This window comes from Amphiura filiformis, chromosome 3 (genome assembly GCF_039555335.1).
Source record: "Amphiura filiformis chromosome 3, Afil_fr2py, whole genome shotgun sequence".
Taxonomy (NCBI): Eukaryota; Metazoa; Echinodermata; class Ophiuroidea; order Amphilepidida; family Amphiuridae; genus Amphiura; species Amphiura filiformis.
Genome location: NC_092630.1, coordinates 64,025,400 through 64,140,557, shown reverse-complemented (window position 1 = coordinate 64,140,557; position 115,158 = coordinate 64,025,400). Strand labels below are relative to the sequence as shown.

General features: G+C 36.6%; 7 protein-coding genes across 7 annotated transcripts; all 7 read left to right on the top strand.

Moving 5' to 3' along the window:
* Positions 1 to 2,617: 2,617 nt before the first annotated feature.
* On the top strand, positions 2,618 to 11,440 carry LOC140148946 (beta-lactamase domain-containing protein 2-like). The gene is made up of 8 exons (XM_072171059.1): positions 2,618 to 2,771; positions 6,771 to 6,925; positions 7,609 to 7,775; positions 7,926 to 8,062; positions 8,470 to 8,695; positions 9,510 to 9,718; positions 10,305 to 10,553; positions 11,153 to 11,440. The coding sequence occupies exons 1-8, from the start codon at positions 2,700 to 2,702 to the stop codon at positions 11,330 to 11,332; spliced, it is 1,395 nt and encodes a 464-aa protein (XP_072027160.1). The 5' UTR covers positions 2,618 to 2,699; the 3' UTR covers positions 11,333 to 11,440.
* A 4,423-nt stretch (positions 11,441 to 15,863) lies between these two features.
* LOC140148945 (beta-lactamase domain-containing protein 2-like) lies at positions 15,864 to 22,642 on the top strand. The gene is made up of 6 exons (XM_072171057.1): positions 15,864 to 16,017; positions 17,639 to 17,775; positions 18,497 to 18,722; positions 19,037 to 19,236; positions 21,216 to 21,464; positions 22,093 to 22,642. The coding sequence occupies exons 1-6, from the start codon at positions 15,990 to 15,992 to the stop codon at positions 22,270 to 22,272; spliced, it is 1,020 nt and encodes a 339-aa protein (XP_072027158.1). The 5' UTR covers positions 15,864 to 15,989; the 3' UTR covers positions 22,273 to 22,642.
* Positions 22,643 to 24,673: 2,031 nt separating this feature from the next.
* On the top strand, positions 24,674 to 38,105 carry LOC140147425 (beta-lactamase domain-containing protein 2-like). Its single transcript, XM_072169202.1, has 8 exons — positions 24,674 to 24,836; positions 27,462 to 27,614; positions 30,549 to 30,715; positions 31,111 to 31,247; positions 32,492 to 32,717; positions 32,922 to 33,121; positions 34,786 to 35,033; positions 37,916 to 38,105. Exons 2-8 carry the CDS (start codon positions 27,469 to 27,471, stop codon positions 38,103 to 38,105), a joined length of 1,314 nt encoding a protein of 437 aa, XP_072025303.1. The 5' UTR covers positions 24,674 to 24,836; positions 27,462 to 27,468.
* Positions 38,106 to 47,854: 9,749 nt separating this feature from the next.
* Positions 47,855 to 58,367, top strand: LOC140147424 (beta-lactamase domain-containing protein 2-like). The gene is made up of 7 exons (XM_072169201.1): positions 47,855 to 48,134; positions 49,147 to 49,313; positions 50,769 to 50,905; positions 53,492 to 53,717; positions 53,972 to 54,171; positions 54,955 to 55,203; positions 58,293 to 58,367. The coding sequence occupies exons 1-7, from the start codon at positions 47,989 to 47,991 to the stop codon at positions 58,365 to 58,367; spliced, it is 1,200 nt and encodes a 399-aa protein (XP_072025302.1). The 5' UTR covers positions 47,855 to 47,988.
* Positions 58,368 to 66,317: 7,950 nt separating this feature from the next.
* Positions 66,318 to 74,840, top strand: LOC140148944 (beta-lactamase domain-containing protein 2-like). The gene is made up of 7 exons (XM_072171056.1): positions 66,318 to 66,483; positions 68,680 to 68,846; positions 69,589 to 69,725; positions 70,507 to 70,732; positions 70,861 to 71,060; positions 71,818 to 72,066; positions 72,586 to 74,840. The coding sequence occupies exons 1-7, from the start codon at positions 66,338 to 66,340 to the stop codon at positions 72,763 to 72,765; spliced, it is 1,305 nt and encodes a 434-aa protein (XP_072027157.1). The 5' UTR covers positions 66,318 to 66,337; the 3' UTR covers positions 72,766 to 74,840.
* A 432-nt stretch (positions 74,841 to 75,272) lies between these two features.
* LOC140148943 (beta-lactamase domain-containing protein 2-like) lies at positions 75,273 to 86,349 on the top strand. Its single transcript, XM_072171055.1, has 7 exons — positions 75,273 to 76,386; positions 77,843 to 78,009; positions 80,581 to 80,717; positions 81,026 to 81,251; positions 82,132 to 82,334; positions 82,782 to 83,030; positions 84,635 to 86,349. The coding sequence occupies exons 1-7, from the start codon at positions 76,241 to 76,243 to the stop codon at positions 84,812 to 84,814; spliced, it is 1,308 nt and encodes a 435-aa protein (XP_072027156.1). The 5' UTR covers positions 75,273 to 76,240; the 3' UTR covers positions 84,815 to 86,349.
* An 11,203-nt stretch (positions 86,350 to 97,552) lies between these two features.
* Positions 97,553 to 106,461, top strand: LOC140147748 (uncharacterized). Its single transcript, XM_072169507.1, has 2 exons — positions 97,553 to 97,815; positions 104,181 to 106,461. Exon 2 carries the CDS (start codon positions 104,349 to 104,351, stop codon positions 106,188 to 106,190), a length of 1,842 nt encoding a protein of 613 aa, XP_072025608.1. The 5' UTR covers positions 97,553 to 97,815; positions 104,181 to 104,348; the 3' UTR covers positions 106,191 to 106,461.
* Positions 106,462 to 115,158: the final 8,697 nt, after the last annotated feature.

Genomic DNA, 115,158 nt, shown 5'->3' with positions numbered 1-115,158 from the left:
CTTGACTTATTCGCACAAAATTGTTCCCATTTTGCACCATATGTCACCATTTTAGCTTCAATTGGGCCAAAAAAATGTGCGCTTCGCGCGCATTTGTAGTTATAAACATAGTCAACGGCCAAAATGTGCTGGATTCACTATACCAAGTTCAAGAAATATTTTCTTTTCCTACCCCATCCCCCCAAATGTCAAAAAAAGAAATCTACGCCACTGCCACATGCTACACACACCTCTCACTCCTCACCACATGACCACCCCACCTCCACTGAAGCACACACCTATAAATTTTCTCATCAAAAGTAGGCTATAATGGGCATAGGGGTAGATCCTGGGGATGGGTGGGGTTAAATTCCCCTATTTTGCCAGGGGGTGGTCCATACAATCACATGTAGGCCTATGTGGGTTTCTGACCAAATTAACCTTATATTTGGCAATTTTAGTCACAAAATTGCAAATTTTTGTGCGCTTCGCGCGAATTTATTCCACTTTTGCATCATATTTCATCAATTCAGCTTCAAAATGGCAAAAATTTCCTCGCGCTGCGCGCACATTTGTACAAAACCTACACTCATTTTGTTGCCAAAAAGAGCTGGATTCCCTATGACTTCAAGAAATTGTTTCCCACCCCATCACCCCCAATGTCAAAATCCCAATCTCTGTGACTGAATTAATTAATGTTTAAGTTTGCTTGAAGGGGGGGGGGGGTTATGTGATTTTGTTTGATTCAATAGGGGGTTACGTGAAATTGATTCATCGCAATAGGGGGGTTAGGTATTTTTCACCCATAAAGCTCAACATTCCTCCGGCCCCCCCTCCCGCATTAATAATGAGCGGTCCCTAAGTGCAGAGAAATGAAAAGAAAGTAATGAATAAAGAAAATAATAATAATTATTCTTATAGCAACTAATTACTGACAGCACTAGGCAGCCATTCAATACATGATACCATTGCCAAAACCTTTATGTGTTACGTAATTAAAACACCCAGATGTATTTCACACTCTGCCTATCACCCATTTGCCAAAACTGTACGTTGAATGTACACTCTCATGAATATTGATTGGCAACAGTTTTCCAATGTGAGCGCTCATGAATAGATGCTGATACCACTGCCAAGGAAGGGGGGTAGATGCTGATACCACTGCCACTGGAAGGGGGGTCATACCTTGTGATGATTTCGAAATCGATATACACCCGAAATAGGAACATTGATCCGAGTCTTATGAGGCTCTTATGAGGAGTGTCATCCCGGCGGTGCACGGGGAAATAATTTTTTATTACATTCTTTGCTTTTTTTCTCTTTCAGTTGACACCAAACGGGGGTTCATACCGTCTTGGCATTTCAAGATATGAAAAGGACCTACAATATCTATGTCTTATGAGGAGAGTCACTCCCTGTGGGGAATTAAAAAAAAAAATTATTATAGGTATTCTTACTTTTTTCTCTTTCATTTGACACCGCTCGAGAGGTCATAGCTTTTTTTTTTTTTTTATATGAAAAGAACCCGGGAAAAGGATCCAAAATAGGAATTGACCCGGGTCTTATAAGAGTCTTATAAGGAGTGTCGCTCTTTGCTTCTTTCTCTTTCATTCGACGCCATTCGGTAATTAAATAAGTTAGAAGGCCTAAGTAAGTGAGCACTAAAAGCTACTAAAGTAAGTAACATCTAGGCTACACTATAGGCCGATCCATTTCATTTTCATGGTTCAGCAAAAATATTCAACATTGAAATGAAGCATAAACGCCCGGGGGTCACTCCCATTGTGGCCTGTACACCATCCGCGATAATGAAAACGCGTAAAAGGGTCGTTTTTCGTGGGTAGACACGATACGCGCGTATCGCGTTTAGGGTGTCAAAAACATGAAAAATTGGAAAAAAGGGTAGCAAAATTGCAATTTCTAAATACGCGGAAATGAAATTTAGGGTATGAAATTTGATGTTAGGAATGAAATCCCTGTTTAGGGTGTCATTTTAGCCAAGGGTTAAATCCTTGTTTAGGGTGCTTTTCAAAAGTTGATTATCGCGGATGGTGTACAGGCCACAATGGGAGTGACCCCCCGGGCATAAACGAAACCTTTTAAAATTCGTATACTAAATCAAAACTTTAAATAGGCCTAATTCTATTGTAAACAAAACCTTTATAAATTTCTGCAACACCGGAATCAGTCCATTTCCATCAGATGATGGTGGATGCGATATCGCGATTTTTGACGTCGCCATTGGATTAACACATAATCATGAAATCTTCACAAACAATTCTAAATTTGTTATGTCAATGGTGTCAAAGCAAAATTATCTTACTCTAAAACCGTTGGGGTTCTGCAAAGTACCCCACTGCAAGTATGTTAATTGTCCATTTATAATCGCTAACCGTGTATTGTGAATGGGGCTGTCAGCCCTGTATCTTCGCCAGCCTCGTACGTCCGTGTTGCGTGTCCTATGCCGCCTGATTTCCATTACGAATATTGATTACCTCCCTCTGGAGAGAAAAATAGAAACTTGACCTATAATAATAAATTAATTCGTGCACGCTTATTTTCGCGCACACGCCAGAGATTCTGACCTTGGATTCTGACTAAAGTCAGACCAAATCAACTGATTATATGCAGGACTGTTAGTGTGTTGTGTAGAAATCACCCGAGAAATCAGCACTGAAAAGCTCTGAAAATTACATGTATTTTACTAAAATAGTACTTGCATGGGAATTACACTTTGCCTCCACCACGCGACCCGCCGTAAAATTGATTTTAGCAATACTGCAATTTCTGTGGTAAGTATACATGTACATCTTATTTAGCTATTAGTATTACTATTTAGTACTGGTACTTAAAGCAGATAAGCTTATACTACAATTACTATTTTACATGAAATAATACATTATTAGGCCTGAGTCTTTTTTGGAAGACAACTCGAATCTGTGATCCAAACATATATATAGTAGCAAATATATATAGCTCTGAATTTTAATCATTGAAATTATAATTTGATACATCATGAGCTATCATGCATCACTTCACTAGCTTTCACTTGCATGACCGTCTGCGTCAATAGATAGCCATAATCAACCTAAAATACGCTGAAACTCTGCTAACAAAAATTCCCTTTAAAAGGGAATTTCAAGGTAAATTCTGGGTAGAGATTATTTTAAGATGTGGGTCATAACATGATGCGTATTCTTGCAGAATGTCATGAACACGATTGTTGAACACCTATGTAAAATATTGGACTTTTTAGGTCTGCATGTTGCTATTTATTTAAACATATTAAGGGGTACGGTATGTCAGATGTTAGCATCATGATAGGCTACTACTCTGACATTACCGGACTGGTTACTGATTCAGGCAGTGTCATGAGTGGCTTTTTTGTTCAATTGTACAAACAGGTTTTCAGGCTGGGTTTTGCTTTAAATTGCCTGAGACGAAAATACCTTAGGTTTAACGGTTTTGCCCCTCCCAAGAAAAAACACACCAAAAAACAAAACAAAAACACCGTCGTACCCTCCAAAGGAACACTTCAACCCCCTATCCCCAAGCTAAAAAGTGCAACAAATTTTTAATGTGCCTCTCTCAATATTGAATGTGTCAGTTGGCATATTGCCATGGGTCCTGGGAATATTAAATATGCGTTTCTGGACGCACGAGACGTGTTGTATTATTTACCTAGGTGGGTTTACACCCACCTAGGTATTCTTTTTTAGTCCATTCCTTCCGCTGGCAACAGAGACTCAGAGAGGGTTAAAGTATGAAACCCAAGTTGATGTCATGGAAAATTGTTTTGCCTTTGTTTACTAGAGGCTGTTCCTCTGTGGTAATAGTGTGTGTTAGAACCTGTGAGGGTTAATATTGTGGGCAGTCTCCGTGGGACTTGCAAAGAAAGTTTAGTAAAACCATAAATAACTGATGGCACCTCTGGGATAGCTGCTATGAGGAAAGTGGAATTTGTTTTTGTAATTCTTTAACATGTCTAACATCTGATGTTTGTTTGCAGCAGCTATTATCATGATGATGCTCAAATTGTTGAGCCGATTCAAGTGATTTAATGCTTGTGGGTGACAGTTTGGAATTATGTGCTGTGGTCCAGCTTTCTGAAAATAAGGACAAAATAACTTGTTGCAAGTATTTGTTCTTTGCTGTAGCTACTTCAATAGCTTTTCAGTCAGTGCCCCAAACATTTGTAGATTGGTTTTGATTTGGTTTCTAAAATTTAAAGATGTCTTTTCCAAAATTGCACATATTTGCTAACAAATCGCGGCTTTGCAGCAATTGCAGGCATACTTGTAGTATGTCTTTTTGAATTTGTACTCATTTTGTGGGACAGGGACAAATAGCATAATTTTGAGGTTTACTAAATACTTGCTAGCCCAGCCAGGGTACAATGACATGAACGATCTAGACCCAGGGTCTTTGATGTGAAAATAATGGCATATCCAGTGGAGTAGTTTTCACTTGGAAAATGTGTTTATACCCTCTATATCACTGAATCATGAAAAAAAATAATAATACAAATTCATGTAGGCCTATACAAAATGTCCCAATTGAAAAATCGTGTACAGATAGGCCTAATACTGATATCAGAGACATGGCACACTAATTACCTAGGTGGGTTTACACAAACCTAGGTATTAGAATCAGTCGTGTTGTACTTCCGCTGGCAACAGAGACTCACCTATCATGGCCCAGTTCTTGAACCCCAATATATTTGTATATTCATTGAATAACCTTTGACAAATTTGGGTACAAAAAAACTCATACTCTGTAACAAATTCAAAATGCTATGTCACTTGCACATATAATCATGGAAGTATACTATATAGTGAGCATGGTCAGAACAGAGATCAAAAGTAGAATCAGACTTGCAGCTGGAAGTTGATTCCCAAGTGGGTAATAAACCCACCCCTTGCTGCAACCCAGTCACAACTCTAATTTCACTGACCTCCAAGCAGGTGATGTCAGCCACTTACTCCGATTTCACCATTCAGAAGTTCACTGGCGGTTGTCATGGTTGTTGTGGATATTATAATAATGTGCAGATGATGAGCATTGATCATGTTGATTACCTAGCTGGGGATTTACAACCCCCCCCACCGAGCTAGGTACTGTTTTGCTATTCGATCTTTCTTACCTATCTGGGGTTTACAACCCCCGAGCTAGGTACTGTTTTGCTATCCAATCTTTCTTTTTCTTCTTCTTTCTGACAATAACTTCAAATTGCTTCTCCTCCTACATGTAATTGAGGTCAAAGGTCATTAAGAGGGCATTTCCGGTATTTAACCAAATACCATCAAACTGCTTCTTCTGTCACATATTATATATAGTACAATGATGTCATTTGCATGCATCGGCTATCCACACGCCTATAACTTGCATACAGAATTGGGGTCAAAGGTCATTAAGGGGGTAAAATCTTACAATTGTATTATCTGGATATCTGTAAGGGGTATGGGGCTCAAAGTCGGTGACGACAAATCTCATGACCAGGGGAACGTTTTGCAGGGGTCAGGGCAAAGGTCATGCAGATGTGAAATTTTAGAAATGCATTTCCTGTACATCTGTAAGGAGTACGGCGCTCAAACTTGGTGACAACAAACTTAATGATCAGGGGAACATTTTGGGTCAAAGGTTATCTGGGGTTAAATCTTAGAATTCACTTTCTGGATACCTGCAAGGGGTATGGGGCTCAAATTCAGTGACAACAAATCTCATGATCAGGGGAACATTTTGCAGGGGTCAGGTCAAAGGTCGTATAGAGGTCAAATCTTAAAATGTCTTTTCTGGACATCTGTAAGGGGTACAGGACTCAAACTCGGTGACAACAAACTTGATGACCACGGAAACATTTTTGAACATTTTGCAGGGGTCAGGTCAAAGGTCATCTGGGTCAAATTTTAAAATTGCATTTTCTGGACATCCGTAAGGAGAAAGGGACTCAAACTCGGCGACAACAAACAACATGACCAGGGGAAAATTTTTGGAAAATTTTGCAGGGGTCAGATACCTCCACAACACCAACACGCCCCACCTAGGTTTGTGGTCTATGACCATCATTTGCCTCTAGTTGCTATTGCAATTGAATTCGAGACTAGCACATAGTCATCTGTTGAAGAAAAAAGGATGATTATTTATTGGGGTCAACAATGACACATTTGCAAAAGAAAGCTTTTAATTAGGGTGAAATTTACAACTGGGTATCAAAGCTTATCAAAATGTGCAGAACAATAGCCTAAATGGGCTCCTGGTTGCTATTATAATATTTTATAGGCTTTTTTGTACGTTTGAGCCCATTTTGGACCATTTTCATCAAAGTTTGCCCCTTGAACCCTTGCCTTGACCCCCTCTTCTTTGCCCAGCGTCTAAAAAAAGTTCTGGTTACGCCGCTGAAAGGATTATGGACTCTTAAAGAGGGGAGAAAAACGGATTTTTGGTTCATCAAAGTTGTTTTTCGTTTTTATGCGGACGGTTAAACCAAAAGGTTTCCGCACGAATTAGGTATACTTCAGTTTTGCTTTTATTGGATTACAAACATTACGTGTTTCGAGCGCGCTAAAATTAATTTTATTTTATGTTTAGAAATCCAACAAGATTCGCTTTATCATAATTATTACGACACGTTTTCTAACTTCATCTTTCAAGCAGTGAGTTTAATAAATACTGTTTAAAACTGGTATGATGAATTGATTCTGGTTGTTCATAGAAATAGTAGATGTGACTATTTCTATACTATACCACAAACTTTACAATATTTCCTCTTTGAAATATCACATTTCATATAGATACCAACCATGGGACGTATGTGGAATGCTTTTGTTTTGTGTGTTGCTGCTGGCGTTGTATCCCTTGTTGCCAAAATGATGAAGAAAAATAAACTTCCCATTATCATAGACGGAACAGTGGAGCCTGGTTTCGAAGAGGTACTCGAAACTTTCAGGTAAAAGTCTTAAATGTAAAGACAATAAAAGAAACAAAAATCATTGAAGGCAGACTGAACCTATAATATTCATATCATGCTGATCACTCGCCCCCAACACATTGCATGGTTTATTGTTCTATTGTGTCTGATTAGGCATATTGGAAAATGTTAATGCCAATCAATCATTTATGAGTGTGTACATTCAACGTCCAGTTCTCGAAATTAAATTGGGTGACTTGTGTTTAGCAGGTACGCATAAAGGTTTTGGCATCAATGAATGGCTGATTAGTGCTGTTATGTGTTATGTGTCCTGAACAAAAGGTACCTCTCGATGAATAGCTTGTCGGCAAATCAAATCGGAACAAAGGAACAATGCATTACGTAATCTATTGCTTCTGCACGTTATATCAATCCTCCTTGAGTGAAACTGACACCTGCCAAAAAACTACCCAATGTGCTACAATGAATGGCTTGATAGTTGAGACACTTCTTAAGTGATGAGTGATTTTAAGTTAACCGTACCGCATAATTAGTTGAAAAGGTAAATTTCTCACGTCTTAATCACAGGTTTAGATACCGACTCCCGGCACAGATTGTGAGAAAAACGCTTGTTTATTTACGTCTATATCATGTTCTTATAAAGCCTCACGTTCTTGATTCTTCACATAATACCCATTGATTGATCTCTTTAATTTCTTTAGAGCTAGTTTTGAAAGCGGCGATGTAGAACCACGGGAAGGGGGCTCAGCATTTGCAGCATACTACAAAGGAAAGCAAGTGGTAAACATATGGGGAGGATACGCTGATTATGAGTCCTCACAACCATGGAGACATGATACCATGGCTATTGTGTTCTCTACAACGAAAGGTACGAATGGTAAACTGATGAGCTTTACGTGATATTTTATAATGTAATTAGTTGTGGCATCGTAAATAAAATTCTAATTTTATGTTGTAGATTTCGAAAATAAAATAAAGCTTTAACTACATGTATCTTGTTTTGTATACTGTAAATTAGGAATGTCAGCCTTGTGTATGGCTATGCTTGTAGATAGAGGTCATCTTGACTACGATCAAAAGGTAGTACACTACTGGCCTGAGTTTGGACAGAATGGCAAAGAAAACATCACAGTCAGACAACTGCTTCATCACGAGGTTTGTGTGCATAGTGCAAGATTACCTAACCAATAAATAAATAAATAAATAAATAAATAAATAAATAAATAAATAAATAAATAAATAAATAAATAAATAAATAAATAAATAAATAAATAAATAAATAAATAAATAAATAAATAAATAAATAAATAAATAAATAATTAATTACGAGACATCTTATATTTCGATAGGTTTTCAATATCCACATTTTGTATGTATGTAATACCTTCAACAGGCGATTATTGTTCTTTATTATACATATTCATAATCAAATATAGAAAAGGACAAAGCAAAAACAAATTAGGTGCATCTTATTTGTCTATTGCGTTTGAAAGTCAATGAATTCTATTCAATTATTTGAAAGTTTCATTTTAAATAAAATGATCTTATTTGTCAAATTTCAGGGAGGATTAGCTTTTATAGATACACTCATAACTTTAGATCTTTTAATGAACTACGATGAACTAGGCGAAGCATTGGCAAAAAGCCCGCCAATTTGGAAGCCCGGAACTACTCATGGCTATCATGGATTTACACTTGGTCTTTACGCCAGTCAACTTTTGACACGAGCGGACCCTCAAAAGAGGACGATAGGAGAATATTTTCGTGATGAAATAGCTAAACCATTCGGTAAGAACAAGCACATTTTAAAACGTTGTTACGTTTTAAGTTTCCATTTATTATGTTTGAACGCACAAATTAACAAACTACCAAATGACTAAGCATGGTTTGGTTATTGTTGGACCATCTTTTGCTAGTGAAATAAATCAACTTCCATTTCTGTGGGTTGATTTTGTTGAGGCCACCTATCAACATGAATGATCAAACTATAAAGGGTTATTCCAGAAAATAGATGCACCTCCCTATAGAGGAGTTTGGATTTCCGGACTTTTTGTCCAGTTGTAATTGTTGGAAATCCAGATTTTGAAAGTGTCAAAAGGCGAAAAAATCCAGCAGAATATAGTTCAAAATCGGAAATCCTCAATTTGAGAGCTCATTTTGGACATTTCCGTGATTTTTCATTCATTTAATTGCATTTCCAAACTTTTTCCAGTAACTTTGGCAACTGGAATTCCAATAATTTGCAGAAAGCGAACTTGGAAATCTAGGCATTTCTTTTATTGAAAAGTTACTCATCTACTCATCTATTTGGGGGTGTGGTACTTATTTTATGGAATAGCCCATTCATTGCTCGGGCTTTGTAAATTGATGAAGCTAAAAATAAACTACACATTATTCATTTTTATTAACCTATTCAAATGTTGCAGCATCATAAATAATGTGTGCAGAAATTGAAGAAAGCAATAATACATTTTAACACTTAACCAACGTCACAAACTGTAAGATATGCTACATATTCATTATTGATGTATCGTAACACAAGTTGAAGTTTATCGTTAATATCAATGTAACTTGTGATATATACTCTATGATTTGATAACAGGAATCGAATTCTATATTGGACTTCCAAAAGAGTTAAACTACAGGGTGGCAAGATATTTTACCGATAAACTCAATAATTGGGATGCTTTAAGAAGATTCTTAATAAGCATGATGAATCAGAAGAATAGGGAATTAACCATGACAATGATGTTTGGAACGAACAAAAGTTTAATAAGCAAAATGATGGAAAACACTGGAAATGTATCAGATGTAAGTAAAGTACAATGTTTGAAAAATATAATAAGCCATATACCAACTTCAGTTGGTATGTTTTCGTTGAACACGTATAGTACATGTATTTCAAATCGAATATAATTCACATGACGCTTTTTCAAGACCTCAAAACAAAAGCGTTGAAATGTCGAATTGTCAAAATTACCCGGGCTAGTTGAAAATAATGATGACGGACAAATATAATTGGAAAATACCAACTGGGCCAATTTGGGCCAACTGTTAAGTTGATTTAAAATAAGCGTGAACAATGTGGAAGTTGTAGTGTGACAAACTTAGAACTACAACAATTTTTATTTACCAAAGAGGTTTTTAAAACAGATGAAGATACAAAAGATGAATATGTTTGGTGATTCTTTCCCGTTTGGTAGATTATAAAGCTATAAGGGAGCTGACGCTAAATTTGATGAATTGAATCTAGGCAACATTTAATAAGCTAAAGTAATATTTATTGTGTTTTGATATATTTTACTATTCTTAGCTATATAGACACCAAGGCCTTCACAAGGATCTTGGAATCATGCAATACGAAATGAAAAATAATTATTTCCCTAACTACTTTCAGTGGTACATATTTAATGATCCTCGAAACAGAGAGATTGAGTGTCCGTCAGCAACAGGTATTGGAACAGCTGAAGCACTGGCTAAAGTTTACGGTATAATCGCAAATGGTGGGAAAACAACCGATGGAAAACGGCTACTTTCAGAGAAGTTAATAAAGATGATACAAGAAGATGGAACCCCAAGGATAAAGGACGAAGTGCTTGGATTAGAAACCAAATTCAGCCTCGGGTTTAGTCGTCATATTTATCAGGTTTGAAACTGACATTCCTCAATACAATTACAATATAGGTGTCCTGTCTGGGGCCCTCATTATTTCGATGATTAAAACGGCATATTATATTAAGAAAGTTCTAGGTGTTCTGTTTTGGATGCCTTGCACACCAGACAAAATTGACGTATAAGCCAAAGAAATTACGGTCTATATGTATGTTAAGGTAATACACTATTTTAAAGTGTTGCGATTTGGTAGTTCAAAACATCTTGCGAATGGTAGTGAGCTTCGGCAAAAATTGCAGTGCTCATTTCCTAGCGAGCGTGTAGAAGAATTCAAATATCACAGAAATACTTTTATAGGTCCTGTGGTTCTTGAGTTATGTTACAAAGAGGGCTGAAACAACAACACTTTTGTAAAATGTACATAACTCATTAACAGCAATAAATTAAGCAAGTTTTCAAAATATATGATTTGTAGAATGAACGTTTGCAAAACATCAAAGTGTTATTTTTCAATAATATATTGATTTAGACAATAAAAATTGATTTTTTTGGCTGCTTCGACCAACAATACCGCATCTACCCTTAAGACTTTTAGCCTCATTAGCTTATGTTTGCCTTTTTTTTAAAAAACAGGATCGAGAAATGATAGGACATGCTGGATATGGTGGAAATAATGCACAAGCTGATATACAGCAGCATGTTGGTGTAGGATTTGTCACAAGATATGCGTCACCGTATTTACAAGGAAATGATCCCAGATTTACTTCAGTAAGAGATGCTCTTTATAGAGCCATACAGACGCTGGAACGGTGACGACGAAACGATTTTACGAACATGAATAGAAACAATTTGAAACTAAAACATTTTGTATTCGTAATTTACTTTATATCAAAAAAAAAACAAAAACGTTTTTAAAACGTTTTAAATAAGTTATATTTTTGGTTTTGGTTTAGGTAAAAACGTTTTAATAACATTAAAATGTCGGGTTATATAAAACGTTTTGTATGAAAACACACTACAACAATATTTTTAAAATGTTTTTGAAATGTCATTGTAAACTATTTTTGCAAACATTTTTGGCCAAATATTTTGTCAACACTTTTAACATTATGTTAAAATTTTTGCAACCAGCAAACACAGAAATGTTCTTAAAATGTTTTTTACAAAACGTTTTAATAACATTTAAATGTCGGGTTATATAAAGGCCGTGAAAACATTTTAAAAACGTTATTGTAAATATTTTGGGCAAACATTTTTTGCAAAATATTTTTTCAACCCCAAAATAACATTCTGTTTAGAATGATTTATACCAAGTTTTCAAAAATGTTTTTTGGAATGTTATTAAAACGTTTTTATACCCTTTATATAACCCGACATTTAAATGTTTTCTGTAAAACATTTGTGTTTGCTGTGCAGTAAATTACCAACAAATGTTATGAAAATTAATTAATGTACCCTTTATATAACCCGACATTTAAACGTTTTCTGACAACATTTTATAACCTTTTGCGAATGATGTCGAAAATGTTTTGTGTTTGCTGGGATGGTGGCTACCTCGACGGGTTGAATGAGACCGATATATTTTTTGGACGCTAGAAACTCCAGTGCAACTTAAATGTTTGTTCTTTTCTGAAAGAAAACCATAATATTGCGTTGTACTTTTTTCTGTACTTTATTGCAACGAAAGGCGATTGGTCAGATCATCAGACGGTTATGGAAGAAAATCATCAAGCATTTCAGGCAAAATGCTGCAGCAAACTTGAGTTCTGAATGCAGCATACCAAATAAACTGAGACGAGGTATATTCGTCTCAGCAAATAAATAAGAAAAAACAATTCCTAGGCTTACAATTAAAATAATTATTACGTCGCATCAGGCGTTCTATTATATATATCACACAACATTGGTGTGAAAATCCTGAGATCCACCTTGGTCTCACTTCTCCAATACTCTGTAGGTAAATTGAATGCGCTACGGCTACAACTACAAGTAGGTTTAAAACCTGGATTTGCAGTGTTCCAAGCGGGATCTTGGCGCCAACCCGTCAGCGTCACCGAAATAAATAACTGCTGTTAAGATTAGCCTTGACATAAAAAACAACAACACCAACACAAGAACATTTGATGTAAAAACAACATGAAATTTTACATCTACCTTATGCTGGTTTCATACTACCCTGCCGCTTGCCGCTGAGCGGCGTGGCGCACGCGTATTGCAGACAAACGGACACAATCAAGGCTTGTCATTGGTTGAGACGCCCTGCCGCTTCAGCGGCAAGCGGCAGGAAAGTATGCTGGAGGCTTTATACGGATATTTTATGTGGTGAAGCGACTTATAATACTTTTAAAAAACGTGTTATGAATAACTTTCAACTACAATTCATAGATTTTCAAATTCGACTGTGTCATGTAAAGACAGATTAATGAACTGGATTGAATGGCGCGTCATCACAATTTTAAACTTGCCACAGGTAAATTAGGCTCATCTGAGCAATCACACAAGCTACATCCCCTGTGTAGCATAATAAAAAAAGCAAATACTCCACAAATCAAGTAAGCAAACATTTACTGATTTATTCAATGCGATTATATTGCAGTGGGTGGAAATACGTGTTGTAATATGTGTGTATATGCTCAAGTGTCACTACTAGTTTACTTTTTACTATTTCTGAAGGTTTATGTCAAAGTTTGTGTCAAAATAATAATAATAATAATAATAATAATAATAATAATAATAATAATAATAATAATAATAATAATAATAAAATAAAAATAAATAATAGCCTAATCATGTTTGTTGTCGGTTTCTGAATACTTATGAACGTTCAAAATGGCAAAGGGACTTTAGGAGCTTTTAGGCGCACCCTGTATTAGAGTAGAGTTGTGGTATTTAATTCACTTTATAGTATTATAGTAAAGTTTCAAACTCTGCAAATTTGAAATTTTTGTATTTTCGTCATTCCGTTACTTTTGGAATTGCTCATAATGATGATTGACGGCAATCTGAATTTTGAGTATTAGTATAGCCTTGGACGAGACCGTTATCAGAATGTCAACAGAACTTTATTCTCCTAACATTTCCGGTCACCACTATATTGGTATTATACGGATGATATCAATATATATTTTTAGTCCTGTAGTGTCGTTCACTGTTGCTGCTTCGATGTTCAATGTAAGACATTGTCATTGACTGCTTGGTTGAACTATGGGATTTTGGGGTAAGGCGTTGGTATTGTGTGCTGCTGCTGTTGCGGTGTCTGTTGTTTTTAGAGTATTACAAAAAGAAAAACTTCCTATTATTACAGAAGGGACAGTGCAGCCTGGATTCGAAGAGGTTCTGGAAGCTTTCAGGTAGGTGTTTTAGTTCTTGCATGTGTTTCATTTCTGCAGGCAATGACCAAAGGAAACATGACCATAACATATTTTTAAAAAGTGATTCAGTCAGACAACCGGAACAAAGCAAGAACACAAAACAAGAAAAGAAACTTCGAATAACACCAAATTGGTTCTTTCTAACCTTTCCAGAACCTTTGCCAGGTCTATAATTGTTCATCTATAGCATTTCCAGAGCTTTTTCGATTATTCGTTAACATGCTTATTGCTTAAGTAGAGAATCATCAGTCGGCATATAGTCAAGAAGAATACCGTGCAGAATTGACCATTGCTCATTGAAATGAAGCTAGTTTATGGACAATATAAGTGTGCTCTTTCATTTAATGACATAAAATCTGAAAAATATTGTAAGGATCACTTGAGGTTTTGACTTTTAAAGCTTGCATTTTGATCAAAATTTGTGCATGGATAGGTCGTTTTCAACAGATTTACCACATTCGCTATAAACGTTGAATTGCCTTATATGTTGACGTAATAAAAAAGCTTTCGTTCGATATAAAAAAAAATCTTAATTTGATGAAGGGAACACTTGAAGTTTTAACAAAAACCAATTGCAAATGCCTATTTTCCACTAGTCACCAGCTAAAAGCTCACACAGCTCCTATGATGCGATGCACTTAACCGTGTAGTGTAATCAAAGACTGCGTAGAGACAATTCACTGTTTCTTGGAAGCTCTTGGACGAAATTGTATGCTCAGGTGTTTCTAGGTGGAAACTGCATAGATGATTTATAAGAGAATTGTTTTGTATTGTAGCCAAACCTTTCCATATGATCAAGGAATTAAAAAGTGGAGCAGAACTGGTCTGCAATGATAACACTTTTGTGTTAGGAGGACATAATAGGGGTATAACAATACGTATATAATGGTCTATTTTGTTAAGCATGATTATCTATCTATCACCGCGGGCGGTAGTTGATGCTCTATCAAATCTGATTTAGTCTTACTTCAGAGACGCTTTTAACGAAGTCTGTCGCAGGTGGCCTACTTTCATGTCACCGTATAATTAAACCCCGAGTTCTACGGGCCCGAGGCAATGACAACCCATTTGAAACAATAACATTTTTCACGGCTGAGTACACGCCTTGTGAATGTAGTGGGGTCTCAAACAGGATTTGCCAAATTGAGCATTATTCTGTGCAGCAAGCTGCAATCCATATCTCCACAATCTGGGACCTAATGCAATCCTCCAAGATTGCCCCACAGAGCCACGGTAGTCAACGACTACCTACAGAATAAATTATGGGAGTACAGCCAAAATGGCCTGCCATCAGGCCAGACCCGGGGGCCAGACCTCAACCCGATTGAACACTAGTCTTGTGGGACCAGCTTGATCGTGCTGTACGTGCCAGAGAAGCCCATATGCAACCACATTGAATGACCTGCGACGAATCCTTGTTGAAGAATGGAATGCCATGCCATAGTAACGTGTAACCAGGTCGGTGAGCAGCATGAGGAGAAGGTGCCCGACTATTGTGGCTGCCTATGGTTTTTCCACCCGCTATTAAGGTTAGTGGCTAGCGTTGTTTGAGCATAGAATAGTGGTCAATTCGGCAAAAAAATGACTGAAATGAAAACCGAAAATGCTTTCTACAAATTTTAAGTTTCTAACAAAGGGTACAAACAAAGATATCGATAATGATGTCATTCAAGAGCTTAGGCAGGATAATAGGAAACCACATGACCAAAACAAAAACAAAAACTCAATATTTGAAACGACCGAGTGTATGCAGTTCGCTCAAGCATATCGATATACCTGTTAATTGCCTTTGTTAAAAAAACCATTGGGGTCAACTCACCTATAAACACAGTGGGGAAACATTTCTCCCTTAAAGAGGAAACTGAATAATAATTAATAAGAAAGAAAGAACAGTTTACTGTTTGAACAGTTTTCACCCTGGGTTGGTAAACTTTTCTTTTTTTCTTTTTGATATTTTCAGGGCTAATTTTGAAAGCGGCGATGTAGAACCACGGGAAGGGGGCTCAGCATTTGCAGCATATTACAAAGGAAAACAAGTGGTAAACATATGGGGAGGATACGCTGATTATGAGTCCTCACAACCATGGAGACATGATTCTATGGCTGTTGTATTCTCCGTAACGAAAGGTATAGTAAAATAATGAACTTGACAATAATTATGTTTTTAATGTGTTAAGATGCATGATGCATGATGGGTGACTCGATTGACATCCTCATCCTCCACTTGAACCCCTAATAAATGAGATTATAGCATCTGAAGAAATCGCACGTGTTTCTCTAAACACAGTAAAATTTTAGTCCTGAATGGAATATTATTAGATGGTTTGAAAAATATGTATACCATCCCATATACACAGGGTGTCTCAATAAAAATAGGCCTTGTGGAATGGGGTACATAACATACAAAATCTATAAAATGCTTTAAAAATGATCAAAATCCGTTCACGCGTCACTGAGATAATTGGAATTGTATAAATAGACACATTTTTGGACCATTCCAATGGGGAAATACACATTAACAATGATATGCTGCATTAGTTTACAATGAAAAAATTAAATAAACTTGCTGGGTGGGAGTTACAGCCATATTATAACATTTGCCGAGGAGAACGCCCTCAAAAAAATGTTAAATTCTGGTTTTTACACGATTGTAATGTACTTTAGTCAATAAAGATACTCTGCAAAAATGAAGACTTTAGATGCTATAGTTTTGTCAAAATCCGAGATTTTGAATAAAACGATGGAACCGGCGCGCCGGTTTATTATTACGATGGAAATATTAGTCGAACACGTATGCACAGTACGTACACGGCGTGCGGGATATACATACACACACACACACCCCGAGGATCGTACCGTATTACAACCGCGGGAGTAACATGCATGGGCGCTAGTAGTAAATTCCAATTTTCTATGCTTTACCTCACTTGTTCGGCTCAAAATTAAAGGGGACATATCTGACAGTAAAAGCTAACATTTTATGGAAAATAAATACTAATCTATTTTTACAGAAATGTTATAATATGGCTTTAAGTTCAAATTCAATCAATCAATTAATCAATTAATCAGAGCAATCAATCAACATATCAATCAATCTATCAATTAATTAATCAATCAGTTAATCAATCAATCAATCAATCAATCTCCCAAAGAATGTTTTTCACACCTTTCTCTTTGGGTTATTAATATGGCAAAGTATTATCGTCTAAATAATGTGTTCACATTTCTCAAGTAACAGTAAGGCTGGCCTTTATATTGAAGTGATTGAACAAATTGATTCTAAAGAAATTGGTTCCATCAAAATGAAATGGTCCAGGTGATAGCATTGATGGTGAAATAAAATAAAAATGATAAATAACATCATAACAACCTATCCAGCAACACTGGGTGTTCACTTCATTGATTTCTCTCATTCTAAACTACAATACAGCACATTATTGTTTTAAATGTGTATTGCCCCATTGGAAAGAGTCTATTTGTAGTTTTTCCAATTATCTCAGTGACGCGTGAACAGATTTTGATGACTTTTGCATCATTTTATAGAAGATATTTCATATTTTTGGAGTTTTTAAGAAAGTTTTAATTTTACTGCCGATATTTTAAGTTATGTCATCCAATCCACAGTGGGCTATAATTCTAATAATTATACGTTTTTGCTTCTGCAAACGCGCTGGAGTAATCTAAGGCTGATGAGTTTAAATCAAACGTTAATAATTATTATGTATGTATTTTCCTGTTATAAAACTAGGAATGTCAGCCCTCTGTACGGCTATGCTTGTAGATAGAGGCCACCTTGACTATGATCAAAAGGTAGTACACTACTGGCCTGAGTTTGGACAGAATGGCAAAGAAAACATCACAGTAAAACAGCTACTACATCATGAGGTTTGTGCTTCGTCACCTCTACAATAAAGCAATAGCCATCAAGGTTGCCCCGCAGGGCTAAAAAGAAATAATATATATTAATGTGGCGCAGCAGGGCTAAAAAGGAACAATCAAGGAACGATCAAGACTTACAATAGGCTCTAAAGACCTGTGTGATTTAAGTAGGCCTATAGGTCAGCTAAAGCAGATTGATGAGAATTGAACTTCCAATAAGCATGATAAGTGGATGTAGGATCCAGATCTCGGGACCCATTCCAAATTGATTCACCTATGATGTTGCTTCAAGTTCATATACTTTCATATGTAAACAGTGACACTAATATGAGAAGCCACGATGTGTATGAAATTAAAATGGTTGCTCAAGCTATAGCTTACAAGACTACACACTAACTTTGTAAATAGAAAGAAACTTAAAACATTGATAGTTGGCAAAATTAGCAAAAATGAGTTGGCATAAATGTCGGAAAGACTAGCTAGATTTATATGTGGTCGATCATGCACTGAATGATGCTTGCACTTAACAAACATTCTGCACGAGAGTAGTATTCGTACTAAACTCGCCCAGGTTTCTTCCCGGGATTTCTTCTTCAATGGGCCTTGCTATATCGCTGATATGGACCGTACCGGGGAGCTGTATTTCTTGTACACTCCTATGCCATATAAGTTATATTAAATGCTATTCAAAACATCAATTTTAGTTGTAATTTTTTTTAAATCTCAGGCTGGTTTGGCTCTCATAGATACGCCCATAACCATTGATCTTTTGATGAACTACGATGAACTAGGGAAAGCATTAGCAAAAAGCCCGCCAATTTGGGAGCCTGGCACTACTCATGGCTATCATGCATTTACATTCGGTTTTTATGCCAGTCAACTTTTGACACGAGCAGACCCGAAAAGGAGGACGATAGGAGAATATTTCTGCGATGAAATAGCTAGACCATTCGGTAAGCCATGTCATTCAATGTACTGTTTCCTTTAACAGTGTTTGACGTTTCCATCTGAATCCCTATTACCAGATTCAACCGAGTAATAAGTATTATTATTTATTATGAAAATTACAACAAAAAATTATTATTATAATAATGATGATAATAATAATAATAAATAAATAAATAAAAAATATATATCCTATATTGCACGCGCGTAAACTAAACAGGATAAAATTATAATATTACATAACAAGTTCTAGCTAAGTTCAAAATTTAGTGCAGATTTGTTAACACCCTTTATAATTGCTTTATAATTGATATTACCACAGGTATAGAATTCTACATTGGGCTTCCAAAAGAGTTGAACTACAGGGTAGCACGATATTTCAAAGACGGGGAAGATATAAATGCTGTCAAGAGTTTCTTAAGAAGTCAGTTGGACCCGACCAATAGAGATGTGTCTTGGGGAATGGTGACAGGACAGAGTAAACTGAAAGAGGTCATCGATAATGCCGACGATTTAATGGATGTAAGGCTGTAAAGGAAAACACTACATACATTTTGTACGTTTTCAGAAAACTGGCTATGCCAATCAGTCGCTAGGTAGTTGTTAATGAAGTTACCCGATCGTTTCTGTTACCCAAATCCTGTTTTACTACGCCATAGCCAACTGCCTAGGCGCGATCAGCTACAAAATTAAAAAAAACAAACAGATATTTTCTTTGTTTAATATAAATCAAAAATTAAGTAGACATTTCTATATAGCACCTGTTGAACACGATCAAAGAGCTTTACATTTATTCCGCTGCCATACCACTAGGCTATATCTTTCCATTTAGCTGCCAAATATAATTGAGCCGGTATGACTATCCCTTAAGGGCTGGGGTATGAACGTTTGGACAGTATTTATTTTGGGACATTAGAGCACATCAGACATATCGAATTGCATTCTGAATACGAAGAATGTCATTCTGATATCAAATAATTTTGGTTTTTTGAAATTCGCAATTTAATACACATTTTATGGCAAATCATTAAAAATTGATATTTTTGATATTTAACAGTACTCGAAGTAAACTTTATAAATCTGATGATTTATACTTAACGTGTATGTAGGTGGGATGAAATGCCGACGATCAATTGAAAATTTTGACCTTTCGTATTGAAGATATGGATTTTTTTTTTAAAAAAAAAAAAAAAAGAAGGTCTTTTTGGGAAAAAAATCTATATCTTCAATATGAAAGGTCAAAATTTTCAATTGACTGTCGGCTTTTCCTCCCAGCTACATACACTTTAAGAATATATCATTAGATTTATAAAATTTACTTCGAGGACTGTCATATATCAAAATTTGAAAAATATCAAATTTTTATAATTTGTCATAAAATTTGTATTATATTGTGATTTTCAAAAATGAAAATTATTTGATATCAGAAAGACATGCTTCGTATTCAGAATGCAATTCGATAGGTCTGAGGTGCTCTCATGTCCCACAAAAATACTGTCGAAACGCAATAAACGCTCATTTTAGATCCCTTAACAGCTCCCCATCTTTTTGAGTGGAGGGGCCAATATGCTGTGACAACTAAGCAGTGGCGTAACTAGGGTTGGTAGCGCCCGGGGCAAGAAACAATATTAGCGCCCCTACCCCTATGTTTATAAGTGGAATAAATTCACGCGAAGCGCGACAAATTTGCAATTTTGTGGCTAAAATATGAGGTTAAGTGAGGCCGATTTGGCGCCCCCCCCCCAGTTACGCCACTGCAACTAAGCCAGAAGAATTTTTGGAAAACACATTATACTAGTATCGTTATAACCAATTATCAATATTAATATAAAATATTTAAATTATGAGCAAATAGCCTACACTAAATTTTGAATGCTTAGACTTGTGTCAAGTCTTTTAATTTTGTGACTGCAATGTTTCCTCTAATAGGACTCAAACAAGCGAGCGACTTTTTTTTCGAATGGCAACAGATCAACCTGCGTCTTAATACACTTGAATTGACAATTATTGCGTACATAATGTATTGTATAGGAGCTTGTCCAGATAAGCAAATACACTTAGAATTTACTGTCAAGTTATCCCGGGGGGGGGGGGGCCTCTCCCTAAGAAATGGTATAGGGGGATGCTCAAAGGTTTTGAGGTGCATTTTCATCGTTTTTGGTATACCAATGGGGTGATTTTGAATTTGTTTCGGGTATATTAATGACCCCTTATTTCTGTGATGGTATTGAGATGGGCTGTTGTAAGTTTTTGGTTATATTGATGATATAATGATGGGTCACCATTACAGTAAAAATGGTATAGAGATGGGTTGGTTAACTGATAGAAACGAGGTATAGTGATCGGGTGTTTTTTTGCACTATGCAGGTATAGAGATGGTCAACATTCAGAAGTCTACTTTTAGCACCCCCGTACAAATATTTTCCAAGAGGCCCCCCCGGGCAAGTTATAATTCTCCAACCTGTTTCTTTTCCTACTTTAACCCCGGGCTTTAACCACAGTTCTACCAATTTAATGATCCTCGGAACAGAGAAGTCGAGTGTCCATCTGCAACAGGTTATGGAACAGCTGAAGCACTGGCTAAAGTTTACGGCATAATCGCAAATGGCGGGAAAACAAGCGATGGAAAACAGCTTCTTTCTGAGAAGCTGATAAAGATGTTAGAGGAAGGAGGAACTCCCTTGCTAAAGGATGAGATACTAGGAATACCATCAAGATTCAGCTTTGGATTTCATCGCCTTACATATCAGGTGGGCAATTCTCTCTTTCTTTCTTTCTTTCTTTCTTTCTTTCTTTCTTTCTTTCTTTCTTTCTTTCTTTCTTTCTTTCTTTTTCTTTCTTTCTTTCTTTCTTTCTTTCTTTCTTTCTTTCTTTCTTTCTTTCTTTCTTTCTTTCTTTCACATACTGAAACGACGACGGAAGATTCTTTTGTTCAGTTTAATATTAAAGATTAGATTTCGTCACATTGACAAATAATTGACTTTCAGGCACTTGCTTGCGCGGGTGTTTGGGCGATCCGATATATTTTTTTTTTGAGTTTTTGAATTAAAAAACCGAATCACAGTAGCAGTTTGAAAAAAAACCCATGTTTCTTATTGGTGAAACACTAGAATACTCTATTTGCGTTTTTCATTTGTTAGTATACAATGGTGAGAAATTGTAAGAAAATGGGGTTTCTCTGTCTAATTTTTAATTTTCTGCATATGACACTAGATTCCGAATAAAGCAGCTATTAACCTGTTTCGTGAAGAGAACTCAAATTTCGTGTGTTCCATTTCCATTGAAATTTACTGTTCAGTTAGCTTTCATTTGGACCTGAAAAAATGTCTCAGTTAATCTTTTAAGTTACTAAAGTTTGTGTATGATTCTTGCACACAGGATAGAGAAATGTTGGGTCATCCCGGATTTGGTGGAAATAATGCGTATGCTGATTCAAAGTATCATATTGGTGTGGGATTTGTCACGAGATATGCGTCACAATATGGTTTTGGAAACGATCCTAGATTTGCTTCAGTTATTGATGCACTTTATCGAGCAATACAAAAGCTTGAAGTATGACAACCAAAACAATGCTTTAATACAGACAGACATCTTTATCAAACATTTTGGAATAAATTCCGGCTTTCCCAGACAGAGTAACTCCCACAGGTTTTCTCCGGTTTCGTCAATGTATCTAAACCTGGACTTTTTTCCTGAGTATATTGATACGCATTGTCTTTCGTATTGAATATGATAAGTAAATGTATGGTATTGGAAAAAGGCACACAATTATGAAATAGTGTGAGTAAACCGTTGACTTCGATAAGCTCCAATAAATCCAAGAACCCAACACCATCCCACGGACAGAATAAATAAATTTGTAAGATAATTATTGCAACGTTATATAATTATTCCGAGGCATTATGGAAACATTTGGGCCTCATAACTGCTAAATAATCTAAAGTATATAAAAGTATATATATTTGGAATGGCAAAGACTTGATTAACTCATCTGTGAGGTCAAATGTGGGCAAAAAATGCTCATTTTTGGCGAAAATCCCCAAAACGTTTTTTTTTTTTTTTTTTTTTTCGGACCACGTAACAAAAATATTATTGAGCAAAATTTTTTATATTAATTTTTTTAAACTAGATAAAAAATATATATAGGACCCGTTTCTTTAATCTTTTTAATTTTGTCCAACTTCACCAAAATTTGTTGAAATTTTGGCGAAAATCATGCTTTTTTATGATTTTTTTGTTGACAATTGAGCATTTTTAGGTGCAAACATTTCAAAGTTGGTCAAAATTTAAAAAACAAAACAAAACGGGTCCTAGATATATTATCTAGTTTAAAAAAAATTAATAATAATAAAATTACGCATTTTTTAGTTACATGGTCCAAAAAAAATTGGGCCAAAAAACCAACGTTTTTTGTGATTTTCTCCAAAAATTGTTGTCCAAATTTGAACTCAAAGATGAATCCATCAAGTCTTTGCCATTCTAAAAATGTATACTTTTATATACTTTAGACCAACAATTTAGCAGTTATGAAGCCCAATAGTTTCCATAATTCCTCGGAATAATTATATAACGTTGCAATAATTATCTTACAAATTGATTTAAATTCTGTCCGTGGGTTGGTGTTGGGTTCTTGTTGGGTAAATAAAGTTTTGTTGTGTGACTAGTGTTTAATCAGTCTATTTGGTAATGCATGTTTCATATATCAAAAAAAAAAAAGCCGTGTAAAGAAATGGTCCAGTTCGCATGATATGGGTACATGCAACGCACTGAATGGTCTATTGTTCGATTGTGTCCGATTTGAGCGCTGACATATTGGAAAATGTTGCCAATTAATATTCATGAGAGTGTACATTCGACGTCCAATTTTCGAAATTGGGTGACTTGTGCTTGGCAGGTGTAAAATACATCTGACTGGGCGTTTTAAATACGTAACGCATAAAGGTATTGACATCATCGAATGGCTGCCTATAGTGCTGTTAGCGTTAGGCCTATGTGGGGGGGGGGCTGTGTTTAGTTTCTATAATAATTATTATAAGGCCTACATTTTGTCATTCCTTTTTCTTTTCTCTGTACTTATTCTTTCCTTGAAGTATCACTCCCTCTTCTTATCTCCCTTCCTTCTCCATCCCTCTTACTTTTTGTCTTCTCTCATTCCTATCATTTTTCTTACCTTACCTTTCTATTTATTTACTTCTATTTATTTATTTCTCTTAATTTCTTCCTCTTTCTCTCTTCCTCCAACCCCCCTCTCGTTCTTCATATCCCCTCTTTCACCTCTTCCTCCCTCATCCCTTCCCAAGACCTCTCACAGAAGAGCTGCCCCCCCCTTCAGTACGCCACTGTTTATGACATTCTCCTTCTTAAAATAAAATAAAATGTCAATTTGTGAAACAACTTTTATATAGGCCTATACCGGTATACTTATTATTTGTTACATGTATACGTATAGCTATTACCATTATACAGTACTATAGACATAAATGGCAGCCTTGAATGCTTGATGTGTAATCATTCAGCAAGCGCATTCAATTTATTTAAATGAAGCACCTGAAGTCAGTGGGGTGATCACGAACTGTACTCAGCGGCTAATGTGTGCTTTTTGTGCTTACGGCTACTCAATCACATCCTTGTGTGTTATTATAACAAAAGGTACTTTTCGTTCCAGACGTCGCTTTCACACGCCTTTCGTTTGATCACTTATTGACAGTAGCCTGCTAGGTAAAGCGTTAATACACTGTCGGGTCAGCTTACCGATTTAATGGCGGAAGCCCTTTGTCCCAAACAAAAGGTACCTTTCGATGAATAGCTTGTCAGATTTCAAATCGGCACAAGGTTTCAATGCGTTACGTAATCTATTTCTTCTCCATCTATTTAATAGCTCCATGGGTACATGTCACCAGTTTCACTTTGAACTTTGCCCTTAACAAACGTGACAAAATCTTTTGTACTGGAATTCATGGGTATGTGGTTTTCTTTGGTGCGGCCGTGCGGAAAATCCAATCAATAACATAGTGCTGTAATACGTATGTATTTCAGCTTATTTCGTATAGTGTGTATGGCAGCTGACATGAAATGAGGAAAAAAGGAACTATTTTGCTACAAGATTTAGTGTCGTAAAGTAGGTAAATTTTCATAAATTTATCTTTGATCTCCAAAATAGCTCAAAATGAGCGATATTTTAGATATTACATTGATTATATGTGTTTTCCGCAACAAGGACTATGATATAGGCTAATGCTCGCACGCCTACCTACAACATGTAGTTGAATATCGGTCTTATCGATGCTGAATTGCCCCCCCACGCTACGAAACTGTCCATCAGTTCATAAAGGTACTTCACATAGATCTACAAAATGACGTAATAAAACAACCCATGACAGGCAAATGGCTAATTTTCGTCTTAATTTTAGGATATTCTGTGTCATAATAATTTTGTTTCCCAATGTCTGTGTCTATTTTCCTGTCTTCTGCCACATTTTGTTCATCCATAGATTATCAAAAAACATTTAGATGATATATGGTTCATCAGTGACCCAGTCCCACTTCGTATCGTATGTCGATCTTCTAGTAGGTGGCCTATATCTCTATTTTCTGTCTTTCAATTTTCTCTCAATAATTGTGTTTCTAATTGCTTTGTGTATTATGGCACCTTTTGCATACGTACCCAGATTTTTCTTAAAGGACACTTATGCTTAGCTATGACAAGAGGAAATCTGAAATTTAGGAACCTTTGACATTTGAACTTGATATACTACTTCCATGATATTATCGAAATGTCAACAAAAGTTTATGTATGCATGAAATAATTATTGCCGTGGTAAGATATTAATAGAATTAACCCTAGAACTATTGAGCCATATTTTGTAACAATTTTTTTGACTACGAAGGGTACAAAATAATACGGTTGAGTCGCTTTTTATATCATTTATATATTGCCACACTAAAATATTGTTGAGCAGGCGAATCTGATTCTTCTGCTTCTTCCATTTCTTTCGTCAAACCCTCTTTTAAAATTGGCCTAGTGCTACTAGTGCCAGACGACACTTGCGCCAATGTCGACCATTATTATATTTTGTTGAATCTAAGTGTGTAAAAATATTGGATCCAAAACATAATAATGATAAAATTGGATGCTTTACGCCCAATAGTTATTGGTCTCGCTATGAGTTTTAAAATATTGGCGTCTCGTCCAATATTTTAAGACTCGTAGCTTGACGGGCTCAATCGATCCAATTTTATATCAAACTTGGACACAAGAAGCACTGACCCAAGCTCCTTCTAAGTTGTTAACATAAATGACCCGAGGTCAAAGGTCAAATGAGGTCACATGGTAAACTTAGTTAGATTAGCCTTAAACTTGGTGCAAAGGATCCTTGATATGAGGGGATCATGAAAGTCAACCTGGTCACCCAAGGTCAAATGTTGAAATGGGCCTGCATACTGCAGTTACTGTCCGTTTTCCTTACACAATACACAGTGCTCTGTCCCATTGACGCGTGACCTCTACAAATAGCCCTACGTTAAAAGTATGGGGATATGACTAGTTAACGTCGCTGTGTGAAAAATAACCGGCCAATATTAAAAGTACTCTTCTAAAATTCTAGACAATATAGTTTTGTAACATGTCCTAAATTTTTAGCTAATTTAGATGTTTGGAAATATTCGTACTTTGGTGTTTTAGGAAGGATATGTAAACGACAGATAACACCAAAAATATGAAGAAATTATTTCCAAACCGTGTTAAGTCTGCAAACCACCATGTTTCTCATTTTCAAGAACGCTGGTTAACAATAAGCATGTCTCATTTCGTAAACAAAGCCCACACACAATTGTTCTCTAGCGCTCGCTTTATAATCGTTCACCCAACTGAAAGGATAATCCCAGCGCATTGCTCCATTGTACGTGTAAAAGCAGAAACATATGATGTGTGTATTTAACCAGAGAAGATATGATTTAATCAGTTGAGCTGTTTTCAATGAGTGTTATCTTGGTTTAATAGCTTTTAATGGGGTTTGAGTCCTGCAAATGTCGAATTGAATTCTACTGTAGACATGACTGCATCATGGATTGAGTTTAATTGGGTGGAAATGACCCAGGCGGCGAGCGGCATGATGGGCGGAGAGAGACGGCAAAACCGCTCAGCCGTATGGCATATTCCATACACTCGGTTCGTTTTGTGGGGTTCATTATCGAACCCCAACGGTTTTAGCTTGTATTAATATTATTTATTAACATAGGCCTTTTGTTTGTGACATGTTAAGCGTTTTAAAATTTCAAAATAATCCCATTCAATTACACGGTTGACAACGGTAATGTACTGAATTTTGAGAATTCGTGGCGCTCACCACCAGGAAATGACCCTTGAAATCAGAGGAGCATAAAAAAGTCTTGAGGTTACTCGGGGTCAAAGGTCAAATGAGGTCACATGCTAACATTTGCTTGAAATGTTAAAATGGACCCTAATGGGCTTTAACTCATCCTTGATATGAGGGGAGCATGTAAAAGTCAATCTGAGGTTACCCAAGGTCAAAGGTCAAATGAGGTCATATTTAAGATTTGCCTGATTGAGCTTAAACTTGATATGAGGGGAACATGAAGTCAACATGAGGTTAAAGGTCAAATGAGGTCAGAAGTCACCACCTGATATTCATAGCTCTTGAGCACAGTAGCTCTAGCTCTAGTATTAACCTGCTTAGCTGCTGCTTCAATATTTGGTAATGCCATTTTTCCCCATTTTGTCATCAAAGTTGAACAATGGGATTCTGGGCTAAAGCCTTCGTGCTGTGTGTTGTTGCTGTTGTGGCGTCTCTTGTTGTTAGAGTAATGCAAAAAGATAAACTCCCTATTATCATTGACGGGACAGTGCAGCCTGGATTCGAAGAGGTTCTCGAAGCTTTCAGGTACGATTCCTTACTCTATTGTTTTAGTCTTTACTAATGTTTACCGGTATAAATACTGCTAGACCATAATTATTATAAACGGTAACATTGTGCTACAGTTAGAAAAACTGCTTAATCATTTTCCATTTTGGTTAATGTGAGAAAATGATACTTCTAGTATTCTCAAAATACAAACACCTTAATATCAATTTCAGTGGCATGGTTTCTTGTAAATTAATTACCATTTGATATATGCAAATAATGTCACCTACACCAGTTATAGACTACACATGTATTTAACATCTTTGAATAAATAGTTCATCAGATTCAGGACCGTGTTATATTTCATAATCAATTTCGTAATAGAATGGCAAAAATGTATCTTGAAACACTTTAGTAAGCAACAAAAAAAGAAACCCTCTTCTACGGGCAGACGGAACTTTCAAGTAGGGTCGGTGTCGGTCGGTCAGCCTATTTTGTTTGTTTGTTTTTTTGTTTTTTTTGGAAATGACCCAAAAATAACGAAAATCTGTAAATAATTTGCAATTTGAGAAAATACAAAAACAAATTGTTCCTAAAATTTCCGAAATTTGGGTCGGCATTCATTTGTACAGGAAATTTTTTTCCCAGTTTGTTCAAAATCTGGGTCGGTCGGGCCCGTAGAACAGGGTTTTCTTTTTTCGTCGCCTTAGCTCTTAGACGAACATTTTTGTCTCAGCTTTAGCTATATCTTGTGTCAAAATACATGCATCTGCTTTCTGAAAATACACATCTATCAGTGGACTTCGGGTATATATATAAATGCGCATATATAAATGCGCACGTGACATCTACAAGTCGCCATACCGTGTTCAACGATGTAAGGTACCCGGATGTGCACAAATTCCACACGCAAAAGTATAGGCAAAATGACAGGTTACAAGGAAAATTAGTTTTGCAAAATAGTGGCATTGATTGCAAAGGGCAAAATAATTTGACCCGAAACATAAACTCTTTATTTGGATTTTCCATTACGGAAAAAAAAAATTATGACGGAAAAGCTAGATATAGGTGATTTAAAAAGTTATATTTCATTATTTCCGTGCTAAATGTGCGTGGCAATTGGCCATATTGATGACGAAATGTGATTCTTACTGGCATTAAGGTCAGAACTGGGTAGCTGCCGATGATGTTATTTAATAATGTTTGCACGTAGGGAACTTCGGGGCTGTCATTTTCTTCGGAAGGAAGGGGTCATGGATTTATTTATTTGGGAGTCAAGATAAGTATCCCCCCCGTAGCGCCGCCAATGAACATAACTCTGACCCTAATTTTAACTCTAATTATAACGTAAATTGAAGAAACTATAACTTTAGCCCTTTTCGGTATAATGACCCTCTCAAACTAAATAGGCTAGATGTCCCCGCCCGACCTCCTCAATTCATTCAACTCATTCGCTCGCAAATGGACAAAAAACAAATTCAAAATGTGTTTTTAAGCACCTTTTTGTGTCCCCCATGCTAAATCGGTAATCTGTACACCCTTTGTCACCCTTTGACGTACAATTTAGAGTATAAACACGTAGATGAATGTACATGATCTAATCCATCCCGGCTGGAAGATGTTGAGCAAGACTCGTATACTATACATCACGCTCATACGTTATATGACAATATGACGTACAATCACGTATGTAATGCATGGTTTGAGGTTTATTCAGCTAGTAAGTTAGATCTCGTCATACACATTATTATCATGGTATATTGTAATTGTATACGTCAATTTTGTTCAGTTTGATTCAACCGGCTTATAAAGTTTTACTTTACACGGAAGGGGAAAGTTAGCAAAAAACAATTAATTTATGAGTGTAAAAGGGGGGAGGGTGGTTTGGGGGAAGGGGGGGGGGACAAATAATATTTATAAAATTATAAGTAAGGCGAGAAAGAGAGAAACCCTGTTCTACGGGCGAACGGACCTTTCAAGTAGGGTCGGTCGGTCCGGTTGGTATTTAAAAAAAAAAAATTAAATAACCCAAAAAATCACAAAAATCTGTAAATAAATTTCAATTTGAGAAAATACAAAAAAAAATTGTCCTGAAATTTCCGAAATTCATTTGTACAGGAAAAATTTGTTTCCCAATTTGTTCAAAATAGAACAGGGTTTTCGTTTTTCGTCGCATAAATAAATAAATAAATAAATAAATAAATAAATAAATAAATAAATAGATAAATAAATAAATATAAATAAATAAATAAACATTAGTTATGTTTGTACATGGGGGTGCTGTGCAATAATCATGATCCTTTGATATCCATGATTTATCCTTGCAAATTGATAGCATCGAACCTCCAGCCAATGTTCCTTGTCAGTGCTAGCCACGAAACAAGGTCACAACTGTTGCCACTCCTTCAATGGTCGCCATTTCAGTGATTGACAGTGATGTAATGCAAATATGGCGCTGGCCATCTGGTCACGTGCGCATTTATAAATGCGCATTTATATATACAACCGAAGACTACTGTCTATACTACAATATTGTGGGTCACTTAATAGGAAAAATACCTTGGCTAACGTTTGCCCCATGTTCAATCCCAGAATATTGAGATCAAAGAGTATGTAGAGGGCAAAATAATATTAATATAATAGTTGTGGCAAAATATTCCTCTGGCGTCATAATGGTCAAAATATAGATTGACCTATCCACGACTTATCGACCTATCTTGTCTTTCCGGAGTTGTGAGCAAAACCGTCAAATGACGTCATTTGGCTCCATACGGGTCAATAACAATTTAAATAAATTTAAATTGTCGTAAATACGAGAAGTCGTAGATATGTCAAACTAATACATTTTTAGAATCATTATGACCGTATATTTTGGAATTTATCAGAACTTAGACCGCTGTATAAACTTTGACATTGTAATTCTGGGATTGCACAAAGTGCCCATATTCTAATCTATTTTGGGGGTATTTTCAGGGCTAACTTTGAAAGCGGCGATGTTGAACCACGGGAAGGGGGATCAGCATTTGCAGCATATTACAAAGGAAAGCAAGTGGTAAACATATGGGGAGGATACGCTGATTATGAGTCCTCACAACCATGGAGACATGATACCATGGCTATTGTATTCTCCGTAACAAAAGGTATATAGTAAAATAATGAATAACGATTCAGGAAAAGTATAGTTTGATCTATCTGCGACATAAAGTGCATGATTGACATCGTCATGAAGGATCTGAAGGAATCGCATGTTTTCTTCAACACGTGTCTAGCCCCAGGAAATTTTGGAATAATTATGTTTTTCTTAAAATGCTATGTACAATACGTATGATACGTTATAGTCTCATCCTCATGGTGGCGGTATATATATAGCGGGCAGTATGTTTTTGCTTCTATAAACCGCTGGAGCAATAATTGAACTCAAACAATTTGGTTTTGCAATTTTTTAGCAAACATGCAAAGAAGAACAAAATATACGGCTGATGAGTTCAAATCAAAATTTAACTATTGTGTATGTATTCTCTTGTTATAAAACTAGGAATGGCAGCTTTGTGTATGGCTATGCTTGTAGATAAAGGCTATCTTGACTATGATCAAAAGGTAGTACACTACTGGCCTGAGTTTGGACAGAATGGCAAAGAAAACATCACAGTCAGACAGCTGCTTCATCACGAGGTTCGTGCTTCACCTATTACAAATTGATTTGAACGTTTATATCGGTTATTAGTAGTATTAGTTAAGTTAGTTATCGGTTATCAAAAAACCTCCTTCACCCAATGGGATGTGGGGAGCTACACAGATAACATATAATAATATTGGTGGATATTACATGATAAGTGCGGATAGGTCTGCGCTTCAGCTGCAACCGACCAAGTTGATGTGATCTGATTCTGATGATTCACCATTGGCAGCGAAATTACAGCAATTTGAATCCTGCGGAAAAATTATATATATAAATTCAAAATTTATTGATTTATTTTTATTTTTATATATTTTTAGTTATAAAATTTTATTTATTTTTATTTTATTTAATACCCGGGAATATGTCTCCTGCATGCCGTCCCACTCACCTTAGGCGTTGAATTTTGAGTGTTGTCAATTTGTTTCTAATGTAGTATTTTGATATTCAGATTATCATATATTTAGTGGTTTGAAATCACACGACTAAGAAAACGCTTCTCTGTTGAAAGTGAACGATTCGTTGACCAACACCAGTGGGAAAGTGTTACTCGCCAGCCACCTGCTATCCTTCAACGAAAACATAATGGATTAAGGCACACAGATAGGATTTGAGGAACTGCACACACAAGTCCTCATACATTCAAGACATCAGATCATACAAATGACACATAAGATAATAGTAATATAATTAGATGGGGAATATGATCCAAGATAGCACTTAGAACTGTAAAGATTGGATAGTTATTGGGATGGGGATATGTCCTGCTACCTTTCCTAAAAATAGTGACTGCAGTGATAGAGAACCGATATCGTTTATTCTCTAAATGAGAAATACTGAAATAGTATTATTAAATTGACTAGCAGAGAGACCTTTGCAATAGGCTATCATTTACGAAGACCTGATTGAAATATAGGTAAGCTAAAGCTGGTTGATGTGAATTGAACCTCGATGTAGAGGTATAGGATCCAGATCTCGGGATCCATTCCAAATTGTTTCAGATGATGTTGTTTCAAGTTCATGTACCTTCAATGAGACTATTATGATGTGTACGAAATTAAAATGGCTCTTCTTGCTATGGGACTTAAACTCTGAAATTTGTAAATAGAAAGGGTTAGTATTCATACCAAACTCGCACAGATTAGGTCTACTTCCCGGGATTACTACTATGACAAATAAGTTAAATAAAATGCTATTATTAAAAAACATCGATTTCATTTTGATTTAAAAAAAATCTCAGGCCGGTTTGGCGCTCATAGATACACCCATAACCATTGATCTTATGATGAACTACGATGAACTTGGCAAAGCATTGGCAAAAAGCCCGCCAATTTGGGAGCCTGGAACTACTCATGGCTATCATGCATTTACATTTGGTCTTTACGCCAGTCAACTTCTGACACGAGCGGACCCGAAAAAGAGGACGTTAGGAGTATATTTCCGTGATGAAGTAGCTAAACCATTCGGTAAGCCTTGTCATTCAACGTACTGTTTCATTTGACAGTGTTTTTGGTTCGAGTGAACCGGGCCGAGTGATGTGCACAGTCTCGTACGCAAGGGGGTGGGGGTGATGCGGGGTGCGGACGAATTTTTGGAATAGGAGTAGCACGGTCAAGATTAGTGCAGATTTAATATTCTTTATAATTGTCTTATGATTGATCTTACCACAGGTATAGAATTCTACATTGGCCTTCCAAAAGAGTTGAACTACAGGGTAGCACGATTTTTCACAGATGGGGGAGATTTAAATGGGGTCAAGAGTTTCTTAAGAAGTCAGATGGACCCGATAAATAGACAGATTACTTGGGGAATGGTGACAGGACAAAATAAAGTGAAAGATGTCTTCGGAAATGCCGCAGATGCATCAGATGTAAGGTTTTGAAGGAAATATTTTTCACCCATAAATCACATTGAATTAAAGCTCTATTATAACATTTGCTGAGAAGGACGCCCTCAATAATTTTCAAAATTATGTTTTTTACAAGATTGTTATGTAACTAACATACCCTGCAAAAATCAAGACTCTAGGTGCTGTAGTTTCAAAATCCGAGATTTTTAATAAAACGCAGGAACCGTCGTTTTATTATTACGATGGAAATATTAGTCCAACAAAATACGCGATGTCCATAACACAGTACGTACATGGTGCGGGCAGTCGTAACATATCAAAAGATCCGACACCACTCACATTCGAATGAGTGGGTCGCATTGGCCACATATGCACTCGTATTAAATAGCGATTTTCTTTGTATTGCCTCGTCTGTTTGGGCCCCCAAAAGGACATACATACGGTGAAAACTAACATTTTACGCCAAAAAAAAATGCAATTCCGTTTTTTATGGAAATGTTATAATATGGCTTTAACCAGCAAAAATAAATTATATTTTGGCTTTTCGTATAGGGAAAAACGTTTTAATAACATTAATATGTCGGGTTATATAAAGGTCATAAAAACGTTATAAAACGTTTTGTATGAAAACACACTACAACAATATTTTGAAAATGTTTTGAAAATGTTATTGTAAACTATTTTTGCAAACATTTTGTCAAATATTTTGTCAACACTTAAATAACATTATGTTAAAATATTTGCACCAAGTAAACACAGAAATGTTCTTAAAATGTTTTTTTAAACGTTTTAATAACATTTAAATATCGGGCTATATAAAGGTCATGAAAACATTTTAAAACGTTTTGTATGAAAACACACTACAACAATATTTTTAAAATGTTTTCAAAATGTTATTGTAAACTATTTTTGCAAACATTTTTGCCAAATATTTTGTCAAAACTTAAATAACATTATGTTAAAATATTTGCACCAAGCAAACATAGAAATGTTCTTAAAATGTTTTTTCAAAACGTTTTAATAACATTTAAATGTCATGTTATATAAAGGTCATGAAAACGTTTTTAAAATGTTATTGCAAATATTTTGGGCAAACATGTTTCGCAAAATATTTTTCAACCCCAAAATAACATGCTGTTAACATGATGTTTTGTATAAAGTTTTCAAAAATGTTTTTGGAATGTAATTAACACGTTTTTATACCCTTTATATAACCCGACATTTAAACGTTTTCTGTAAAACATTTTGTGTTTGCTGGCCAGAAGATTATCAAAAAATGTTTTTTAATGTTATGAAAACGTTTTATACCCTTAATATACCCTTTATATAACCCGACATTTAAACGTTTTCTGACAACCTTTTTATAACCTTTTGCAAATGATGTCGAAAACGTTTTGTGTTTGCTGGTTAAGCACTGATTTTGTTCATAGATATTATTATATCGACGTGTCGTGCGTCCTGCACACCAAATATGAAGTTTTTAATCCATTTAGTTTTAAAGGTAAAGCTCCAGACTCTTCGGAACATTTTGATATATGATTTGTCCATTTGAAACATCTGTTCAACGACGAGAACATTTTAAGGGGCTGGCCCCTATATTAGTAGGAGCTTATCTAGATAAGCAAATGCACTTAGAATTTGCATCTACTTATTATATCCTGTTTTTCTTCTTATTTTAATCAAAGTTCTACAAATTTAATGATCCTCGGAACAGAGAGTTCGAGTGCCCGTCAGTAACAGGTATTGGAACCGCTGAAGCACTGGCTAAAGTTTACGGCATAATCGCAAATGGTGGGAAAACAACCGATGGAAAGCAGTTTCTTTCTGAGAAGCTTATCAAGATGATAGAGGAAGGAGGAACCCCATTGTTGGAGGATTATGCAATAGGAATACCATCAAGATACAGCTATGGATTTCGTCCCTTACATATCAGGTGGGCAATTAATTCATTCTTTCTTTCTTTCTTTCTTTCTTTCTTTCTTTCTTTCTTTCTTTCTTTCTTTCTTTCTTTCTTTCTTTCTTTCTTTCTTTCTTTCTTTCTTTCTTTCTTTCTTTCTTTCTTTCTTTCTTTCTTTCTTTCTTTTTCTATATAATATTATAATCGGTATTTTTATTATATCAGATATCGTGGCCAAATGGCCAAATTACATGTAAAATTACAAAGCAATAATTATACATAAAACATTAAAAAGATTGAACACTTAAAGAAATTTAAAAGACATCAAAAACAAATTGAACACAAAATATTAACTTTGACCAAATATTGCACATGTTTTGGAATAAATATTGACATTAAAGAATATTATAACAGCTGCACCAGACAATAAAAACAGCATTCATGGCATTGAAGAACAATCCTAAGAGGAGATTACTGATTTAAAAGATCAACAAAATATGGGATAGGACTCAGCCGAAAGCGCTCGGTCCTGGCACGGAATTTGGAAAAATTGTGGGAATTACGCAAATTGCGACAATGGCTCTGAAGTCTGGTAGGAGGGATTAACGACTGTGTTCGTTCATTGTTCAGCAAACCTATGCAAGTGTTGCACCTTCCTATCAGACAGGGAGTCAAGTTTCCTACTGAGCAGCGCATCATGATATGAACTGTATTAATCTCCTCCCAGGATTGTTCTACATACTCTTTTTTTTATAGACTCAAGATCTTTGGATTGTTTAATTGAAATACTAGAATGCCATTTGCCACACAACATTTACATTAATTTTACTTTCACTACGCTCAAATAAATAAAGCAGGGGACCCAAATGCGATGTTACAAATGAAACATATATATGGTTACTTGGTTATGATACCACAAAATTGTAATCAATATTTTGCACTTTCGCACATTGAGACGCGAAATATTCTTTGCAATTGGCTCAACTTACCCCAACGGTGGGGTAAGTTGAGCCAGTCGCGGGGGAAAGTTGAGCCACCATAGAAATGCACAGTATATGCCATAGCTTTGAAATTCAATTTTGCCTTTTTTTTTTTTAATTGTTGTTTTCAGGTATTTATTTCGAAAAATAGTTTGATATAGAAGTAGTTTGATCTAAATATTGCATACAAGTAATTTCTGACAAGATATTACTTTGAATAAAAAAATTGGGGAAATTTCTGCAGGTTTTTCCTATGCTCAACTTGCCCCATGGCTTTTGGCTCAACTTACCCCATGTGACCCTTTTTGTCAACAACCGAGCCTCCCACCTGACTAAAACTTGTTACAGTTAAAATAGTTTTCTAAAATAGTGTTCATATATCACATCCTCAATACCCAGAATGCTATCATTTTAGCCTTTTTCTTTCTGGGTGAAACATGAAAAAAATTGGTTTTTGCCAAAAGTTCAACAAAAGTGTGAAAAATGAACTTTCTAATGCAACTTTCTTACCCTATGTGCAAGTGATTCCATATTACACTTGAGAAGCCTTTGTTATGTCATATACAAATAAGTGGAACTGCAAAGTAAGATAAGTTTTTAATTTTCTTTCTAGAGGGGGTCAACTTACCCCCACTCTCCCCTACTCAAGAATCGGTCTAACATAACCACTGTTAACGACACTCAGCTCTTCACTTTCAAAGCCAAACCTCTTGAGGGACTTTAGCATAAACAACCTCTTATTGTTTTTTTTTAAGCATGTTATTAACCTGGGTCTGGGTGTCCAACTTGAGGTTGTCCTAAAGATAAATACCAATTGACCTTAGCTTCCGTGACGTATGACAGTGGTTTTGCGCCGATTCTCAAGTCGCCAGCCTGGGGCTTATTTTACTGAAGCATACTTGGAGGGCCTGACATTTGGAGGGATTTAATTTGAGCACATTTGAACCGCTGAGTAAACTGATCAAGATCAGATTGTGAAAAGCTGGAGGGTTGCGATCCATTTACATTCTCTGCAAAAGTCAGGTCATCCACCAATTTCCAACAACTAGAAGTGGAATTTTGAGCAGCATCGTTTATGCGAATCTGAAAACCAATGGGACCGAGTCTCCATAAAGCAGAACATAGTCTGAAAGAGTGTCTTTCTTTCTTTCTTTCTTTCTTTCTTTCTTTCTTTCTTTCTTTCTTTCTTTCTTTCTTTCTTTCTTTCTTTCTTTCTTTCTTTCTTTCTTTCTTTCTTTCAAAGTTTCTTTTTTCTTTCTTTCTTTTTATATTTATTTATGTATTATGTATTTCTGTATTTCCTTCTCTTAATGTAACTTCAGTTTTGTCTGTCTGTCTGTCTGTTATGACATTGTCTTTCTTTTCTTTGTTTCAGTGCCTTTTCTGTTTTTCGTTTAAGTGGTGTGTCTATTAATGTCAATGTTTTGTTGTCTGATCACATATGGAAAAGATGACGGAAGACTCTTAATGCTCAGCATAATATTAAAGATTTCGTTTCATTGACATTGGCTTACAGGCACTTGCTTGTGAGAGTGTTTGAGCAATCGATTATATTCTTCAGGCGCCGCTGAATAGCAACTTATTCTTGGAGAGTTTTTTAATTGTTTAAAAACAAATCACAGTAGCAATTTGAAAAAACCCAGATGTTTCTTATTGGCACTATACTCTTTTTGCGTTTTGTTTGTCATTTGTTAGATTGCAATGGTGAAAATTTGTAATAAATAGGGGTTTTCTGTCTAAATTTCAATGCATATAACACTAGACGAAAGATTAAGAAAGAATAAGTTTAAGCTATTAAAATGTTTCGTGAAGAACTCAAATTTTGCGTTTTAAATATTTCCATCGAAATTTCCTGTTCAGTTTGGTTGGACCTGAAATAAAACAATACAAGGTCTCATTAAATCTACACTTGAAAGTTACTAAGTTTATGTATGATAGTTGCACACAGGATAGAGAAATGTTGGGTCATCCTGGATTAGGTGGAAGTAATGCGTATGCTGATTCGAAGTATCGCCTTGGTGTGGGATTTGTCACGAGATATGCGTCACCGTATGGTCTTGGAAACGATCCTAGATTTACTTCAGTAAGGGATGCACTTTATCGAGCAATACAAAAGGATGAAGGATGACAACCAAAGCAATGCTTTAATCATGTTAATACAGACAGACATCTTTATCAACACAGTTTTGAATGGATTCCGGCTTCCGCCCAGCAAACATAAAAATGTTCTTAAAACGTTTATTCAAAATGTTTTAATAACATTAAAATGTCGGGTTATATAAATATCATGAATACGTTTTTAAAATGTTATTATAAAATATTGACCATAAAATCGAATAAAAACAGCCGGCTCTCAATTAGACTTCTCCGTAGTCCACTTGCCATTGTGCATATTCAGAATTACCTTTGCATTTAAAACTCCGATTGTGTGCACAATTGATAGATTTTCCTGATCTATTCAGTCACCGTACGCCCTCTGTTAGCTTGATACCCAAGTGTTTTTCGTGAGTATTACGTGAGCAATTCTCCAAAATCTTGAAAATAAAACAGACCATACTGCAGTTACTGTCCGTTTTCCTATACACAATACACAGTGCTCTCACCATTGACGCGTGACCTTTACAAATGATCTACGTTGGAAGAATGGGCACTTGCCTAGTTAACATCACTGTGTGAAAAATAACCAGCCAATATGTTAGCTATTCTCCAAACTTCTAGCAAATATATTTCTCTAACATGACCTAAAATTACAGCTAGGTTAGATGTTCAGAAATAGTCGCACTTTTGTAAAATATGAGTGAGGGCAAGGCATAGCTAGCCAACTCCCCGTGTTAATTGAATGGAGATTTGACCGAAAATATTGGTATCGGACCGATCACTTCTGAAGGATACAACAAAAAACGGTACAAGCTACATTTTAACTATTCTCTGGCAATCATCATGATGAGTTTCTTATATAGTATGCCGAAATTGGGTACTGTAGGTGATTGACAAATGGTCGCACTTTTCTGATAAATAAGTAACAGTGAACATGAAATATCAGCGCCCATAAACCCAAGTTAGTAGCTAGTTAGTGGAGGCCGTCACGGGACTGATTATTGATTATTGAAGTGCCTTATTAATAGATACGCACGATTTAGGGCAAGAAAAACAAACCGGGACACTTTTGGAGACATCATCATCATCATCATCATCATCATCATCATCGACATCATCATCATCATCACTTTCTACATTGTTTCTAAACAACATAGGGCCTACCGTTTTAATAAGATTTTTCTTGAAATGCATGTAACTATAATTATTGTTTAGAGCGTGATGAAATAAAACATCACGATTTTCATCACAAAACAAAGTAATAGGCCTACAAAAGAAATACATTTTTCAAGAGTGATTGAATAAAACATCACGATTTTCATCACGGAACAAAGTAATACATAAGACATCGTTTGTTTGATTGCAATCAACCGCGACAGTTCGTCTCACACACATAACAATGCACTGTGATCAAATAGGTTGATGACAACATTTGATTGAATGGACTGCACTGCGCCATGATTACGTGCACCGGTTCAAATCCTTTGTTTGGAGCCAATCAATAATTTCACGTACAGCCTCTATGCAAATTAGAGTTTACACACGCTGCAGCTGGGGTAATCGACCGAAGCTTGTTGCCGTTAGTGATCGAATGCATGAGCTTATTTGCTTTACTGAATCGATTTACTGGATTAATTTCCTGTTAACTGGGTTTAATGCCACAAAGGTCGAATCGCCTTTGCCATGGACCATGACTGCATCATGCTGCTAGAAAATCACTGGTAGGCATGAAGGGAGCCCTCTTTCAAAAAATATTAAAAAACAAAAGTAAGGCAGGACACAAATGATCACTTAGAATGCCTACATCTAGGGCAACTAGATTTGCTTATAGACTATTTATTACATTATATTATCGAGATTGATAACATAGGCCTATTTCTAAATTTCTCAAAATTCGACTATGGCATAGTCTAGCTCTCAATATTCAAATTTCCGCGCCGAAATTGTTTAGTTCAATTACGTCATGGTTACTTGTGCTCAATTGTTGTCAGCCTTTATTGTATTACTAGGACGTCATTGCACTGGACAATTTCGGCGCCCGGGAATTTTGAATATCGCGTGTTGAGAGCCGGCTGTTTTTATTCGATTTTATGGTCAATATGAGTTTGTTTCAAATAAAACCACGTGATTCGTGCTTGCATGATAATTGATAATTTTCTAACATATTAATATAAGGCATAATGTTGCAATTGCCGGAGTCATCCTTTAACGGTTGTATTAATTCGTTTTTATGGTCAATATGAGTTTGTTTCAAATAAAACCACGTGATTCGTGCTTGATAATTAATTTTCTATCATATAAGGCATAGTGATGTGATTGCCGGAGACATCCTTTAACTTCGATAGCTCCAATAAATCCAAGAACCCAACACCAACCCACGGAGAGAATAAATGATTTTGTAAGATAATTATTGCAATGTCTATAATCATTGGTTTAGTTAAGTTTAGTTTTTATTCAGCTTTACTGAATGATTAAGCAAGTACATGTCCAAAGCATCAAAAAAATAAATATACAATATACGTGGCCAAACCACAAAATGCCATCCCAGATTGGAACGACTTACACGCCACAACACCAGTTGCAAGGCAGGGATAGCCCATAAAAGCCCGGCTACGTAAGCAGGGGTCCCAAAACAAAAGATGACTGTGGACGTGGAGGAAAACAAAAAAAGAGACATTTGGACATACGTATAAATTCTGCAGATTCCTGCTTCAGAGCACTATCAGCCATGCAGTTGTTTTTTGACAGCCTAAAATGCTATCCTGCTGCTTATCGACTGAATTTGACGGGGTAAAGCGTTCCAATTTAAGATGGCATTATAGTAGAAGGATTTGTAGGCAATACATTTGACTCTGAGCACAAAGAAATTGAAATTACTAGATCTAGTACGATAATGACGATGGGTAGCACTTGAGGTTCTAATGAAATTGATGGTATGGTGCACCAGTATCGTTGAAAGTGTTGAATACATGGTTGAGTCTTTTAAGACTCGTGCCAAACAATTAAAATTGTTTGGCACCGTCCTGAGAATTTAGAAGTTTAATGGAGTTACGAGTCAATTGATCAATGTGTGTCCTACGTTTTTGTTTTTGGTGGTCTGTAATTTGTGCCTAGCTCTGGTGCTGATCCCAACAAACCATGCTGAACAGCAGTAATCAAGATGACATTGTATGAGAGCAGCACACAAAATTTTGTGCAGGGTTTGATTAAGGTAGTTTAAATGCCTATAAAGAATGACTTTCTTGACAAGAACATCGTCACCTGAGAGTGTTTAATCCATTGTGATTCCAACCCAGCAAACAAAAAACGTTTTCGACATTATTCGCAGAAGATTAGAAAAGGTTAACAGAAAACGTTCAAATGTCGGGTTATATAAAGGGTATATAAAGGGTATAAAACGTTTTCATATCATTTATCATTCAAAAACTTTTGTTGATAACTTACTGCAAATAACATAACATAACATAATGTTATTTTCAGTGTTGACAAAATATTTGGCAAAAATTTTTTGCAAAAAACATTTTACAGTAACATTTCAACAACATTTTAAAATTGTTGTTGTAGTGTTTTCATACAAAACGTTTTAAAAACATTTTCACGACCTTCATGTAACACGACATTTAATGTTACATTGTATTAAAATGTTTTTACTGCAACCAAAACCCAAAATATAACATCTTTAAAACGTTTTAAAAACATTCTGTGTTTGGAAGATGGTTGATACTATCTTGGGAGCAGATAACTTGCCCATTATAAATCACCGACTAGTTTTAATTTCTCATGAGAACCAACTAAGATGTCTTACCAGCATGCAGGGACAGTTGATTATCAATGAGCCAATGATTACAAAATTGAAGATCTTTGCTGAGTTCATGGGAAACATGAGTATAAAATCTTCGATAACTATAGTTTGATCAGCTCGTAATAGTCGGGAAATGTTAGGCTTTTTATTAGTTGACCTGTCTGGTTAATATTTTGTGTGTTAAAGAAAGTAGACAAAGAACTTGAATTAATAATTTATGAGGCTTCTTGCGAGATGTCACAAGAAAATTCTCAAAATAAAACATTTTGATATTAATCCGCAATGTTATAAGGCCCGCCCATTACGAGCTGATCAAATTATAACTCAAGATGAAACTCATAAGGAGTCACATATTTGTCCAAATAGAATTGTTTTAATGTCGCGATTCCGTGCAAATTTCTTGAGTGGAGAGGGCAATTTACTGACCAGGTGGTGTATGACGTGCAGTCCCTAAATTCAGTAAATTTTCATCGTCAACCGTGTAATTGAATGGGATTATTTTGAAATTTTAAAACGCTTGAAATATCACAAACAATGTTGATAAATAATATAAATACAAGTTAAAACCGTTGGGGTTCGATAATGAACCCCACAAAACTAACCGAGTATATGGAAAATGCCATACGGCCGGGCGGTTTCACGAGTTGCCGGCTCGAACATGTCATCCGCCGCCTGTTACTGACCAGCGTTGAGGCAATATTTGTGAAAAAATGGTTGACGTTGTTGCAAATAGAAAGAGTGTCGTAACACAAGCTACCAGCATTGCCTAGGACAATTTGTCCTTTACTTTTGGATTTGTCACTGTATCTAAGAAGTTTTAGATGTTCTCGGAGCTTAGGATTACCCATGCTATCCTCGAGTTTCGATTGAACGAATGATATAAGAGTTATTCCAAATAATTATAATAAGAGTTATTCTAAGCCTTTGTGGCTGTTGAGATTGGCAAACAGCTAAATAATGTTCACTTCATTAGTTAGGAGTGGCCATTCTATTCCTTCCATTCTGTTTATTTCTTTTCTCTCTATACAGGCCAGCATGCTTATAGGCATTTTACCAGGACCCAAGTACATGTCCGCATGGACCTACCGGTTAAACAAACTAATAGACTGTTGACCATACCTGTATTGTGGGTGTACAATGGAGTATGACATTATTGTTATGATTTTATAGTTTTTGCAGGCTAGCCTTTTTTTTAACGTAAAACACATGAACATCAAATCGACTGAAAAATGTAACAAGAGTTTCGGAAACTCTGTTTTAAAGGTGCCCCACCACTCAATCCCCTAAATCATCAGTCCATGGAAGAAGGTACGCCACATTTACTGATAAAATAAAACAATCCATAACTTGCAAATGTTTGTGTCTATTTTTCTTTCTTCTGCCACATTTTGTTCATCGTATCGAATGTCGATCTTGTCTTCAATGTCTTTGAATTATATCGTGTCCTCATTTATACAAGCAGAAATCAGCTTTGTATAAAATGTACGGCACACAGCGACAACGCCTGGTAAATAATTATATTGTACAGGCAGGGAAACTAAATCAATAACCGGGATCAATACACGTGTATCTGCTATGCACAATTTGATATTCAGACAATAAATCTGTGGATACAGGGGTAGAAAATGATGAGTAGGCCTATCTCCCGTTATTTTTGTTTTCTAAAGAAGCCAATTGTATGGCTTGCGCTTGAATATATGTGTTGAAAGAACATAGTCGTTAGCGAGCGTATTGACAAACAACCGTGCGTTTTGAAATCAAAAACTTACAAAAATTCAGATTTTATATGTGCAGAACAAAACAAAATGACAGCTGCCCTCAGGTTACGGACCATAACACGGTACTAGCCACATTATAGACCGCTGCGCTGGTGGATGACATACCAGGCACAATGTCATCGCCCCGATATCTTCATGGCAGAAATCGCCATCGTAGGTTGAATCCACAGCCACGCATGGCCATTTTGTTCCGACCTTTGAGACGCATAATGAGCCGAGGGACATCTGACTAAGGCTACTGACAATAGCCTGGTAATTGACCTCTCTGTGCGTGAGTGAGCATGTATACGCCATTGATGAGGTCAATGGTCATATGTTTTTAGACTGCTTGTACGAGTGAGTGCAGCTAGCCTTCACTGCGCTATAGTTCGGCACATATAAAATCAGAATATTTTTGTCAGTTTTTGAGTTCAAGACGCGCGCTTCTTTCTCAAGACGCTAGCTAACGACTATCATATCCGTTGAACATATATATTCAAGTGCAAGGAACCAAATCTGGCTTCTTTAGACTAAATCAATTACGAGAGATATTCATCATTTTCTACTCCGGTATCCAAAGATTTATCGTCTGAATAGAAACCGTGCATAGCACATTCACGTGTATCGATCCCGGGTATTCATTTCAGTGTCTCTGCTGTATCATGTAATTATTAACCGGGCGATGTCGGTGTGCCAGGCTCACTGACATCTACACAGGTCAGTTACTAGGTTATTGTCAATAGTATAATCTTAGTCGGATGTCCCTCGGCCCATTATGCGCCTCAAAACTATTAAACAGGTCGGAACAAAATGGCCATGCGTGGCTATTGAAGAACGAGTGAATTCGATCTACCATCATGGCGATTTCTGCCATGACGATATCGGGACGAGGAGCACGTGTGGCCGAGTGGATAAGGCGCTCGGCTCATAATCCATATGTTGTCGTAGTTCGAACCCCACCTGTGTCAACGGTTTGTGTCCTTGGGCAAGGCACGTTATCCTCATTGCCTACGGGTGTGGGGCACACCGACATCGCATAGCTAATAATTACTTGGTACAGCAGAGATACTAAAATGAATACCCGGGATCGATACACGTGAATGTGCTATGCACGATTTGATATTCAGACGACGGTACTTCACATAGATCTACAACCGGCAAATGGCTATTTTTAGGTTATTCTGTGTCATAATAATTTATCATTGTTTGTTTCCCAATGTTTGTGTGTATTTTTCCTGTCTTCTGCCACATTTTGTTTATCTGACCCAGTCCCACTTCGTATCGTATGTCGATCTTACAGTATATCTCTATTTTTCTTCTTTCAATTTCATCTCAATAATTGTGTTTCTAATTGTTAGTGTATTATGGCACCTTTTGCATCATATACATACCCAGATTTTCCTTAAATGGCACTTGTTATGCTTAAGGCGTAGACCACCAAATAACTTCTCCTTTGAAAAGCACGTAAAAATCAACTTTTTTAACCGGCGTTTTCTACCCCACGTGACAATATTTGTCACTTTTTTACGTCATCCCTGTATTAATTTAAGACTGAATTTTAATTTAAACTTCAATTTTGGTTAACTTTATAGGTCCTGTTTTTTATTTTAAAATGTTGAAAAGCGACGGCGCTATTTCAACGCCAAAACTGGCATTAAATCATGTTCCGTTAGCAGTAATTCGGGCAGGGTCTACCTTTCTTGTGAAATCGATATGTATAATTTCATATTAAGAAGTAAAAGTATCACAGACAGCTATACAGTGCTCGATACCAATAAATGGTAGAGCTATTTTAAAATATAGACACAGATATTAATACATTTCACAACACTGTGTTTCACGCCAAAGCGATCTTCAGGTGAATAAATTAAAAATTAAAAATGAAAAATGAAAAAAAAATGAAAAATGAAAAAATGAAAAATGAAAAATGAAAAATGAAAAATGAAAAATGAAAAACACGATGATCAAAGGCCTTTCCAAAAACTCCGTAACCTAGCAACGAAATAAAGCGTGCACGCAACGTACGCGGTGTCGAAAAACACACCTAGCGCAAGTATGACGCACAACGGCAGGTGGTGAAATAGGTTATCTTACTATAAATAGGGGAATGTTGTATCTATCTATCTATCTATCTATCTATGTGTATAAAGGCTCCGTCGGTTTCTATCCAACTGTCACCAAATTCATACGGGAGATCGGGGAATATACCGAGAGGGTAATGCGAAAATTTGGTTGAAAACGGTCAAGAATTGGCCTCAAAATCAGTGAAAATGTGGTCCGTTGCTATACTAGGTAAACAAAAAAAGGAGTCAGTTACTAAGCTAGCCCTGCGCGTCGCACGGGCGTATCTAATGCCAAGCCGCTTGCGTAGCGCAGCGATACCGCACGGGTAACGCAGCACTACGCCATGGCACGCGTAAACGACGCAGAGACACGTAATGAATGATATTACGGGTGAACGACCGTAGCGTAATAAATACGGGAAAAAGATGTGTGTTAAAAAGTACAAACAACATGAAGAGGTAGGCCTACTATAAATAAAAAAGAAAACAAAATGAGGACAAACAGGCTGTGAGTATGTGGGTTATCGGCCCATGTAGAAGAAACTAAAAAGAAAGAAAGAAGTTAAAACAGAAACGTAGGCTTAAGGAGGGTCAGGTTCAGAAAAATAAAATTTACCTTTTCAATGATTCTACCTGTTCAGTAATTCCTCCTGTTTTAGTGAACGCTCCCATTTACTCACCTAGCGGGGACCCGCGCGTAGCGCGGGTGTCCCGCTAGTGGAGAAAATAATGAATAGGCCTAAACATACCATATGAAACATTGCTTTTTCTTAACACGGCTATGACGACATTTGCTTATCAGCTCACTTCTTTTGTTGAGCGAGATTCTTGGATTACTCATTTTTGAGTTTAAGATTGCCATTTTTTCTTCTAAACAAAGGTTACAAATTCCTGATTTTCTCATTTTGGTGTTGGAATTTTGGACTATATCCCAACTGATGTTGAACTTTTCATCTTTGTGTTTAAGCCCCCAAACATATTTCGATAGTTCTGTCTCCTTTTTGTATTTTTCTAGCCGAAAAGACTTAGTGTGGTTGTTGTACCTTTCCTTAAATGTACCGCCTGCTAATCCAATATATTGTTTTGATTCATTGTCTGAGTTTACTGTGGCTTTGTAAACTATAGCTTGAGATAAGCACTTTCCACTGAGAGGACAGCTGTCCTTTTTTCTACAATTACACTCTTTTTCGGGTGGCTTATCGGCGCTACGTCTGATTTGTGCGTTGCGGGATTTCATAATCGCGCCTATATTTCTCGTGCAACTATAACTTACTTTCACGCTGTTCTTGTTGAATATTTTAAACAGCTTACTCCCTCTTGGAAAATGCTTATTAATTAGGCGAATAAAGGTACCTCCTACGTTTGTTTTAACGTTCTTACTAAATGGCGGATTAAACCATATAACCTTTCTTTTTCTGCTCTTATTCTTCTTTTTGCTATTGTCTTGTTTCGTCGAGTTGATGTTCTCCTTTTCACTGTACTGGATTTTTTCAGAATAGCCACATGAACTTAACGCTTCGTTGTACGTTTCGGCTGCTTGGTCGAAAATCTCTTTGCTTGAGGACAAAGTAGAAATTCTCTTACTGATTGCTGCAGGTATATTTCTAATTATTGTTGGTGGATGGTTAGAGCTGGTGTTGATATATACAGGTGGATTGTTCGGCTTTCTGTACGGTTTGTAGCTTCCGTTGATAAGATTCAGATTAACATCTAGAAAATTAACTGATTTAAGGTTCGTTTCATATTCTTATCATCGTGTTTTTCATTTTTAATTTATTCACCTGAAGATCGCTTTGGCGTGAAACACAGTGTTGTGAAATGTATTAATATCTGTGTCTATATTTTTATAATTTCATATCTATTTTAGTCATTATTAGGATAGCATCTTACATTTAAATCAGAACATGCCAACCTCACGAAGAACATGGTCCCTAAGTACACCACATTGTCATTGTCTCCAGTAGCCATATACTTTTAACCGGAACTCATCACCATTGTACCTTCCGCGCAGTGATTTGGTGTAATGCGCCTTTAAACTATTATGACAAGAGGAAATCTGAAATAGGAACCTTTGACATTTGAACTTGATATTATCGAAATGTCAACAAAGTTTATTCTTTTGACATGAAATAACAGCGCGACTAGATATTAATAGAATTAATGCTTACATTTATGTGGTACAAAATGATACGGTTGAGCATGTTGAGTCGCTTTTATTAACCTGCTTAGCTGTGTTGCTTCAATATTTGGTATTGGCATTTTTCCACATTTTGTCATCAAAGTTGAACAACAATGGGACTCTGGGCTAAAGCCTTCGTGCTGTGTGTTGTTGCTGTTGTGGCGTCTCTTGTTGTTAGAGTAATGCAAAAAGAAAAACTCCCTATTATCATAGACGGGACAGTACAGTCTGGATTCGAAGAGGTTCTCGAAGCTTTCAGGTACGATTCCTTACTCTATTATTTTAGTCTTTACCAATGTTTACCAGTATAAATACTGCTAGACCATTATAAACGGTAACATTGTGCTACAGTTAGAAAATCTGCTTAATCATTTTCCATTTTGGTAAAATACAAACACCTTGAACACTGCTTTAATATCAATTTAAGTGGCATGGTTTCTTGCAAATTCATTACCTTTCAATATTTTATGCGATCACTGTCACCGAAAACAGGTATGGGCTATTATTATGTATTCAACATCTTTGAATAAAAGTTCATCAGGACTCAGGATTATTATGTCATAATCAATTTCGTAATAAAATGGTAAAATGTATTTTGAAACCTCTAGGCTTACATAATATCTTCTCCCTCTTCAACTCGAATGGGGGCATGAATAAGCTTTAGCTCTGAGCGAACATTTTAGTCTCGGCTTTTAATAGCTATATCTTGTTTTAAAAATTAATACTTGCATCTCCTCTCTAAATATACAAATCTATAATATTGTGGGTCACTTAAAAATACCTTGGCTAACGGTTGCCTAATATGTTCAATCCCAGAATTTCGAGATCAAAGTGTATGCAGAGGGCAAAATCAAAAGTTGCTCAAATTTTATTAAAACCAAGTTTAAAATATTCCTCGTCATAATGATCAGAACTATCTACGACTTATCTTATCTTATCTTATCTTTCCGGAGTTGTGAGCAAAACGGTCAAATGACGTCATTTGGCTCCATACAGGACAAAACAGACAATTTTTCATCTGATTTTGATGAAAATGTTCTCAAATATTCGACTTGTGCATGTATAACAATTTAAATAAATGTTGATTGTCGTATACTAGTATACGATAAGTCATAGATATGTCATAATGTCAAACTAATGCAGAATCATTATGGCCGTAGGAATATTTTGGAATTGATCAGAATTTTGACCGCTGTATAAACTTTGACCTTGTAATTCTGGGATTGCACAAAGTGCCCATATTCTTATCTATTTTGGGGGGGTATTTTCAGGGCTAATTTTGAAAACGGCGATGTAGAACCGCGGGAAGGGGGCTCAGCATTTGCAGCATATTACAAAGGAAAGCAAGTGGTAAACATATGGGGAGGATACGCTGATTATGAGTCTTCGCAACCATGGAGACACGATTCGATGGCCATTGTATTCTCTGTAACGAAAGGTATATAGTTATATAGTGAATTTTGCAGCATGCTTTTCTATGGAGCTACTAAACAAACGGAGTAAGGTCCCAAATTGTTCTTTTGTACTACCTGTGTTATACGCTGGCGAAGTGACAGAATAAATCGGATTAACTACCATAGCAATAGGTGAAAACAATTTTGAATACTCGCGCTGCACTACAAGCAGGTTGTCATATCATATCCGTGCAGGCGCAATAGATTACGTAACGCATTGTCCCTTGTGCCGATTTGATTTACCGATAAGCTATTCATCGAGAGGTACCTTTTGTTTAGGAGAAAAGCGTTTCGCCATTAAATCGGTAACTAACCTGACAGTGTATTAACGCTTTACCAGGTAGGCTACTGTCAATAAGTGGTCAAAAGAATGTCATGTAAAAGCGCCCACTTGAGTGAGAGGTACCTATTGTTCTCATACGACCAGTGGCGTAGCGTCATAGAGATACGATCTGAAATTTTAAAAAATCCCATAGGAAAATTGCCGAAAAACGGCTTGTTCCCCCTCAGACCCGATGCCCCCCATCATGGTCGGAGATTTATTGATTGAACACAATGAAGACTGAGCACAAATAACAATTTCATCATTGCCACAAGCTTTTTCACCGCGGGAATTGTGAATATCGCGTGTTGAGAGCCGGCTGTTTTATGGTCAATGTGAGTTTGTTTAAATAAAACCATGTGATTCGTGCTTGATAATTGTTTTTCTAACATATAAGGCATAATATTGTGATTACCGGAGTGTTCCTTTAAGTAGCCCTTTCGAAATGTGAAGCTACGGTATATAGATAACTTCAACATACTGGGATCAAAGGTTCGAAGAAGGACCTATCGTATACCTCGGGAATCAATTTCTAATCGACGTCTGTAGATCAGAAAAATGCAGAGAAAACGCGCAACGATAAGCTAAGTTAAAAAAATTCAAAAAAATATCCCTATATGTCAACAAGGTCCAAATTTTATACAACAGGGCTCAAATTTCAAAATTGCTCAGATTTCGTCAAAACCCATGCCCAAGTATTCCCCTGGCTATAACGATTCAGAAAAAGTATAGTTTGACCTATCTGCCTACATACCGTTTAAAAAGGTGCATGATTGACATCCTCATCCTCCGGGATCTGTAGGACTCTCATGGGTTTTTTTAACACGTGTCTAACCATGGACTGTAGAAACAGTCCACGGTCTAACCCCAGTAAAATTTTAGTCCTAATGGAATAATTATGTTTTTCTTTAAATGTACAATACGTATGATACGTTAGAGACTCATCCGCATGGCGGGCAGTATGTTTTTGCTTCTATAAACCGCTGGAGCAATAATTGAACTCAAACATTTTGTTTTGCATTTTTTAGCAAACATGTAAAGAAGAATAAAATATACAGCTGATGAGTTCAAATCAAAATTTAACTATTGTGTATGTATTCTCTTGCTATAAAACAAGGAATGGCAGCTTTGTGTATGGCTATGCTTGTAGATAGAGGCTATCTTGACTACGATCAAAAGGTAGTACACTACTGGCCTGAGTTTGGACAGAATGGCAAAGAAAACATCACAGTAAAACAGCTGCTTCATCACGAGGTTTGTGCTTCACCTCTACAATATTAAAAATTGAGTTGCTTGAGTTTTAAGGCGCGTCGCAGAGGGAATGACCAAGCCGTGTTTAATGTATGTTAAGAAATATCGGTTATCAGTTGTCTGGTTATCAAAAACCTCCTTCATCCAATAGGATATGGGGAGCTACACAGATAACAGATAATTGGTGGATATTACAATACAAGTGCGGATACGTCTGCGCTTCCGCTGCAACTGGTCAAGTTGATGCGATCTGATTCTAATGATTCACCAATGACAGCGAAATTACAGCACTTTGAATCATGCGGAAATATTATATATATAAATCCAAAATTTATTGATTTATTTTAATTTTTATATATTTTTAGTTATAAAATTTTATTTTATTTTTTAAATTTATTTAATACCCGGGAATATGGCTCCCACTCGCCTTAAGCGTTGAATTTTGAGTGTTGCCAATTTATTTTGATATTCAGATTATCATATATTTAGTGGTTTGAAATCACACGACTAAGAAAAACACTTCTCTGTTGAAAGTCAGTGATTCGTTGACCATCAGTGGGAAAATGTTACCAACCAGCCGCCTGCTACCCGGGCCTGCTACCCTTCAAGGAAAAGAATAGATTAAGCCACACAGAAAGGATGTGTTGAACCAACGCACTGAAGGGTCTATTGTTCTATTGTGTCCGATTTGAGCGCTGACATATTGGAAAATGTTGCCAATCAATATTCATGAGAGTGTACATTGAACGTCCAGTTATCGAAATTGGGTGACATGTGAAATATATCTGACTTGGTGTTTTAATTACGTAATGTATTAAGGTTTGTGGCATCATTAAATGGCTGCCTAGTGCTGTTATATGCTTAGATTCTATAATAATAATAATTATTTTCTTTATTCATTCCTTTCTTTTCCTTTCTCTGCACTTATTCTTTCTTATGCACACACTTAAGCAGTGGCGTAGATTTATTTTTGACATGGAGGGGGTGGATTTTTTTTAAGTACCCATTACAGTACCCCTTATGGTACAAATGCGTGGGAAAATTTTAGCATAGGCCTATTGAAACTAAACTGGTGAAATGTGGGACAAATGTGGAATTAATTCGCGCAAAGCGCTAAAAAATGGCATTTTGTGGCTAAAATGACCAAATATGAGGTTAATTTTGACAGAAACCAATACCCAGGCGTCAATATTGGGGGGGGGGGATGATTATATCGACCATCCCCTGGCAACCCCCCCGATCTACGCCTACGTAATTTAGAGCCCTGTGACTGCATCGCTCTCCTTCTACCTCTCTCTTCTTCTCCCCCTCTTCCTTTCTTTTTTTGCGCTGATTTACCCCCCCGGCCCCAACTCCCCTCACCCATCCGCTTCTCCTCTTTTCATCTCTCGATCCTCCTTCACTACCTCAATTGGACCTGGCTTTTAAAATGGATATTCGTGATATTAAGAAATCCATTTGATTTTATTGAACAGGCCTATATAACCATGATGACACCATAATAGCTGCGAAGTAGTTAATTATAGAAAGTGGCACAGGTAGACCTATAATACCTGGCAGCAATGACACGTTGTTACGGGTAATCGATCAGCAACTCTATTGAATTTATTTAAAGGAGGCGCCTAAATTAAGATGGGCGGTCAATAATTCTATGTCGACGGTAAAGTGTGTTTTTGAGTGTATGCGACAACTCGATCACACCCTTGTGTGGTATTATAACAAAAGGTACCTCTCGTCCATGTAGACGCTTTCACGTGACTTTCATTTGATCACTTAATGACAGTGGTCTGCCTATATAGCGTTAATACGCTGTCAGGTCAGTTAACGATTTAATGGCGGAAGCCCTTTGTCTCGAACAAAAGGTACCTCTCGATGAATAGCGTGTCGGGAACTCCAATTGGCACAAAGGAACAATAGGCGTTACATAATCTATTTCCCCTCCTTCCTATATCCTTGTGTTGAACACACACATGACACACAAATCCTCATATACCTTCAAGACAACAGATCATACAAATGGCACACGATATAGTAATATAATTAGATGGGAATATGATCCAAGATAGCACTCAGAACTGTAAAGATTTGGATAGTTGTGTGGGATGGGATATGTCCTGCTATCCTTCCTAGGAATAGTGACTGCAGTGAATGATAGAGAACCGATATCGTTTATATCTATTCTCTAAATGAGAAATACTGAAATAGTACTGCAATAGACCTTTGCAATAGGCTTTCATGTACGAGGACCTGATTGAAAATAGGTCGACTTAAGCTGGTTGATGTGAATTGAACCTCGATGTGGATGTAGGATCCAGATCTCGGGATCCATTCCAAATTGATTCAGATGTTGTTTCAAGTTCATGTACCTTCACTGAGACTACGGTATTATGAGAAGGTAGGTACGATGTGTATGAAATTAAATGGCTCTTCAAGCTATGGGGCTTAAACTCTAAAATGTGTGAATAGAAAGGGTTGGTATTCATACCAAACTCGCACAACTTAATTCCCGGGTTTACACTGACGAATGTAAGTTAAATAAAATGCTATTCAAAACATCGATTTTATTTTGATTTTTTTTTAAAATTCCAGGCCGGTTTGGCTTTCATAGATACACCCATAACCATTGATCTTATGATGAACTACCATAAACTTGGCAAAGCATTAGCAAAAAGCCCGCCAATTTGGGAGCCTGGAACTACTCATGGCTATCATGCATTTACACTTGGTCTTTACGCCAGTCAACTTCTGACACGAGCGGACCCGAAAAAGAGGACGTTAGGAGAATATTTCCGTGATGAAGTAGCTAGACCATTCGGTAAGCCTTGTCATTCCACGTACTGTTTCATTTGACAGCGTTTGAAGTTTTCCACTGAACCGCTAACCAATTTACCAAATTCAAATTTAGTTTAAGTGAACCGGGCCGAGAGATGTGCACAAGCTCGTACGCAGGGGGGGGGGGGGGGGATGCGGGGGGCGGATGCATTCTTTTTTCGGAATAGGAATAGCACGGTCAAGATTAGTGCAGATTTAATATTCTTTATAATTGCCTTATAATTGATCTTACCACAGGTATAGAATTCTACATTGGGCTTCCAAAAGAGTTGAACTACAGGGTAGCACGATATTTCACAGACGGGAAAGATTTAAATGGTGTCAAGAGTTTCTTAAGAAGTCAGATGGACCCGATAAATAGACAGATTACTTGGGGAACGGTAACAGGACAAAATAAACGGAAAGAGGTCTTCGGAAATTTCGCAGATGCATCAGATGTAAGGTTTTGAAGGAAACATTTTCACCCATAAATCACATTGAATTAAAGCTATATTATAACATTTGCTGAGGAGGACGCCCTTAATAATTTTCAAACTTCTGTTTTTTACACGATTGTTATGTACTTTAGTAAACTAACACACCCTGCAATAATCAAGACTCTAGGTGCTGACAGGAACCGTCGTTTTATTATTACGATATAAATATTAGTCGAACAAGTACGCGATGTCCATAACACAGCACGTATATGGCGTGCGGGCAGTCGTGACATATCAAAAGATCCGACACGACTCACGTTCGAATGAGTGGCTCGAATTGGCGACATAATATATGCTGGTATTAAATAGCGATTTTCTTTGTATTGCCTCGTCTGTTTGGGCCCAAATTAAAAGATGACATATCTGACAGTGAAAACTAACATTATATAGCAAAATAATACAAGTCTGTTTCTTATGGAAATGTTATAATATGGCTTTAAGTACTGATTTTATTCATAGATATTAAATATCTATGTGGCACGCGTTCTGCACGCCATATATGAAGTTTCTACTCCATTTAGTTTTAAAGGTATACCGGTAGCTAGTTTAAAAAACATTCTCCAGACTCTTCTGAACATTGTGATGTATGATTTGTCCATTTGAAACATCTGTCCAACGACGAGAAAACTTTTAGGGGTTGGCCCCTATATTAGTAGGAGCTTATCTAGATAAGCAAAATATACTTGGAATTTGCATTCACTTATAAGTTATAATATCCTGTTTCTTTTCCTATTTTAATCAAAGTTCTACAAATTTAATGATCCTCGGAACAGAGAGTTCGAGTGCCCGTCAGCAACAGGTTATGGAACAGCTGAAGCACTGGCTAAAGTTTACGGCATAATCGCAAATGGCGGGAAAACAACCGATAGAAAACAGCTTCTCCCTGAGAAGCTGATAAAGATGATAGAGGAAGGAGGAACTCCATTATTAGATGATTATACATCAAGAATACCATCAAGATTCAGCTATGGATTTCATCGCCTTACATATCAGGTGAACAACTCATTAATTCATTTCTTTCTCTCTTTCTTTCATTCTTTCTTTCGTGAAGTCAAGAATAAACGTTTTGTTGTCTGATCACATACGGAAAAGATGACGGAAGACTCTTAATGTTCAGCAGAATATTGAAGATTACGTTACATTGACATTGTCTTTCAGGCACTTGCTTTACATGCATTTGCTTGCGAGAGTGTTTCAGCAATCGATTATATTCTTCAGGATTCGCTGAATAGCAACTTATTCTTTGAGAGGTTATTATTTTTTTTAAACGAATCACAGTAGAAGTTTGAAAAAAAAAGCCCAAAACAAACAGATGTTTCTTCTTGGCGAAGCACTAGAACACTTGCGTTTTGTTTTTCATTTGTTAGAATGCAATGGTGAAAAATGGTAATGATACGGTTTTGTTTGTGTCTAAATTTCAACGCATATGACACCAGAAGAAAGATTCAGAAAGAATAAGTTTAAGCTATTATAAAAGTTTCATGAAGAGAACTCAAATTTTTTGTGTAAAATATTTCCATCGAAATTTACTGTTCATTTACCCTGTTCGGACCTGAAATAAACAAGAATTTGTCTTTAAAAAAGACAAGTTCACGGATCAAGTGTATTAGTACATGTACTTTGAGCTACTTTGGTCTAACATTCAATATATATATCTAACCTACTCTGCACTTATTCGACAATAAATAAGTGATTTGAGGCTTAATAATGATACCTGCGTCTTGACTCTGAAAACAATATTTTTAAAAACCTCATTTTGCATTTAGTTTTTTAAGCCACCTTGGGAGCCGCCTACAGGATCTCGTTTTGCATTTAGGATTTTATTGCATTGCAAAGTAGCAAAACTTTCTTTATATAATTAGGGATAACCATCAAAATTTCATGTTGACCCTATTGCTTCAAAAGATTGTTTTCTGAGTAGAACTAATCAACAGAAGTATTTTGGTGGTTAAATGGTCAAAATCGGTCAAAAACTTTTCGAATTATGAATTATCAAAGTTTCCCATTCTGACCGGTCATTGGAACGAAATAAAATGACAAGGTCCAAAAATAGCAGTTGGGAGCAAAATTGGCATAAGCATATATTTACCTTTATATATTTCTTTATTTTAACATATTTGCAAACATGAAACAAGCATATTGTGAAAGTATCAAAGGGGTTTCTTATGAAATGGCACTTAACTAGTCACTGGCATAACTTATTTTTTCAAACCAAGGCATTGAAATCATGCATTTAGAGGACATTTGCCAAAAATCATCCAAGATAGCCGATATGGCACAAAATCAAAATTGCACTAAGTAGGTGAACTTTTTTTCACAACCAAGAATTTCAATGTTATTGGGTTTAATATGACCAATTAGTAGGTGTATGTAAACAAAATCTTAAGTTTTGAAGGTCATTGACTCATTCACAACAATAGAGATTATCCTCATCATGCTCATGTGTATTCCTGTAGTATTCCTCATTCAAACCAAAGTAGCACTCAATACATTATGAGTATCTTTGTTCAAACCAATTCAATGCTTGACCTCGGAGTTACCTGCATGACTATCGCGGGCTATTTTGAAACAGTTATGGTTGCACATTCAGGTACTTCTTTTGAAAGTCCTAAACAAGGTATAGCCAGCAGCAAGTTGTAGATGTTATAGGCCTAAATATAAGAAAACGTTTAGGGTTAAGATATCAGGTGAACAATACATCGAATGAGCACGAAACTTCACATTTATGTTCAGAAAGGTGTCTTCTTAACATGATTTGAAAGGAATATAAAAATTCCAAAGGGAAGCTGGTGATTTAATTTGTAACTCGAGATCTACTTGTTCAATTTTTTAACCTTTTTACAGAGGGTATGATAGAGGTATTACTGGCAACTCTGCCAAATTACAGCTCAGTAGGCCACGTTTTTCACCTGATCTTACTGATTTGAATATTTTGTGCCATTCTTGAGCAGTGCTAAACTCAGCCACTGGCAATTAAGCGCACTGTGGCGATGGACCAATTTTGACTCGCACTTACAGAAAAACAAAATAAGTTATGTTGCTGTAATTTGCAAGATAGTTACAAAATATAATTGGCAGTAACTTCCCCAAATTTTACAGAAAAATATTGAAAAATAAAAGAATGAGATCAATTTAGAAATGTATGTGCAAGCAGTGCACAGTTGAGCTCCCTGCATGTCTATGGGAGTGTTCTAATCAAGTTGATGGTTCATTGGTCATCCCTAATATAATGGCCCAATTCGAGCCTGGAAAAGGCTATCCCCTCTTACAACCTATCGACAGGTCTGATTTCTATAATGAGGTGTCACCGGGTTTGCAAGAGATAATAATGCCAAATCTAAACACCGTGAAATTTACCACATCACGACCAAGCTCACATTGGGCGCCCATTCATTTTTAAAGGAATTTTACCAAGTCACCTACTCAGTAGGAAACAAATTTGGAAAATTGTATCTTATCACAAGTAAACAAAATAATTACACAGCTTGCTCTTGCTAGCTTTTGTCAGGGTCAGGGATATGTATGAACACCAATATGAAGTCAATAAACATTAGCTAACATTCAATTAACTGTGATAGATAATGGACTTAGTTTTGAGCAGTGTAGTAATTTTCTGAAGTAAATCGCTTGCTACACAGTTTTCTATACAGAATGATGTTTACTTTGTAATCAGGCCAGGCCAGGATCCTGCTAGTTTTGATTAACCAATCAGTTATGTGTATTGTAAGCATGTGATGGCTATAAGCCAATTGAAAACATGTTTCTAAAAAAGGCTAAAAAATTCCTACTCCTGGACAGACTTTTTTCTGGGTTAGGGCTAATTAGTAAGTTGTCAGTGTGGCAAGATTAGATATTAAGGCATACAAACTAGGGTATGAGATATTAGGAATTATTTCCTAGACTCTTATTCACAAGGCTGGTGTGCTACAATACCTATTCATGACACATGATATGTAAGGGATAAACTGTGCATATGAGATGTGGGGGAAAGTGGCATCATTTCACTGCCGTGAAAAAACACAAGGTCTCATTTAATCTACACTTAAAAGTTACTTAAGTTTATGTATGATTCTTGCAAACAGGATAGAGAAATGTTGGGTCATATTGGACATGGTGGAAACAATGCGTATGCTGATTCCTTGGTGTGGGATTTGTAACGAGATATGTGTCACGATATGGATTTGGAAACGATCCTAGATTCACTTCAGTAAAGCGCGCTTCAGACTCCGAGTATTGTACGTACAATATTGTATGTACAATATGCACGTTATTTAATCTATTGCCATTCTATTTCCAGTAATGTTTAAGTTCTAACGAATGTTTGATGACGAAAAATCGATAATATGTTACATACAATATCTAGCAGAAATATATTATCGATTTTACGTCATCAAACATTCGTTAGAACTTAAACATTACTGGAAATAGAATGGCAATAGATTAAAACGTACATATTGTACATACAATATTGCACGTACAATAAAAAGTCTGTATACTGCTTTAGGGATGCACTTTATCGAGCAATACAAAACCTTGAAGGATGACAACCAAAGCAATGCTTTAATCATGTTAATACAGACAGACATCTTTATCAACACAGTTTTGAATGGATTCCGGCTTCAGCCCAGCAAAAAAAAAAATATTGATTTAATAATATTAAAATGTCAGGTTATATAAATATCATGAATACGTTTTTTAAATGTTATTTTAAAATATTTTGTCAACAGTAAAATCACATTCTGTTAGAATATTTCGCATCACATTTTGTCAAAAATGTCTTATGAATATTATTAAAACGTATTTTCACTCTTTTTAAAACCCGCCATTTAAACCTTTTCTGTAAAACGTTGTGTGTTTGCTGGGTGGGAATGGATTCAAATATTTTCACGGACAGAGTAACTCCCGCAGGTTTTCTCCGGTTTCCTCGGTGTATCTAAACCTGGACTTTTCCCCTGAATATATTAATCCGCGTTGTCTCCTGTATTGAATATGATAAATAAAGGTATAATAAAGGTATTGGAAAATGGCGCAAAATATTCTAAGTAAACCGTTGACTTCGATAAGCTCCAATCAATCCAAGAACCCAACACCAACTTACGGAGAGAATAAATGATTTTGTAAGATAATTATTGCAATGTCTATAATCATTAGTTTAGTTTAGTTTTTATTCAGCTTGCAACATACAAAAGACAGGGAACCAAATAATACAGAATAAAGATTAAGCAATTATGTCCAAAGCATCAAAAAAATAAAAAACTAGAGATAATTTGCGCTCACAGAGCGCAGACAATCGCAAGGCATGTAACCTTTTAATGGCCGTTTGACCTGACCTTTGACCTTAATGTTTCCCGGGTCACGAGGTTTGTTGTCACCGAAATTAGGCCCCCATACCCCTTACAGACAATGAAATTACGGTATAAGATTTGACCCCAGATAACCTTTGACCTGACCCTGCAAAGTGTTCCAACATATTCCCCCTGGTCAATAAGTTTGTTGTCACCAAGTTTGAGCCTTGTACCCCTTACAGATGTCCAAAAAATGCATTTCTAAAATTTGACCTTTGACCTGACCCCTACAAAATGTTCCCCTGGTCATGAGATTTGTTGTCACTGAGTTTGAGCCCCATATCCCTTACAGATGTCCAGAAAAGGAAATTGTAAGATTTGACCCAAGATAACCTTTGAACTGACCCCTGCAAAGTGTTCCAAAATATTCCCCTGGTCATTAAGTTTGTTGTCACAGAGTTTGAGTCCCGTACCCATTACAGATGTACAGAAAATGCATTTCTTAAATTTGACCTCTGCATGACCTTTGACCTGACCCCTGTAAAATGTTCCCCTGGTCATGAGATTTGTTGTCACTGAGTTTGAGCCCCATACCCCTTACGGATGTTGAGATAATGCAATTGTAAGATTTTACCCACTTAATGACCTTTGACCCCAATTCTTTGTACAACTTTTAGAAACTGGCTAAAGGCGATGCAGGTATGCAAGTGACGACATTTGTGTTATGTAATTTGTGGAAGAAGAAGCATTTTTAGTGAAAATCACATTTCGATCATAATGACCTTTGGATGACCTTTGACCCCGAGTTGGTCATGTAACATTTGTGCCCCCACCCAATGGTCCTTGTGACCAAATATGGTCACATTGGCTTAAAGCACATGGCTACGATGGCTCGTTAAAAGTTTGACAGAAGAAAGAAAGAAAGAAAGAAGAAGAACTGACCAAAAACAGAACACTCGCAAATTGGAAATTTGCGATTGTAAATGAAAAAAAAAATAAAAAATAAGCATACAATATATACGTATACAAACTAGAAAATGCCATCTCAGATTGGAATGTCACACACGCCACATGAGAGTGTTTAATCCATTGTGATTCTAACCCAGGCTTTTATTAGTTGACCTGTCTGGTTAATATTTTGTGTGTTAAAGAAAGTAGACAAAGAACTTGAATTAATAATTTGTGAGGCTTCTGGCGAGATGTCACAAATTCTCAAAATAAAACATTTTGATATTAATCCGCGATGTTATAAGGCCCGCCCATTACGAGCTGATCAAATTATAACTCAAGATGAAACTCATAAGGAGTCACATATTTGTCCAAATAGAATTGTTTTAATGTCGCGATTCCGTGCAAATTTCTTGAGTGGAGAGGGCAATTTACTGACCAGCGTTGAGGCAATATTTGTGAAAAATGGTTGTCTAGGACAATTTGTCCTTGACTTTTGGATTTGTCACTGTATCCAAGAAGTTTTAGATGTTCTCGGAGCTTAGGATTACCCATGTTATCCTCGAGTTTCGATTGAAAGAATGATATAAGAGTTGTTCCAAATAATTATAATAAGGGTTATTCTAAGCCTTTGTGGCTGTTGAGATTGGCAAACAGCTAAATAATGTTCACTTGATTTGTTAGGAGTGGCCATTCTTTTCCTTCCATTCTGTTTATTTCTTTTCTCTCTATACAGGCCAGCATGCTTATAGGCATCTTACCCTGCTTGGGCTTGGTCCTACCAGGACCCAAGTACATGTCCGCATGGACTTACCGGTTAAACAAACTAATAGGCTGTTGACCATACCTGTATTGTGGGTGTACAATGAAGTATGACATTATTGTTATGATATTTGTGATGCGATCAGGCAAAATCAGTCGGAACTCGGAGATATAAAATTTTCAGTTTCTTATAGGATAGTAAAAAGCATTCTCAAAGCTGTATTTTGCAGAAAACCCCATTGAAATTGGGCAACCAGTTCCGAAGATATGAGCAACTAAAGCGTTTCCAAAACAATAGGACACAAAAGCAAATATTTCCTTTCTTTGGCTATATCTCAAAATCAATATCTCCGAGTTCCGACTGATTTTGCTTGATCGCATCACATTTTAGTTTTTGCAGGCCAGCCTTTTTTTACGTAAAACACATGAACATCAAATCGACTGAAAAATGTAATAAGAGTTTCGGGAACTCTGTTTTAAAGGTGCCCCATCCCTCAATCTCCTAATCCATCAGTCCATGGAAGAAGGTACACCACATTTACTGATAAAATAAAACAACCCATAACTTGCTAATGTTTGTGTCTATTTTTCTGTCTTCTGCCACATTTTGTTCATCGTATTGTATGTCGATCTTGTCTTCAATGTCTTGGAATTATATCGTGTCCTCATTTATACAAGCAGAAATCAGCTTCGTATAGAATGTCCGGCACACAGCGACAACGGCCTGGTAAATAATTATATTGTACAGGCATTGAAACTAAATCAATACCCGGGATCAATACAGGTGTATCTGCTATGCACGATTTGATATTCAGACGATAAATCTGTGGATACCGGGGTAGAAAATGATGAGTATCTCCGGTAATTTTTGTTTTAAAAAGAAGCCAGTTGTAAGGCCTGCACTTGAATATATGGGTTAAAAGAACATGATAGTCGTTAGCGAGCGTATTGACAAACAACCGTGTGTTTTGAAATCAAAAACTGACAAAAATTCAGATTTTATATGTGCAGAAAAAAAAGACAGCTGCCCTCGGGTTACTAGCCACAGTGTAGACCGCCGCGCTGGTGGAGGCAGTCTATGGCAGATGACGTACCAGGCTCACTGACATCTACAGAGGTCAGTCACTGGGCTATTGTAAATAGTATAGCCTTAGTCGGATGTCCCTCGGCCCATTATAAGTCTCAAAACTATTAAACAGGTCGGAACAAAATGGTCGTGCGTGGCTATTGAAGAACAAGTGGATTCGATCTACCATCATAGCGATTTCTGCCATGAAGATATCGGGGCGATGACACTGTGCGGCAATGATGACTCTGTAGAGAGTTTTAACTCTCAAAAGAATTACATTCATTGTTCGTTCGGTACAGATTGCTGTATACCACATTTTGTTGCACTCTGTAAATGATGTCAGAATTAATGAACTGAATAAAATAAACACATGCAAGCAAACAGACAATATGCCTCGTCATGCCCGTATACACCTCAACGAGCCTGAGATCATGACCCGAATTAGTAAAGGTCAAGTTGGCGGAAACGAACTCGATATAGGGTAAACTATGCCATAGTCGATATTTGATAAATAAAAATATGTTATTAATCATGATGTACGCATTCAGTTAAACTCGAAATTATACTGATGTTTATCACAATTAAATATTCAATAAATGGTTATAAAAAGTTTATATAATTAGTGACAGTAAAAGTAAAGTACAGACCTACCTTATAATTATTGAATGCAACATATCTTATAATTCGTCGGTCGCAACACATAGTGGCGTACGTGAAGGACAAAATACGTTTCCGAGCAAAACGTTTTTGAAGGACATGCTAGTAACGGAGTCGATACTCCTCCACTGCTATCTCTCAGTGGCCCGATTTCATTTGAAATTGAAGTTTAAGGTTCAAACTATAAAACTATATCTTAAATAGTTAACAAGGAATAACTATTATAGGATAATAGGTAGCTCTAAACCTATACGCCACTATGTGAAACGGAAAATTTGGAAAATCACTCTACGCCACTATGTGTTGCGATCGACGAATTATAATGAGGGCTCACTTACTGAACAATTCTGATCTTGGCATATACCAGTTTATTAATAGCAAAAGCCCGAGTAAAAACAAACAACAACTTGGGAAACTAACAAACAGAAGGAGTACAATGACTGAAAACATCAGATGTGAAAATCTATCAATTGTACACAAATTAATACAAATCGGAGTTTTATACATATATAAATGTAATAGCCAGAGTATGTACAATGGCCAAGTGGACTATATAGAAGTCTAGATATAGGGGCGAAAAATAGACCAAACAATCAAAGAACCAGTGTTTCTATTTTTTGTCTATTTTCTCTCAATATGTTTCTAATTGCTCAGTGTATCAGAGGCTCCGGAAGATTTTGAATATTGGGGGGGGGGCAAAATTTTTGGGCTCCTCCGAGGCAGGTGGGGGTACGGAAGCGCGGAAGCTTTTGAAATGCACACATTTTTACATGAATTGTACCTTACATTTTGAATTATACCCTAAAATTATGAATTTTACCCTAAAATTATGAATTTTACCCTTAAATTTATGAATTTTACCCTAAAATTATGAATTTTACCCAAAAATTTATAAATTTTACCCTAAAATTATGAATTTTACCCTAAAATTATGAATTTTACCCTAAAATTATGAATTTTACCCTAAAATTATGAATTTTACCCTAAAATTATGAATTTTACCCTAAAATTATGAATTTTACCCTAAAATTATGAATTTTACCCTAAAATTATGAATTTTACCCTAAAATTATGAATTTTACCTAAAATTATGAATTTTACCTAAAATTATGAATTTAATCCTAAAATTATGAATTTTACCCTAAAATTATGAATTTTACCCTAAAATTATGAATTTTACCCTAAAATTATGAATTTTACCCTAAAATTATGAATTTTACCCTAAAATTATGAATTTTGCCCTAAAATTATGAATTTTACCCTAAAATTATGAATATTACTTTCGATTATTGGGGGGCTCTTGGGTACTTGGGCCCCTCACCAAATTATTGAGGGGGGCAGGCCCCAGGCCCCCCGGTTCCGGAGCCACTGTGTATTATGGCACCTTTTGTATCATGTACATAACCAGCTTTTTGGCCACTTATTATGCCTATTTAAGGGACCGATCGTTATTTACGGCAGGGGGGGGAATGGGTGTTTTGGCAAAATATCGACAAAAATTTCACGTTCCCCCTCGCGTCCGCTCAAAATTTTCGCGTTCCCCCTCGTTCTCCCAATTTTCTCCATTTAAAATTTAACAATCCCCCTCCTGGTTCAGCTAAAAATTGCGGGTTCCCCCCTCAAGATCACAAAAAAAATTCGCGTTCCCCCCTAAATTTACCCATTCCCCCCTGCCATAAATAACGATCGCTCCCTAAGTACCGGGCTTGCTACATGACAAGCGGAAATCTGAAATTGCCTCGGAAGCTATGACATTTGAACTTGATATTATCGAAATGTCAACAAAAGTTTATTCTTCTAATGTTTGCATACAGGCATGGTTTCACAATTATTACTAGCATGATTAGCGTGGCTACATGTAGTAACAGAATTAATACTTACATTATGTGGTACAAAATAATACCAGAGAGTAGATATTCTTGAGAGGGCACTCTATTCACGTGGTTTCTTTTCCAACGCTAAAAGATCACGAATTTTGGTGGTTTGCAAATGAAAAGTGTCCGCACTATCGATCGATTACGTAACTGTTATGAATAATTTATTAGGTTTTTCAATGCAATCGCCTCGACCCATTAATACATATGTGACGTGTCATGTCAAAAGGAGACACTTTTGGGCAGGTTATCATTTTGGAGGTTTTACATATCTTTAATATAAATATATTTTGCTCCACAATGCCGTTTTTCCCAATGTAATCGGACATTCCTAAGCGAAGATATTGAGTTTGTAAGTTATGGTATTATAAAATTGGAAATTGAGATATCGGCCTTTGAAAATATTATTGACAATGTTGAGAGTAGGAATTGCCTTGAAAATGTCTCCAAAAATACAAGATGCTAGTTATATTCGGGTCTGAAACTATCATACAATATTTTTAACATTAATAACATCACAAATTCGTAAAAGATTGGTAAAAAGAATTAATAAATAAATATATCAATAATTTAAAAAAAACAACAAAAAAAAAAACATCACAAATTCGCAACAAACCCAAATTGTGAAAAAAACCACCCACCGGCAGATTTTTGGCTATTTCTCCATTTATGATCCTGCCCAAAAGTGTCTCCTTTTGACATGACACGTCACATATTATCTGTATTATCAAAGTACTTGGAATAGCAATACGGTGAGTTCACTGAACTACGCCCTAATACTGATGGAGTTTTAATGGCGTTAATCCTCTCCATACACAGATGAACAAATACAATAGATGAAGGTCAACACGTATGACCTCCTATGTGACATGTTATATGCGATGTACAAAAACCTGAATATCATAAAGATCAGTATTCGTTTGTGCATATGAACTGCATATTTACGTTGCTAAATATTACTCATTATATATAATGACAAATATTGGTATAATAGATCCTACTATCATGGCGTCAGGTCAATGTTCATCATATCCCGTATGTTTCTTAAAATTCATTCATATTTGAGACAAATTGCTGTGCCCATTTTATAGGTGCACATGTAGATCCGTGTTTTTTTAAATTTTCATTTCATTTTAATGAAAGAATTAAGGTTTCAACTGCACGGGGGCCACAAGGGTGATACTAATTTTAATGCTATATTTTCAAAACGAATACGTGTTCCCGGTTGGCTCTATAACGATTTCACAGAAAAGGTATTTCTAGTACAATGCAGCGTCGGACTCTAGCTGAGAGCGCAGCCTAAGTCATTACGGACTCCAAGAAGGGCTCTCCATACACAAATGAACAAACACAAAGGAAGGTAGTCTCCTCCGTGACCAGCTTGATTTCGATGGAGCGGAACCAAATTGGCTGCAGAGGAGACGGTTCATTTTGCTATACAAATGAGTAGAGTGTCGTAGCCCTGATAATACGGTTCAGACGCTTTCATTAACCTGCTTAGTTGCTGTTCATGTTGTCATCCAAATTGAACAATGGGACTCTGGGCTAAAGCCTTCGTGCTGTGTGTCGTTGCTGTTGTGGTGTCTCTTGTTGTCAGAGTAATGCAAAAACAGAAATTGCCTATTATCATTGACGGGACAGTGCAGCCTGGATTCGAAGAGGTTCTCGAAGCTTTCAGGTACGATTCCTTACTCTATTGCAAGGGGGTGACACTAAATTCACGGTTGTTCTATTAGCAACGCAAAACCTATGGAAAATTCCGCTGGTTTACTAGCTAGAAAGTGAGGCCAGTTATCGATCCGTTATGAATAATTCATGTTCGACCCCTTGGATCATGTTAATTAATATTGGCAAATAACAACGTTGTTAGTTTTGCGAACTTTGCCTGTTCAATGAGAGTATAGCGCGCCCCAATACATCTGGGCGCAAATCACGCGAAAACGATCCAGTTTAATGAAATGGCGGACGGGTATTCCCATCAGGCACCAGTGATATGTTCTTTCAAGTCTACTAATTTGATATGAAATGACATTTTGCAATAGCAAAGTCAAAATTAGGACTTGAAGTCAATAATATGAAGGAAATACGTGACAGAGGCAAGGTGTGAAACACAATTGTAGTATTTGAAATTAAAATAACCTTTGATACCCGACCTGACCTTCCATAGCTTTCCATCATGGCGCCTTATTCGTCTTTATGTATTTCTATTATGCTCTCAAGTAAAATAAAATACAATCTGCACTAAGCAAACAGAATGTTACTTGGCTCCCTGCATGAATTATTGATTTTATACGGAAGTAAAGAAATACACAGTTGCCTGCAAGCCGTGTACCATACTCTAAATACTTACGGTAAATCTGAATAATGGTCACGTGTTGAAATATCATGTGTTCGGGAAATCACGTGGCAACATTTTAAGATTTCAGACTTGTTTACTAGTTAAATTGACATTTGCATTATTGATTATTTATCTTTGCTAATTAATATATCTTTTAAATGCTGATAAATCGTGGTTGGCTGCCCATATTATATGTTAAATTCAATGTTTTATGAATATAATTCTACCACGCAGATGGGGTCACACAGCATAATTTCACACTACACGATTTAGCTAGATTTGGAGCTCTGCACTTCAAATTCACGTCAACTTCAAAGTTTATACACTTAATATATTTAATATAATACTTATTTTTTGGTTATAACAAACTGGAACAAGAAATATACTAGCTTATTACCTATACAGAAAGGGGATTTATACACATTCACTCAGCAATTTGACATGCCTGGCGCATCAAGACATTCTCTGTCTGGATAACATGACTGTCGCCCTCAATACGTCTGGGCGCAAATTTAAATAACAATACGCTATTTACATATGAATGCGGCTTCATGCTAATTTCTAGTGCCGCTTCCAGGCCTATTCCGTGTCTATTGTTTACTTACTTGTAGCTCCGGGTGGTAGCTACTGGTAGGCCTATAAATACTGCTAGACCATTTTAAACGGTAACATTGTGTTACAGTAAAAAACTACTTATCGTCCATTTTTATTAATTTCAGAAACGATCCTTTTGCTATTCCCAAAATACAAACATCTTGAAACACTACTTTAATTTAAATTTAAGTGGCATGGTTTCTTTCAAATTCATTACCTTTTAACAGTTTCTGTAGCTATAACTTGTTTATGGTATACAATACAATCATGAGGTGCCCAGTCTTGTAAGGATTATTTTGGTACCAGACAGCTGTATGTGCATAAAAGCTATTTTGAGCTTGAAGTATTTTTGTACTTTTTTTGTACTTAGGGCCTCCTGGCTCTCACACATTTCATGCTTTACATTTCCGCTGATAACAGTTTCTGTGGCTATAGCTGTAAGGATTATTTTTGTACCAAAAAGCTCAGTGAATTTTGTTCATTTTGGAAAATTCCAACTAAAAACGTCTTAGGTTTTAGTGACCTATCACCACTACACTAGCGATTTCATCAGACTGACTGCTTGCTTTTATAGGCAACAGGATGCACGTAGATGGCGTGATGAGTTGGTCAAAGATGTTGTTGAGTGCGTAGGCCCTCTCTTGTTTAGAGTGTCATGTCCTTTTCGGCGTATCCAAATGGCTTCTTTCAGCCATCTGGTGGTCTTGTCGGCTTCACGATCAATAACTATCGAGTCCTCCCAATTGATGGAGTTATTTATAGAGGCCACGTGATCAGTGATGGCAGATTTGAGTCACTCAACATGACATGACATCTTTGACCAACTCATCACGCCCTCTACGGTGCATCCTGTTGACAGTGACGTTAATAATTACTCCAGAATATTTACTTTCAAATAGACCGTATTATAGTAATTGATACTTCGATCTTGTGCATTTACAGGTCTACTTTTGAAAGCGGCGATGTAGAGCCTAGAGAAAGTGGTTCAGCATTTGCAGCATATTACAAAGGAAAGCAAGTGGTGAACATATGGGGAGGATACGCTGATTATGAGTCCTCACAACCATGGAGACATGATACCATGACTGTTGTTTACTCTGCAACGAAAGGTACGAATGGTAAACTGGTGATCGTAACGGGTTTCGCATGGGATTACTCCCTATTCCAGAAAAATACAGCACTAATTTTTTGGGATAAAAAAAATATTATCCTGTTTTGCCAAATGAAACATAGCTAAATCCTAATCCTTTAGTTAGTCCTAACTGGCAATAAAAGTATAATTTTAATATTTGGCCAATTTTTGTTTATATTTAGTGCCAAAAACATGCGTTTTTAGGGCGTTTTTCGTATGCTGTGACAATCAAGCTCAAAGACTTGTACTAAGACTAATTTCAGTTTATGCATTCTAGTTTTTGGAAAAGACATGTTTCATTTTTGTATCCCATTATTTAATTATAGTAACACACAAAAGTGGGAATTAGAGCAAAATTGCGGCATCTTCTCAAGATTTTGAATGCTTAGACTTGTTTCAAGTCCTTGATTTTTGTGGCTCGATTGTCAGAAAACATGCCAAAAATGCATGTTTTTTGGCTCTTTTTTCAAGAAATTGGCCAAATATTAAAATTGTATTTTTATTGCCAGTTAGGACTAACTAAAGGATTAGGATTTAGCTATATTTTATTTTGCAGAACTTCGTCATATTTTTTTAACCCCAAAAAATTAGTGCTGTATTTATCTGGAATGGGGGAGTAGTTATGGCATCGTATAGTATAGAAATGTCTAGGTTTAATATAGATTTCGAAGAGGTTTTCACTACATATATTCTTATTGTTATATTATACTGAAAATTAGGAATGGCAGCGTTGTGTATGGCTATGCTTGCAGATAGAGGCCACCTTGACTATGATCAAAAGGTAGTACACTACTGGCCTGAGTTTGGACAGAATGGCAAAGAAAATGTCACAGTGAAACAGCTACTACATCACGAGGTTTGTGTATAAGTACCGACCGAATATTAAATAAATATAATAAGACACACTAACATTAATGTTTCAAAGTGATAAATTGTGATCGCACAGTTTGTTCTATAGGCGTAGATCCGGTGGTGACTGGTGGGATGGGGGGATAAATTCCCACAATATTTTGCTAGGGGGATGGTCCCCGGGGATGGTCCATACAATCATCCCCTGAATGTTGACGCCTGTATGCAGATATGTGGGTTTTCTGACCAAATTAACCTCGTATTTGGTCATTTTAACCTAAAAACACCGATTTTTTGCGCTCTTCGCTCTCATTTATTCCACTTTTGTACCACATCTCACCAGTTTAGCTTCAAGATGGCAATTTTTTTTCTTCGCGCATTTGCACCATAATCTTCTTTTGTCATCAAAAAGTGCTGGATTCGCTATACTTCAAAAAAAAATTCCAACCCCATTCCACCAATGTCAAAAAGAAATCTACGCTACTGCACTGATTTGTTCCCATTGTTGTTTGTTCTGTTCTATATACTTCGGTGCGAAAAGTATATTTTAAATAAGTGGCTGTGCAATAATTATGAGCCCTGGGGAGGGTAAAATTGGGTGTAAGTCAAATTAAGATTTCATAACATATACTCACGTAATTATTGCACAGCCTCTAAGTAATATATCAAGGAAAATAGAGAAAGAGAAATAGAAACCAAAATACAGTAGATCTTGTTTATATTTATACTAAAGAAAGTATAAAGAATGACTACATATTAAACACATCAGCTTGCTTTTTCAATCTCAGGCAGGGTTGGCTTTCATAGATACACCAATAACAATTGAACTTCTGAGTAACTACGATGCACTAGGCAGAGCATTAGCAAAAGTCCGCCTATTTGGGGAGCCCGGAACAACCCATGGCTATCATGGCTTTACATACGGCCTTTATGCCAGTCAACTTCTGACACGAGCGGACCCGAAAAAGAGGACGGTGGGAGAATATTTCCGTGATGAAGTAGCTAGACCATTCGGTAAGCATTTATATAATTAATATATCTTCCTTTATACGTTTAGCTTTTATTAGCCTTTCTTTAATTTATTATAAACAGCTTATAATTAAGGATTATAACCTTTAGGCAATCTTACAATCTTACAACAGGTGTAGAATTCTACATTGGACTTCCAAAGGAGTTGAACTACAGAGTAGCAAGAATGTTATTTGACGGCAAAGATTGGGAAAGTTTGAAGAGAACAGTTAGAGGTTTGATGGATCCTTTCAATAGACAGATGGTGTGGGCAATGATGACAGGAAATGGCTTAGTTGGTAAGCTGGTCGAAAACATCAAGGATATCGCAGATGTAAGATTATTATAGATGTAACTCATGGAACATTTTAAGAAAAATATAATCATACAGACCTACTCTTGATAATGAGATAAGTTAAAGCATATTGTAACATTTCCATAAAAATATATTAGTATTTCTTTTTCTTAAAAAGTTAGCTTTTACTGTCAAATATGTCCCCTTTTATTATTTTGAGCCGAACAACTGAGGTAAAGCAAAGAAAATTGAAATTTACAAAAAAAGTTTGGCTACAAAACGATTCTCTTATAAACGCATCTATGCAGTTTCCACCTCGATACACCTGAGCACACAATTTCGTCCAAGCAGCAGTACCTTGTAGAGAACACAGTCTGTGTTTACAGTACACGGTTGAGTGCATAGCATCATAAGAGCTGTGTTCCCTTCATCCAATCAGAAATTTTGTTTATATCGAACGAAAGCTAACACTTCCCGCTAAAAAAACCCAATAATTTGTTAAATTGGGCCTCCGTATTGAAATGAAATCTAATTATATATATAAGGTTGTATAAAACGTAAATAAAATACACGCAACATGTGTATATAAAATACACGCATTCATCACACTATGGCCATACTGATCCATATACTCCAAGATCAGTCTGAGACATTACCTAACATAATAAAGACTTGGTGATCGAGTTATATATATAATTAAATATTTTAGAATAAATAAATCATATAAAATAATAATTATTATAAAGAGTTTCCTTAATAATCATCAATGCCGATTATCTGTCGTTTTACTCCACAGATGACAGTGTTTAATGATCCTCAAAACAGAGAGGTCGAGTGTGCGTCAGCAACAGGTATTGGAACAGCTGAAGCACTGGCTAAAGTTTTCGGCATAATCGCAAATGGCGGGAAAACAACAGATGGAAAACAGCTTCTTTCTGAGAAGCTGATAAAGATAATAGAGGAAGGAGGAACTCCGTTGTTAAAGGATGAAATATTAGGAGTACCAACAAGATTCAGTTCTGGATTTATTCGTCTTACATACCAGGTAGGTATCTTTTTTCTTGCAGTATTTTTTTTTTCTTCCTTGCTTTTTTTGCCTCGTTGTATACAGTATTAGTATCCACAATAGTATAGTAAAAATATATGTCAAATTTTGACTTTTATCGCTATATAACTCACTTTTTCAACAACCTAATTTTGAACAAGATTTCGTCACATGGCATTGTCACCCATAAATAAGATATATTGAATTAAGTAATGATTGTGTTCATATAATTTTTATATACATAGATATCCATGTGTCATGTGTTCTAAACACCAAATATTATGTTTTTTTTTCTACGCCATTTATTTTTTTAAAGAAATAAAAATGTGATTTTTTAGGGGGGGGGGGGTAAAAATGACAACAATCCTTATATAAAGTGACCGTAAAAGGAGGTAACTGGATAAGAGGGAGTTGAAATATGGGGGCAATGTTGCCGCACATCATTTTTAGTGAGTGTCCTCCCTGGGCATTTAGAGTTACCAGTTTACAATTTATTTTATGTATGCTTTGTACACACAGGATAGAGAAATGTTGGGTCATCCTGGATCTGGTGGAAATAATGCGTATGCTGATTCTAAATATCATATAGGTGTAGGATTTGTTTCGCGATATGCGTCAGCATATGGTATGGGAAACGATCCTAGATTTACTTCACCAAGGGATGCTCTCTATCGAGCCATACAGAAGCTTGAAGGATAACTCAAAAAACACGGTCAATCCAAAGGGCCTTTTAAGTTTTTCGTATTACATAACAATAATTTCACTTCAGTCTTCTGATTTAATTAAACTATTTAATTAATTATTTATGTACACATTATAAATTCTAAATACATTAATACAAATGAGTTAAAATAGTAATGCGAGGGTTAGCCTTTTAAGAATGAATAAAAATGATTATTGTTTCCCAAAAAGTTTCTCTCAAAAAGATACAATTTCACAACCACAAGCTAAACCAATTCTCGCGTTTCACAATACGATGCGCCGCCAGCGGTTGCTTTTGGCAGTCAAATTTTCGACTCCATAGTCGACATCACCGTTCTACCTGCTGTTGAATGTTCACACGAGTGTGATAATAAATACGTTGAAAACAGCCCCACGAAGGATTCCCTGTGATCAATAGATAGAAAATGGATCTACTATATTATAGTTGTAAATTGTTTTTTCGTGTACATTCGCATGTAACATCATTATAATGACATTTAAACCCACAATGATGCATGTTCCTGTATTGTATTCGTATTACGCGGGCTTTGGATGTCCACTCATTTTCCCATGATGCACTGCGTATTTTGGCCTCGATCCAGCGACCGCTGGAGGCGCCTCGTATTGTGAAACGCGAGAATTGTCAATTCAAAAAGACTCTATCATGTAATCGTTCCGACAATTGGTGAAAGTACCAATATTTTTGTGTGTGTAAAACCATAGATTTTAAAATCTATGGTAAAACAGTAGTAGGTAAAACCATATTTAAAATCTATGGTAAAACCTCCGTAAACCAACCAACAACTTATTTTAGCTTCATACACTCTTAGAACAAGCCAATCAGAAATTCGCGGATTACATAAATATTGTATAATTGCACTCATTATTCAGTTTTCTTGAAGATGGGTGTACAATGTATTGATATTAGTCAAATTTTACGACATTTTTAGCAGTTTGTTTCTTATATAAATATTAGAAATTCTTTGTCGTGTATAAAATAATTAACAAATCCAGATCCTTTGTTGCTCGAGAGATTGGACACAATAACGCACTTGCGCTGAATGTTGATGCGTCCAATCCCCCTGTGGGGCTCAATATCTCAGTGTGCGTGCATTATTGAGTCCAATTTCTCAGTGCCTTTAACCAGTCTTTATCACATGCAATTGCCCAACTTACTCGATTGACTGATGAGGCACCATGCCTGTTGTGATGTGCCCTGAGTAATTTAATTTGGTTATTTATCTTTGTTTACAATTAAAATCTATTTCATGAGACATTTTAGGAAATCCCCTCTCATGCATCAAGTTGAGCAAAAACAAATTGAATCATTTCTAATTTTGGATAGTTGGGAATTCCCCTTTCTAAAATGTTCATTGTGTTGCACAATTTGGAAATCCCCTGAGATTGTAAAGGGAAAATGATATCATGTTGGCATGGTGGGGAACCCTACAGGAAGTGATGTAATGTGAAAGGTTAATGTTATAATTATTCTTGGGAATTTCCCAGATTACATCATATATTGTGAAGGTGGTAATTGGCTATTAATAGAATGGGATTTTTTTAATGCTTGGTATGTAAAAAGTATTTACACAATTCAACACAGTCTGTTGAATGTTATTGCGGGCTAGCTAATGTGCTCTCAATCCATTTCCCTGAAAGAAAGAAAATTGCGAACCAGAAATGTTTTATGTAGTCAATGTACTACTAGCCAGTAATGTTGGAGACGATCTAGTTTACGTCAAAGTGCGTACGTCTTCCAAGAAAGGAATATACTCTTCTGTCGATTTGCTGAAGTTTGGTTTATGAAACTACACATCAGTCAATATAAGTTGAAACAGGGAGACAACTGCAACGCAGTCCTGTTTTCCAGAAGAAATTGTGTGGAAGGTGAAATTAGCACCATTTTGGAGATACCGTTTTTATGTAAAGGATATAAAAAGGTCTTCGGTGAACTTCGCTGAACATTGATAAAGACAAGTGAATCAGGACATACATCAAGAAAATTGAGAAATAGAGCATTACAATCAACAACAAGAAGGCTGCTGGATAAGTAACTTTGCTAAAGAGTATATAAGTATGATTTATTGTATGTGTTTATGTTGACTCACACAATTATTGTTAAATCATTTTTTTTCTTTTGATCAAAAGACTTATGGTAAAAATATGGTTAAATTAATTAATCAGTGTGTTTTGTTGGGAAAAGGTGCTTTGGGCCTTGAGTCATTAAGTTACTCGTAACACTTTGTACGCCTGCACTCTCCAAGGCCATTATGATATGGACATTTGGACTTAGCATGCTTATATTACAGGGTGTCCAGTGGCGTACATTTCTTTTTGACATTGGGGGGGATGGAAAATTTTTGAATCCAGCACTTTTGGGCGACAAAAGAAGTTCGTGGTACAAATGGGCGCAGCGCGCGAAAAATTTGGTATATTGAGAGAGCGTGCCGCAATGGTTAGGGTACTTGCCTTTAGTGCATGAGGTCCCGGTTCGATTCCCGGTGGTGGCGATTTGCTGGGATATTGACTTGGAAAAAAAGTCTGAAATTAATTGGCAACTTCTGTAGATTAAATTCAGACTTCCGCCCTCCCCATGGTTCATTTAGAATTGGGTAAATGAATCATGAAAGTACTCCGTCCTTCGGAGGGGACGTTAAGCCGTCGGTCCCGTGTACAGAGAGCCATACCTGTACATGTATCTCGCAGCCAGTTTCGAAAAGAGTAGGGTGTTAACCCCTGACTGTTCCCAACCCATCCCGGTGTTCAAATGGACCCCAATGGAAATAAGCTTCAATAGAGGCTTTCTTGGGTTATCCAGGGTTGTCAAAACCCGAACAAATCAAATCAAATCAAAGAAGCTAAACTGGTGAAATATGGGAGTTTTCTTACTCGCAAAAAATTGGGGTTTTTAGGTTTAATGCCCAAAAATAATATGAACCCCACATTAACATGGAGGGATGATTGTGTGGACCATCCCGCTAGCAAAATATTGGGAGGGGATTACCCCCATCTCCCAGGGATCTACGCCTATGAGGGTGTCCCCAAATTATTAGTACCATTACATCTGGCAACCTTTCCAAAAGTTCCTAGTAGCTCCTAGTATCAGTATAACGGTGTGCAAAGTTCAATGTCTAAGTTTACCAATGTCTAAAGATTATATCACAGACGGATCTTGTATAGCTCATTTTCTTAATCGTGTTGATGAAGTAAATTTTGAGACACTCTGTTTTATCTAATGTCAATAAATCGGCCGTGATTCATATTAATGTAAACCTTTAACTGTATTGTGCAATCGAGATAAGTTAAAGTACACATGCAGTAAGATTTAAGTCATAAGAATCGGTCGATATACCCATATCATTAACCTGTATATTATGGTTGTTGTTATGAAGTTATCAAACTTTGCCATAAGAAACCCAAGTGAAACTCAACTTAACTTTGCTACTTGTCGGTGATTCGCTAAGTTTCAGACATGGGACTTTGGGGTAGGGCTTTTGTACTATGCACTGTTGCTATTGTGGTGGCTCTCGTTGTTCGAGTATCGCAGAAGGATAAACTTCCTATCATCATAGACGGGAATGTGCAGCCTGGATTCGAAGAGGTTGTTGAAGTTTTCAGGTAGGACAATCAATTGTCGGTTTCATAATTTCATATCATTTGCCTCTGTCATTTCTGTGGGTTTTTTTCCAGCATTCCACATCAAGCCCATAGCCAGGATTTATTTTGGGATGTGATGCGGAGGCCGGATTTTTTTTTTCGAATTGCCACGCGGGGCATGGTTGTGCACACCCCAGCTGGCTATGTTCTAATCATCAGCATGTTTTTATTCTGATGAAGAAATCTCGGGAGAAATCTTCCCGGGAAATCTTCATATATTCTTATAATGCAGACAAGCTGTTATATACCCAAGTAACTTTAGGCACATTCTCCGCTCATAGTCACCGCGCCGTATTCAGAATATTGTTTCGTCCTTTGGGTTAGAAATGAATTTGTATTGATATAATTTTTACTTCGGAATTAGTTTCTGAAATAAGCGGGGCTAGAGGTTGTAACATGCCCAGAAAGTATGAAGCAATAAAGCTCATTATTCATATTGTTTTCACCAGCAAAGGTCCATTCCGTATAGTTAATCCAAGTTTAATTATATCTATATATGCAAATTGAGCTACACAGCGTCACAGACTGTCCCTGATAAACAGCACTCAAAAACACATTACAAAGAGCGCTCACCCGACAAGCGAGAGGACTGAGGTTCAAGTCCCCGCACAGGTAGGTATGTCCAGAGTTTTTACTCTGGTGTATCTGCATTATGCATGTCATGTTTCCATTTGTAAATTGTGCTAGTCATTGCTAGTGTGCGATGCGTAATTCTTCTTGATATATTGAATAACAATTAAGCATCCATTCTCCAGTGTATGATGTGTATAGCCTTTTCCCTTGTTTGGATAACAAACTGTGGAAATAGTTAGGAAGACGAATGTTTTTCATTACATGACAAATCAAACAAACTTGCGGTAGTCTTATATATTTGGTACATAAAACAATGGGTTTTTAAAGTGAAAAAATTCAGGTCTGTTAATGGAAAAAGGTCCTTACGTTTATACGCACAAGATACGAATACTAAAATAGTACTCCCTCTGTAAAAACAACGAAGCTGAATATCGTAACATACTTTGGTACGTTGGGTAATGACTGGTATGGGGATTAAGTAATTTTGTCATGAACTGCACGATTATAAAAAAACGGCGTGAAAGGCTGACCAGATACGATCACCCATGTATTGTTCCATGTTCTGAAACTATTAATATCCCTTTTGAGACCAAACTTGGACACTTTATCAGAGAATGTGCCTGTAATAGCATGGATACCGGCAATACATTACCATTGTTTCGGACAAAAGGCTTCGAGTTTATACCGTTTGGTTTTGCATTAGGCTAAGCTGATTGGAAACAATTAAAAAAAAAAATATTTTTTTGCCCAATACAAGAACATCGGAGTCGCTTTTTGTTAGCGCCATTCACTAGTACAACTGCGTGGTTACAAGGTATGTGCGTATGTTTTTGTATACCCTTAGGAAGAATTTTGAAACTAGCGACTTTGAACAAGAAGGAGGTGGCGCAGCATTTGCAGCATACTACAAAGGAAAGCAAGTGGTAAACATATGGGGAGGATACGCTGATTATGAGTCCTCACAACCATGGAGATATGATACCATGGCTATTGTGTTCTCCGTAACAAAAGGTAATAGAGAAAATAAAAGGTAAATTATAAATGAAAATACTGGGCTGACCTTTAGAATTTTGCAGATTTTCATCCAATCTCATTGGACTTCATTGGTCAATTGTCAGCCGGCAAGGAATATTGATTATTGGTGAATTCCACGCACGTGAAAGTCAAAATCTTAGGCCGCCTCTTCTGGTGAGAATGGCATCTCCAATCGTTCCATGGCTTCTCTATCTCTCACTCCCCGCTCAAGCCACCTCTAGTCCAGCATGATAACATCCTCCGTATTCAGGGAGGTTTGAAAAGCTATTTGAGAACGAGTGCCGAACCATCCCTCAACCAACAAAGGGGCATGATATAAGATTTCAACTTTCACATGCATGAGATTAATCAATATTCAATAGTCCTTGCCGGCTGACTCGTGACCAGACTGCCTGCAAACATTATTTTATTTGTTCAAGTAATTTAAATGCCTCGGCAAAGTCGTGCACTTTTCCTATTTCTTGGAAGACGGCACACATGTTTGTCCATAGTCTATTGTCTACTGATAGGTTCATCAATATCATTACAATATTGTTCTATGTGCAAATGTATTGAAGGATTTACTTTGTGACTACTTCATTCAGGTATCTAATCTGCAATTTGTAACTTAGTACAAGAGGTTATGTGGTTTTCTTGCTACATTTGAGGAACCAATGATTTTTGGCATCCTTACACCTCAAATGCAAAAACTAGAATTGGTTCCATTTTTCTACATGTTCTATGCCCCTATGCTTCCCATGAGGGGTAAATTCTCGCTATTCGCAATAAGGGCGCCGCCAGCGGTTTGCGATGTAATCGTGATGTATCATGGGAAAAGGTCGACATCCAAGTCCGCGCAATACGAATATTACCATGCTATTACATAGGAACACGTGACAATATTTTTTAGTTTGTCAAAATAAAGGTGTTACACGCGAATCGATACTCAATAATACTTAATAATGTGATTTGAAATGTGCACAATTAATTTTTTCTATCGATTTGCGTGTAATATTCGTTATATTGCGTAAAAATATTGTCACGTTGTATGTAATATTCGATTGCGCTTTCGACCTTTTCCCATGATACATCACGATTTTCCCATGATACATCACGATTACATCGCAAACCGCTGGCGGCGCCCTTATTGCGAATAGCGAGAATTAGGTCAAATGTCAAATATCTCATGCATAAAGGCCAAATTTTCAAAATGCACCGATTCAATCGCGCCTTGTCTCAAACTACTCCTCTCGACAAACGAAATAGGAAACAAATTTGTTTGAGAAATGTATAACCTCCGAATCGGATGAAATCACGTGTCAAAGGTTATGCATGTACATATTTTTATTGGACTTAAGCTGCATTAAATCTGGGCCATGGCAATACAAATAGCACCAAAATTGTGAATTAAGTAAACTTTGAGATTTCTTATGTATAAGGGAGAAACTTGACACCAGTTTCGATGAAATCAGACCATTTGTAAATTTTGACCTCTGTGTAAGAAAGTTTTTACATTTGACTTATTCGACCTTATAACTCCTGAACTAAGAACCGCAGAAAAATATGACAATTGACTTTTTTATTCACTGTGATAAGAGGAACAAGTTGAGGTACACTACAACCTGATTGTTATTAAGTTTTGGCCCCATTGTGACCTTCGACCCCTTCATGGAAACCACGGGAAGCATAGAAAAAATAGGACCCAATCAAATTGTTATCCTTTCAGGTTTAAGGATGCCGAAACATTGGTTCCACTAATGTAGCAAAAGAAAATCCAAAACCCATAGCGCCATGTACTAACTCGCAGGAAAGAAATATCTACCCGTTTTATAACGTTCGGCTGTTTCGTATCTCACTGGCATAGCTCACTTATCAGATATTGCCTCTTGTATCCCTCTCTTGTGTTAAAGATTTTCTTATTGCAATCAAAATGTTTTGTCGACATAATTGTAGTTTATAAATGATGAATAGTAATTATTCCATGATTGAATCCCATTTAAGAATATAGTACCTTGGAAATCTTAAATCGGTTCATCATACAAAAGAAATGATTGAGTTCATTCAATTTTAATCATATGCAAAAATCGTTTGCATGTTATGTTCGTTTCGCTTGGGCCTGTCTACAAGTACATGTATATAGAGGGGCAAGCGATTATTCTGATTAGAAGACACAAAATGAATGGCTAGGTCTTAAAGGAAGTGTCCGGCAATCACAACATTAGGTCTTATATGTTACAAAAATAATTATCAAGCACGAATCACATGGTTTTATTTAATCAAACTCATATTAACCATAAAAACGAATAAAAACAGCCGTCTCTCAACACGCGATATTCAAAATTCCCGCGCCGAAATGTTCTAGAGCAGCGATGTCATGGTTATTTGTGCTCATTTGTCGACAGGCTTCATTGAACTATTGGGATGCGTGCTTGATAATTATTTTTCTAACATATAAGGCTTAATGTTGTGATTACTGGACACATTCAATGGAATTACAAATTAAAAACACTAATCGAAAACTTAACGAAAACTTAACTCGTTTGTTAATTGTTGCTTTTCGGATTATAGGAATGGCAGCTTTGTGTATGGCTATGCTGGTAGATAGAGGTCAACTTGACTATGATCAAAAGGTAGTACACTACTGGCCCGAGTTTGGACAGAATGGCAAAGAAAATGTCACTGTAAAAATGCTGCTCAATCATGAGGTTTGTGGTCCTTTTTCGTTTTGTATCCTTTTTCTTTCTTTCCCATTTTTTATGGGATGTGATGGGATTATTTGGATAGCTGTTGAATTAATACAAGATGGGCTAAAATGACGTTTTTCATTCGATTTCCTTTCATTTCCAAATCACCAAATGCCAGTTTAAATATTCATTTCTACATTATGCAATTAATACATATACCATTATATAAACCTCGTATTTACACAGCGTTAAAATGCATACATAATTTTTAATATTTAAGTACAAATTGTAACATCGTATTCAACATTATATCTCATCTATAATGTCAGGCAGGTTTAGCTGTCATAGATACACCCTTAACCATTGATCTCATGAGGAACTATGAGGAACTGGGGAAAGCATTGGCAAAAAGCCCGCCAATTTGGGAGCCTGGAACTACTCATGGCTATCATGCATTTACATTTGGTCTTTATGCCAGTCAACTCCTGACACGAGCGGACCCGAAAAAGAGGACGATAGGAGAGTTTTTCCGTGATGAAGTTGCAAAACCATTTGGTAAGTGATTGCATTTAGTGTTATACAGCCTGTCTCAAAAAAAATTGTGCAAGTATAAAGCGCCCTCTATGGCAATTAGAAAGTACCGTTGTAAAAGTGGCACAATTTTGATTTTACCCTTTCGTTGTTAACTAAACATATCTCGAGATTTAAAAAAGCAAATTGAGCAGAACAAACGGCATTTGAGAGACAAGACTGCGCCCTTGATGTTGATGTAAGCATCATGACACAACGGTATTTTCTAATTGCCATAGAGGGCGCTTTTCACTTGCACAATTTTTTTGAGACAGGCTGTAGTTCGCTATTGAAGCCCCGTTGAAGCTTGCGTTTTATTCAAAATCACGGATTTTGACAAAACAACAGCACCTAAAGTCTTGATTTTTGCAGGGTGGTGTGTTAGTTTAATAACGTACATTACAGAATTTTGACGGATATTGTGGGCGTCCTCCTCAGCAAATGTTACATGGCTTATAATTGACCCATTCAAGTTCATATATAACTGTTGACTGATTTATCAAATGTATACTTAATTATATAAGCCAAATGGTCTTTCGCATATTTCAGTAACCCTCATTTAATACTCATAATTAAAATTAAAATTTGTCTTGTTGTACATTGAAACATGCATAATAAGACACCAAATGTTTTGGGGAAAGAGCGTTTACAAAGAAAGTTCAGCTAGACTGTGAACCAAATAAAATCGCACTTGACAATTCCTTTATTCAACACATTAACAAGATACTGATTTTCCTCTCCCCTGGGTTGTTCCTTCAATGTTCTAATGTGTTCAGATTGGCTGTTTTTGATTCAAAACTCGGGTTTTAGAATTCAGATTCAGAACACCCGTCATATTAATGCTTTTTGTTTCATCTAACAATAGGAATAGAATTCTACATTGGCCTTCCGAAAGAGTTGAACTACAGGGTTGCAAGATTGTTCACAAACGGGGGCGATTGGAATGGTGTCAAGAGTTTCTTCAGAAGTATGATGGATCCGCAGACGAGAGAGCTGACATTGGGGATGATGACAGGACGGTTTAAAAATCTTGATAAGCTCATTGAATCATCCAAAGATTTGACGGATGTAAGTGTTAACCTGTATTTTAAGGAAAATATGACATCACATAAAGGATGTATAAAACTCATTTGAAACTGATCGGTACTATCCCATCAGTTTTGGTGTTTATTGAAAAGACCGCTTCTTCAAAATGCATCACTTGATAACAGTTTTAACCCTATATTGCATTATAATGTTCCAGTCTTGTCCGTTGCACTGGAAGTCTGGGTGGCAAGCACTTTAATACATCCTGTATAAAACTGGAACCCGGGACTGGAACATTATGGAATAAAAAATAAATAAAACTCCTATACGACATATAAATTGTATAGGCAATACAACAGGGAGAACGGTCAGGAGCTAGTCAGGCAACACATAATAATGTCTCTATCGTATAACAAGCATTTTGTTATGAATACGACACTATCCAATATCCACATTAGATTACCATCATGCTTACTGGCCTTTTTGCAGTGGTACCAATTTAATGATCCTCGGAACAGAGAGGTCGAGTGTGCGTCAGCAACAGGTATTGGAACAGCTGAAGCACTGGCTAAAGTTTACGGTATAATTGCAAATGGTGGGAAAACAACCGATGGAAAGCTTCTTCTTCCTGAAAAGCTGATAAAGATGATAGATGAAGGAGGAACTCCAGAAGTGATAGACGAGATTATTGGAATGCCGTCAAGAATGAGCCATGGATTTTTCCGTTTGTCCTATCAGGTATTGTAAACAAGTGTTTTTTGCTGAACCATGAAATGGTATTAGCCTATAATAGTGAACGTTACTTGCTTGCTTGCTTACTTTAATACTTACTTACTTACTTACTAATCTTTTGGCCTGAAATGGGCATATCTTAAAATGCCACGAAGGTATGATCCTCCAAGTGGTGTCAAATAGAAGAGAAAAAGTAAGAATATAATAAAATATTTCCTTACCCGGGTGACACTCATCATAAGACCCGGGCCAATATTCACCATATGCAGATATGGGTCTTTTTCATATCTAAAAAATAATGCAAAGAAGGTATGACCCCTCCTCCCGAGTGGTGTCAAATAAAAGAGATAAAAGTAAAGAATATAATAAAAATTATTTCCCTGCCGGGGGTAACACTCCTCATAAGACCTGGGTCAATGTTCATATTTTGGGTCCTCTTCATATCTCAAAATGCCAAGAAGGTATGATCCCGCGAGTGGTGTCAAATGAAATAGAAGAAAGTAAAGAATATAAAACACAAGGACGGGTAGGGACAATTAATGGTTACATACTCTTCTCAAAACTCATCGCGAGATACATGTACATGCATGGCTCTTCTGTATACGGGACCGACGGCTTAAAGTCCCTTCCGAAGGACGAAATTCTCAAAAGTCTGAATTTACAAATCTGTAGATGTTGCCACTTAAATTTACTGATTTTTTTCAACGTCAATTTTTTCAACGTCAACGACAGTTTCTATCGCCGGGAATCGAATCGGGGGCCTCATGCGCCAGAAGCAAGAACTCCAAAAACAGAAGCTGATGACGCGGTCTCATGCCAACACGTTTTTGTTTCTGTTTTTGTTTTTTTTTGCTAAGAAAAAAAGTTGACAAACTAATTAAAAGATTTAAAAACGTGGAAAATCTCAGGATTGATACCAGGCTGGTTGGTGCTAACATAAAATATGGGGAATTTTTGGCAGATGTTTCAGTACAGTGAAGAACAATAGCATTGAATAAAATGTCCCTCTTCATGGTATGCTTGCATAATAGGCCCTATACTGAATATTAAATAATAGGCACTATACTAAATATCCCCCCTGAAAAAAAATGTCGCTCATATAGGCGATGAAAAACCCACCTGTTCAACGGTCGGGTGGACCTTTAGGGCCGGTAGCAAAAACGATAAATATCACCAAATCTAAAACAAGTTATGATGTAAAGAGTGTCGCAATGACAAAATCTGGATTAAACGACACATATCTCAAGAATGACGAGTAATTTGTGAAAGCGCATGTTTTACATTTCGTACCCATTCAAATCCTCAAGGTGTAATTTTTCATTAATGCCCTAATCTAGACAATGAAGATGTATTGTTTTTCGAGTTGAACGATCATAGCTATTCCCTCAATTTTTCTCGAATTTCTACTTTTTGCACGATTATAATGCCGGTGCCCTATAGTGTTGTACTAAAATACCATCCAAAAGAATATGTCTGAAGTGCTTTAATTACACCAACTGAAATTGTAAGACTTTTTGCCATAAACCATTTTCCTTTCATAAAAATAACACAACATGTACGCTCGTATTGATGTTTGCAATAAACGTTCACATTATGATTATGACACACAGGACAGAGAAATGTTGGGACACCCTGGACATGGTGGAAACAATGCGTATGCTGATTCGAAGTATCACCTTGGTGTGGGATTTGTCACGAGATATGTGTCACCGTATGGTCTTGGAAACGATCCTAGATTTACTTCAGTAAGGGATGCTCTATATAGAGCTATTGATAAGATTGAGGGATGAAGACTATTAGCTACTGTTTTACAATATCGAAATCTTGTATCTACACCGTTATAAAAGTTGAAGGCTATGTCAGCTATGTCATTAGTGAATAACGTGAAATCGCACATTTTGCAACATTGTGTGCTGAATATCGCAGAATCCAGAACAAAGCTACTGTTGCAAACACATTTTAATGTTTACCCATAGCAGCCAGCGCACATAAACGTTGAAAAAAACCCCAGTGCATCTGGTCGGATTCGAACCGGCGACCTTCGTAATACTAGCACGACACGCTAACCAATTGAGCCACAAAGACACACTGGAAAAAGAGCGTATAAGGTTCAAATGATGTTCGTCGCATTCCTATCAGAAGACATCAGAACTGGATATTTTTCTAAGTAAGAAATATACAAAGTCACATAGGGATTAGGCCTATATACTTGGTTCTATGTGTTGATAGGATGATAAATTTTCTTTTCAACATTAAGTGCGCTGGCTGCTCTGTGTAAAGATTAAAATTTGTTCATACTATCAACCCAGAGAACCAAGTATATAATTTTCATCCCTATGTGATTTTGTATTTTTCTTATAAAGTTACTGTTACTGCCCACTTTAATGCGATCTAAGTAGATCCGAAATTAATGAAATTTACCACATTTTATTATTTGTAATCGCGTTTTCCATAATTTTCCCCAGTGACACGCAGCTGACTTATTGTATAACAAAGAATGATTTATCAAAAGTTGACTTTTGTGCCAATAAGCCGGGAACCTTTTACGCAGCAGCACCAAAGTTGACATATTTTGGCCAGTTTTATGGACATATTTTCCTCTCTTGAAATGATCAGGTTGAAAATGTGGTATACCACATACACAAAAAATTGGACAAGTTGCCAGAAAAGAAACTAGCTATACAAAAGCACCTTTATGTTTACGTTGATTGTATTTTTTAATTAAGGCAAAGAGGGCCGAGGCGGGTTGAGCATTTCTGACTCCCAGACTAGGAGTTTGAACGGCTCAGCTCGGTTAAGCTCGGCTCTATGATTATCTGTAGTCGAGGAAATGGCCTTAACAAAGCCGTGAAGATGCGTATATTTGTTAGTTTAAATAACAATCAGGGGTATGTAGATGAAGGCACCCTTGAACAAATTATGTTATTGAGGTCCAATGTCACACAAGAGGATTCAATTTTAAAATGGTTTAATTAACTTATGAGATATAACAAGGTCGCCCTTTAACCCTAAGGAATAAAACGTCAATGGTCATATATCTCTAGAATTGTTATGGCGCTATTTGCTTTCCATAGCTAATTTGAATATATCGCTCCGCGGCTCCCTCTCCTCAATTACCCTCGTCTATTATTCTGGGTAGTTGACAGCCAGCCGCTGCAGAGGAAGGACATGAGCATATTCAATCATCTATATTATGTTGTGATCACTTTGTTGATGAGGAATTAAAGTTTATTTGTGAAGTTATATTTTGCTCTCCGTATGTTTCTGTTTGAGTCTTTCCCCGTCTCACTGGAAGATCCATTGGCCATGTATCTGGTTTAATTTATATTAACCAAATAACTGGCGAGTGGATTTTCACATCAGTTTGAGTCATATCAGAATTAACAAGGTTTATGTCAAAATAGGACGAAGGGTAAAATCAAACTTGTACGGGGTACAATTTTCAAAATGATTCAATAGTGTAGTAGACCTATGTTATTTGTGGGTGGTAATGGAACAATTTGAGATTTTGGTCTTAAATGATAGATAAGGACTCCAGGAACTCAAATCAAATTGTTACCATTTTGTCCTCCCAGCCCCTTGGCGGTCATCTTGAATTTCAAAATGGCTGCCATTTCTACAAATTTTAGACTATAACTTGGCTTCTGAGCTCCATATCAAGCTGAAAATGGTGACAATACCCATGTTTATGATGCTGAGGATTACAATAAAGGTGTGTACAAGGCCCGGGGTACAAGGTTTATAGTCATTTCGTTTGGTGGCCATCGCGTTGGATTTCAAAATGGCTGCCATCATCAACATATTTTTGGTTATATCTGTAGTAGTGAGCCATATAAAAAGCCTAAAATGGTGTCAATACCCGTGTTTATAATGCAAAAGATTGTAAATAATGCATATTCACAGGTACGGGGCATTCTATTTGGCAGCTCTCGGATTTCAAGATTTAAAATGGCCGCCACTAACATCATATTAACAACATATTTCGGACTACAATGTTTATCTTAAATTCAGAGTTAATCAAACCGGTAGCAATAAAAATACCCATGTTTATAATGCCAAGGATTACAAAACAAATTTCCAAGAAAGTTACATTTTTGACGGCCACCTTAGATTTCAAAATGGCCACCATTATTAACATATTTTGGCTTGTACTTCTTGACATTTTGTAAGGTACTGCAAAATTGCAGGCTCTACATAATTGTTTTCAATATTGCCAGACTATTAAGACTAAGAAATTTAAGTAAACCACATTAAATCCTGAAACTTACTAGCTTGACTGGAACACGCCATTGTAGTTACTCTCTCCATCTTAATCCTCCTCACTTATTTCAGGCTCAGTCATGTGTTGCCCAGTTACCTCTATAAGTTCTGCGACTCATTCCGGTGCACACTCCACAGATGTTAACAACGGCATATTAATTTAGATTCATCTTTGCAGTTTGCACCATCCAAGTGTACAAAGATCATAAATAACTGGGTGCGAAACGTCACATATGTGCCCATATGTTGGCTTGAAGATAAGCATGGTAGCTATGCTGTAAAATAGCACCGGGCATTTGGAGGATGCTTGTCAATACCATGCGCAGGTTTACGTTTTTAAACCTTTTCCACCGTAGGGAAGCCCCGGACACATGCCGGAGGGAAGCAGCAGCAGTGGCTGCTACATTATTGTAATTGAGCAACATGCACATGAATCCCTCGCAGCCATTTAAAACTTCAGGTGGTGGTACGTTTCCTTTGCTGAGATCTTTCAGGGTGTTTACAACATTGTCTAGTGCTTCTAATAGAGAGGGCAAATTTCTTGCTCACTCCACTTATTCGTCCGGTAGTATCACTGCCAGGCAGTGCATGGAAACCAGGTAGGGCCATGGTTCTTGATGCTCCAATGTCATTATAAATAGGTGTCAAAGCTATGGCACTCCTGTTGTCTGATGTTCCAGTGATTATGTGAGTGTCAAGCCCTACTTCCGGCCCTACTGTACTTAAGGGAGTCTTCTCATTAGAAGAACCTACCAGTCTGTATCTTGGGTGAAGATGTCGACCTCAATACCAGGCCCTGCAAGTTCAAGACCACTAAGGATCATCAAGGTGTCTGCTTTCTCCTGTGTGCTATGGCCAGTACTGCACTTCAGATCTGGTGTGTTTGTTAAGACATCTCTTCTGGTGATAGTAACTACATGTTTTGTGTAGTTGGAAATACCTTATCAGCCAGGAAGAGAGTCATACTATCCTTCAGCCAGGAAGAGAGTCATACTATTCTTGGACTTCCTACTGGCCATCAACTTCGTTTAGTCTTTAACAAGATCAAGAGTACTGTCTGTTATAAGGAGGTATTCGCCTATGTATCATAACGTATGTCATCTTTGAGGGTCAGAGCGCAAAACTTGACTTTGTTAATGCTCGAATCACCAGAGATGAAAATCTGTGGATAAACTCTGCACAAAAGTAAAACTGAAAGCCATTAATGGTGAAGTCTTGCACCTCAAATCAGCAAGTACAATGTTAATGTCGAGGCTACTGGTTGTAGAAAAACAAAGGCAGATGGATCCTGCAGAGGTGATATCTCAGTATGGGCTCAATGCCATAAACCCTACTTTGATAGCGTTTGATGAACTTCTTCCAATAACAGGAATCAGCTCATCCATGCATTGGAAAGTCTTTCAGAGGAAGAGAAAACTGGCGAATCCGCAGCTTTAGCAAAATAATGTAGCCAATGATGACAATGTATTTAAAATAGTCCCTGATGAAGTCAACCCTAACAGATATCAGCAGTCACTAGAAAGTAGTATTGAATCCCCAGAATTACCTCAACATCAATTATTGCCAAGACCCTTTAACAAGCACTTGATCATATGTGCAATGGCGGTTGTCCAGGCAATCGTTAGTGTTGCAAGCAATTACCTTTCACACTTTTTATAATATTGTAAGAGCAAGAGCAAGTCACTCCTACAGCAGGACGTGTCATCTTTGATAATTACAACAAGAAGCTGACCATCAAAGATGACATACGTCATGAGACAGAGGATAAAGAAGGCGATAGCCAGGAGGATGCCCCAAAATAGCCTGACTCTCTTCCTGGCTGATAAGGTATTTCCAACTACACAAAACCTATAGTTACTGTCACTAGAAGAGATGTCTTAAAACAACACACCAGACCTGAACACAGGAGGAGGCACCTTGAGGATCCTCCATGGTCTTGAACTTGCGAGGTCTGGTATTGAGGTAGACTTCTTCACCCAAGATACAGACTGGTGGGTTCTTCTATTGAGAAGACTCCCTGAAAATAATTGGGCTTGACACTCGCATAATCACAGGAACATCAGACAATATGAGGGCCATAGCTTTGAAATCTATTTATAATGACATAGGAGTTAGCAATCACTAGAAGAGATGTCTTAAAACAACACACCAGACCTGAACACAGGAGGAGGCACCTTGAGGATCCTCCATGGTCTTGAACTTGCGAGGTCTGGTATTGAGGTAGACTTCTTCACCCAAAATACAGACTGGTGGGTTCTTCTATTGAGAAGACTCCCTGAAAATAATTGGGCTTGACACTCGCATAATCACAGGAACATCAGACAATATGAGGGCCATAGCTTTGAAATCTATTTATAATGACATAGGGGTATCAAGAGCTGTGGCCGGCCTGGCTTCCATGCACTGACTGGCCGTAATACAACTGCACGAATAAGATGAGCGGGGAAGAAATCTGCCCTCTCAAAATTATAAGAAGCACCCGACAATGTTGTAAATGCCCTGAAAGATCTCCTGAAGTTATAAGCGGATGCGAGGTTCATGTACATGTTGCTCAGTACCAAAGATGTAACAGATGTAATTTTAATGTTCGTCCAAGAGACAAATTTGAATGTCAGCCCACTCTGTGTATTAAAGGTAGATTTGGAACAACTGCCATTTTCTTAACCTCATTGGCATTGAAATAAAATGGAGCACCCAAAGTGTTATTGCCCTTGGTCTTGTTTAAGGAGAAGAAACATTATTTGTTGTTATTTTCATTTTACCTTTACTTTAAAGATGTTTATTCTCTATCAAAAACATACAAATTTGTAGGCGGATTTTTTCAAATACCGAATATGCGCGCAAATTAAAGTGGAGTGAATTACAAAATATCCAGGAAGTTGGACATATTGGGATTTTAAAAAAAACTGGAGTTGGAGTCGAGTGAGGTATGAAGGACTTAAAGTAATAAGTTAGAAAGATTGTTTGAACAGAAAAAATAAAATAACGCAAAAATCAACCTTATTTAAGTTTCAGATCTGGTGCATTGTGTGCTCTATTCAAAATACATGGCACCAGGCTAGGCCTCGTGGACAAATAATGAAATTGGGTATCGATCGCAGCAAAAAGACTCATAAAAATTAAACGGTAGTTGCGATTCACTTCTTTTTCTCACAGAAGGTGACTATTGGGTATGGCATGTATAGACATTTTCAATGGAAAGTTCGACTTTTGCCCCTATTAATCGGAACCTTTTCATTCATTGCCATTCATAAGGTGATCGGTTGAATTTTTGCTTTTTCACTGGGATTTTTTTAAATTTGAATTTCGTGCCCCTTTATATATGAAGCTACGGCACAGCAGTTGTAACTGGCTGTGGCGTAGCTTCATATATAAAGGGGCACGGAATTAAAATTTAAAAAAATCCCAGTGAAAAAGCAAAATTCAACCGATGGCGATGACCCAATTGAATGACTCACGTTGCGCCACACTAAACTATCATCTATCAACCACAATCATGCTCTGTCATTCCACATTGTTAAATCCAGGGCTTTCCAAAATGATTACACAATTGGAGATCCCTACATGTTTAAATATATCTATTGTACAAAAGAATATTTGTGTATATCACTTTTCAGGTCAGATTTTAAAGGTTATAGTGTATACATCGGAATGCCAGAAGTTACGAGCCTGAGAAACAAAACATAATACATAGTCACACGGACGTCAATTGTCATTTCATAATCATTATTATGAAAAAATGAGGGTTTGAAATGTGTTTGTGGGGATTGTCCATTGCATCAACATTAATTATGACAAAATTCTAAAGAGATCTATAAAGGGAAGTTGCTAGACGTGCGGTCAAATACCGTATTTGGAATTGCTTATAGAAATGTGAAGCTCATGCAAACTACTTCATAACTGAGGGATCTACCGTAAAAACTCGATAGTTAGCATATGTGCTTACTATCGAGCGCTTTTGAAACATGAAATTGTACCAAAGTCCGGCGCTTTACCAACTGAGCTAATGGGGTTGAGACACACATTTGGCCATTACTTATAACTATGTGTATCGATGATTTGCTCAAAACCCTTTACACTTTCGTCTCTTTATGTTTGCATGTTTTAAAAGCGCTTGATAGTAAGCACATTATGCTATCTATCGAGTTTTTACGGTATTATACCTCATAACTCCCCTGCATGCCTGTTTCTTGATGATTGGAGCTTGATGATGTGCTCATAGTTGATTTCGAAAAACATACACTGCACTTTTACGGAATTCATGTTGTGTTGAATAACCGATGTTATATCTAGCTGTGACAAGCACACTTTGTCCATCATACATCGTAAAATAAGCTGCACTGGTGGCACTTTCCAATATTGTTGAGGTAAGTTCAAACTGTCCAAATCGATTGTTCTTGTAAACAAGAACTCGATCAAATAATCCGACTAGTAGGTAAAGGTGTTGCTCATGTTGGATAAACTTGCACATATAAATATCCCTTCTATGCCCTGTATTTTTGCACACTGGATTCATTAAATGGTCCATTATTTGGCACTGTAAATATGTAGACTATATGGTCAAACTCATAATACTTTTTTGTGTTACCTAAGTTTTTCGTTTCTGATACTGCCACTAAAACTTGACCATCGAATGTCACGGTATCTATGCTCTCCTTACCAATTGCTAGCTCAAGATTGTGCAGTTCGGTGATGTTATGATCAAATGTGTCTAGTGTCCGCCCATCCCATCTTAACACTGCAACTGCATGTCTAGGAGAGCCAACAAAACACAACACTTCATCTGTAATTCTAATACACTTGCCCGTTGTAATTTTATGATGTAGGAATCTGTACAAAGATACTTCAGTATGAATAAAGTTTGAAGAGTTTGGTGGCATTGCAAACATTTTGATTTTGCTTTCACTGATTAATAACATGAGCATTAGTGCAGGTTGTCCATTATAGTAATCTTGAAACATCAGGGCGCCGCTTGCTCCAGGCAATCTCTGGATTCTAGATACACGGGATGTCAGAGCATCAAACCTGTGTACTACACTTCTAGAATTAGTATACGTTCTACCTGATGTACATAAAATGTACATTAAGGATGTGTCACGAATTGTATGTGCGTGAACTTGGGTGAAATATGATGTGTTAAAATGTATGAAAGGTATCCAAGATGATTTCGTGAGCAGACCGATCTGTAAACTACCAGTGAATGAATCTATAATATGAAGAAAAATAAAAATATTTGCATAATATTTGTCATTTCTTTTCTTGATACATATACTTATATGGTTCAATAACTAATAGTCAAGACATATATTACAACTTATGGTTATGGCAGGCTCCAGCTATAGCTTGAGGAATTGTCGATCTGGATTTTTAATCACTTCTGGTATTGGTCGAGTTTTTCGGTATCTGAACACACACTGGTTACGCTCAATTTCTACAGCAACCATGGCAACTGTAACATGTTCAGAGATCCCTACTCGGTACCACCATACATATACATTTACGTTTGTCAGTGATTTCAAACGTTAGATATTTAGAAAATAATTATTCTTACCAGGATTGGTGGACTCAGCCATCACAATCCAGGGCATGTCAAGTAAAGGCACTACAGCAAGAAAACGATGTCGATATTCATTCAGTGTCATAAATGGTAGTGCAAAATCCAATGGCTCAGAAAGGTTCAAATCTTTATTATAGACAGCAACAAATGACAAAGCAAAAACAACTTTATTATACATTCTGTTTACAAATAATGAAAATCTTCAGCATAAAGAACATAAACTTAATGGTACTTGGCCATATTTATTTATTTATTTATTTATTTATTAGAACATACACCTTTGTAACAGTGGCACACGCCAATCCGGCGGTGCGTTCATAAACAATATATTAAAGGAAACAAAGCAAATTACACAAATATTATACAAAGGTGACTTAATAAGCACAAGTCAAAAGTAAAACTTGTTGTACAGCAAAAAAATACATGTCATTTATGTCAAAACTCTGGTAGCGACCTTCGTACATACGGTAGGTGCTATTACAGCACATCAATTGAGTTCTTCGAACTGCATAGACATATTTTAAGCACGGATTTTTAATTCTCACTGCACGGAATTTTAATCTCACTGCACAAACGTGCATAGCCCCTGGCATCACCCGTGTTACGTAGACAAAAGAACGATGAAAGATTGTACAACCTAATACATTATACTTAAGATCAATTTTAAGTGGCTTATATCCACCCAATTGTGCAGTCAAAGCACCAGTTTGGTGTGGATGGACCCCAGTAATGAATGAATGAATTCTGACTCGTTGGATTTGTCTATGACTATACTAAATCAAAAGATCAGTTTAGATCACAAACCTTTTACTTCTCTAGGTAATCTGCAATTGTCAATACCGGTCTGTAATAATTATAGAGGCAATTAAGATAATATAGATTAACAAAATTAATAGAGTCACTCTAATATCAAGTTTGCAATATGAATGGGGAAAAACTTTTATTCGCATCTTTTAATTTGTAACAGCTGGGTGCTTGGTTTCTTGATCAATACACATCATTATCAGACATTAAAGAATTTCTCAATTCAAAAATCTTTGAAGCAACTGCGTTATCACTGTCATCGCCCCAACCATAATCCTAACCCTAAGATTAATATTTTAATTCTAACCCTATCCATGACACTAACCCTGATCCTAATCCTATAAAAACCTATCACCCTAATCCTATAAACTTTAGCCAGATATTTCTTATTTTAAATCACCTATAGTCAAATTGTGAAAAGAAGTGTTATGGATTTCATAATAGAAGAAATAAAACGGTAGAAATCTCAATTACACACAATAACATTTAGTTTTGGACTTGTATAAATAAGTTGTGCACTTGACACCTTTTTAGTAATTAAGTAACATTTGTAACCACTATTCATGTTTTCCTTTTGTACAAACATTTGAAGCCGAGATGTGATTCTCTGTTAGGTTTCTTCAGTCACTGTTATTGCTCAACAAACAAAACAAACATTAGAGTATCGGGTTATGAAAAAAGCCTTAATACCTCATTAGAAACCTAGAAAGCCAATTTTATGAAAACATGTTGTAAGCACTAAGCAGAAATAATATACATATTCATGTTCATGGAATAATTATGTAACAACGGGCATTCATGGAATCTTGTTTATTTCTGATATAGCCAGCACATACATACCGTATTGTTTGTGAGATTTTGTAGCTGATGTTCATTCACAGGAACCATAACGGTCTGGAGAAACAGATATCCAAAGACGGCTGCAACTATCCAGCAGGAATACTTATGCATGGTGGCCTGCCAAATTGCTGTTGTAGCAAGCCAAGGTATAGTCTCAAATCAAGCAAATCACCAATATATAAACGAACAGGCCTATATACAACTTGAGCAGTGAAAAGGGTATTTCCCCTATTACGTGTGTTTTGGGTATTTCAATTAATTAAAATAATGGAATTCAAGGTAATTCCATACACCTATTTTTAACTTTTTTTTATACACTCGGCTGTTTTCTTTCATTGCGTTATTAAACCTGATTGTTTATGACCTCTATATATAAGAGTAATGTAGAAAATTAATTTATTCGTATGATTTTACACATGGAAATAACGTATTGTCTCGTACAAGTAAGTTTATAAATTAATCATGTTAAAAGTATAAAAACAATTATCAGATATATAACATTAATAAATGAAAAGAGATAAAGGCTGTACCAAATTTATTGGTACCCATCAATTTTGATATTTATTGAATTAAAAGCCTGCCTCTTCCAAATGAAGCATTGGATACTCTCAAATGTCCAAAATGTATAGTTTATGACTTGCTATATAATTAATCTACAAATTATTTTAATCGTATATGTTGAATTTTGACGTGCCAGACACATCCATTTCCAATAAAAATTGATGGGTACGAATTATTTTGATACAGCTTGTATGCTGCAGTGATTAACAAAAAAGTAAGAAAACAGTCGGATGGTATAATACTCGTGTACTCCGGGGTTGTCAACTATGGTGGTGGTGGGAGAAGGGGGTGGAGGTTTTTGGCGGGCAAAAAAAGGAGGGGGCAAACATTTTTGGCAGGTCACGGAGGGTCGATATTTGGCCCAGATGGCTTTGGCACCGTTTTGATTTTACCCGCTTAAAAGTGTAAAAACGTGTTAGTATATAGGAAAACGTTCAAGTGTGCAAATGTCCTGCGTTCGCATCACATGAATAGTCTACATTTGGGTTTCCCAAAATCTGATGGCGTGTGTAAAGGTGGTGGGGGGCAAAGGTTTTTCGGCCCGTCGAAAGGTAGATCAGACTTTGTCACAAACAGACGTTCTTTGTTTGTTGTATTTAAAATGAATAAAATAAATTTTGAATTTAATATTGCGCATTTTCGATTCAAAGCGCAAAGCGCTGTAATTTCATTGCAATTTGTGAATCATCAGAATCATGCAGATTGCATTAACTAGGCCGGTTGCAACCGAACCCGATGTAAACCTATCCGCACTTATTCAGCAATTATCTGTGCAGCTCCCCAAATTCCATTGGGTCAAGATTTTACACCACCAAATAGTATTATACGGTCGTGCGCCCTGAATGCATTTCTCAGAAAAAAACCTGGATGGCCTAAAGTAAGCATTAAAATGAGCAGAAATTTGCATAACTTTGCCTAAATTTGGATTGGTCATGATTATTAATATAAAATCCTACAAGTGTACCACAGATGGGAGAGATCGAGTATTTTTTAATGATTTTAAGCAGTCTTTACTGTACAGAAACACTGGCATGATTTTGCAGGTAAATTAGGTAATTCTCAGACAACATAGACTTCGAGGGCCAGTCGTAAAAAAATAATGACGTTCAACCTATATTTTTCCCAGTCAGAGGGATCAGGCTAGGGCTAATTTCAACCATCATAGCTGTCCGCGCTAAGAAATGGTTGCGCTGCTTCCATTTTGTACGGTGTCTAGCGCCCAATTCGATGTTTTGAACCCAAATCGATGTTTTGAGTTTCTAATCGATTTTTGATTGATCGTTGGCTGTTTATATATACCGATTTTATGAAGATGTAACAAAAATATCATCAGTATAGTATTATTATACAACCGTGTGGACGTAAGCTAAAACTTATTACGTCCATGTACAAACTAAACAATATTTCCACTTTTATATTTACAGTTCTATAGTCGTTGTAAATCATTAACTTATATTTTAAATATTTCCCGTATTCATGACGTATTCCGCTTTTGTTTTTCTTTCTCATCTTCTCTGTTTTTATTCTAACTTTTAAGTTGGAATAAAAACAGACAGGCAGGTATCTGAGACTATTATTCAGGTATAATAGTCTCAGCAGGTATGTCTGGAGTTTTTTCTCTGGTTTATCTGCCTGTATACATGCATGTTATGTTTCCATTATAATTTCTTGTTAAATTGTGCTAGTGTGTGATGCGTGGTTCTTCTTCCCCATCACTGTAAAAAACAACTGATAACACTTAATAAACACTAAAACAAGTTTATTTTTATATTTTACACGTAATGGTATAGGAGTCGTTGCAGTACGATAAACGCCATAACACGTTTAGGTTTTTGTGTTTAAAATGTAAACACTCCAACAAGTTTATATCACCAATATAAACATGTTAAAGTGTTACTAATCGATCAATAAATCCTTCTATAAACGTGTTACTTTTACTGTAGAATATAAATGTAAATGCGTTTTTATTAAGTGTTATCCGTTGTGTTTTATCGTAGACAACTTAGTCATAAGTTAATACACGAGTATAACACGACACCCATGTAACCATCAACTGTTTGGGGAAAGTGTGAAATTGTTCCCGGCATTGTTTTTATCAGAGAAGATCTCCTTTGTTTTTATATAGCTCCTTTTATTGTTCTGACAATGTGGTTAATGTTTGCACTACATGGTAATGGTATATTTATCTCGATGGGTATACTGGGTAAACTCTTTTTTAGTCATTGCGAAGTCTGGTCGACTCGACTAGACCTCAGTATTCTGCAAAACAGCTCCTGTCTCTTCATCCACGGTCTCTTTAAGTTTCTTTTATGAATATCGGTTAGTCAATAATAAGCTCATTTTTAATCGTTAATCGTATTAGAAATGATCATGATGGCCTAAGAAGGAGCTTTGTGTGTAATCACTATAGTTACCACGGTCGATATTGTGGTCAATATGAAAGAAAAAAATGATGCAGTAAAAAGATAATATAGATTTATAATACATGCCGAACTTCAGTCTTCACTGTCTTGTGTTTATATTTGCCATGTTTGTGGCGAGTACGACTTGCTAGTTGCGTGGAAATATTAGATTTAGCACCGATTTGTGTGAGTTTTACCATGAAAAGACGATCATTGTTATTGGGCATCGACATACCATCATTGGTTTGACTTCAAGTTTTCAGAAACTTTTGTAATTCAGTCTTCAGCATCGTGAAGTTTGTCCGATTATTGCAGCTGTTATTTTGTCCAGGATTTGTCCTGCATGGTGATACCAGACAAAACACAGGTACGTAAATTAAAAGAACAGCAGGGAAAGAAAAACGTGAAAGCAAACATAATCTGTGGCAATTCAACAAAGAAGCCCAAAAAGTGTATAGATGAATCTGTAAGAGAAGCATCTTCTCTGAAATACCACATACCACAGTCCACATGCAAAAGTTACGTATTTATGCTTGTTGTAACGACGGATTTCGTCTCGGCATCGATTTTCATTAAAGGCATAATATACGATTTCGGTTAAATGTGGCTATTCTTTGCCATAATTATGAACAAATATTAGTAACAACTGTCAGGAAGGGCTTCTGCCTTCTGGTCATATATAAGCTGAAATGTTGAGGTAAAATGAAAAAAAAAATACAAAAAAATATAGGCCTATAAATAAATTACTATCTTGGTCGCTTTTTAGCTCTGGGGGATAGGCTATGGAGACGAATAAAAAACAGTTCTACCGTTTTCTGAACTTTGGGCGTTTATGTTCGTTTTCTTCTTCTTTTTTTAAGCCAATCGGGGATGACTCTAAAAATCACTAAAATCTGTAAATAAATTACTTTTTTTGCAATTTTCCCTGGTTTTGCGAGCGTTTTTTCAATAAAAATAAATTAATTCCTTGGTTTTGCACGCGTTTTTTCAATCAAAATAAATCTACTTTTTGCCCAAGATACAGCTGATTTTATATGATCTTGGATGATATAACCTCCGAAATACTCCAAAAATTCTGGATCTGGATCTGGATCTGGATCATTTATACTCCAATTAAGCAGTGAATTCTGCATCACACTAGAGTTGACATGACCAAGACCGCTAGACAGATTGGTTGGGAGCATAAAGATTAAAGTCTGGATTGTCCTTTGAAGTCAGGTGATTGATGAGTTTTGTCTTGAATGTCGTCAGAGTAGGTGCGTCCAAGGCGTCGTGTGGGAGGTCGTTCCATTGCTTCGTAGTCGAGGGGCCGGGGAAAAAGCTTAAATCATAAATGCGGGATCTTGTTGACAAACGTTGAAAAGAAAGAGCATGAGTCCGTTTAAGTGTGCGTTGGGGCTTAACAAGGTGATTTCTCCAGTCTATGTCGACAAGGTCGTGGGTGATTTTGAACATCATTGAGAGACGAGTAATTGTGCGACGGGTGTTGAGGTCCGTCCATTCCAAATTATTTAACATGCTGGTAACACTGGACTCCCTCGAATAATCATTCATGCACATCCTGGCCGCTGAACGTTGAATCATATCAAGTTTATGCGTATCTTGTTTGGTAATTGGGTGCCATGCGGCAGAGCCATACTCCATTTTGGGTTGGACCAGAGAAAGGTATAATTTTGACTTGACATCTTGTGTACAGGACCTAAAGTTTCTGCGGATCACCCCTAGTACCCTTTTGCAGCTGTTAGTGACATTGTTTATGTGTTTACCCCATTTCATGTCGTTGCTGAATGTGATACCTAAATATGAGTAAGAATCAGTAGTATTGAGGATGTTTCCACATAATGTATATGGTGTTGCAATATGAGATTTTTTGCTTGTGAAATGCATAGTATAACACTTGTCTGTGTTAAAATTCATTTTCCACGATGAGCCCCAGTTTGAAAGTGCATCTAAGTCTTTCTGGAAACTAACCGGGTCGTCAGCATTTTTTATTTCTCTGTAAACCAGTGCGTCGTCCGCGAAAAGACGAGTCTTAGTACCTTTGGAAATGCAGTCAGGCATGTCGTTGATATATACCAAAAAACACAAAGGACCAACCACAGTCCCCTGTGGCACACCAGATGTCACATCCAAGGCAGAGGGATAACTTTCCTTCCAAGATGACTCTTTGTTTACGTTGAGTGAGAAAATTTTGTAACCATCTGTGAATGTTACCAGTAATCCCATAGTGATTAAGTTTCTGGAGGAGGCGTTGATGAGACACACGGTCGAATGCCTTTGAAAAATCAAGGAGGACTGCGTCGACCTGTTTGTTGTTATTCAAGGATAAAGCTAAGTCGTTTGTAGCCAAAACCAACTGCGTGTCACAACCTCTTCTCTTCCTGAATCCATGTTGGGAGTCATGAAGAATCTTATGGTTATCTAGATGACCCACAATATGGCTGGTGATGATGTGTTCCATCAGTTTACAGCAAATGGATGTTAAAGCTATAGGCCTGTAGTTGCCAGGAGCACTTTTACTACCTTTTTTGTGGATAGGTGAAATATGCGACATACGCCAGTCAGACGGTAAGTCGCCGGTGAGAAGACTTTGGTTAAACAATGCAGATAGGATTGGTGCAAGTTCCTCAGCACATTCCTTTAGGATCCTAGCAGGGATCTGGTCAGGTCCTGACGCCTTATTTGACTCCAATTTAAAAAGCAAATCACGGACACCCTCAGCTGAGATGAGGAGAGGAGGTATATCTGGCGTAGGATCACCTTCCATTCCTGGAATGTTACCAGTGTCATCACAAGTATAAACAGAGTGAAAGTAATTGTTTAAAATTTCTGTTTTTTCTTGAGTGTCGTTTGTTGTTGAGTTGTTATGGTTTAGAGGTGGAATACCAGTGTTATCAACACGTTTAGATTTGACAATTTTCCAGAAATTTTTTGTGTTTTGATGAAAGTTGTCTGACATGTTTGTTTTTATGTATGCCATTTCTGCGTGACGAAGTTCTTTTTTGTATGTTGTGCGGTAAAGTTTGAAGACATCTTTGTCTTGTTCAGATAGAGAAATACGCTGCTTGTTGTAAAGCTTTTGGAGTTTTCTACTCATGCGTCTAAGTCTAGCATTGAACCAAGGTAAATTTTGTCTGGTTGTAGTTGTCTTAGTTGGAATGTACAAATTCATCAGCTCAGTCAACTTCTGGGTAATGTTTTCCCAGTTCACCTGGACTGAATGGTTGGTCTGATCCTTGATGAAATTTGCCCCAAATCCAGACAGGTCATTCCTTAGTGAAGTTATGTCACCTTTGAGTAGAGAAAACCTTGCGGTTCTGGACACGGTTACGTTTTGGTTGAAGGCTGCTGAAAATTCTCACGACATCGTGATCACTCTTTCCAATCCCAGGCAGTGTATCAACACTATTAATGAGAGTAGGGTTAATCACCAAAAAGAGATCGAGGGTATTTTTCCCTCGGGTAGGCTTGTCAACAACCTGTTCAAGCTGAAACTTGGTACATATCTCAAGGAAAGCGTCACACTGAATCCTGATGTCACTACCAGGCTTAATAGTTTGATCCGACCAATTGATATCCCTCAAATTGAAGTCGCCACCTAACCAAATCATGCTTTGGCTTGAGTAAGTCTCATGGAGTTTGGTCAATGATGCGTCCAGTTCATTGAGTGATTCAAGTGAGGTATCTGGGTTGTAGTAGGCACCCTAAGAACAGAGGGCTGCTTTTGTTACGAGCAATTTTGATCCAGAGTAATTCTGCGTTTACATCCAAGTTGTCGAGATGCTGAGAAGAAAGGTCCTTTAATGCAATAAGTACTCCTCCGTACCCATCAGGACGGTCCTTCCTGTACACGGTGTAATTACTAGGGAAGAGCTCACATGACTTGATGTCATTATTCAACCACGTTTCTGTGGCAATGAGAATGTCAGGTCTTTCAGTATCGAGCAAGGCTTGAAGTTCAGTGGTTTTCCTTTTAAGCTTTGGAAATTGATATTCAAGATCTTCAAAAAATTTTGCTTCTTTTTCCCTTTTTCTCCACATGTATGCATACTTTTGGTTTTATAATTGTCCTTTTCTGAGTTAACAGATTTTTGATGATTTGAGTTGTTTTGCAATGGTTGGAAAGGTGTATCTGGTGGTGTACAAGTGCTTTCGTGCGTTGCACGGTGTATTGAATGATGAGATGTACTCATTTTAGTGGGATTCATGAAACATTTTTGTTTTGGTTGTACAATCGGTTTCACAATGTTTATTTCATAAGGGTCAGAAAACAACTTACCAAACAGAGACTCACCCAGTATTTCATATTGATTTGGGGATTCAAAATTTGCTGTTGTGAAAAATGAGTCGGCAAAATTTACCACGTCGCATCCAGGGCAAAACCAGGCGAAGTCGACGAGTGCCGTGAGTGCAACATATTCCTCATCACTTACCTCGCCACATTTTGTGTGCGTCCAACACCCACATGCATCACAACTTAAAGCCTGGTGGCTGTCAAGAACTTCCTGACTACAAAGCGTGCACGGAAATTTGGGTTTCTTGGGGCGCCCAGGTCTCTTTGGTCCCGGTGTGGATGGACGTCTCCACAAAGACCAAGTAGTGTCAACACAATATTTGTACTTACTAAAATATTTTCATTTTGAAAATTGATGAAAAAATCTCCCGCATAGAAACCTCTCTGGTTAACTACCTGGTTTCTAAGTTTACAGGCTACATACACCAAAACAGAAGAGTCATGCTGAAGGCCCTCGGTGTTCACAACACCACAAACCACACATCCACTACTACTGGTGGTTATTTGGGAGAGCAATCCATGGCAATATCACCCTGTACAGTTAACCACAACATTACATGCAGGGTTGTAAACAACAACATGCGTAAAACACTACCAGACATTTTTAAAACTCACTTACCCAGAGAATCGTAAATGAAATACAGTACAAAGTTCACCAGTATGCGTACTCAATGTAATGGTAATAGATAATGTTTGTATGAAGTCGGTATATGAGATGTATTAATGTAAGGCTGCAGTATAGTCGGGATAGTCACAAGTGGTACTAAAGTAGGGGGGCGTGGCACCAACAGAAACAAAATGGCTACCTGATGTCACATAAATAATTGCACAACTGTCGATGTCAAGTTAGTAGCCAAAGATAAAAGCATCAAAGCACAAAATAATGAGATACACAATGCATAAAAAAGTCAGCGACGGTTGTATAATGATGGGAAATGTTCATACAATCTTTGCAAACACAGTATACTTGCGGAAGTCCAATGGCGATGTTGGTCTGGGTAGATAAGATGGCGGCCCAATGTTAACGCAACAGACAGTCAATACGATGTTGAACTTGATTAAAAACACGTTAAAAGTTTATACAGGGTAACAAAATAGTGGTAGAAGAGGCTAGCGGGGCTTTTGGAATCGTAAAATCAGCCTTGAAGACCTCGGCTTGGTCGCAGAGATGACAATTTGCGAACAGTTCTGAGTAGCCAATCTCCCAATGTAAAATATACACAGTACACAATTCAAATACGGCGGTGCGAGAAATTGTCTTAAAAACACACTTTAAAGTTGCTAAAAAGTTTAAAAGTCCATCAAACAGGACGATAACATCAATAAATATCCCTCAAATGAAGGATGGGTGAAGATGAACTAAAATTCTAATCAAATAAAATGGATAAAAATCCAGCGAGCTCCCCGCGAAAATTTTCGCGTCCAATCCAGTCGAGGTCAGAGGTCAAATTCAGAGCTCCCACTCTCCAGCGTAAATACGGTCCCTTAAAAAGCATGTTAAGACATTTTACAACATTTTTAGAGTGTTCTCCTATTGTTTCATTTTATACAAACACAACACATTTGGCTGATTCCATTAGGTGTAAGTTGGAACACATGCATTACAAACATGACAAAAAAAGTCATGTTTCAAATTTTGGAGCGTTAATTTGGTCACAGCTAGCCGGTCAGCTTGTTTTGTAAACCGCTCTTTTTCTTTAAATAAAATCCAATTAAAAAGCCTTTACACAGAATAATGTATACAAAAGAACATTTACTAGAACTTATAAGGATTGCACTTATGAAGTGAAAGAACTTGCTATTAATTTCCATACGTAAAATGGGCTATTCCAGAAATTAAAGAAATGTAAGTTCATACCATAAATTTTTGGGAATTTCCAGACCAAAATTTTATCAAAAAATAAAAAATGGGAATTCCCATTTTGACAATAAAATGATTAAACAATTGGGAATTCCTAGTGTCCCTAAAGAAGACAGGCAAATTTTTGCCAACATTTTTGGGAATTCCCAAGCCTAAAATAAAAAGGTGTCTTTTTCTTGGGAATTCCCATGTCTTCTTTAGAGTTGTGAATATAATGACCACTTTTGGGGGGAATTCCCAGAGCAAAAAATGGTGAAACATTTTGGGAATCCTATGTCTTCTTCAGGTGGTGCCTTTTTATTTCTAGAATATCCCAATATGTGGTTCCTTTTATAACCTAAAATGGTTCTATCGTAATAAAATTGCCCCTTTTTAAACATGTTAAAGCAAGACGTTAGCAACAACATAATTCAGAAACTCGGTGCCTAGGTTACTTTTAGTTTTAGAACACCATCATGGGAAATTATACACATTAAAGATAGAAGTCCAAATCTCTTTGTACACGCCCACACGTCTGAGAGAAGTGCATTGCAAAATGATTGAAACTTACAACATTGTGTCTTCTTTTATATTGCAGGTGGTGTATTCAGCACGGACTCTTAATTTCAGAAATTTCATTGTCTCAGCCAACCATCTACAGGCTACCTCCATCTAGAACATGATTAACGGCAACAATCAAGACAATAATATTGACTTTGTTGTTAAGAAGTAAACGTCTTTGACATTAATTTGATCACATAACAAAATGGCGGCAGATGTTGTCGTACAGCAAAGCCCTGGTCACCCAGGTCCTGTGAAAAGAGGTTTTATTGGACTTGATTTGAAAGCAATGAATCAGAAGATGACGATGCAACACACAGTGCGAACGAAGAAACTTGATGAGCGACAGCTGTTTAAATTAATGAGAAACCTAGATGGTCAAAAGAATCGCAGAATTTTACAGATAGAGAAGGAAGTAAGCGAAATGACTAAAGATCTTGAGAAATTAGAATCTGATAAAGAAGCAGCCAGGAAACAAAGGATTGTGAGACGCTCCCAAAAAGGCTTGGACGACCCAATTGACCTCGTTAAATTGGATAGTTCATTCATTAACAGGCGTAGATCAATGGTGAGAACTCACCGGTCAACAGATTTTGATGCATTTGCTTTCAGACTAAAGCGTGAGAGTGGTGCTATGCGAGCCTCATCAACCAAAGGAAGAGAACGTGAACTTTTTCGATTTGATTCGCGCGGAAATCCTATGCAAGATTTATCACCTGTGCAATCTCGTGGTGCGACTCGCGAATTGGACTGTTCTGAAGAAGATATTGCAATGATGGCATGGAAAGAAATGAAAGATTTTGCAGCAACTATGGCAGATGAAACCATTGATGCAGACCTTCCAACAGCAGAAGATTCTCGGGCACCTTCTCAAGCTGCAACAAGTGCAGTTGAATCAGTTAGTATCCATAGTGAACAATCTTTAGAGGATGAGATCATTGAAGAGAAGAAGCCTAGGGTGAAAGAGAGTAAGCCTACCAATACAAAAGCAGGTACAGATTGGTCAACGATTCTTAATGCCGTTGTTGATGGCAAGTTATTGAATGCTTTACGTAAAGAGATAGCCAACCCTGGATCCTCCTCAATTGGACCTCCTGCCACTGCGCCTGCTATATTGCCTCCACAACAAAAGAAAAATATATTCATTAAATCAAAATGGGCTAGAATAGCAACAGCTGCAAGGAACAAATCACGAAAAGATGAAGAAGAGAAGCAAGCAGCACAACCAGCTAAGAACCCGTTTCTGCAACGAGTGCTTGCGTTAAAAAAGCCAGCCACAGCTCCTGAACCGATAAGAATACCGCTTCGAAGGAGAGCTATAAATAGGACAGACCTAGCATCTAGTGTGTTACTGGGCATACCCAGAACAGCTGAAGAGGAGTCTAACTCAGTCCAGATTGAAGTCCCTGTTATAACGAAGAAAGTAGCCTTTACGGAAGACACTCCTTCAGAAACACCAGAAGATGACGTGTTCATTGACGCAGAGGAAGAAAATGCACAACAAATAGGATCTTCGTGTGGTATTTCTGATTGTATATGCCATAGTGGTAGATACCGTCTATCCTCCGCACCAGATAGAATGGATTTTACAGTAGATGAATACTACAACACTTTGTCCCTATCCTACGCGGCCACTACCGGCCAACCATTGATATCACCTGTATTCCGATCACATAGCTCGCAAGACTGGAAGATTGGCAGGCGATCAGCATTGCCGCCACCTTCGCCAACACCTTCAGAAATTTTAGAAGATGTTACTTGCAAAATGGGCACAAGCGCGCCGAAACTAGACTACTCTGACTTAGATACAATAAGTTCCGTGAGGCGACCGATGAAAGGGTCTAATCGTGAAATGCTTCTGAAAGAAAAAGAAGCAAATGCTCGCATTACATTTCAACTGATGAGACAAAAGATGGCAGAAAATCATCCGCATGATTTCAATAGAAATTACGGAACTCCAACGCCAAACTGGAAAATTCTTAATCCTTTGAAACTACGCCATAAGATCAACCAATCATCGCCACTCTACACAAACTGGAAGATATGAGCTTAATATGATAGTGATGTTAAATTATTTTTATCATGTAAACGTTGTAATGAAGCAAAAACATGTATATTTTACCATTATAGTTTTATTAAAGTTCGTAAAGTAAACTTGAAGAAATGAATTAGGTAAAGATGTGAAGTTGAATGACCAATATCTTCTACAACCAGGGTACCCAGCAAACACAAAACGTTTTCGACATCATTCGCAAAAGGTTATAAAAGGTTGTCAGAAAACGTTTAAATGTCGGGTTATATAAAGGGTATATTAAGAGTATAAAATGGTTTCATAACCTTAAAAAACATTTTTTGATAATCTACTGCTCAGCAAACAAAAATGTGTTACAGAAAACGTTTAAATGTCGGGTTATATAAAGGGTATAAAAACGTTTTGATAACATTCCAAAAACATTCTTGAATACTTGATACAAAACATTCTAAACAGAATGTTATTTTGGGGTTGATAAAATATTTTGCGAAAAATGTTTGCCCAAAATATTTGCAATAACGTTATAAAAACGTTTTCATGACCTTTATATAACCCGACATTTAAATGTTATTAAAATGTTTTGAAAAAAACATTTTAAGAACATTTCTGTGTTTGCTGGGTTCAAATATTTTAACATAATGTTATTTAAGTATTGACAAAATATTTGGTAAAAATGTTTGCAAAAATAGTTTACAATAACATTTTTTGAAAACATTTAAAAATATTGTTGTAGTGTGTTTTCATACAAAACGTTTTAAAACGTTATCATGACCTTTATATAACCCGACATTTTAATGTTATTAAAACGTTTTTACCTAAATCAAAAGCCAAAATATAACTTATTTAAAACGTTTTTAAAACGTTTTTGTGTTTGCTGGGTAGTCATATGCATAGGAGCCCTGGGCATTAGATACAGCTTAAAAGACAATGAAATTCCACTAATAAAAATAAATTATGCACATCATATTTGGAGAAGTTAAATGTTACCATTTAAAATACATAAAACAATAGAAAATACCAAAACAAGAGTGATAAAATATTATGATCAATCAATTTATACAATGTTCATCACATCATTTTGTAAACACAAAATAGGTAACAAAACACATTAAATTTCATGTTATTTGTCAAAATGAGTTGCATTTAAATATTTCAATACAGTTGTAATGTCTGAGCGGATTGAATTTTTTAATTTGTTCGAATCAATTGACTCTGGTAACAACGGGGACATAGTTGCAGAAACCAGACAGATTTTTGTTGGCCTTTAAAGTTTTTGAGCTTTTTAGTTCCCTAATGTTCATTCCACGTACAGGACAGATGAATTGATGAAGAACCTTTGTTTGGAACCTAGAATGCTTTTCAGTAACTTCTAAAACCACGTGAAGTAAATTGATAAAACATTAAAACTAATTATTGGAAAGTCGTTTGTACGTAATCAAGTACCATACATTATGATTTGTGATGCATAAGTTGAAAATATTACAAACGTGTTTTGGGTGAAAACGTTTTAATAACATTTAAATGTCAGCAGATATGAAAGCGTTTAAAAAAGTTTCATATGGAAAAAAACACTGCAACAACATTTTTCAAATGATGTCAAAATGTTACCATGGGTCTGTGTGAATACTTCCAGTTTAAAAATTACATTATGTTAGATTGCTTTGCTGCAAGTTTAAAAAAATGTTTTGAATTTTATTAAAACGTTTAGGGACATATAAACCTTGATATAACCCAACTGTGTGTCAACAGCCCTAATTAATGGCAACACATTTGAATGAAAAAAATAATAATACAAATCTCGGTTGCGTTAAAAAGCTACTCAAATCAATATAACATAATTATGTCATTTCTGATGTTGGTTTGAAAAGGTTGAAATCTGCCCATCTTACTATTTATTACGGTTATTTCAGTTTGAAAATTTGATGCACATCAGGTTTTGTGTTGTTATTAAGCATTTCATTATTATTATTATCATTATTATTGTTTAGGACATATAGCACACGGTGTATCATACATGAGGACACCAGTCCAGACCGGGAAAGAAAGTTCCTTGCTCTTCTGATATCAATCACCAATTATATTCTTGCCATTTAATATTATCTTGATCTTGCAATATGCACAGGTAGAGTAGTTTGCATTTGTTGCTTACGACAGAGTTATTTATTTTACTTTAAATTATTATGATGTTATTAATTCAGATGTAAAGTTTGCCAAATAAACTCTGACTTATGAACAATAATATCTCTTTCACTTTCAAACCATCTCATTTCATGTCATTTATACGGTCCTTTTTAATATTGATTCGATAACTAAATTATATACTTTTGAGAATCTTTTAAACTATTTGATGAAAAGATATCATAAGCTCATGAAGCTTTTATGGCTCTTTAAAGAACCTCCCACATGTCAGGATATTTTCAATGTTTGGATGGGGTCTTCTTGAATATATAAAATGACTCTACATGTATCATGTGCATTCAAATAAGCTTCTGTAAACTTAAACTTACTTGTTTCTTTATGGAATATTTTGTGGGAAAATAGTTACGAACCTTTTTAGAAGGGTTCTGTATTATACGAGGACAGAAGTTTCTAAGTGTACCTCGTTGTACATGTAGCTGGGAGACCACATTGAAAAAGAAAGCCCACATTGAAATAAAAATAAAGCCTTTAAGAGTTTTGATATCTTTATTGGACGAAGTTAAAATAAATCTACACATAATTCTGTAATTTCTGTTCTTTACATTTTGTGTCAATTCTGAAAGTGACATGAATTGATTGACTTCATTTTTCTGATTTGATTTGTTTTCAAAATACTTACACAAAAAATTATGTCTTGACTTGAATATTTAATATTTTTTCACCACATATGGTATATTTAGAATATGTAACACTTTTGAGAATAGCTGCTCTAAACTCCTAGAAATTAACCTTTCAAATTGGGTCAAGTTCTTTTTGGACCACTATCTACTGAAGGTAGTTCTATACCAAGTTTTTTCTTATTTACAAGACTGTGTTCAGCTCAGACTATATGATCACTATCTCATATGGCGGAAGAAAGACGAATCGCGAAAGTCCAGCGACCGCGCCGCGGGGCGGTTAGTGGACTTTCGCGGTCAATCTTTCTTGAGCGATCAGAGTCTGCATGAGTACTATAATATAGTTGGTAACTGAGAAAAAAACAGGTCCTATTCGTCGGACTAATACCAACATATTGCTTATCTACTGAAGATATATCTATACCAACATCTTGCTATCTACTGAAGATAGTTCTATACCAACGTCAGCCCTCGAATTAAGGATCTGAAGGGGCACGGCAACTTTTTTAGGGCAAGTTGATAATTGCCTTGAATTTTCACTGAAAAGGCAAGGCAGCACAGCAGTTTGTAATATTTCAAGAGGGCATCATGGCAACTGTTGAAAATTTGAGAAGGGCACCAAGGCAATTTCTCAAAAGTGAAGAAAACACACACAAACATAGGTAGATTATTTTATAATGAAAGGCCAGGGCTGAGGCACCAACGGCAACTTCATTAGAGGGCACGGCAAGTGACTGCCTTGGGTAAAGGACATATTTTGAGGGCATTACGGCAGTGGGGTTGGGCCGTGGGTGCCGTGGGTTAATTCGAGAGCTGACCAACGTCCTTTTATATAATGAAAGTAGTTCTATACCAACATCTTGCTATCTACTGAAGATAGTCCTATGCTACATCTTGTTATCTACTAAAGGTAGTTCTATACCAACATCTTGTTTTCTACTGAAGACTGTTCTATACAACATCGTGCTATCTAATGAAGATAGTTCTATGAAAACATCTTCTAATGAAGATAGTTCTGTATAACATCTTGCTCTCTACTGAAGGTAGTTCTATACCAACATCTATTGAAGATTGTCCTACACAACACTGTGTTATCTACTGAAGATGGTCCTAAACCAACATCGTGCTATCTACTGAAGATATTTCTATACCAACATTTTGCTATCTACTGAAGATACGTCTTTTTGTATACTGAAGGCAGTTCTATACCAACATCTTGCTATCTACTGAAGATATTTCTATGCCAACGTCTTGTTATCTACTGAAGATTGTTCTATACCAACATCGTGCTATATATTAAAGATAGTTCTATAATAACATTGTGTTATATACTGGAGATCTAGTTCTATACCAACATCGTGCTATATACTGATGATAGTTCTTTACCAACATCTTGCTAACTACTGAAGATACTTCTATATAGGCTACGAATATCTTAATCTATTGAAGATAGTTCTATGCCAACATCGTGCTATATACTGATGATAGTTCTTTACCAACATCATGCTATCTACTGAAGATACTTCTATACGAACATCTTGTTATCTATTGAAGATAGTTCTATACCAACATCGTGCTATATACTGATGATAGTTCTTTACCAACATCATGCTATCTACTGAAGATACTTCTATACGAACATCTTGTTATCTATTGAAGATAGTTCTATGCCAACATCGTGCTACATGTACATACTGAAGATAGTTCTATGCCAACATCATCTTGCTATCGACCGAAGGAAGTTCTATACCAACAAGTTCTATACTGTCTTTTGTATACTGAAGGTAGTTCTTTACCAACATCTTGCTATCTACTGAAGATAGTTCTATGCCAACATCTTGCTATCTACTGAAGATAGTTCTATGCCAACATCTTGCTATCTACTGAAGATAGTTCTATGCCAACATCGTCCTATATATTGAAGATAGTTCTATAATAATATCGTGCTATATAATGAAGATAGTTCTATACCAACGTCGTGTTATCTACTGAAGGTAGTTCTATGCCAACATCGTGCTATCTACTGAAGGTAGTTCTATACCAACATCTTGTATCTACTGAAGGTAGTTTTATGCCAACATCGTGCTATATACTGAAGATAGTTCTATGCTAACATCTTGCTATATATTGAAGATAATTCTATAATAACATCGTGCTATATTATATTGAAGATAGTTCTATACCAACGTCGTGTTATCTACTGAAGGTAGTTCTATGCCAACATCGTGCTATCTACTCAAGACAGTTAAATGCCAACATCTTGCTATCTAATGAAGATAGTTTTATACTAACAATGATCGAATGAAGATAGTTCTATATCAACATCGTGCTATATACTGAAGGCAGTTCTATACCAACATCTTGTTATCTACTGAAGATATTTCTATACCAACTTCTTGTTATCTAATGAAGATTGTTATATACCAACATCGTGCTATATTGAAGATAGTTCTATAATAACATTGTGTTATATACTGACGATATTTCTATACCTGAAGATAGTTCTATAGAAGCATCGTGCTATCTACTGAAGATATTTCTATACCAACATCTTGCTATTTATTGAAGATAGTTTTATGCTAACATCGCGTCATGTTATCTACTGAAGATAGTTCTATGCCAGCATCGTGCCTACTGAAGATATTTTAATACCAACATCTTGCTATCTACTATGAAGATAGTTATATACCAACGTCTTTTTGTATACTGAAAGTAGTTCTATACCAACATCTTGCTATCTACTGAAGATAGTTATGTATTACACATTGCTATCTACTGAAGGTAGTTCTATATCAACATCTATTGAAGATTGTTCTGTACAACACTGTGTTATCTAACATCATGCTATCTACTGAAGATATTTCTATACCAACATCTTGCTATCTACTGAAGATAGTTCTATGCCAACATCTTGCTGTCTACTGAAGGAAGTTCTATACCAACATCGTGCTATATACAGAAAATAGTTTTATACCAACATCGTGCTATCATTTTTGCCAAATAGTTTGTCAACACTTAAATAACATTATGTTGGAGTATATTAGTTATAATAAAATATTTTTGAATGTTGTTATGAAAACGTTTAATACTCTTTATATAACCCGACATTTAAACGCTTTCTGGCAATCTTTTCTAATTTGTTACGAATGATGTCGAAAACGTTTTGTGTTTGCTGGGCCTCAACATAAAGTGTTATGTACACTGTTGAAATGCATGAAAATCGTTTGGAATTAGACATGTAATGTTCTGATTGGACATGATTGCTAAAGCGCTCCACAGACTCCGAGTATTGTACGTACAATATTGTATGCAACATATCTACGTTATTTAATCTATTGCCATTCTATTTCCAGTAATGTTTAAGTTCTAACGAATGTTTGATGACGAAAAATCGATAATATGTTACAATATCTAGTAGAAATATATTATCGATTTTACGTCATCAAACATTCGTTAGAACTTAAACATTACTGGAAATAGAATGGCAATAGATTAAACAACGTAGATATGTTGCATACAATATTGTACGTACAATAAAAAGTCTGAATACTGCTTTAGAGGGGGTAGTTAATTGTTATGAAGCGTGTAATTTCAAGAGAGGAAATATTGCATATAGTTGTTAACATCTTCATAGGATAACATTCACTACATGACATCATACCTAACTTGACATACCCAACATACATTGTACATGTATCTTGAGATCAAAATAAACTGAATCCCACTGAATCTTAACAGCAAACTATAGGTATGAAGAAAGTATAGACTAAAGCTTCACAGACGCGACGACAGGTAGCACGAGCCACAGTTCTGTATAATTACTCGCTGCTTCAGACAGTTTCATCCATACTACCATTTGCCAATATCGAAGTTGTTCATTGTTGCATGGCAACGCCACTGAGGAAGGGCTGGTGCATGTAGGATAGTTTGATATCCCTTTGATATGCATATTACAGCAACTTGAATTTTTCACGTTTAAGAGCTTATTATAGATTTAGCCACCTTCTGGCGTCTTCTAAATACCGATATCAACCCTCAATCCTTCCTCTGCCAGTCTCGCGTCACGAAAACCCTGATTATGACCCTACTAAATACGTACTGTCATAGACGTGATATCAATTTTTTTTAAATTCGTGATATTATACAAATTTTATTTAAATTATTGTGATATTTTCAAATTTTTTGATATTTAACAGTCCTCAAAGTAAACTTTCTAAAGCTAATGATATGTACTTACTAAAAGTGTACAGGGTGTCTCAGAAAAAAAATTCCGAGGGAACACAAGTGAACGTAAGTTGAGAAATAGACATCAGAATCAAACAAATTAAAATGAAGCACGTAGACTATTTTATTGTGCATCACGTACGGAAATTTTATTTAATTCGATTAACGATTACATAATGCGCGCATCAATGCAGTTCATTCCAAGTTTGATCAACATGCACTTTTTATGCTCGCTCACCGTTCCTAAAATTAGTGTATCTCAGTAGGTTTAGTCCACATTATCTATTTTATAATCCGACGGTGTTATGTTATTCATGCTTTCACTAAAGACGAATAACAGTTTGAGAACATTTGAGCCAGGAATGACAATGATCAAGTGCTTACAGCTTTACGTGTAATTTTTGATACCATCCAACATTAATAAAGATTTAAACTTTGCATTACAATTTCTTGGAAATATTCCAAAAACATTAAGCCAGCTGGATTTCTTTATATCAACATTAACGAAAAAAGATATTTACAAGTACCGAGCATCATCTTACATGCAAGCTTTCATTTTCAATATCGTGCAGGTTTTAAATTTGAAAAAGCTAAAGCTTAATTAAATGTTTTGCAAGAAACAGATTGTTTAAAAAGAATGAAAAGGATTTCATAGTGCGCATTGTGTTGAATGGCCTTTCTTTCAAACTTGGAATGAAGTGAATTTGGCATCCTGGACTCCTGGAGAAACTCTCTGCTCTTGGCTTCTCTGGAAAGCTGTTAGCATGGTTAGCTGACTACCTCTTGAACCGCTCCATGAAGGTAATACTGAATGGCAAATCGTCCAGTCTAAAGTGGATCAATGCTGGTGTCCCACAAAGATCCGTCATTGGTCCTCTCCTGTTTATAATATTCATTGATGACATCTCTCAGAGGCTGACAAATACTTCCATATTGTATGCTGACGATGTTACCCTGATGACCTTTATCGAGTCTAGAGAGGACAGACAAGCTGCTGCTGCATCTCTCAACAAAGACCTACTAGAGATCGAAACATGGGCCTCTACATGGAACGTACTCGGAGCAGCTAAATGCCAATCCATCACAGTTTCCAACCGCAGAGATTCTGCTGGCAATCATTCTAGCCTCCAATTCTTTGGTATAAAGCTCCAGAGGCAGATAGTGTTGAACTCCTTGGTCTCACTCTCAGCAGGTATTTATCTTGGAATCCTGTTATAACCAAGATGGCAAAGACAGCGGCCCAGCGCACTTGTCTCCTCCGTCGTGCTGCACCCTACTTGGTGCCAGCTCAGAGAGCCATAATTTATAAGAGTATGGTCAGAGCTAAGATGGAGTATGCTAGCACAGCATGGCATGGAGCAACTCCTACATCACTGTCAAAACTAGATACAGTCCAGAGGCGTGCTGCTCGCATCATCGATCTCCCTGGAGAAGAACTTTCAAATTCAGCCTTTGGCTCACCGTTGAACAGTAGGTGCCACCATGTAATATGTTCCATCAAATTTTCTACGGGAATGCCCCTGAATTACTATGCCAACTACTTCCGGACCAGCTCCAGACTGACCCTCGCCTTCGTCGCTCAGTTAGATCTCACGACCTTGTAGTTCAAATTTCAAGACCTAACCTTGTTAGTCATGAGCGGTCTTTCATTCCATCTACAGCCCGCACATGGAATGCACTCCCGCCTCACATTCCTGGAATTGTAAAACGGAACAGCTTCAAAAGGAGGTTAATAGCTATCTAGGCGCCAACCCGTCAGCTTTATCGTAACGATAACAGCTGTTAATGCCTTGATATGTCTTGACATAAAAACAAATTAAAAATTGACGCATGCGTTATGTAATCGCTCATTTCTTCGCAATCAGTCAATCGATAAAACAGTAACATTAGCGTATAAAATGCAGAATCAGATGGGCTACACGCTGATTTTTAGATTTTTGGAT

Excerpts from the sequence above, each read along its gene's own strand:
- LOC140148946 (XM_072171059.1), top strand. The coding sequence starts at position 2,700 with ATGGGAATTACACTTTGCCTCCACCACGCGACCCGCCGTAAAATTGAT. Across the intron at positions 6,926-7,608 it reads GAGGTACTCGAAACTTTCAG|AGCTAGTTTTGAAAGCGGCG; the intron begins GTAAAAGTCTTA and ends TAATTTCTTTAG. Across the intron at positions 10,554-11,152 it reads TTAGTCGTCATATTTATCAG|GATCGAGAAATGATAGGACA; the intron begins GTTTGAAACTGA and ends TTTAAAAAACAG.
- LOC140148945 (XM_072171057.1), top strand. The coding sequence starts at position 15,990 with ATGGCTGTTGTATTCTCCGTAACGAAAG. Across the intron at positions 16,018-17,638 it reads TGTATTCTCCGTAACGAAAG|GAATGTCAGCCCTCTGTACG; the intron begins GTATAGTAAAAT and ends TTATAAAACTAG. Across the intron at positions 18,723-19,036 it reads TGAAATAGCTAGACCATTCG|GTATAGAATTCTACATTGGG; the intron begins GTAAGCCATGTC and ends ATATTACCACAG.
- LOC140147425 (XM_072169202.1), top strand. The coding sequence starts at position 27,469 with ATGGGATTCTGGGCTAAAGCCTTCGTGCTGTGTGTTGTTGCTGTTGTG. Across the intron at positions 27,615-30,548 it reads GAGGTTCTCGAAGCTTTCAG|GGCTAACTTTGAAAGCGGCG; the intron begins GTACGATTCCTT and ends GGGTATTTTCAG. Across the intron at positions 32,718-32,921 it reads TGAAGTAGCTAAACCATTCG|GTATAGAATTCTACATTGGC; the intron begins GTAAGCCTTGTC and ends ATCTTACCACAG.
- LOC140147424 (XM_072169201.1), top strand. The coding sequence starts at position 47,989 with ATGGGACTCTGGGCTAAAGCCTTCGTGCTGTGTGTTGTTGCTGTTGTG. Across the intron at positions 50,906-53,491 it reads AACAGCTGCTTCATCACGAG|GCCGGTTTGGCTTTCATAGA; the intron begins GTTTGTGCTTCA and ends TTAAAATTCCAG. Across the intron at positions 55,204-58,292 it reads TTCATCGCCTTACATATCAG|GATAGAGAAATGTTGGGTCA; the intron begins GTGAACAACTCA and ends TCTTGCAAACAG.
- LOC140148944 (XM_072171056.1), top strand. The coding sequence starts at position 66,338 with ATGGGACTCTGGGCTAAAGCCTTCGTGCTGTGTGTCGTTGCTGTTGTG. Across the intron at positions 69,726-70,506 it reads AACAGCTACTACATCACGAG|GCAGGGTTGGCTTTCATAGA; the intron begins GTTTGTGTATAA and ends TTTCAATCTCAG. Across the intron at positions 71,061-71,817 it reads ACATCAAGGATATCGCAGAT|ATGACAGTGTTTAATGATCC; the intron begins GTAAGATTATTA and ends TTTACTCCACAG.
- LOC140148943 (XM_072171055.1), top strand. The coding sequence starts at position 76,241 with ATGGGACTTTGGGGTAGGGCTTTTGTACTATGCACTGTTGCTATTGTG. Across the intron at positions 81,252-82,131 it reads TGAAGTTGCAAAACCATTTG|GAATAGAATTCTACATTGGC; the intron begins GTAAGTGATTGC and ends ATCTAACAATAG. Across the intron at positions 83,031-84,634 it reads TTTTCCGTTTGTCCTATCAG|GACAGAGAAATGTTGGGACA; the intron begins GTATTGTAAACA and ends TATGACACACAG.
- LOC140147748 (XM_072169507.1), top strand. The coding sequence starts at position 104,349 with ATGGCGGCAGATGTTGTCGTACAGCAAAGCCCTGGTCACCCAGGTCCT.